Source organism: Argiope bruennichi, chromosome 1 (genome assembly GCF_947563725.1).
Source record: "Argiope bruennichi chromosome 1, qqArgBrue1.1, whole genome shotgun sequence".
Taxonomy (NCBI): Eukaryota; Metazoa; Arthropoda; class Arachnida; order Araneae; family Araneidae; genus Argiope; species Argiope bruennichi.
The window spans coordinates 5,163,328-5,298,403 of NC_079151.1; the positions used below are offsets into that span (position 1 = coordinate 5,163,328).

Here is a 135,076-nt window from a genome sequence, read left to right on the forward strand (position 1 = left end):
GGTTGGATTAGAACGAAAATCTTTTCCAATGGGTCGTAAGATCAAAAGTCAAATACAGATACACGGCATACACAAATTTCCTCACCATTTGAGAAAATGAGTTGGGTGAAAGTATCCTCTAAATAAGAAACATTGCACCTCTGATCGGGTCAAAGGAATAACATGTCAAAGGTAGAACACGATGTGCTTTCGCATTGAAACCTCCATAACTCATTTTTAGATTGAAACAGAAAAATCAGATTTTTTATGAAATACTACTATCAGCCTGTCGATAGTTATGCATACAGTCATATCATTTCTTAATGGTATGAGGCAAAATGTTTTGTTTATAATACTTTCTTTTTAATAGTGAAATCAGACAAATATTTTTATTCGTCGAAGTATCCACTTCATTAAAATAGCAGCTAGTGAAATGAAGCACTTTGCAGTTCATCTTTCAATGAAATACGAAAGCTTCCAAATGTTGTCATTCGTTGACAGCACAGTGATCAAAGGGGGTGCACTTTGAGGTCTTGATTTTGACGATTAAAAATGTGGAAAGATGATGCGCCATGGAGCATTTTCAAATGCTACTGAATGGACACTCAACGAATGTCTGAAGGGAAGACCAAAGGACTTCAATCCTACGAAATAGCCAAATGCACCAAATGAACTTCAATTATTTTATCTCATGACAGGAATTGAGAGAAATGTGTTGTATAGCGAACAGAAGGATGTACAGCTTCTGAATAGATCGAAATTTGAATATGAAAAATGTTTTATTGGGTAATATAAAATATTTGATTGAAAATTCCAGTGATCCTGGCGAACAAGTCATGTATATAGAAAATTTTTCATTTTACCTCAAATAAAAAGAGAACGTTGTTTCAATTCGTGCTGCAGGGGATTATTTCGAAATAATCCATGCTATCGTTCTAACGGTAATTCACTGATACGTTTAAAAAAATCTTTATTTATTTATAATTTTTTTTCTTTTTCGAATCCTCCGTTTTAAGCAAACAAGAAGACCATTATAAAGATCGGCGCATTTATCCGGAATTGTGAGATGCACGAATGAAAGGTACCACTTGAAGCTACCTAATTGAAAAACGACAGTTCGAGTTCGTCCCTCCGGTGGATGTTCTAATTTTACCCGGCATCGGCTGGCCGACCGCCAACATGTAAATATACGGAAAACCGAAATTCGCTGTCAGGGGGAAAGAAAGTGGAACACACGAAAGCGCACTGTTTGGCGGGTCTCATGATCGAGACTTGCAGATAGCGATAGCAAAAGACCCACTTTTTCCACTAGTGATACATGAATGGGGTTTTGTATTCACTTGATTTAAAGAGATGAGTGGTTGTATTTCGCTCATTTTGTGACATTAGACCAGGTTCTACTACTAATAAAAGAGAATGTGAGTTTCTGAGTGTTGGCACTCGACAGGGCATATCGTTTATTAGCATGTTTCTTTGGAAAGTGGGAATGTGCACATCAAAGTGATTTTTTTAAAGTGATTAATTGAAAACTATGGGAGGTCTGGTATTCACTCTCAGAACTATTATTCCGAAAAAATAATTTTTACAATTTTTTAAAATTAAAAAAAATTATGGTTTTAATAACATTTGTCTTACATCCGCACATTTTTTTCTCTCTAGTTTCTATTTATTAAAATATTTTTATGCATAACACTTCTCATCGCTGCAATAAAATTGAGCCGCTTTCATCGCTTCATCAAATATTTGAACACTTTTTTCCTTCCTTTATAAATGTATGGAAATTCTATTCAGTTTTTCATAATTTTTTGGGAATGTCAGAATGAATTTTCGCTTTCCAATAATATTTTTTTCAATTTTTTTTTTTTTTTGCATAATTTATAAAAGTAGCAGTAACATATTAAGTACCAGTCGCCTTTGGAGCATGTCCGCCATGATCAATCGCTAAACTTTTCAATTAAATATTTTATACAATTTGGTTTTAATGGCGCTTTAAGCAAAACATTTATAATCTTTCAATTTTAATCGTCATAAAATTCATTCTATTTTATACTATTCTGTTCACTGTATTATGCATTTCCTAATTTTTTCTAAAATTTCAATTGTAGTTCTAACTGGTGAAATAGTGTTGGTTCCGAATGGTAGTGTTGAAATTTCGATCGATGCAAAAATGTTTTCGCTGATATTAAGCATGTTTTTTTTGTTTGTTTTTTACATTATGAGTGCAGAAAATAGAATCTTTCAACAGTAATGTAATATATTTGTAGCAATGGCGTATAAAAACATAACATACATACATCCTGAAAGACTTCTCAGCACTTGCTATAGTAACTGACAACGTAATGAAAAGTTTCAATGCAGTTAATACATTTAAAGATAACTCATTATAATTATTATTTAGTGAGTATTACAGCATGTCTTGTGCGTTATTTGCATCGCTTTCATTCGAAATCTAATCATCTAGCAAACACATTTCTTGGGTCAGGTTTTCGAATTCGTTTTTCAGGAAAACGTTCTAAAATACTCAAATGATGAGTTATTACTTTTGCTTCGTCTAAAAATGTATTCAATTTTGGATTTCAGTTTTAATTTTATTGTGTAAATTAAAATAAATCAAATCAATCCATGACAATTGGTTTTGCGTGAAATAGTTTATTGATAATGTTATTTTTGGATAATATTGCAAACCATATTATTAAACATAGGATGAATGGCATTTCTTGTGTTAAATCCAATAAACATGTAGTTTCGGATATCGTTATTTGCAGCAGTCAATTCCTCTAGGGCTGTAGAAATCTTTTGTTCAACACTGCTTTAATAGAATCTATTTTGACTTCCCGATGAGTGTTGCATAATAATGAGAGAAATATTTAAATATTTTTGTAAAATTTGCCACGCTTTTGTAGATATAGAAAATATGAACGTTTCAATATATAAATTAAAAAATGCAATATACTCTGCTGAAAGCGACATCACTGGGTTTAGAGCAGTTATTCTAGATTGTACCCCTATAAATTACCCTTTTATGTTACTTCCATAGCCGTGTGCCTGTCCTCTACAATTCATTTTTTACAATCTCCAAATCAATAGGGTTTTTGCTACTCTCTTTATAATGACATCGGTTATTTTAATAAACCCTATTAATAATATTTACGGTTCATCTTTTCTCTTCAAAATTTGTATAATAATGACTGAAGTTTTATCCTTATGGGAAATATCTGGGTATTATAGTGCTTTCATGTCGTCTTTCATTTTGTTAAGAACTTCATATCCTAAAGCAGAAATAAGTTTCTCTTATGATATATGTGCTAAATCATGCACAATTCTATTTTCTATGAATTTTTTGACTCTTTTTATATGATCCATAAGTACATATTTATTTACTTAATAATTCGTATTTACTTAATAATTTCACGATTTCCTCAATATGGAAGATTATTACATGCTAAAAATAGAATCATTCCTATAGTTTTTTGAAATAGTAATTGAAGTCGTTCCATTTCCTTATTTATAGTAACTGGATTTGTGTTATCAACAGTCGAACATAAATTGAGTCACTTTAATAATTCTTTCCAAGCAATAAACGAATTAAAGTGACAAATAGAACTCACATGATCTTGAATTACAAGTAGCAACTTTCTCCAGTCATTCTAGCCGTCCATTACCCAATGACATGCAACCCAATTGAGTCGGCGAAGTAAATGACCGTACATCTACTTACCCTATGTTGCACACTTGTAATAAACTAAAATATATCTGAATATCATATATTTATAAACTCATCGAATTTTAAAAGTTAAATTTCTTTCTCTCTTCTTTCCAACCCGCTATTATTGTTCAGAGCATTATTTTGCTTCTTGATCACGTTGTCCCCCCCCCTCCCTTCAATGGCGGGACCAAGGTGTATAACATCCTCTGCACTACTGTCTACCCACTGTCTTTGAGAACTCACAAGTGCACTGATTTGCAAATCTCTAAGGTATTAAGAAGAGAATAAAAAATCAGATAATATTTAGCACATTTGTAGAAAAAGAAGAAAAAAGTTGTCACATTTTCTGACAATATCAAAATTTAAAACAAAAAGAAGTCACATATTTAACATCTCATTTGCCTCGTTAAGAGTCCAAAGATTTGGTCTCTCGAGAATGAACTTGAACTAGTTGTAATAAAAGCAAAGAGCGACACACGTGCAAAAAATGCACGCGTGTGGGCTTCCAACAAAAGGGGAAAAACAAAAAGCTGCGTCTACACAACTATTTATTCTTGCTTGGCATGCGGCGTTATTTTCTGGCTCCGGACGCATTCTTGGCTCTGCTGAAGCTTTCTGGTTTACTTATTTGCTCGAAAAGAGCTCAAAAAACTTTAATTACTTCTTTATTTCGTACGAATAACTGTATTTCTTTGTCTACAATAGTGATACTCTTCTTTTTTCAATCAGGATTCATTCATTCTCATAAAGCATAAAAATGATCTCTAGAAGTAAACTGTTAACAGAAGTCTAAGAAACTGTACCCATTATTTCACTATAATTTCTCTTTTTCACCTTTAAATATTTATAGAAATAATTTGAAAATGTTTTTGAATTTTTCTGTTATAGCACTTAAGTAATATATTTACACGGTTCAAAATAGAATTTATTGACAATTTCAGAGCTTCGCTTGTTTGATTAATAATAGGCTTTTCAGTGAATTTTATGGCTCGCTATGAATTTGATTTTGTTGAATTCATAATGATTTGATTTACGTCTTCATAATGTCTTGATTCCGTTTATTTGATTAACGTTAAAAGAAAAATAATCCTTCAGAGAAAAGAGCTTTGCTTTATCATACACAAATACAATGACTTACATGTACATGCAAGAGTGAAAAAAAAAGAAGTTTGTATAAATCCTAGGCATATAGGTGAAAAAAGATTTTATTTTATTTGCAAGCAACTTTTTGTCAACAATATTTCGATAATGTTAGTCTTATTATCATGAAAAGAACAACGTATTTGTTATATAAAATGTTTTTCAAATTGTTTTAAGAATTCTTTATTGATTACTTTGACAAAGGAAATGTGCCTCAACCAGTGGTTTTCAGCCCTTTGCACTTGGATGGCTCCTGTCTGCCACCATTCTAAAGGGTGTGTCATTTTGACATTTTTTGATTTCGAAAGTTAAAGGGAAGAAAAATGACACCTGTGCAACTGTAAGGAATCTCATGTAAAGTACTTTTGAAAAAATGTGCAACTATATTATAACGACAAATAACTAATTATAACGACGCGTGCAACTATATTTTTTATTTATCGGAGCAATAGAATGAATCTATGTGTTCATAACAGAATTATGCATCAAATTATTTTTAAGAGGGCAAAGGTTTTATTTCTCCAATTTTATAATTCTGAGTCCAATTGCCAACTCAGCTTCCATTACATCATAAAAATTAAAGTTCCGGAAAAGTTAGTAGATATAAAATAAATGTTTAAGATCTACTAAATTGATTTTATAAAAAAAGAGCAAATGGAAAACATTAGTATTGCATAAGAATATTAAAGGGATTTTGCTCAAAGGATAGATGTATATTTAATCAAGAAAGGTAGAATAAAAATCAAATTTTAAGAAAGCTTCTTAAAAAATTATTTTCAATTTAAAATTTGAAAGAAAAAAATACACCTGTCTGGTCAGGATTTTAGGATTCTTAATATTAACTTCATTGATATTTATTTTAGACTGCTGTTTCAGATCAGGGGCGCTTAGCTCTTTTCGTGGCTGACTACTTTCATTATAGTCTATTGAAATTATACCGAAAAGGAAAAAAGCTTTTAAAGGCTTTGGCCAAATACTCCTTTGAAATGAGAACCAGAGCAGGAGCATCTATCTGCCTTCAAATTTGCATAAGACATAAACGCGTTTATACAAAACTAATATCAATGTTAATATTTCAGCGAGTATCAGCTATTACTTTTATAAGTCATTTTACATATAATCTGAATTGCCAAGTGTTTTTCTTCAAGAAAAAGCATTTTTATAGAAAAAATGAAATGAAAATGTTCCCATGATTTCCATTTATTTTTCAAAACGAATCGAGTCAATATATTTTATAATTCAAATTGACAATTTAATAAAAATATTCTTTATAAATATATTTCTAAGAAAATTTTTGATAATTAAATACTCATTTTTAGCTACACCTTCGAATTATTGCATTTTATGCTTTATTTTGCTTGTATTGTTCTTAAAAACCTATGTTTTATTTACTTGAATGCATTCTATTTTCGAAGAGTCATCAGGTTTGGAAGAGTAACACAGTGTAAAACCCAAGTTTTTAAATATCAAGCAACTCGTAACCTTGTCGAAATTGAAAATTCAAAACATAGTCAAAAATTAAGAATTAATTTTTTTTTATTTAAGAAAAAGAAATACACAATAAATAAAAAAAATACCTTTGAATGCATACTCTTTTTTATTTTACAATACTGAAATCTCTAAAATTATTTCGTTTTTCTAAATAATGCAACAATTCCATCTCAATAGTATTATTTTCTTCTTCACCATTTGCTTCGATAAAATAGAGTTTCTGCCACATGTTGGCTTTCACCTGCTTTTTTTCACAAGCCTTTTTTCGCAACTCTTACTGCATTAACTATGGATTAGAGAGACTATTATTTTAGCAGCCCTTTACATAACATCAACGATTTGCTCATGAATTTCCAAGCCCAGCTTGATGGCTTCAAACAATGTCTTGTTTACGCTCAATGGAATGTGCAACTGGAGCATTGATGTGCAGCTCCTGTGGTTGGAGTGGCAACATGGACTGGAGTTTATTAAAACAGACATCTCATTTGACTTGCTTTCCACATCTCATTGCACAATGAACCTCTTTTCTTATAGTATGGCGGTATGTTAGACGGAGTGAGGGTCGCTGAACATCTCCCCACTGTTCAACAACTGAGTTTTCCATTATTGTAAAAACCTGAGCTCATTCCATATATGCGACATATTGTAGCCGTTGCGTGACCGAATAGAAGAAGCATTTGAAATTTTAACTTCGATTTATTTCACAACGGAAGGTATTTTATGTACAAGAAGTGACGATAAAACTGACGCCCGTTTACATCGTGATACAAGTGCAAAAAGACAGCGAAACGCTTCCCTTCAGTAATTTTATAATGAGATTTTGATAGGGATTTCTTTCTCTGACACGTGTAGTCTTTGGAAAGGGAAATTTAGGTATCTTTAAAAGAATGTCGTAAGCATTTTATTCCTTCATTCGGAGTGTGGGAAAATGTTGAAGTGAGTAGTTTTACAGATCGCGTGTAGAATGAATTAAATAAAAAAAGTGAAATAGGACCAGAAAATAAGAGAACATTTTAGAATGAAGTTTGTATGGCCTCATTTCAAATAAAAATTAGAAAATGAACTAAGATTTTAATTAGATTTTAAAATATCATTACATACAGACACATACACACACGCACACACACACATACACACACATGTATATATACGTAATCATTTCTAATTAGATAATGTTCTAAAAATAATTTCTTAATCACTCCAACTCCGTTCGTTGTAACGGCGTTCTTATTGCCATGGAATCAAAGTTCGGAGCATTCTTTTCTAAGATTATCATCCCAGAATGTGTTTTTTCACGTTCTGTCCTTCATGCTTTTTGCCTTTCTACATGGTTCTGTGTGCTGCTATCGCCTTGGCTTGGACAAAGAAAACTTGAAAAAAGCGAAATACTGGATTCATTATGTAAAGATTAAAAAAATGTTAAAAAAAACTCAACGATTGCTTCCTCACATAGACGCGATAAAGAAGGAATTTAAAAAAAAGAACATGTATCAATACATTTGAAGAAAGAACAATCAATGAAAAAATGATAAAGTATATAAAAAGCATACAAAATGCAAATAGATCTTCTGTTCTCCACACTGCACACGTTTTTCTTTGTTCAGTGGAATGTCACAAGTCATGACTTTTCCCCGAATGAAATGGAACGACAGCAACACATCTGCCGTCAGATGAAGATGGATTTCAGTAGTGTATAAAGACATAGCATGCAAAACAAAACATAATAAAAAAATGAAATAACACAGCATCAAAACTAAAGATAATATAGAACAATACAAAATGTGGCACATTTATAATACAAAAACTAGCCATAGCTCATATGAAACAAAAACAAGATAAAGCAAGATTGTATAATAATAATAATAATAATAATAATAATAAAATTCCGTATCATCATTCAGAGAAACCGAGGGGGCGGGTTGAGGTAAATCGATACATGTTAGAAAGTTATTGCCAAAAAAAAAAAAAAAAAAAAAAAAAAAAAAAAACTTAATAAAAGGAGCACGGTAGACATGAAGAGGGTGTTTATCAAATGAAAAATAAAATGGAGTGAGGGGATCCTTAGGATATGTCCTGCGACTGTTGTTGCCTTTCAATAAAATCTTGATCATAATTCTTCAAGACACGCACAAATATGTAGAAAGACGAACACAATGTAACGCAGGATTTTTAGCGTAGCATCATCAGCGCACCTCGGGTCACATAAATATTCATCCGCACAGACATTGAAGTAAAACAGTTCGTTCGCCTTCATCCCCACTGAAACACCGATTTTTAATCATTCTTATTTTAAAAATTTCATTTTTATTAAGGAGTCAATGTTTGTGCCATTCCTTTTAAAATGATCTGAAGGTTTATTTAGACGACATTTTTCCGAATGTAGGCAGTCACATACATGATGACCCACGTCCGTTTTTCCGCCGATTCGCTGCAGGGAATCAAGAATTTTAAAGCGATTCTGATAAGACAGTTGCCTTATGGAAAGCAGAAAATGAGAGCTCTGCGGTCAAGCTAGAATGACCGAAAATACGTTACTTTTAAAAAGGAACAAGAAACACGGAATAGAAATGTAACAAACAATCATCGTTGGTAACAAAAAGATCCATGCAAACATATTACATCCGTATTTGGAAGCATATGGAAAAGGCGACAGTTTACTGCGTTTTATTTATATTGTCTCTTTTTATGATTTTGAAGTTTCCTATATTCATCAGCAAAAATAAATGATTGCTTTGTTCACAAAGTTAAGTTGCAATGGCTTTAGATTTTTTTTTTTTATCTCTTTCCACTTGCAAAACGAATGGTGTTTTTTAAAATTCTGCTGTAAAGATATTTTTCGTCTCATTCGTTAAGTAAAAAATACTCTACACTTTTTTCATTGTCTCATATTTTTATTTCGAAACTCGAGGAGAGGAGGCACGAGTCTCAGTAAGAAACCCTTTGGGTAAAAACTGCACCGGTGGAAGGTCTCTGATATCTATCACACAGAAGAGACTTTCATTTATAATAATGAAAGCTTCGGAAGCGGAAAGACTGCACCAGCAGATCTCCGGTAGGGAGAGGTAAGGAAGTCTCCGTAAGCGAGGAGCTAATACCTTTTTAAAAATAGCCCCGATCTTCTCATACATTCTTCGAGAGCTGATTCGAAGCACCGCTCTGGAAAAAGTATCAAAGCGAACAATTAAAGTGAATGAAACGTGACATTCGGATAACGATCTAAGGCGGCAAAAAAAAATCATCCTTGATAATGATTAAAGAATTAAGACAGATTAGTTTATGACGAACATTAATAAAACGGCACACACAATAACAAACGCGAGAAGGACATAGATATAATGCAAGATAAAAATGGTAATAAGTTTAATATTTTACCTTGATCTTGAAAAGCACCGATGAGATTTACTTGAGATGGGTTGATAAAAACCATTCGTTAACTGTTTAACTCGACAACAACAACAAAATTCTGCAATGCTGCAGTTTCATTTTTGCTGCATGAAGATGATATTAATCTAGACAACATCATATTAATTAAGCCTTACCATATCTATTTGTACACTACTTAATGCCTTTACTATCTACCAGCCGTCTTTGGAGACCAGTTTGTTCACGCAAATAATTAGCTTTTTAGATTTTCAAATAATACAAAGAATGCATTTTTTTTTAAAGAAACATTACACTTCGTTATTTGACCCCATTGCAAAACATGAATTCATTTGAATCAGCTTACTGCAGATTAAAATGTATACAGGCTACGAAATAAAAGAAGAGAAGATCGCAATACGAAATCAATGCTTGGAAAAAGCAGGCGATCTGATGGACCGTTTTGGACGCGTCTGAATTTCACCACAGCATTTCAAAACGTTGTTACACATAGTGCAACAAATTGAAACTAAGAGGGCAATTTTATGGAAATGAAGCTGATAGAATTAAAAAGTAGAATTTGCATAATATAAAGACTATTTATGTAAGGTAATTCTTTTGATAAATATCCATTTTTTTAGGTTGATTTGGAGACGGTTAAGTCTTTTGTTGCGATTAAGTCTCGATTAAACTTTCTGTTTGAAGCTTATTTCTTCATCTCTTTTATATATTCTTCTTCATACTAAATGTACTTTCTGGTGGCATGTTTAATGTTTGCAAATTTTTTTAAAAAATACCTAAAATGCTCTTACCCTAAATCGACACGTGGCAAAGAAATCCCTATGAAAATCTCATAGTAAAATGATTGGGGGGGGGGTATTTTTCTGTCTCCTTTGCACCTGTATCGCAATGTGGACGGGCGTCAGTTTCATCTTCGTTTCATGTACTTAATATGCCTCTCGGATGAAATAAATCGGAACACACACACACACACACACACACACACACACACACACACACACACACACACACACACACACACACACACACACACACACACACACACACACACACACACACACACACACACACACACACACACACACACACACACACACACACACACACACACACACACACACATATATATATATATATGTCTCAGTGTCTATGGCTGCTATTGATTAATAATTATTATGGCTGCTATTTAATAGATTTAATACAATTTATAAAATGAAAACTACAACTTTTATTTTTACAATTATATAATGTTTGAAAATTTACCATAGGGCAAACTGTAACAAAATCTTGAGGCGAGTTGTAACATATTATAAATTGGGAGATTTATGTTTGAATTATCTCTATTTTATATATCAAAGATCAAATTTCTAAGGGTGTAGTAGAAATTCATTTAATAAACAAAATTATAAAAACTCGCATTTAAAAAAAAATTTATATCATTTACCCAAAATGTAAAGAAGCATTTGGAAAGAATATTATGACATACTTAATAAGAAATGAACCCAAGAAGAAAGGATTAGGAAAAAGAGGAAAAAGTTAAAAGAAAAAAAAATCAAAAGAAAATAAGTTAAAAAGAAGACTTTCAATTAACATTCAAATTTTTTTTAAAAAAATTTGTTTTATATACAGAGATGGGTACAGTAATTCCGATGGTATATAATTTCATAGCATACTAGCAGCACCCGCACAGCGTTGCCCGTGGCATAACATCCAAGAGGAAAGATTAGCTTTAAATTTATGTCTAGATTCCACCCGATATGACATAAGCCTGGCATGCAACATCAAACAAAAATAAAAATATATTTAGAAATCATCAAAAATAAATACAAAATAATTTTTTATTGCACACATTCAGAAATATTTAGACTATTAAAAAGGTAAAAATATGGTATGTTCATAGACAAAACAATCACTAAAAATATAGAATAGAAAAGCAGTTTTAAAATTTAAAAATATAAGAATAAGTCACTGTACCCACCGCTTCACACTTGTTTATCAACTCTGTATGATCTGATATGAAAATAAAATTCAGATTGCTTCATAATATTTATTTGTAAACTGTATTGGCTATATTTCCTCCTGGGGCCAAGACAAAAAGATTTCGCAGTTTGAGGTTTTCGCGTATGCGCGGATAAGTGGAAAGCATAGATACTGCTGTTTTATCATGCGCGAATCATAGTAAGAAAATAATTAAAATCGCAATTATAAAACTTATTTTATTTTGATATAACTTCAATATACTAAAACCTTTCGCAATAAATGCCTTAGAAAATGGTACAAATACTTCCAATATCAGTTAAGTATTTCTCTTTCAAACATACAGATGCTTTCGGGAGACTTCATTTTATACTATGCAGACAGGCTACGTAATTTTGAGCGACTGTTATTTGACATTGACAGTGCATGGATGGAGGCCCTTCAGTCCTCTTTTGCACCCCACTGGGGATGGGAGACCCAGAATATTTAATGCATGCCAAGCCTTCTTGTACGGCGATTTTTTTTTTTTTTTTTTTGGCGAAATTCGGGTTTCAAACTAGAATTTTCCGATTCTGAGGCAAAGATATAAATAACAGACCACTACGGCTCACAAATCTGATGTACTGAAATGGGTGCGAAATTTAATTCGCACAAATGAGGTTACAAAATGTGTGCAATAGAAAGTACTCTATCATTCTCCCGCAATTGTGATGCAGGCTGACTTTCAGGTAGATTAGCTAAGTAATTTTACCCTCATTTTGCTATAGACTACTCATTTATTACTATTATACCAAGTGGTAATAATTACCAATTGCGTTATGTATTCTAATTAATAAAAAGAAGTGTAACGTAGAAATAATTTTGAATATTGTTTTTATTATTACAATGGCTATGCAAGTTGTAACAGCCGTCAAATTTTGAAAAAATATTTCTTGTGTTAAAATCATCAAAATTTTGGATGATTTTTTATTCATTTTATGAATGAATAGTTAGGCTATAAAAATATTTATAATCAAAAAACGCAAGTACATAAAAAAAATATATATATGAGCATTTTTAACAAAAAGCGTCACAACTAGCCCCGGCTCCCTTACTTTTCTCTCTTTTAAATTTTATTAATTATTATATCATTAATAAAATTTCTATTAATAATATAATAGATATTATTAATAGAAATTTAATAATAAAATATATATTAATATATATTAATAATATATATTTTAAGTAATATTCATTACTTAAAATATAATAATTATTATATTTTAAGTAATGAATATTCTATTTAAATTTCCCTCAACATTTTAATCATTGCTTTAAAAATCAAAATTTAAAAATGAAATCCTAACACTTTTCAACTTTAAAAAAGCAAGAAATATTTGAAGCGAATATTACAATAAAGTTAGCATTCAGATAAAATTCAATTGAGAAAAAGCGAGATACCATAAGTTTTAAACAGGTTCTTTTTCAAAATTATTCCTTTATTATTTTTTTCTATGTTTTATATTATAAAAATTGCGCCAGCATGGCGATGTCACAAATCACGATGATAGTTTCAATTTAACAAAAATGTGTTCTCAGAATTTTCCTAAATCGCACCATTGCTATTTAGTTGGTTCAAATTATGTGGCGGGCCTTGACAATCACTTAGAAAAGTTCGGAGACCCTGGCGTAGGGGCTTCTGGGATCCGCGAGTGCTGCCGGGATTGCGTCACTCTTCGGGAAGACCATGCGGAGAACAGCGGCGCTGATTTTCGGGCTCCTGGTGCTTAATTTCTGCCACGGAATCCGAAAAACAATCGAACCTACCAATCCCATTGAAGACGTCGATGCGAGGCGATTAGAGGAGCTCATCGAACAAGAGGAATTTCTGGCCGTCCTGTTCTGTAAGTTTCATCACACTTCCGTTGTTTCTTTTGCTACTCTGCACGGGTATTTTGGTCGCGAGTGAACTGTTCCACTAGCGGACGACGCGTGGATCTCCGGTTCTATTTTAGAAACTCCTGCAAATGGAGAAGTTTTGTTCTCAGAAAAAGTAGCAGAAGCTAACGTTCCATCCACTTTACTGAATAAAATGTTTGATATGTAAATGCATTTACATCGTATAGCTTAAGGTAATATTGTTCTGTAGATGGAAGGCAGAGGGCAGCACTGTTTCTCTTGTGTATTACAAAAATAGCTACAATGGCCACAGAAATGTAAACGTTTAGGATTACTTTATGATATGCATTTAAATTAACAAATAAAAATGCTTTTTAAAAAACTTCTTTGTTGAAAATATAAGAAAATTATTCCAAGTGGAATGTAACAAAAGACAGCAGAAGAAGTTTCTGACTTAGCCTTGATCTAAATACATACCTCAGAAATGTTCTCCGAATTCTTTCTATATTTTGAGACGTGAATCACTGAAATATTTCTTTTAAAAATGCATAAACGAGATGCTATTTCTATATAAAATATTTGATCATTTATAAACTGAGCCTTTTTCTTCTAATCATAGCCTTTTATGTCAAGAAGTGGTTTCACTCATTAATTTTTTCAAAAAATGGAAGAAAAAAAAAAGGATTCGGAATAGAAATTTATAGTAAAGTCGTTTCTTTTCTTTGAAAATAAGAAATTAATTATTTCGTTTAATCATTATTTGACTTTAAAATAACGATTAGAGTGAATAATTTCTTTGTACGAATTGCATTCAATTCAGTTTTTAATTCTGCTTTATTTTAATTTATTTGGATTAATTTTCTGTTTACGATTGTGGTAGCAGTGGTTATATTCTGTTCTATAGGGAACCATTCAACTTAGAGCTATTTTAAAAAGGAATTATTGATGACATTAAATATAATCACATACATAGTTAAAGTAACTTCAAAGGAAATTTGTTGATCACTTTAGTTTCTCGAAGTGCTTTTCGTTGAAGATTCCATACACTCTTATTTTAATTTCTCAGAAGTGATTGTTACATGAAAGTAATATTTATCTACATAATTTATGAAATTAACTTTCTCTATCAAATGAATTTGATCTTTATGGTGTACTTTTAAGAATTTGATTATTTAAATTTTTTTTATTTAAATTTTGATTATTTAAATTTTGATTAAAATTTAAAAGCAAAATATTGTTTTTCTTTCTGTCTCTTCCACAGATTAACAAGAATATTTCATTGTTTGACTCATTTTGTTGCTTGAACCAAATGAACCAAATCCGTCATTATTCGAATACTTTTTATTGTTATTTTAACTGTTTTAGCGAATACAATAAAAAAAAATTTATTTGATATGCTACTGTTAGATGTTCGTGAAAAATTCTTCTGAGTGCTCCCCCATGCTTGCAAAGCCAATTTTTTTCAACTTTGTAATTACATCTATTGTGATTTAGCTCATTATAAACGAATAACTAATTCATTTTTGATGATTATACTCATTTAATTCATTTAGAATTAAAGCAACGTTATAAAATTCAGCTTGTAAGTTTGCATTTCAAACTTTCAATAAAAGGGACAATCTCAAGACCGATGCAATCTATGCATCTTCTACTTCCAGAATTTGGAATAGGTTCTCAAATGTCGCATGTTATGCCCATCACGTGAGTGCGAATTTCCTCTGCAAAGGGTTTCAATGAAATTGAAAATAACTGCTAATCGGAATCAGTTGCAAATGACAATTCAGAAAAAAGGGAAGAGAGTTTCGACTTCTGTCTTGTGAACCAATACTTTCTTTGCTGGACATTTCAACTAGTTGGTATCATATATTTTATTAAATATATGATACCAACTAGTTGAAATGTCCAGCATGCTTGAACATATTTTTATTTTTAAAAATTTCGAAGCTGTTATTTTAAATGCATTCATATGCAAAAAGGATCTTTCCTGACGGAAATATCGGTCGAATCTGGAAAACTGTTTAGGTGGCATTTTCATATAACCGAAGAATTATTTTGGTTATGTGGTTTTTGATTATTTTATATGAAATGTGCATGAAACTGCATTTGCAGTTTGGATAATAAATAAGATATGAAATAAAATTTATACCCTCTATGAAAATTGAAACTCTTATATTTTTGAAGATTAATTACTTCCTAGTTAAGGTACCATTTTTAAAAATTTATTTTTCTTTCTGTTTATCATCTAATTATAGTATTTATTATTCCAAATTTTGTTTTTGATTCTGTGTATAAATATGGCTGTTATTTTTCTTTTTGTTAAGCTTAATCGTTTAGCTTTTTCTTGCTCAAATTTATCTTTATTGTTACTATAATTTTACGTACGTTTTTTACTTAAACATAACTTTCTTAATATTTATATGAGATATTTTATTAATATATTTTTCAATATTTATTCATGTGCTAGATCTTTGAAAGTTTGCATTCGTGCATGTTTTCGATGGCAGTATACTATTTAGTATATTTTTCAATGAATCATTTAATTCTGATTCCTTTGATTGTTGTTTTGGAAAAAAATAAATTGATTTGAAGATTTTATAATGTTTATAATAATGAATTATAAATTAAAGATTTAAAAGAAAGTAACAGTTAAAATGAAAAGATGCTACTTTTTAATATAGTTATAAAAGTGCATTTTTAAAAACAATTTTTAAAAATTAAATTTGAGAATATATTTTATTCCAAACAAATCATTTGGGCTTGTTCCTTCACCTTCGTTATAAAATATTTATGGCGATGAAACAAAACGCAAACAATAATGAATGTGACCAAGCTGGTTACCGAAAACTTGTAAGTTTTCATTTTTCTGTTACGTAAAGCTTTCCGTTTGGTTTTCGTCCTCATATATTCCGGGCGACCGTCTTTTCTGCTTAAAGTAGCCAATAATCTTCGCAGTTTGATCAATTTTGTTTCAAGCGAAATAAAAAGAAAGTAAACCAGACGCAAATCGATGATGATTCCTTTTAGTGTGATCAAAAGGTAGACAAATGAAGAATCATTTGGAATATTGCTATAATTACCGAAGAAAAATTTTGCAAAAACTATGTTTTGAGAAAAAATCGTGCACTAAAGATATCGTGCATATTTCTAAATTTTAATTTGATAAACATAAGTGGTATCAAATCTTAGATGTTTTTAAATAATATAAAATGTGAAGAGTAAACAGAATCCTTTTAATTTTTGCATCACAAGTGGTTAAATGAAAGCAACAATCGTTTTAAACTCTTCGTTTAATTGCTTATACACACATTTGCCCTATTTTGTGATATAAAATTTTCTTACTTTATTTATTTTTGAGCTGCGAGTCAACTTATTTATTATTTGAAGAATTCCAGTCAAGTTTTGATTCAAATAAAAACATTCGTTATTTTTTTCTGTATATTAAGACATTTTTTGAAGAAAATTATATTTCATATAACAGTTTTTGATTTAATATAAACTGATCTGTCAAAAACATGCTCCTTCTTTTTCTAAATGAAGAGATGAAATCGCCGTATAAGTGAGCAGAAACAGGAATCACTTTTTTTTATGCTACAGGTTCCCTTAGTAGTACAAAAATAGGAATTTTTATTGGCTGGTCGCTTACGGAACACATCTGCTTGTGAGCGCGTGGAGACTTCAATCCATTGTTCATGGCGCCCACATTATTATATATTATTTGCTGATCAGTTCGTTCGGTTTTACCGGATGTCCACGTGACAGCGCAACAGATTATGATCAGTTTTCCAAAATATCATCACTTTCTCATATTAGAAGGTTACAGAAAGTATTGTAATAGTAAAAAAATTAGAATTTGAGATTTTGACGATTTTAGAACTCCCGGAACAGGGAAAAAAAAACATTTTTAGCATTATTGTTTTTGTCTGTCATAGATAACATAAAAACGCTTTTAGCCGGATGGATAAAATATGGTACACTGTCTTAATACCAAAAGTTGTACATTATTATGAAATTTGTGCAACATTTGTTCGGTTGAAGTTTGTCTGTCTTGCATTTCGAATATAAATTAAAACTATAATTACAAAAAAGAAGAGAGCTAGATAGATAAAATTCGGTACACAGATTTAACATAAATATTATAAATATCCATCACATTACCTCTTGTTGGATTTGAAGCTAATCCGTTGAAGCTAATCCTAAGGTAGACATTCTATCAATATGTATTTTCAGAAACATATAAACGCGATAACTAAAAAACGCATTCAGTTACATGCATAAAACGTGTTATGGAATTTTGCGACATCCGATGTAGGGTTGTTTCAAGTTTTGGTCTCAATCGGTTCGGAAAAACGTGTTCTGAAACACATATTCGATTTTCGGATACTATTCACTGCATACCGAGGATTCATCGCTAAAAAACTCGCTTAAGATCACACGACAGGTTCAATAAAATTGCTAAATTTAAGCCAAAGTTTAATATTACGTAACGATTGTGTGCCAGTGCCGTTCGAGGCGTTCTCTGAAATAACATTTTTTACTAAAGGGTGTGTGAAAAAATTTTGGGGAGACCACCCCCCGCTGGTTTTTAAATAGTTTGCAGAATGCTTCTTTTTCATTACGAACAGCTACTTTGTGAAATAAAAGAAGAAAAAAAAATTCTTCTTATATCTTTGATAAAGGAAAAATATTTTTTTCTTTCGGAGGGGGAGAGGGAGCCAGCAAAAATTTAAAATATAATTATAATTGTAAAATGAAATTCATATTTTCTCTAATTTCTGGTTTTAGATTATTTGAACACTTTGTGTGGGAACAGTACTGCTGGTATGATGAAAGATACAGGAGAGATAAGGGCAACTTCTTCTAAAATGTAAAGTCAGCCACCAAAACTTTACCATAATAATTTTCAATTAGCCACCTTCGGCGACTGGCTATTCTTCCATTATCTATATAGTTCAAATAATTAATAAAAAGAAGTAACATCGGACCACATATGAAATTGTTAATCATATGAATTATATATGAAACTGGTATTGCCCTTCTCTCACCAGCCATCGATTTTCGAAAAAAGTTTCAAAAAAAAATTACTTTACTACCCATTTTTTTTAGGAAAAAGCCTTGACGAAGTTTCTCAATCACAACCAATAAAATATCCAATGTGTCGATTTTGCCGATTTTTATGTCATATGCAAGCTCATGACGCCTAAATGAAGTCATCAAGAATCTTCTACCCTCTTCCATCATTTCATAGTCATAATTTTAAATAGTAGTTTCTTTTTATCTTTATAAGATGTATTTCATCAAAATTAGCTAACATTTCTCTGTTAACGTCACTAACACAGTGGCTTAATATTAATAAGATTCATTTTGCCTGGCCAGTCGATTTTGATAATGGAAAGAAAGCATTATTTTAAATTAAGTTTTCGCAATGGTAGCGCATTCTGATTGATTAGTTATATTTCAAAGTATCTGCATTAACTGCTGATAAAATTTGGTGAAATCGACCGCCTCTTTTAGACTGAAGGCTCTGTATTTTATTAGCAACATTTGTCGGCAGGCAGAGGAACAAGTCGGGCGATCATCGATGGCTTGTCATTACGAAATGACGAATGACTAATTGATGATATGCCATTACATCTTTTGGTGCTAGCATTGATATGAAATAAAAGTTTTCGGAAACAATGCAATGATTGTGGTTGGAGAAACTCTAATGAGGATTTTCTCAATGAAAATGTACAATGAATTAGCCACTGTTCACTTTCTGACAAGAATTGAAAATTCCTAAGGTAGACTGACCATTTATGATGTATTTAGAGATCATGAACTCTCATATGAAATAAAAATTGTCGAAATCAATTCAATGGGTGAGGATAGGGAATTTTGTTGCGTTTCATTCCCCACAAAAAATGCAGGGGACGGTGTTTTTTTCTTTTCTTTTAACTTTTCTCGAAATTGAAGGCAGAAAGAAAGGGAACAGTCTTTGACATTATAAAGATGTTATAAATTTTCAAGTGAAAAATGTGTGAAATTAAACCAGCAATTGGGTCTGAGCGACAGATACATTGTTTTTTCTTATTATTTTAAATGCATCGATAAGCATTCAAAAGTAAGAATTTTCAATCTTAACAATGTTTTTTTTTTTTTTTTTTTTTTTTTTTTTTTTTTTTTTTTAATTTATACATCGATTTTTTGATGACAAATGTTTTTTTACGGTAATGGAAAGTAGGTCTATTAGCATGGAATTTTAAATGACAACAATAAGCTATTTTATCATATTTTATTAGAATTTCTGTCTCTAAATAAATTTTAAAGCCTGAAAAGTCATTAATAAAAACTCTGGCAACAAAATAGCATTTTGAGAATCAAATTATTTAGCAGTAAATCATAATAACGATCATTTTGTAGTGGAATAGCAATGTGGCAATACCTAACACTTAAAATAAGTTGTACCTAAATTTTCGTCAATTTTTGATAGAAACGTAGACGCTTCAGGTTTTTATTTCAAGCCTAAAGAGCCGTTTTCACTTGCTGATTAAATAATCAAATGAATGATCAATTTTAATTATTTTGTAAGTTCACTAAATTCATTTTGATAAATCAGTCCCAACAACATTTTAATCTAGCATTACTAGAAAAATCGTTTTTTAAAGGCTTAAATTATTCCTTAGCTGATTAGGTATTAGTTAAGAGAATAAGTAGGTTAGAAATAAAATCGTATTCTCTTCTGAATATTTTTTGTCACATTTGAATTTATACGTCTGGAAAAGATAAAATATATATATATATATTCTCAAAATAAAAATAAGGCTGCCATTGATATATTGCTGAAAATGACAATAAAAAAAAAGTAAGAAAAGAATTCCAACTTTTCCCGGCAAAATGGGTCAAAATTATTCCAAATTGAAGGAGTTGAATAGATATGGAAGCTTATATCAAATATTCTAAAAAGTACAATTATTTTTTTTACTAAAAAACAGTAAAAAAAAAAAAACCTTTGTACTTTAAAGCAATCTAGCAATATCAGTAAAATAAATTTTGGGTAATAAGGAGCAGATTCTCTTCCTTTTGAATATTCTTTTTCTTCAGATTAATTTATCGCTGTGATCATAATTCAAAACACTTTTACGCAATAACCCCATAGTTTGGAGGAGTAACTGTGAATGTTACTGTAACTAAGACTGGTTAATTAATAAATTAATTTTATGGGGAAAAGGTATTGATATGCACTTAGTATATATATTATTGGTCTATTTTCCATCCCATACAATCTCTAATTTCTTTTTTAAAGACAATGTTTGTAAAATTTGTACCCAATCACCGCCATTGACTCTATTTGAAGAATTTCATGCATGATTACAGAGGCATATCTATATAATTTGGGCCCTAGGAATATCATAATCGTATATCTCTCATTTTTTTTTTTGAAAAACTACAATCTGCCTATTTCAACAATTTATACCATCGAACATTAAAATTAAAATGACAATTCAACTTAGAGAATAATACACAAGGACATTTTGGGCTCATATAATTTAGCCCTCTATGGCGACCAGCTGGTTTGCCAATTCAATTAATTTATTATTTATGTAATCTCAATTAACTTTAATTAAGCTTTTTAAATTTATTTTTAGTATTGGAAACCCTAATTGCCACACAAACCAGTGCAAAAAGGTTATCATGCTATTTCAACTAAATTTTGATGCCTTAAAAAAAATCAAAATCTATTGAATGTTTTGCAGGCGAGGAATTTAATGATTTACACTTAACTATTAAGAAAGAATTGAACGGAATAGTTTTTTAAATATATCAAACTTTAGCTTTTTAAAGATCAAGCAATGATTTGGACGTATCCTCATGCCACCACAGTAGCATGGCTCACAGCAATTTAACGCCGGACAGTACAGCACCGGATCTCAATATAAAGGAATATTAAATGAAATGCTGCTTTAACTTTTACTTAACAGAGGCTTTTGATCAGAAACGAGGTAAAGCTGCTATTTCATAAAATGTTCCACAAATATAACTAAAAAATAAAAAAAAAAATGTAAAATCCTTGTAATCATCTGTAGATAAGAATGTATTGCATGCCAAAAGCTCTTCTAATTAATAAATGACCATGAACTCGTAATAAAAATATGCCCAGAGCACTTGTTCTGCCTGCCTTCCTCTCTGCCTACAAAAATTAATAGAAGTTTTCGTTCAATAGATTAAGCTATGAATTATATAAAAGACCATTTCCTTTAAATTAAAATTCACTTTCTCTAATGCTATTTAACTTTAATTAAAGTCCTTTGAATTTTAATTTAAATGCTTTGTTTTTAAAATAATTTTTTCTTATATTTTGTAAAGTGGTAATGAGTTAAAACTAATGTTTGAATTACTTATAAATAGTTGCTATATAATTGCAAACTAAAACAAATCGTTTTTCATATGTATTGCTTTCTGTTGATGATATTGATTCTGTTTCCCAAGTAAATTTACATTCAAAAGGCATTAGTGGTCCTTGTTCCAAATACTTTTACCATAAAACATCGGAAATAATAAAAATGAATCATCAAAGCCTTGATTTTCATTCACACCAAGATCTTCACACTTGAAACACGTGAAATGTAAATATTTTCTCATATCGCCATATTTTCCCCACAAATTACTTTTTTGACTTAGGCAATTTTAGCTGTAACACGTTTGGAACAATTTTAACAGTTTTATGCACTTCAAAGAAATATTAACTAATATAAATATATTTCTTTTAAATACGTAAAATGTAAAAAAAAAAAAAAAAAAAAGTTTTTCAAATTTCTTATTTTTTTTACTGCATTCAAAAATTATACATTTGCGATTAAACGTACAATACTTTTTGCGATTAAACCCTATATGTAATATAAATTTTGTTTCAATGCAGATTTGACTGGTAGATTTCAATGTTTCAGATACCAAGGAATGCAAAGACTGTCACAAGATCCTTCAAGAACTCGAGAAAATAGACGACGATGCCGAAAACTTTGGAGTTCAGTTCGTTAAAAACGGAGAAAAATTTCTGGCCAAGAAATACGGCGTTTCGGAATTTCCCGCTCTTGTTTATTTTCGAAACAAGCACCCGGCCATCTACGATGGTGAGTTTATATTTTTCAACTAAATTCGCTCAGTTTTCTTTCTTTTTTTCATGACTCAGTTTTACTTTCTCGTTTGCGAGAAAGAAAAAAAAAAATGCTGCAATGGTCAAAGAATTCGAACTCAAAATTTGACGAATTTCAGCTTTTTAGACCTTACTTAATTCGAGAAACACCGAGTTCCGGCTGTTCGAATGTAAGTTAACTACAAAACGAAGAGAGCCAGACAGACAGAAATACGATGCATCTTCAATAGAGATGCCCATCAAATGTTGTGCAACAACAAGTTGACCGTCCTTTGGTCTATGCTTCCAGAAACATGTAAACGTGCCAAATTCAATGCATCCAGTTGGGTGTGTGATTTTGTGTCAAATGATGGTTTCAGTCCGTCGGTAAAAAACTTGTCTCAAACGCAAATTCGATTTTCGGATACCATTCATCGCATGCCGGGGACCGATCGCCACAGGACTCGGTAAGAATGACATTACAGGTTCAGTAATAATGTCAAATTCATGTCAAAGGCCAGTGTGTCGTATTTTGCCAAAGGTCAGTATTCTGTTGTACGACGAAGTATTCTCTGGAATAGTGCCTTCATTGGAGAGTGTACTGAAAAAATCGGGGAGACAACACTCACCGGTTAACTTTCGAAATGAATTCTAATTGGTTAAATAAAAGTTTGATCTGGAATAATTTTTTTCAATTCTTATTATTTTCTTTTTAAAATTTTTTAAAACTTTTATTGCAGATAGTATTTTTGCTTCAAATTTCGGGAGCTAGGCATGTTATCGAGAAATTTTCGTCACGCTTTATTAAACGGATTTGTTTCATGTTCGAATAGGAGGGAATCGTGACGTGAATATCTTACTCATTTCTTGATGAGCTGTATTTCTAAAATTTCTTACAGATTGGTGTTTCTTTAGAAAACTCGATATTTTAATATTTTCAGAATGTGTTACGCGTTAATCGATTGCATCAAAATGTCTTGCAATTCCATATTAAACAAGGTACTATTAAGAAATGAATCTGGAAAAATAAAATTCATTTTAGATTTTATAATGTTTTTTAAAGATAATTGAAAATGAAACCATTCAAAATATTGAAATCAAATTTTTTTAAGAATTCAATTTTATTAATGCGCTAAAAAGGGAACAGTTTTTGGTAAAATAATGCGCTAAAAGAAATGTATGAAAGATTGAAAGATTGAGGACTATATATATATCTATCTTTGGATAGTTAAAACGTTGAATACCTTGTCACCCACATTTGGATGAAAGCAAAAGTTCTTATTCAGTGTAGAATTTGAGAGTAAGACACGCCTATGTTTAGTTTACATCTTTACGTTTGATCCCGTCATTAGCCGTGTGAATCGTCTGAGACGCATGCTCACTAATTATACTGCAATCTCTTCTCTACTGCACAGCAGAGACGTGAGTGCCTCATCAGGTAGTGATCCGAACCATAAGCATGACTTATGGCAACAATCATAAAAAAGAAAATAATGTACTAAATCTCTTTTCATTGAAAGTTAAGTACATTGTACAGTTGGTGAAAATTTTGCTCTCATTCAAATATTTCAGACAATGTTTCACTCTTTTACTTTTTTTATTTTATTTTCTGCAAATTGGTTTTTACTTTTTAATACAATCATCAAAATGTCTGTCAATAAACATTTCATAATTATTATTTCCGTTTTCGTCCAGGTGACCTGATGAAGGAGGACGCCGTGCTGGCCTGGCTGACGAACATCGAGTCCATGGAACTTCCGGATGCCATCGAAGAGGTGAACGCCAAGGTGCTCGAAAGTCTCATCGACGAGACCGAATACGTTGCCGTTCTCTTCTGTGAGTGGACATCACATCACACAATTTAAAATACAACCTCTCTGATATGATTGATATTTAATGCTCCAACCTACAAAAAAATTCCATTTGAACAAGTCTAAAGTACATTCGGTCCAAGGAAAAAAAAAATATTAAACAGCAATTTTTCGTTAAGAAAGAGAAATCAAACTGCAGTTGAATCGTTTAGCTCTATCTGTAGCGCTGCACGAAGTTTAAGAATATTTCCTCTGCTTTATTTGTGACATTACCGGATGCGCACATTCCAGCTTTTATTTTAGCATCAAAAATGACTTATTTATTCGTATATGTAAAAGCTAAGCATGAATAACATTGAATGATGGAATCGTAAACTTCAAGTTTTATTAATGCTATTTTATGCTGGATTGTAACAAAGGTCAATGAGCTGGAATCTACCATTTTTATTACTTTATGCTATTTTATTATATTCTCCCCTCACAGATCAGCTGGAATTATTGCTAATATTTTCTTTGAGCATTTTTTATTTGCATATTTCCTAATTGCATTTTTTTCCTCTTAATGGATCACTATTTGTTTCGATCCATTTTAATGATTAGTTTTGATTTGAATGCTCGTGTCATTTTTCAGTTAATAGAATTTCGGATCTTTATTGTTTACTTTTAAAGTTATTATAAACAAATAGTCATTTTTTTTTTATCTCGCAACCTTTCTGTCAATATTTATAAAATTTTCTATTACAACTTTTATTGGTTAATCTGTGACTGACTTGGAATATTGTTAATAAGAAAGCAAGACTGAAATATTTCTGTAGATATTTCAACTGATGTAAGACTGACATATCTCCATGTAATTGATAAGAAAAATACATTGACATCTATTTTAGTAAGAAAAAAAAAACTGCGTTTTAGGAAGAAATGACGCTTCTTGTAATTGGTATAATTTTCTTTAAAAAAAACAGTAAAAGGAAGAATTTAGAACACAGCAAAGAAGAAAACATAAGTTTTTTAATATGTGTGCATATGTGCCCTGTGTCATTTCCCTTGTTCGCACGGTAGTATCCGCAAAAGCAGTCCGTTTCATTTCTAATTTCTTGTATATGAAGTATAGAGAAAGTTTTGTAACCGTCAAATAAATTCGGACGGGAGGTTTGATGAATCTCCAGTCCAAATTCCAGGTTATATATATATAATATGATATGCAATTTTGTGAATGCATATGTAGTTCTATATCAAATTTTGGGTGCAGTTGGTGAGACATTTTTAAAATACAAGTTCGATTTTCGGATGCCATACCATTAACCACATGGCAATGATTAAACATCAAAATAATTTGACAAGAGTCACACGTAAATTGAATAAAAATGCTAAATTCACTTTAAAGAATAATATTTCGTAACATTTAAAGTGATATCGTGCAAAACGTTCTCGTACCCATGATTCACCATTTTTCCCGAGGAATGAAGAATAAAATTTTAATGACAGAGTATCCAAGAAAGTGAAGGCGGAATTCAGAAGATGTAGATGTCTTCACGCAGAACACACGGGTGACTATTGAACTCGCATCAATGACTGCGAGCGAGAGAAAGCCTACCGCATACGCACTATTCTTGTGATGAAAGGAAATCACATAGAAAAATGATAACTTAATCGAATAATTTCCTTCTATATTCAAATTCTTCCTTCTTACCAAATAGTTTGAATACGGGAGAATTCTTGCTTTGGCAATCTACAATACGTCACATTTTATAATAAGTTTTGGCTCAGAGTAAAGAAAATCGAGCTTGAATTTTGGAGCCTATTGATTTATTTCATCCAAAAGTTGACACGTGGTGTTTCCATATATCAGATTTTATTTATCTAGTTTATTGTGGTTTTAAGATAAGGTGTTCATATAGCCTGGATAGACAGACGTCATTTCGAAAATAGACTTTTCGGATTCTTAAATGTCTGAACACTGCAGAATCATCTAAAATTCAAGGTCTGTTTCTGATTCCTTGCAAATTCAATGTGCTAAAAAACTAAATCTGCAAAAAGTTTATGTTATTTGGTAAATGACAAATATGTATATTCTGACGATAGCAATCGAAATGCTTGCAGCACTATCAAAATCTGAATCTAATCTTTTGGTAAAATAGTAAACTGTCATCTCATACTTCATCAAAAAATATTTAACAAGACATAATGAAGTGTGTAATTATTGTATAATCAGTTTTGGCATATTTCTAAGTCATAAAAAAGGGTAGAAATCGAGTCACTTCTATCTAACCACTTTGAATGAAAAAAAAAATTCTGTAGGATATATGACAATGATATTTTTAAATACGGCACTAGTATGCCTGTTTATTTTTGTTCTCTTATTTCCAGATAAAAACGACGCCGAGAGCGAGGACGTTCTTCGTGACCTCGAAGAAATCGACGACGATGCGGACAAAAGTGGGATAGCCTTCGTGAAAATTAGTGACGAAGTGCTGGCTCTGGAATTCGGACTGGAGACCTTGCCGGCCCTCTTGTACTACAGGAACAAAGTGCCTCTGCTATACGATGGTGAGGAATGGAGTTACATTTAGGACAAAACTGAAACGTTATTTTGGAGAGGTCCAATTTTAAATCGCTACCTCTGAAGATAATCGTGGTCCATCTTTGAAACGAGTTCCCAGATGCAATATGGTTGTGTTTTATACTGTGTAGTATTGAGAAAAAAATGCGATGCCTTTCCTTCGATTAAGGGGTGTAGAATGTGATGCAGATCTACAATTTTTAGGATAAAATCACACATCAAATTTCATAATTTTCTTTTGATAAAATGCAGGCAAATGTCCTCCATCTAGTTCGTCATTATTGTCTTTGAATATTGTTTTAGTTGCGGTCATATTCACAGAATCGGATAGATCATCAGACTTCCCTTAGAAGAATTTTGTCCAAAATTTTATAGTAATCTGCAGCTATCAAATTTGAACTTTCTTGCTCTTTATGTTGTATTTCACAAATTGATTTGTTTCAGACATCTAAAAGGAGTTAAAGCGCGCGTAAGGTGAATGTGTTTTTTGTTTACTCACGTTCAAGAGACCAAACTTTAAATAAAAAGATATATAATCGAAATTATATAATATAAAGATATATAAAAAAATGGAATGCTACTAATGCAAATTCATTTAAAAATAGGGATTTTAAGAATCTTAAAGGCCATACAAGTGTGTTATTACATAGAATTTAAAATAACAATTAGAGAAAAAATGATTCATTTCTTCACATTCTTATTTTTCATTATTTGTTGAACTATACTGAATAGTTTTTATTTCGTTCATTCATCCATTTTGAATGAATTTGAAGTGATTCACATATTCTCCGAAAGCTATCTCCGTTCTCAGAATATTTCTGTTTTCGTCAGTCATAACCACAGAAATTCGAGAATGACATTTTTAAACAAACCAGTCTGAATGATTTGTACTTGAGCAGATCTTACCATCCCCTGCCCCCAATTTCCAGCTGTGGGACTTTTCCAGATGTTCTATCCTTCCTGCGTCCCCCCCCCCTTTTTTTTCAGAAAAGGCTTATTATTCTTATACTTTTAGAATAGAGGAAATGGCATATGATGAAGGCTTGCGTTCCTAGTTTGGATGCAAGTTATCTTAGCAGCGGTTACGAGCCAATTTGGATGGTGATGAATCTCTATATAAATTTATTTTGTGCTTTGCCGTCCTTTGTTTACGTTAAAGATGAAATTGCATTTTGCTTCACGCAGTCAGTGTTAGAAGCCGAATTTCTAACACTGACCGAAGTCGAATTTCTAGCATTTTAACTGCATTAAATGAATATTTATAGATACTTTAATATTATAATGATAATATAATTTTAGGATATTCATTCATTAAAATATTAATTATTATAAATATTAATATTAATAAATAGCTAATTCCAAGAAAATAATCAAACTTTCGGTATAGTTTATGTAGTAGTGAATTGCTTCTATCTTTGAGCAGCAAAGCAAGGTTAATGTTCGATTCTATGAAATTAAAAAAATTCAAAATTATATAAAATTATCTTAACAATTTATATATTAATTAAATTTAATATTTAATTAATATATTACTTATTTTTATGCAAAAAATCAATGTTCATTTATGTATATTTGAATTATAGTTAAAATTAAATTTGTGTTGCATTTTGCATTTATGCTCATTTCTCCGGACTATTTATCCTATTGAGCCCTCATAAAATAGCAACGATGAGCCCGACATGCTGTTCCTCCATCTCTCATCGATTGATTTTCCTTTCAGGAAATCTTCACGATGAAAAACTGGTCCTCACGTGGCTCGAAACTCACAAAGATCTCGATGCCGATGTGATTGAAGATATCTCCAGCAGTATCTTACCGGCACTCATCGACAACACCACGTTTTTAGCCGTGCTCTTTTGTAAGTAGCGCTAAAGAAATTGCACTCTCATAATATAAACTGTTAACCACATTTTTAATCCTCTCACACAAACACTGGAAATCTGAAAGATTTTGATATTATTTGAGAAATGAAAATGTTGAACTTTGATACTAAGAATGCGTCTTCAAAAGATCATATTTTTATTCTCGTAATTCGTAGCGTGAAAATACGTATAGGCGCTCTTTTAAAAAAAGATTTAAACAATAATAGGAAAAATCTAGTGAATTGTTGGCTTATATACCAATTTCATTTGTTTGTTTTTAAATGTATTTTAAGACAAAATGTTTCATGTTGTATTTGAAATTTTCATTTCTAGGGGGGAAAAAGAGGGCAAGAGGAGGAATTCAGTATTTGTTCAATAAAAAATCTCTTTTGCCGTTTTATTTATATAAGTTAATAAAAACCCCATTTATTACAAGATATTTTATATTATGACATATAATCTTGAGCAATTTCGAAAAAAAAAAAAAAAAAAAACCTTAATGATTAAGAGCTCCAGGCCGAAATGTCTTGATTTTGCAGAAAAATGGTGGTTGTTTAAGTGTGAAAAAATGCGGGCTTACTTTGATAAACCTCAAGAAATTTCAATCTTTAAATTGCAGATTTTAGTACTATTCTTATAAAGTGCTGGAAGCCGTAATATTTTATTTGGGTTGATACAAAATGAAATATTAGTTATGCAATTTAGTAAATTGTTACCCCCTTAACACAAAGCTCTGCTCTTTCTTTATTATTATTTAAGTATTTTTCTGCACATTACATTATTTAAATGTAATATGCATGTTGTCAAAAGATCGAGTTACATATTCTCATCTCATCTAGCCCAGTTCAAAGTCATTCTACAATAAAACTGCAATTTAAAATTCTGTTAATATTTTTTATATTATTTTTGATCCTATATAACTTTAAATATTTTTGTTCAGTGCAAGACTATATCAATCTGTGTCAAATATTTCACCAATTAAAAAAACAGTTTTAGAAAAAACTTATAAAAAAAGATTCTTTACAATGAGAGTCTCATTTTTATTCTCTTAGACGACAAAAACGATGAAAACAGCCAAACAACTCTGTTAGAACTGGAATCAATCGATGATGACACCAGCAAGCACGGCATCCCTTTCGTCAAAATTTCTGATTTGGAAGTGGCTTCAGACTACGGAATAACGGAGCTCCCGGCTCTCGTCTACTTTGAAAAAAAGATACCAAATTTCTTTCAAGGCAAGCCATTTTTAAAAATATTTATTATAAAAGATGATGCAATTTTAGAAGGAAAATTAATTTCAATAATCACTAGTACAACTACATAATCTTCAGAAATAATATTTGGGTTATGTTTACCAGTGAAAAATGTGGCAGCGAAGCTTCCCTTGATTTTTATACTTTCTAGAGTAATTTGCTGAGGTTGGTTGAGGCTTGACATCATCGATATAATGTCATTTTTGTCCTTTCCTTTCAACTAGAAGTTGTTATTGTTTTGGTCATTCGTCGATAATGTAATATTATGATTCCTTGATCTTGTTTTAATAAAGCTTCATTACCCGCAATGCAAGATCAATCCAGTCTGAGAATTGAGAATTGCGAGGGGGATTCAGATGAACTGTCCTGCTTATAATATTACATGTCAGCTAATTGGTGACGAAAATATTCTTTTTTTTATGTTTTTAACGGAAGGGTGAAAGAAACCCGGAGGATTCATTTCACTATTCGAACCTCTCAGAGTTCATTCGAAAAATCAATTTCAAATAAAATTTTAACTTTAAAAATATTTCTCAATAAGATGAATTCATTTTGCATTTTAGATAAGTTCGTTTAAAATTAGTACAATGAATACTTTTTAAAATTTTCTTTCGGTTTAAAAATTGACAGTGTTTTTATGGACTTTATGGAATTGGGAAAAAATGTATCATTTAATGAAACTTCTACATTGAGGTATTTTAAAATGAATTAAGGTTATTACGTGAAAGGGCACCAAAATAATAACTCGAAAGTATGGATTTATTATATCAAATGCTTTGACTATTTTACAGCTATGAGACATTAACAGTGTTTTTTGTTTTTGTCGGTATAAGAACAACGATTAAATGAAACTTAATTCCAGGTGATCTTAAAAATGAAGAGGAGGTTTTAAATTGGCTAATCCACCAAAAAGAAAGCGATGAAATTGAAGATGTCACTAATAAAGTATTGGCGCAAATGATAAAGACTTCCGATTTCTTAGCAGTTTTATTTTGTAAGTATTTTATGAACTTATCTTTGATGTCCTCAACATTGATCAAATTTAATTATAAAACAAGATTGAAGTGGATGTTTTGCACTTTATGACTGATATATGAAATCGTTTTTTTTAATACTGGATCATATAAAATATTCATTAATTTATTAAAAATATGCTCTCTTGCGATTATGATATTGCTATAATGATGAAAAGGCAAGCCATCCTAACAAATGACAACTCTTGTGGTAGGACCTTGTCTTAGAAATTGGGGGGTTTCAAATGTACAGTCTGATTTTACAGAAGGTTATCTTGCATGCTAGCCTATTCACTTTATCAATACGGAAAGACCATCCAACGAGACCAACGCCCTAGTCATCTGGATATCCTCATCCTTTCGTCGACTGAATACCCATGCTTTGTCTCACCCAGATAAGTTTGGGCATTTCTCTGAGAACCCTCAAAAGATGCCCGAGTTGCTTAAAAGCTATCAGTTAAGAAAAGACCTCTTACCTCTTATCAACCCTTTAAGAACCCGGTTGCTATTGGAGAGATTGTTTTTTACCTTTGAAAGAGAAACTATAGCCTTCCAGTATTCTTAGGTACCTGAACTAAAACTATCGTTGGTACGAGAGGGTTAAATCTGACGTTGGCCTTTTACTGCTGTAAGACGGAATTTCGGAAAAGAGTCCTCAAGTGTCATCAAAATCACGAGGTCCATCTAAAAATAGTTCTCGCATTATTTCAAAATGAAATTCTGATATGACAAATTATCTTTCTCCTGTGAGATTATTTTTCACTTGTATAGCGGAAGTTAAACAGTCATTTAGAGCTACTAGAAATAGCAGGAACATTTCGTAGCGTACATTTTTTTTTTTAATCGAGATGTGTTCAGCATATAAAGGAGGAAATCTTTTCCACGCAAAATTCTCTTAAATTCTGAGAATACGTCAAGACAGGTAATCCCAAATCGTAAAGGTATCTGAAAGCCCGTTTGAAAATGAGAAAGCTAAAGACGAAATCTCTTTAAGATGGTGAAAATCGTCGCTCGTGGTGTGAGTTTGAAGCAACTCTCTCACTAATAAACGTATCGGATGCGAGGCTAGTAAGATATTTTGCAGAAAATCCTTTATGTCTCTTTAAACAGAATATTGGATATTACTAAATAATTACATATGAAATCATTTCAAACGATTAAAAAGAAAGAATATCAAATGAATAGAAGACATTCCCGAAAGGGCACGAATACTACGGACTATTAAGTTTCCAAAGGTGAAAACTGAATGCTAAGTATATCCCAACATTCATCATGCGTCTCAGTGTGCCATTGCAGACTATTACAAAATGTATTTTCCCCCGTAATTTTAAATTTGTGCTAAATTTTTTGAATTGCCATGCATATATGTTTACTGTTATGTTTGTTCGATATTTTTTTCGTTTATTTAATGTTCTCACTCAGTCGTTAAATTAATTTAAGCTTCTAAATGAACTAATAATCCAGATTAAACTAAAGTTCATTATTGATAGTTGAGTTTAAGCTGAATGGATTCAATTAAGTTAACAGTAATGAAGTGATGAAACAACGATCTCTGAAATACGAATCTATAACAGAAAACAAATTCGGCCATATATAATAAACATTATTAATGCCATTACAGTGTTGCGTGTTTTACACATGCTCAGATTTTGCCGTAAATAAAGTAATAGTGCCTTCATTTCTTGAAAAGTGAAATATCTGCATTATTAATGACTGAAATTTGAAATCTATCGTAACAAACAAGTGCAGATGTCATGTCTGCGCTATTTTTCGCAATGCATATAATACCTATAGTTTCAATCCGTCTCTTAGCTCGGCTTCATTTAAAGCATACATTTCAGCCAACCGATTTGAAACTATATTAAAAGTGTCATGATTCTAATGACTGTCAAGTAAAATTAAGCTTTTTTTTTTAGAAAATTGGCAATAGGTTAGTTCAAAAACTTTTTGATAGATATATATTAAATAATTTTTAAAATTAAGTAAATCTTAAAAAAATATGATTATTTTCCATTCTCTTACATAAAATCGAAAATACACTAAAGGAAAAAAAATCGATAAGAGAAATCGACTTCAAGACTTCATTAATGGATAGCCTATGTTAGTTGAGAATTGTTTCGGATGCGCTCAACTTAGTCTCGGCTGCAGATAATTTCGCCTTCAAATTGCGTCGTTTCAGATGGCGTACGTCGATAGAGCTCTTCTGTTCCTATTTTTCTATAGTAGCGTGACACATTTCATACAAGAATCTTCGAACTGTCACGCATATTGCAGCCTTTGTGGAACTTTGATGTGATCAAAAATTTGAACTTTTATGTAAGAGCGCAAAAGATAAAAATCTAGTCACCCAGAACTGAAATATCCTCATAAAAAAATAAGTAAAAAATGAGTGCTGTGATTCAACATCGATGATACTACCGAACTTGCTTCTTTCATATCTCAGAAAATTTTCATTTGCAGATTCCCTAAAAATGATCCGCAACTAATAGTTCTATCCAATATAATAATATTTCAATTTTATGAATCGAATTGGCAGACGAAAAAAATTTTGTAAACTACAACCAGTTTTTATCTTTCTTATTTTTGATATTAGATTTTAGTTAATAAAAGTTATGAATTCAATAATAATATAGTTAAAAATTAAAATGGATTATTAGTATTAATATGAAATCTGCTTTTCTACAGAAATGCAGAATAATCATGTTCTTTCTCATACTTCAGAGGTTAGCTTCTTTCTTTCTTTCTTTTCTTTTTGAGTACGCAACTGCCCAAAAATTTACAGCATTTTAAAGTTGCAGGGAAAATTTAAATCCCATGGAACAATCCTTATTTAATATTAATAAAAAAATTTTTTAAAGGAAAAGGTATTTACTCTTCTGACTTGCAGTAGAAGCACACATTCTGGCCTGCAAGAAAGCTTAAAAATTTAATAGACTACGTGGTGAGTACAATGTAAAGGCAGCAGAAAGTAATTTTGATGCCCTAATTCTTTATTCAAACTTCGTCGCAGACGACAGCGGGAGCAACACCAGCCAGGCCATCACTGAAGAACTGGAACGCATCGATGACGACTGCGACCAGCACGGAATCCCCCTCGTCAAGATTGACGACAGCCAGCTGGAATCGCTCTACGGGATCAAGAACCCTCCCGCGCTGGCTTTCTACAAGAAGCAAGTCCCGAAATTTTACACGGGTGAGGACTCTCATTATATGAGTGGATATTACTTTCGGTTTTGAGTTTACCATCTCAGGAAATATTTCTCGAAATGTTGTTGAATATAATCTTTATTTTCAGCAAGAAATAAAGGTAATAATTATCCACTCGTTAAAAGAATGTAAATTTGCAGCTTTTAAATAATATTTATTGATCTTTTAAATAGTGTTTATAAACATGGGCAACTATTACGAGCCCAAAAATTGGCGGCTCATCGATGAGATTTGTTATTAATAATATGGATGCCCTAACACTCAAATAAAGATATTTAAAAAAATGTATTCATTGTTGCCAGTTCATAAAAAATAGGATCTAGAACCAGATAAATGACGACACAATTCAATTTATCTTAAGAATACGACCAGAGGAATGTAGTGAAGACCAAGTCATAAAAATATCGGAAAAATGATGACACTTAAGTGAGTTAACAAGACAGAGGAACCGTTTCACGGACAACAGATGTCTTGTGTTCAGGCATGTGTGCTTCATTCTTTTAGAATACGATACTGTCTAGTTTTCTCTGAGTGTATCAGAACGAATATCAATAACTGTTTTTCATAAAATAGCGCTTGTTATTAGATAGGAATGGATTCTGCATTTCAGACAGCATCATTGATTCGGAATAAAATGAAGGAGACTTTTAAGAACATTAAGTGAGTGTCACAGCGCTTTAAACATTAGTTACACATCTAAAATAATTATCAAGAATTCAGCTATGACAAGGGAATTATTGAAACAGAATCGAAAGATCTTTACATGTAAAGCTTAAAATTGTGATACAAGGCTAATTCTTTTAAAATCATTTACTTCTATCAACAAAGTTTCTTCTTCTTCTTTTTTTTTTTTTTCCTTTCTTAAAACTACTAAATAATTATGATTATGCACCGACTTCACTAGACGCTGTGACAATCGAAATTTTTTAATAAATTTGTTTAATATAAGTTCATTTAGAAAAGCTCAGATAACGAGTGCATAATAACTCTTGGCCGACCGTAAAAAAGAACATGAAGAATGAAGTTGAAGTGAGAGTGTGAAATGAATAAAAAAAAAACACGCTAGTGAAGTAGGAATGTTAATCTAAAACATAATAGAAATTTTACGATTTCCGCATTTTGTTTGTTGTCTAGATTTCTTAACAGATAGCACATTTTCTAAGTAACTACATAATTTTATTTCATTTATCCTAAACCTTTGTAGTTTTAAAAATGGCATATAATTAATTGCATATAAGTATTCGAAAAATTTTATTAAAGACTTTCAATAAAAAAAACACACACACACACGTTATTTTTAAAGGAATTCTTTACTTTTAATGCTTTTATGAGAATAATTCCAAAAAACATTTTAGCTAATGAATATGAATATAATTTTATTTCCTGATAGTAATAGCAGCAATTTTGAAAAAATGATCTGAAATTGGATCTTTTTTTTTTCTCTATACATGATTTGATTCCTTTTCAGGTGATTTATCAAACGAGGAGCAGGTTTTGAATTGGCTTATAGAACAGATGAATGTTGAAGAAATCGAAGATGTCACATCTGCGGTCTTACAGCAAATGATTAAAAATACAGACTTCCTTAGTATATTATTTTGTAAGTCTAACTCTAAATCACATATATAGCTTGCAGTTAAAAAACTGTCAAGTTAAATTAAACTGGTTTGAAGATATTTTTTATTACCTGTTATGTTGCTAAAATGTAAATTTTGTATTTATTATAATCTGTTACTGCGTTATGCACATTTCCATTAATTTAAATAACCTGCACACCCATTTTACTATCTAATTAATATTTCAAATACAAAATGTGCAAATTCTTTATAACTCATAATTACTATCGAAGAAAGATGGAGATATGGCATTTAAAAAAACGTTATTCCCGCGTGGACAGCCAATTTTTCACCAGAAAACTTATTATTAGCTAAATTAAATTTTAGTACGAAAGGAAAACCCGCAGAGATGGTCTCCCCAAAACTTTCTCGTAAACTTTGTAATGATGATATCCCGTGCCCCACGCATAAAAGCTATGAACGCCAAGGGTGTTCAAAATTCTGCACAAGAGAATTGTGCTTTCATAGGATAATGAAAAAAAAAAAAAAAAAAAAAAAAAAAAAAAGACCGAGAACCAATTTTGGTTAACCGATTGAAACCAACATTTTGTGCAGATTACAATTTTAGAAAAAAAAAATATCGCAAACCAAATTTACTACGTTTTAGCATTTTTCATTTATCGCGTTTGCATACATGTAAATGTGCAAACCGCCAAACAGTCAACCCTTTGAAAGATTTGGTTGAAAGTTCAATATGTATCCACACATAAGATGCTAAAACTGTGCTTTCCTAGATGTGTTTAGATTTTATTAATGTGATTTAATACCCATTTTGCAATTTAAAACCTGGTTACTGCGTTATTTTGTCCCTGGATCATTCTTATAACGAATTATATTGCGCTGAAAGTTTTTCTTTCTGCGCAATATAATATGCTTTACTCTTGGTGCCTTTCTGCTTGACAAAGCTTCACCACTAAGAGGCCGTTCGCGAATGAAAACGGTTTTTTTTAATCTTAAACTATTTCCACAACATTTTCTAAGAATTTCTTTTCTTAGTTTTTGGTCCCCATGACACTATCAATGGAATAAATAAAACATAATTAAGGTTGGTAGTTTACCAATTATTATTTATTAGAAATTATTGTCGACATTTCTGTCAATTTATTTCAACGAATTGTTGATACTGTTAATCTTGGAGGGTCATTACCAGCTGCGATTTTAATATTTAGGGCAATTTATTCTCACTGCACCAGTTTCTTTGATTTTGTTTCCTGCGGTCCATTGGCTCACAGTTCAATTCGTGATGTTAATGTGTGTTGGAATATTGAGTTGTGCGATAGCCTTTATTTTATATACAATGCAATTGTGAACGATAAAATTTATAAAATAAAATTATTGACAGAGAAAATTTTTCTGTTATCGATTAGCAAATATCTGAAACTACCACAGATAGCAGCAACGATTCTAAATTTCGAAGTACATTGTAATTTTTTATTATTTGTCTTGCTGAAACTCTTAATAGGTGCAAAATTATTGATAGAAACGTTTATACATTTATGACTACTGCAGAAAAGTTTGGTCGTGATATGTATACTAATAAATATAACCTCTATTCAATGCCTTAGAAAAATTAGAGAAATGAGATGCACAGAAATTCTGCACAAATTATAAATTGCCAAGAATTAATGTTGTACTGTGATGGAATATTGCTCTTAGCACTCGTAAGTGTGGACAAAAAAACAGATTAGAAATAAAAATAATCTCTCAAGACAAGGAGAAACTGCTTGGACTCTCTAAAATTGTAACATCTTGAGGAGAAGAGCAAGTCATGGCTACCACACATTAATAAAATGAGGTGTCCGATAAAATCCATGCATTTTTCCGTGATACGATAGAAAGTTACACAGATAAGTGCCAATAAAAATCTAGAAAGTTTGTACATATCCTTTGCCATCATCAGATTTTGAGTTAGTTTTGATGGATTGTTTCGATTCACTGGCGGGTGCAATTTCTGGCCCCAGCATGGCACTCTTCAAAAGATTTGGTGAAACCAGAACAAAATAATTTTTAAAATTTTACACAAATGGTAACAACAAAGTGTCTGATGATATTCACTCTACCCTTCTTGTATTTCTTAAAACTACCTTTCTGTGTAGAAATAACAGTTCCTGAAATGTGGGTATAAGTTATGATCGTTTACAGTGGCATTTCGAAGAACAAGGTGTCACTTCAAATACCAGAAGCCATACTCGATGCCCAATATTTATCTATTCCGAGATTCATTTCAGTTATCTAATAGGGAGAAGAACACTTCTAAAAAAGATTACATGTTTTTTTTTTCGCTTAAGCATCATTTTTATCATCAGATGCAATTAAAGATACAATATCACAGTTTCTTAGTCATGCGTCAACTGATAAATCGTCAAGATATTTATCTAGAATTCAGTAAATAATGAATGTCATTAAATAAAAATTTGTTATCCTTTTTTGATATTTAGCTCCTGAAATTGTTTACTCTATCCTTATCTGATGACAATATTCGAACTACGTTTAAGACAAATATGACTCATGCTATGCTGCAAGCAGACAAAGGTAAAGAAAAAGAAAGAAAGAAAAAATCAATCAAAGTGGTATCCTCCTCAAACAACAAAATTTCGTCTCTTATTTCTTTCCTTTGAAATTTTTTTTTTCTTGAGAATTCTATCAACACTCATTTCCTCGATAAAAGCCGTTCAATGTGGTAGGAGGAACCTGATTATAAAAGTCGATGAGACAGTTTTTGAGAAGGACGCGCTGCAAATTCAGGAATCGCACTAACATTCTCACAAACGATGAAAACGAGAAGCCATTTCTTTTACAGATCGTTGCCGGAGACTGTAAAAAATATGCAACTGCTACTACATGCCCCCCTCGAAAAAAATAATACCCAATGTCCGTTCTTTCACATTATGTGTTGATTCTATAGAACATATTATGATAGAAACTATTACCTAAATAAAAATGTGCTTCTCCTACAAAAGTAGTTGCGTTATTAAAAATACTTGCTATTTTTCATGTGATTTCAAGATTTCTTCCAACTTCAAAGTGTTTGGAATCGCCTTGTAATTGTCTGATTTAAGTGAAATCTTGTTAGCCTGTTTATTATTATTATTTTTGCAGTAAGAATTAGGAGTGGGAAAAACCATATGTTGATTTTTGAAAAATATACTATAGGTAATACACACACACACACACACATATATATATATATGTGTGTGTGTGTGTGTGTGTGTGTGTGTGTGTACAATATAGGTTAGTAATTTATAATAATTTATAAGTCATATATGTATTCAGAATAATGATTGGAAAAATACTTGATGAGAAAACAACACAGAAGCTTAAAAAGGCCCTTCTAATTTCCACAACTCTTGTTTTTAATATTGCAGGATTGTGAACTGAAAAATATTTTGACTTGATAATGTCCACCCTCTTTTGCATCAAAAACTGAAAAGCCGGCATAAAGTCCTTTTTTTCTCCCTCAACGTTAAATGAAAATATTACCGTAGAGTCAAAACACAACGTGAGAATGCCGGAGGAGTGTTCGCTACTTCCTGCTCTGTGATATGTACGATAGAGTTTGCTTTGTGACTGTGATATTCTATGAACTGACTTCGTCGTCCAGAGATAATTCGGTTTCTATATTTCGATTTTTATCTTGGTTTATTCAGATAGCAAGAATGACGAGCGTTCCAAGAAAGTGATCAAGGAGCTCGAAAACATCGACGACGAGGCGGACGAGCGCAACCTGCCGTTCGTGAAAATAGCTGACGAGGAATTGGCCAAGAGCTACGGTATCGACGATGAGCTCCCGATTCTCGTTTATTTTGAGAAGCAGATTCCGAGCATCTTCAGAGGTGAACTAGCATTTCCTTTTTCTGTGATTTTATTACATTTCTATATAGTATAGTTTATAGTATTTGAATGAAAAATAACTTTATTATCTCTACTAATAATTGAAGATGAATGTATTGTCTGTTGGCCAGACCGTTTGACCTATAGCTATCAAATTTGGCACATGCATACCTTGGAGCTTAGAAATAAGCTCCTGGGAGCGATTTTTTTTTTTTTTGAAATTTCAAATAGAATTTTAATGAATTAAAAAAGAAGCTGAATTTTGGTTTTTTTCCAGCAATAACTTTTATTAAATTGTTCTTTTAATGATGCCATTGAATAGTCGATTAAAGTTTTGCTGAATCTTGACAATTTTTTTCAAATATTTTCCCCCTTATTTCCGCAAATGCATTACATTGTTGCTCCTAAATTCAAACTGTTTTCATTGATTCATCAAATACTTCATTGCGTGATTTTCTTTTGTTCGTGAAAGCTGAAGAAGAAGGATTCTGCTGAATATTTGTGTGAATTACGATATGAATAAAAATGCGAGGTCACAATATCGCCACATTTAGAATGTCGATAAACTGGACGTTTGCTTTTTTAATAGCGCTACTTTATGGTTTTAATATTTATGTTTTTAATGGTATTATGATCTTATGGGTGGGATTGTCCCCAACAGAAAGGTTTATGTACACGGTAGACAAAATTTAATTGGAGTTATTTATCTGAAATCAAACCTAATCAGTCCTCCCGCGAACCAGCCGCTCGCCCGTGTTGTTTAGTGTATAAATAAAAGCTGAACGCATCCACCATTTGCATATGATAGAAACTGGGACGAAATGGAGTTTCCTCAAGTTTTGTTCGCATATTCTATGAAGCAAAAGAAAGAACTTAGAAACAGTCAAATCAAACAACTGTTTCTTTACTGATCAAAAACTAGATTTTTCCATAACACACAAAAATGATTGATCATTAATATTAAAAGAAAATATTATAAAATTTTAACCATACAAAGTGTCATCAAATTTTGCACCCTTCTTTATAAAAGTATGAGTGATTTCTGGAAAAAAATAAACGCTGGGAGATTTTAATCATTATGCAAATTGATAATAATTTCTTTTAATTAAAATTAAGTTGTAAATTGTAAGAGGATTTTTTTGTTTCCTGATGTTTTACATAAGAATCGCTATTTTGTGAAATAATAAAGGACCATTTATACGTTACTCATGCATACGCGTTTCCTGCCCCGATTTTTTGATAACCATCGCAATTATTAGTAATGATTCGTAATCTTCTGAAAGCAGAGATAATTCCGATTTCAGAATTCTCCAAATTTGATGAAGGGCTGAAAACAACTGATTGGTGGCGAGGAAAGAGAATGCTTCTTCTGTAGAGGACGGAATGGACTTCGGACTTATTTTATGTATCTAAACCTTCGTTACGAAACATTCAGTGAACATTCTATTTTTAGTACTGTACTTGGAGACAATCAGCACGACAAAAAATGATTGAAGATATTTTAAATACACACCTGCCTGCAGGTGTATCAATCGCACAAGAAAGAAAGGCATCATTCACTCTCAATATATGCACTCATCATAATAATGACTTTTTCTCGTTTTTAATCCATTGAAATACAATTTAATAATTATTTTCGGTATGACGTCATAAAACACTGTGGGGATTGGAATGTTCATGTTGGGTGTCGGACTCCAATCACAATACCTTCTTATTACAAAAATTAATTTATTTTTCCAGCATTAAAATACAACATATTTTATATCCCACGAGCCGAGCCTGACCACGTGTCGAAGATTAGAGTGACGGGAGTATCGTACGAATTCGTTTACTATTAAGATGACGATGCAAGAGACTAGTTTCCGGTTACGTCGCACTAGATCAGGATCGGCCCATAGGTTACAATCATTTGTATTCACTACAATACTATTATTATATTTTTTGAAAATTGCAATCATTCTTTTTAAATAAATTCGTAATAATCGAAACTGTTTTTTCTTTTCTTTTTTTTTTTCTTTGGTCTTTTTCTGCAGTTTTTTAAAGAATGTATAAACGGTGGTTTAGTGAAAATAATTTTTAAAGAAATAGACATGAAAATATTTTAATTTTGAGTTATAGTGGGTTTATCAGTCAGAAGTTTTAAAATGTTTTTTTTTCTGTGATTTGGGTTGTAATGAGCGCATACCGTGAAATTATGACGAGCCTAAAAAAACATTTATGAATAAATATTTTCTATTATAAAATGGCTTATTTTGAAATGTATAAACATTTCAATCTTAATCACTCTAATTTAGAAGACAAGATTGACTTTAAATGACTAAAAAAAATTTAAAACATGAAAATTCTGAAGACGTTTTCTCTTTTAAATCCTTCAATGTTTGTAATTAATACCTATAAAAAATCATCTTGATTTAAGAATTCCATTCAAATCTGATTTATAACAAATCTTTAATTTTTTTTTCTCAATTATTTATTACGTTCTCCATACATCATTTTTTTCCAACTTTAAAATCGAAAAGACATTTTTCTGGCGGAATTTTACTTTATAGTAAAAAATTACCAGTGAAAAAATATAACAGATTTTGTAAGCTTTGAATCATACAAATACTTTTCTTTTTCATTAAAATATTGAAATAAAAATAGTATTACATAAATTCAAATTTAATTGTTATAACAATAAATATTATAATAAATTCAAATTATTATAATATTTATTGTTTCTTAATAATTAAAATGATGGCTTCATGTTGTCCGGTAGCAGGAAAGGGTCTCAATTATAATCACTGTGATGAAATAAACATTCCTCTTTGAAGAGAAAACAGAAAGTCATCTAAAGGTTGTATGCGTAGAATGACTTCAACAAATTGAATAATATTACAAAAAATAGTTGTTTATCCTTCAATTATTTGTAAGATATTTACCCGAGTTATTATGTTAATTATCAATATAGTAATCAAAGTTCCTTTACACGTTAATTTAATCTTTAGTTGTTTATAATTATATTATTGTAATTATACCTTTGGCTTATTTTATTTCAATAATTCGTTCCATTAGACAGACAACATAACAGTAATTTCATTTTATCATCATTTAGTAAGCGATTAAATAAACAAACAAGCATATGGTTGAGAATTTTTTTTAATTACATAATTGTATTTAAAAATACATTTTGTTAAATTTAGATTTATATTGGCTTCTATTTTTATAATTTCAGAAAAATTTTATTTCTTAAAATAGGTGTTTTACTTCAAATTATGTTAATAATCTCACCCTCCTTAAGTGAATTTTTTTTTATCATTTAACAGGAGATCTCATGAATGAGGAAGCTGTTTTGGAATGGTTGGTTCACCAGATGTCCAGCGATGAAATAGAAGAAGTGACGGACAAGCTTTTGGACTCCATGATCAAAAAACATAGTCAAGTGGCCGTCCTTTTCTGTGAGTTTAGAATCAGACCATTTCTCTATTTGCCGAGGCCCCACGGCTACAGACTATTCATTTCCCTTGAGAAAATGAAACGGAATATTATTAGCAGCAGGAAGTGTGTATTGTATGTAATATATCAGATAATTCTTGAGCTTTTTTTATTATAAATCTCATTGACGGCAGTCACTGATTAAATTAAAAGCAAAGCAAAAATATCAAAATTCATTCGAAAAAATGGTAGAGATTTCATCGAAAGATTTAAAAGATTCAGAGAAATGGGCAAATAACTATCGGAAAAAATGTCCGATGGAGGACCGACTTCATTGCACACATTTTCAAAAAAATATTTTAGACATTTTTTCGAAGCTTCATTGTACCAAAATTAATTATGACTTCCTGGGGTCAATCATTGTCCGTTCTTACTTGACAATGGGCGTAACAATGTTAACATGATCAACGTCGTAATTATGAGGAAAAAAATGTTATTATTAAGTAAAAATGAAGTGATTTTCAACGTTTGCAAACAAAATCATTACATTTTTCTTTTATCATGCAATACGCTAGAATTTCATATATTTAAGATATATTTGATTTCTCTGAATAATAAATTTAAAGTATTTGCATGATAATATATCCTTAAAATATATTAGGGAGAGTGTTGTGCCTTTTACTGATTTTAATATCAATTTTTTATTGACTTCATATGTAAATTCACAATTCGACTGCGAAGCCTCGAATTAGCTAAGCTACTTAATTAATTAAAGTAGACGACAAACTAAAGCTACTTAATTTGTCATTTGTTATATATATTTTTTTCATAAAAATTTCAACTTTAACACTCTTTTGTTATTTAAAAAATCTTGTGCAGTGATCAGTGGGTACGACATAGTTCTGTGTCTTTCACCTTCTCTAATAATGCAAGTAAACTGAAGTGAGAAAATTAGTTTTGTTCACATAAAATGACAAGGCAGTTATTTTTGATTAAATTTCAGTTCTTATACAGAGAAACAAGCTACTTAGAAAAGTTTATAATGTTTAAAACATTAAAAAGAATAAAAGCAAATTATTTGCAAGAATTCTTAATTTAAAAAAAAATTCTTTCCTTTTAAATTATATTTGTTACGTTGGTATTTCATACATAGGAAAAATCTTTACTGAACTTTATAACTTGAAAAAAAATAATCCCCTTTTCAAAATTTACCCTTTTTTCCTTTTTTTTTTTAATTAAAAAGCAGAGTTTCTTTTAATTTTTTTTTTTTTTTTTTTAAATTTTGAGGTCATCTTCTGATTTTACTTCGTATATGGTTAGTGTTTTAAAGATTATCAGTGATAATATTTCATTTAACTTTTGAATTTTCTTTATCCATTCCTGTTCTTCGCTGAATCTGGGACAAAAACTTACATTTTCAAGGGATATTACTCAGGAAAGCGATGGCGCATTTAGCTTTGTGCAATTGGGTCAGAATCTGAGCTATCGAACCTTTGTCGGTTGCATCTTACACGAAATAAAGATGAATTATTGGCCTGTGAACGCAAAATCTTGTCTTTTGTAAAAATATTACTAAGAAGAACAAAACCTATAAAAATGTACCGTCTCATGATATTACGGGTATTTAGAGTTAGATTTAGAAACTCAATTTAATCACATCATGTTTGGTAATAGGTTTACCTACATTATTTGCAGTCAACATCCATTTTTTTTTCATTGCTTAGTTACATTATATTTTGAAAAGATCATGCGTATGCTTGTCTAACAGATGCATTCGTTGTCATGTTAATAGCGCCATTTTTTGTTATTCCAATAACAAGAATAAGCAAGCCTTAATAAGAAAAGTTTCGTGGCTATCGAGGAGTAATGAGCCAAATTTTCTGGAGAGAGAGTTGAGATAATTTCGATAAAGTGATTAAACGAAGAAAAGTAGTTTTGCGAAGAGAATTATCTAAAGACCTACTAAGATTTAAGAGAACAAAAGTAATTTCGTGGACGAAAAGTAATCTGAAAATTAAATCATTTAGATTGAAAGGACCGCACAGTATCAAATTAAAGATTGAAGATTGTAGCAGATGGAAATATTTTAATTCATTTCTCACAAGAATAAATTTCCAATTGACAAGGAAATGAAAAGAGAAAATTTATTTTGGGCTCTCAAGACATATTTATCAATCCAACTTTGTAATCATTTTAAGATTAGAATGAAAGTAGAATGTAGGCCAAGACGATAGACCATAAGATAAAGGGTCAAATATACATTGCATATACAAATTATCATCTTATAATCTGAGGAAATGATCTTAGATTAAAATAATCTCTAGTTCCCTCTGTTTAAGAAATATTGTACCTTTGACGTGATCAAAGAAACAACACATCCTGGTGACAAGGTGCAGCATTTTACACTTTCACAATTAAACTTCTATAACTCATTTTCGGTTCGAAATACTAAAATCCGAATTTGCATAAAATAAGAATAATAGTTTGTCTGTTTCATGCGTAAACTTACATCTTTTCTTAGTCAGATAAAAAAAAAAATTGCTATGAGACAAAATGTTCTGTTTCCAACGCATTTGAGTAGTGAAATCAGATAAAAATTCTTTCCATCGAAAAATGCATTTCATTAAAATAATCGTAAATTAAATACATAAAAGATAATCTTTGTGCTAAACTCAAAAAACTTCCAAATTTTATTATCTGTTGTCACTACACATCCCCATTGTAGCCTTTGCCACGGTTATACCCTTAGTCGAGGGTGTTGATCAAACGAACAAAACTCTCCCTTACTTGATATATATATTAATATATTATGGTATTTGGTATGGATATTGTATGGTATGTATGTAATGATACATCTTAATCTAATTTAAATCCTATTTAATTTCTAAATTTTCATCTTAATTTAACTCATATTAACTTCATTTTAAAATGTTCTCTTCTAGATTCAATTCCCACTCTTTTATTTAATTAATGCTACACGCGCTTATTTTAAAAATTCTTACCTCTCCTTTTCTCGAGCTCCGAGTGAAAGGATAAAAATCTTTAATGCTTGCAACATTTTTCTAAAGATACCTGAAATGCCCTTAATTAAAAAGACAAGTGGCAAAGAAGTCTCTATACTCTTTACATTGAGATACTCTTTGCACGAGTATCGCGATGTGAACGGACGTCGGTTTTATCATCGCTTCTTGTACATAATATACCTACCGGATGAAATAAATCGGAAGTTTTGAAATTTCAAAACTATTTTCTCTTGGGCCACGCAACTGCTAAAATGAGTTCAGCAGTTATCTTCATTTCAATGACGAACAGCGCACGGATGTTTTTTGAGAAGTTGTCAGCTAAAACCTTAAAATATTATTTTTGGATTTGGTTACTACAGTATATATAAAAGTACTTCGAGGGATGTTTTTAATATTTGCAGTGCCATTCTATTTCAGACGATGCTTCATCGGATAGCGCCATTCTGAATGAACTTGAGAAAATTGACGACGAAGCCGATCAGCAAGGAATCATATTTCTGAAAACAAGTGATTTGGCCGCTGCTGAAAAGTTTGGAATCGAATATCTTCCGGCTTTAGTGTTCTTTTATGAGGGAATGCCCAATCTATATCCTGGTATGGCAATTTTAAAAACTTAAAAAAATAGTATAAAAATATGAAGCACCTTAAGAAATTAAAAGAAGTTTTTGTAGCGCACAAAAACATTTCAAAATATTACAACTTACGGTTACCTATAAAATAGGCTGAAGAGCCTGAATTCCCAATTAATTCTTCTAAAATCCTCGATACTTCGCAATTAATTTTTTTTTACATATTTTAATGATGTAATTATTTACATTTAATAAAGCGTATTTTAAATTAATAAATAATGTTGCATCTTAGTGATCAAAGCTATATATATATATATATATATATATATATATATATATATATATATATATATATATATATATATATATATATATATATATATAACCAATCTTAAGTAAGAAAAAGTTTGAAAACGAAACAAAACAGTTTTGAAATCGCAAATAAAATTTATAACCTATTTAAACTAAAACCAAAAAAGAACTTCATAGTATTTAGACAGCGCAATTGCAGCTCCTTCTAAAACACAGATGAATTGATACAAAAGTATTAGAATCAAGTTAATAGGAAAAACAAAAAATCAAACCAAAAAAATTATAAAAAAATATAAAAAAAGAATCCGGCCCGAAGACTTTTTCAAGAGTCACCCTCAGGCAGGGATTCAAAGAAAGGGATTTTTCTGTGAGGAAATACAGACATTGTCTAATAATGATTCCTCGTGACCCGAAAATCCCCTGAAATTATGCTCAAGAGATATACCATTTTAACAGAAAGGAAAACAAAACAACAAATTAGAAGAAATTAACCACAACAAAGTAAAAATACAATAACAAAAATAACAATAAAAACAAAAAATAGCACTAAAATTAAAAATTAAAAACGAAAAGGCCAGTACATACCATCAACAGTCAAGGAAACTTTAAACTATCGATTGTGATTCCCTGTTTTTAAAAAACTAACGGTAAATTATGTAAACAGATGTAGGCTCCCAGCGCCATCTATTGAGTGATCCAATATGCAAGGAAAGTTCTATTTTTATTTAAGTCAAAGGATTAATCCCAAACCATACCTTGTTTAATTAAAAAATTGACATTACAGTAATTTCTAGGAAATTCATTTTTAATTAAATTTTTAAGGAGGTTGTTTGATGCTTCAATATAAGAATTTTTATTATTGCAAACCCTTTTGATCCTGTTAACTTGTGAGAAAATTAGATTTTTGAAAATTTTAGAGTTTAGATTGGAATGGTAGTTGCATAGTTTTGTTATTTTAAAGTTGAAATCATCCCTTTTATCGTATATACCAACTATTGTTTTATCATTAGAAATTTCGATTTTTAAATCCAGAAAGGTAGCCTCAAGTTGATTTTTATTTGTATCTTTTAGAATTAAATCTTGTGGATAGCAATTAGTAATAATATTAGTATTGTCTAAGTTAATCAAAAGTAGGTCATCAATATATCTGTTAATTTCTGTTTAATTTGTAAATATTATTATAAAGAACTTTTAATTAATGAATATAACTCTAATGCAACTTATATGTTAAAGAACACCGGGAAAAAGGAATTAGATAAAAGAATGCTAGCTTTCGCAAAAAAAACCAAAACTAAGACTTGCTCTCTTAACTATCCTTATTTATTCCCAACAGTTAAATTTCATAAAAATCCATTAAAATTCAGATTCGTAACCTGTAGCACTGGCAGTTATAATTACTATACGGGTAAACATTTCTTTAAATACTTAAAAATTATCCTGGACAAAATAAAAAATGAAGACAACTTTATTATTTCTAGTAACAAAGAAGTATTGGATTTTCTTAAAGATAACAACATTAATAAACTTAATACTTTTGATTTCGAAAATTTATACACTAATCTACCTCATGAAAAATTAATAAAGGTCTGCACTTTTATATATGACGGATATTTAAATGAAAATATCATTCCTAAAAATAACTGGCTTCAGTTATGCAATTTTAATATTACTGAAAATTACGTGTTTAATGGTATTAATTTTTATAAGCAAGTCAAGGGCATTCCAATGGGAACAGCTTTCTCAAGTGCTTTAGCTAATATTTTCCTGCATTACTATGAGAAAAAAATAATTAAATATAATTTAATAAACGGGTGGAGATATATTGATGACCTACTTTTGATTAACTTAGATAATACTAATATTATTACTAATTGCTATCCAAAAGATTTAATTCTAAAAGATACAAATAAAAATCAACTTGAGGCTACCTTTCTGGATTTAAAAATCGAAATTTCTAATGATAAAACAATAGTTGGTATATACGATAAAAGGGATGATTTCAACTTTAAAATAACAAAACTATGCAACTACCATTCCAATCTAAACTCTAAAATTTTCAAAAATCTAATTTTCTCACAAGTTAACAGGATCAAAAGGGTTTGCAATAATAAAAATTCTTATATTGAAGCATCAAACAACCTCCTTAAAAATTTAATTAAAATGAATTTCCTAGAAATTACTGTAATGTCAATTTTTTAATTAAACAAGGTATGGTTCGGGATTAATCCTTTGACTTAAATAAAAATAGAACTTTCCTTGCATATTGGATCACTCAATAGATAACGCTGGGAGCCTACATCTGTTTACATAATTTACCGTTAGTTTTTTAAAAACAGGGAATCACAATCGATAGTTTAAAGTTTCCTTGACTGTTGATGGTATGTACTGGCCTTTTCGTTTTTAATTTTTAATTTTAGTGCTATTTTTTGTTTTTATTGTTATTTTTGTTATTGTATTTTTACTTTGTTGTGGTTAATTTCTTCTAATTTGTTGTTTTGTTTTCCTTTCTGTTAAAATGGTATATCTCTTGAGCATAATTTCAGGGGATTTTCGGGTCACGAGGAATCATTATTAGACAATGTCCGTATTTCCTCACAGAAAAAATCCCTTTCTTTGAATCCCTGCCTGAGGGCGACCCTTGAAGTCTTCAGGCCGGATTCTTTTTTTATATTTTTTATAATTTTTTTGGTTTAATTTTTATTTGATTTTTTTGTTTTTCCTATTAACTTGATTCTAATACTTTTGTATATATATATATATATTTGTATGCAACTGCTGTTTAATAACTTGCTTGTTTATAGTCAGTGATTAATGCTCTGCAAAGAACTCTGATAATCCAGGTGCAAACATAAACGCATGATTGTTGTAGTGCTATGCCTAAAGTATTCACATGACGTACTGTTTTCGCTTCTGTAAGGATGAACTAGCATAAAATACAATCTTAATACATGTTACGATAGAATGACATGGAAAAAATTGATTACTAGAGAGAAAGTTATTGCTTAGTTGTCAGTAATTTGTATTTATATTTAAAGTTTTAATGTACGGATCAAATTCTGCGTCTTCCTTTTTTACAGGAGATGTCAAAGATGAAGACGAGGTATTAGAATGGCTGATAACTCAACTAACTAAAGATGAAATCGAAGATGTCACTGAGAAAATGCTTTTGTATTTAGTTGATTCATCGCCGAATTTAGCTGCTTTATTCTGTAAGCCTTTTCGCATCCGTTTTCGAAAATGTCTGTATACAAAATGTTTTAATTGAATGTTCACTAAGAATTGAACGACTTTCACATGCAGATGATGAGGACGCTTCCGTGAGTGCTCTGGTGTTGAAGGAGTTGGAGAACATCGACGACGAACTGAAAGAGCAGGGCATCCCTTTCGTCAAGATCAGCGATTATAGTCTCGCCAAGCAATTCGGCCTGAATGACGAACTCCCTATCCTCGTCTACTTCGAGAACAAGATACCGTCTGTGTATGAGGGTGGGTATTTTTTGATATCGATGCATTCATTATTTCGGGATGTAGGAAGTTATTATTTTAACCTTCAGTTACTATCAATATATAATAATGCTTACTAGAGAGGGACTTGTAGATGCACGGTGTAATTCTTTTAAAACGACAACTGGCAGCTCTCAAAAATTCGGTTGCGACCTCTCGCAATGAAAACTGAATGTTTCTCAAGAAAGACATTATTACTTCCTCGCATGCAAAGTATAAATAATGGTAAAAAAATTCGAAATCGAGATTTAGATGAATCTCCATTCTTTAGACATTCATAAGTTTCAAAAAATATAATATGACTGTCTGTCCGTGTGTCTATGACAAATATGACTCAAAAACGCTTTGAGCTAAACTAATAAAATTGGGATTTGGCCTTTACACAAGTTTGTAGATTCCTTTCAAATGTTGAGCAAAATCCATTGAAAGGAAGTCTGTCTGCTCGAAAGATGATTACAATGTATAAAATTCGGCGCACAGATACGCACACATCTATAGTGCTTTCAAATTTTGAGCTAAATCCAACAAGGGGGTGACCATCTGTTCACCTGTACTACAGCTGTAGCTCGTGTCAAATTTTTGTTTGGGGAAAAAGCATATAAAAAATGTGATTTATTGAATCTGCATGCCATGGATTAATTGTCATAAAACTCGCCAAGAACCCCACGATAGATTCAGTAAAAATGCTAAATTCACGCCAAAGGTTAATAGATCGGAACCGTTGTAAGAAAATGCCATGCAAAGAGTTCTCTGCTTTTTCTAAGGCACACAATTTTTACGGCATGGTAGAAGGGGGAGGGTAGCACTCTTGCCAGTTTGCGAGAAAATTTTGGGGATGCAACTTTCTCAGGTTTCACAAATGACAATTCGCTAAATGTAGCAGCCCTAAAAATTTCGACAGCAACCTCACGAAATTAAAACTAAATATTTCTTAAGAAAAGCATTATTTTTTTATCACTTTTCAAAGTGGCAAATATGCGTCAAGCATATATCGGCAAATGTCTCGTGAACTTCACGATGAGACCGCGCTGCGACAAACGTAGGATTAATTGAAACAAAAGAACTTGGATTGAAAATACATTGGAGAACTGGATTGAACTTCACGTTGAAATAAAAGAACTTGGGTGTTTTCAACGATAAAATGTTGACATCACCCAAGTTCTTTTATTTCAATGTGATTGATGCAATCAAGATTGCCTCAGAAAAGTGCGGGATCCATTTGGAAATTATTTTAGAGTACCCCCATATATTGAACAGTTTTTACAAATAATACCTAAAGAATGAATAAACTGTAGGAAATTCTAAGAAACAATTTAATAATATTTATTTCTAAAATTTAATAATATAAAAAATAATTTTAATAATTTTTAAAATTTACATTTTTTTAAGAGTTTCAGATAATGAGATATTTTTGCATCTTTTCATTGGACGACAGTTAAATGCTTGTGTGAATGAAGGACCTTAAAAACTGTTTCTTCGTTATCATTGTGGACGTTTGTATATAACTAACATATAATTAATCCATATAAATGTGAAAAAGAATAAGTTAAGACATGCGCCTTTTAAATATTATTCAGTAGAGACCGCATAATGACACCTATTTTCACTTCTAATAGCTTTTAAGAAGTTTCTTCTCACTGAATTGATATTTGTTCTGCTGTTATATAAAAATAAATAGAATTCCTATAGTTTTCCTATTAAATTCATAAAGTTTTCATAAAAGTTTAAAATATATACTAAAACAAAAATTAATATATAAAATGAAATTTTTGTTGCCAAGTTTATTTATATATCTAGAGGTTAATAATATGTATTTGGATTAAGTTCATTCTGAGAGAATTTAACTTTGTTTTATTAGGATAAACAATTTTAATAGAATTCATTCCATATCGTAAGTATAAAAATACAAAAAAATGTACAAACTAAGCCTATCTGTAACGTCAAAATTAAATTGTCATTTTATTTTTCCTTTTTAATTCTTCAGCCAATGTAGCAAAATAAATTCTAAAGATGTAAAGAAAACATAGAATTATTGCACTTTAAGATACTTAAAACCTTCCTTACTATTGCGCAGCTAGTTTGTCAAAGATTTATTTTCAATAAAATCTCTTATAAATAATGTCCATGATTTCGTCTGTTATGTAGTAAGCACAAGGAAAAAAATGGGCTGTATTCAATTTTAATTTATTGAAAAGGCATGAGTTCCTACCACATGCAAAATAAATAAATAAATAATAAATATAAATAAATAAAACACACACACAGACAAAACAGAGAGCAACCTACCATCCGGATCCTCAACCCGGAGGTTTGATATTTACGTAAAAGGGCTCACCAGGGGGTTTCAACTTTGGCAATGAGAACCAAATCACCTCGGAGTTCTAAACAAACTATTTTTAGACATCAGATGTCAACTGCGCATGTTGACTACACCAAAGATGAATCCTCAAAGATACCTTGTTAGTCTATTGAGTATAACACCACCGTTCACGCCGATGATGTGTCGTTTAATAAAGAGTTTGCCAAGGGCAATATAAGCACTGTCATACACATTAAAGCCATCTACCTTTTATAATCTTATACTCATTGTGGACATGAACATCCGTACAGAGGCCAGTCCCACGACACAGCGCTATACGTAACTTAAATGCCCGGTTTTTCTGTTCGATATCGCAAATTCACTTCTTATTTACTTTTAAACGACGCAAATATTGAAGAAAAGTTTTCTTTTATAACTTCCAACAATAGAAGGAAAATTCCCTGTTAAATATTTGATGAAACAACGAAAATGGTTTGAATTTCAAACAGCAATGTCATAGAATGTTGGAAATGAAGCAAACAAATATTTTTTTAAAAATTACAAAAATCCACGAAAATGTGGATAATTATTATTAAACTGTATTAGAAAAACAGTTTTAAGTTTTGAAAAAGTGTAAAAATCTATTTTAGGCTATAATATTTTTGGAAGTTACAGAGCTGAAACGCTATAATTTTGCTTACTTTATAATTAGTTAAAATTCTAATTAAATTTTTTAAAAAAATCTTCCCACCGTTTAAGAGATATCTATGCGATAAGTTTGACCGAGCGGTCCTGTCTTGTTTAACGCCAACGCACACGCAGATACATATTTCTCTTTCTTAAGAGATGTCATTCATTTATGAATAAAGATATCTATCTGTATATCAGCATAAATAAATGTTTATTCCTATAATATTCGAATTAAAAACAAAACTTTAATGAATCCACTGAGGGTATGTTTTTTCAGTTATGGATCGTGGAACATAAATATTCTAAAACTGTTGCAAAAATGAAAAAATCTGTTTAACTTTGAATCAAGAAGAAAAAACAAACAAAAAAATATGATATACCAGACAATATTCTCACTATTTACATATATATCACATATATGCATTTCAAGAAATTCTCAACAAATTCAAATAATAATCTGCGAAGGCTGTGCACTGTTAAGTCTCAATTCAGGATTCATTAACCATTTTGCCATGTGATTTTTCTTGCATGACTGGAAATACTATTTAGGCTGTAATCGAGACGACTTAACTGCAACTTCTTTAAGTTGTAGTTTCGGTTTGTATTTTCAGTTTCAGTTATGCGATATTCAGTCTTCATAATGTATATGTGCTTGAGAAGATGCTCATTTTGATGAACGCGTCTTAGACAGGTGGTGACTTTTTCTATTTCTAGAAAAACCTGTTTCAATGAGAGTTTCGACAACAGTATAAAAGACTGAACATCTAGCAATGGTGGTATGGGAACTGTGAAAATGGAATTAACATTGAAATCAAATTTTAAGTTTAAAAACAAGTCTGAAATTTGACCATTCTAGTTCGATATGAAAATTCTCAATTTCTTAAAAATAAATCAGAAAGCTTATTTAGAGTTAAAAATTATTTTCTTCGTTATTTAAATACTTGTTGGCATCATATTTTTAAAGGCTAAATTATATCGCTGGATATTTCAGTGATTAACAGATGGTTTCATTTTCTTTTCAGGTGATTTGACGATTGAGGCCGACGTCCTCGAGTGGCTAATTAAGCAAAAGAATGAAGACAGTATTGAAGAAGTTACAGAAGAAATTTTATTAAGCCTTGTTAAAGATAGAGGATATGTCCTGTCTTTTTTCGGTATTTATTTTTTTATTTATAAAAGATCCCTTATAATTAGTTGAAATTTATTTGAGGCGTGCATTTTTTCGTACCTATTGCTTCGAATGTCATTCACTTTTTTTTAAAAAAACTTGTTTTATATTTATAAAATTTTTGCAATGTAAAATGTGCTACATATCTGAAATTTTGTTCGATTTTGTATTTTGATGTAATATAGACTGTTTAAATATTTTAAGAACTTAATTTTTAAGTAATCGATTTAATTCTTTATTATATATGCATGGCATCACCTAAGAAAGATCTATTTTTGGATTTCATAATATTTATCATAATTAAATGTAAATCGCGGGCTTAAAAATACAAAAAGAATTAAATATTTAAAACAGTATTTTTAGTACATGAATAAAAGTGCGTTAAAAAAATCTGTTGTTTTTACCTCAGCTCCAAATGATTGCACAGAATGTGAAACCATTCTGAAGGAACTGGAAAATATCGACGATGAACTGGACAAAGTCGGCATTCTGTTGGTCACCACGGACGATATGAGCGTCGCCGTCTCAAAGGCAAAGATTTCTCAATTCCCAGCTTTGGTCCTGTTTCGCAATGAGGAGCCAGTCCCCTACACAGGTTAATGAAGCAAATTTCATTTTACTTCACCGCCTCATTTCTGAGGAGATGATGATAAACAGAATTGATAACATCGCGAGCAAAGCAATTACATTTCATTAAAAACTGATGATGAAAAGTTTCTCCTAATGTTACTATATACTATTTCAAGATGCTTCATAGAATTTTGAACTAATTTCCTTTTTCTGTTTTGTCCTCATCTCATTTGTGATTGGACTGGAAATAAAAACATTTTTAAAAGTATATACTCCTCGAAGCCTTCTTTCAAAGATGAAAAAATATTAATAACTTTTTGTCATAACCTCAAAATACAAAAATAAGTTAGATTCGAAGCCTTCTTTCAAAGATGAAAAAATATTAATAACTTTTTGTCATAACCTCAAAATACAAAAATAAAATGTAACATTATCGATTCATTTTTTAAGGATAAATGAACTGAAAATGAAATCTGAGCTCTTTCGTCGGTTTTTGCATCCTTCGACTATTCCACTTAACTTGCAATTTAAGAATTCCTGATTCAAATGATCTTGAATAAAAGCTGCGAGTGCATTAACAATTCCTTTTTTGTGTGTTCAGGAGATCTGATGGACGAGGGCGCTATCTTGGCTTGGGCCACAAGCGAAGAAACGTTAGACATTCCCGATGCCATCGAGGAGGTGAACAGTTTGATGCTGGAAAATCTGCTCAACACTTCGCATTCTGTTGCCGTGCTCTTCTGTTAGTATAAGCTGTCTTTCGTATCTTGCACTCGATCTCATATAATGGGATTATTTCTTTATCAAACTGTTGACAGGTAGAAATATTTACGTAATTTTCCTGGAATAATCAGAAAATTTATTCCCTAAAATGTTTTCCCTTCTTCAAGAATTCGCATTTAGAAATCTTACGCCCTACTGATCATTATACTGCGTATTTCTCTAAATTTTTTTTTTATCAGCTCTCGTAAAATTTGAACTTTGAATTGAAATTGGAAGTAATTAAAGTTCCATTAATACGAAAACATTTTTTACTAAAATCGAGCACATTTTTTGAAAAATATGAGTACAGTATCGTTCGGTATTGAAATCTTAGGAATTATTATCCTTGCATTACAAAATTATTTTCATAATTTATGCAATATTTTAAAGAATTATTCAATTTTAAAACTCAAAGTATTCTTAAGAAGGAGTTTTAAGATCAATAGCTGCTTATCTTTTAGGCATTATTATCATTTCTTTTGTTTGACTGTAGTTATTGGGGACATTTAAAAATGAATTGAAATGCATTCATAAAAATGTGCTTAGAGCCATTTCCCGACAGTCGCGCACTTTTTAGTTTATCAGAAGAAAATCTCTAAAAATGATATATTTCTCGAAAAATAATAATAAACCCCAATTAAAATTAAATCTGTCAATTAATTATATTTCTTTGACTAATTATATTCTTTGATTCAGATACTGTTTCGAAGTATTTATTATTAAAAAAAAAGAGTATTATTGTTTCTGGAATCCATTTTACATACGAAGAAAATTAAGATTTCTCAGTGTTGCCTTAATAAGATGATCGACACATTCCAGATTCAAAACTCGACTGTCCTTTATGTGAAACTGTTCTGCAAAGAGTGGAGGACATTGACGATGATGCTGAGAACAACGACATAGATTTCGTGAAAGTGTCTGATCCCGAAGTGGCAGAGGCTTACAATGTTACGCATTTTCCCACGTTATTTCTCTTCAAAAAGGACGTCTTAAACGAGTACAAAGGTAAGGTTTTTGATTTCCAGATAGGAATTTCTTTAAAGTTTGTTTTTAGATTTAAAAAAAAACATTTTTTGCTTTTTATTTCTAACAACTATATAATACTAAAATTTGTTACTGAATATCCGAAATTCAACTTTAAAAACATGCAGGATTAACAAAATTTTTAATTTCTCAATGAATCAGTCTTCCCCAAATTGTCCTTCAAAGTTAAGCAGGGGCAGAAAACGATTTCGAGTCGTTGGGTACACATATCGACGAAAGCTCTCGAAACTGTACTTATTGCACTGACGGAATTCTGTAACACAGATTTTGTAAGAAGACTCTTCCTTGCTTGATCACGTACAAGCCGCATTCTCTGAAGAACGTACGCAATAGAGAACGGGGGTGGGGGGAGAAGAGGGGGACGGATACCCCGAGAGATAATTACGAAGGCCTTCTGTATTACTTTGTGACACTGTCGGATTAAGTAGCCAGAATGATTACGAAGTCCTCATATATTACGTTATGAACGACTTGAAATTGTCGTTTTATATATCATTGAAATGTAAATAGGTATATGTTATGGTAAATGCATGTTATGTACAATTAATCACATTTGCTGTAATACATACATAACGTTTACATAATTAAGCGCCTTAAAAGGAACTGATCAGTCTCTTTTATTCTCAATCTTGGAATTTCGACCGTGGAAACAACCACAGCAGTGAATTTGGCAGTTTCTACTTACTTGATGTTGTTCGATTTCGTTTGCTTCTCCAGCATTTGACTTTGAATTTAAAGCATGCAACTCATCTCTTCCCTTTTCGCAGGTGACTTGACGAAAGCCAACGAAATCCTGCAGTGGTTGATTGAAAACAGAGACCGGCCAGATAGTTTTATCGAAGATGTGGACAGAAGAGAGTTGGAAGTTCTCATTGAGGAGCGGACCATAGCGGTGTTCTTTTGTAAGTCTCGCCACTCAGTATGTTATTTAATTTAGTTTCTATATTCTTTTACATTCTGAGTTACCTCGAATTTTGTTTTTCAAAGAAATATTTTCACTGTCTGAATCCGCAATATATTTTTGGTCCGACAGTGTATTGATAAAAGAACCTGATTCTGAATCATTTAAAAAAGTAATGGAAGGTAGAGGTGTGGAATAATTAGATTTTGGCTGAAATAGTTGCAAATATTGTTTTTTAAAATGGTAGAGGATGCTGTCGCTTTTGTCGTTCTGCGCATTTCGTTGAATATGCATTTTCACACGAACACAAACTTGATAATATGCATTTTTATTTCATGGGAAAAACGATATATTTTTCAGAGATATATCACATGGGCAGGCGTAAAACTGACAGGAGAGAATTTACCACTAGTAAGTAATTATAAATCACGCCAACCAAAATGTTTACACATCTTTCCTGGTAGGTGATTGATTTCACGCTCAACAGGATTATATTTTGAGCTGAATGCTCAAAGAATGCTCCACCAAACTCTTCAGTGCATCGTTTCCAATCATTACAAAATCACCTAAAATTTGTTTTGGATATTTGAGAATTGCATATGACAATGAAAGTCATTTTATAACTCACCAATCCTTTCAAATTTAATCAGTATTACTTTTAGTAATCGAGTTGTAGCCATCAACTTTTTCAGTAATTTGATGTGATATTCGTTTTCGAGATTCTAACTCGAGATTTTGATGGATTTCCCTGTTTCTCTCCACTCCGAGTTTAAGAAACACATTTGGGTGGAAAGGTCTGCCTGTGAAGAAGATAACTAAAAACGGAATTTGATGCACGGCCTTCGCACCAAATTTATATTCGATCAAATTTTAAGCAAAAGAGGGGGGGGGGGCGACCGTCTGTCTTTCAGGAGCATATAACCGCGGCAACTCAAAAACACAATGATGTATATCAAATTTGGTATGAGAATGCATTTGTACTCATGCGTCAGATTCTGGTTTCGATCGGTTGAACCTAGGGATTGCAATACCGGACCAAAATTACAATACCGGTATTCGGTATTTTTTAGATCTTAATACCGGGATACCGGTTTTAATACTGGTATTAGAAATTTTAGAAAAAGAAAGAAAACACAGGTGTTTCTTTATTTTATTTGCCAGTTTTTATTAGAAAGGGTAAATATCACAAAAAATAATTTGTAACTTATAAATTATAACAGTATATAAACAATCACAATAAAGTAAACGAACAACTTATTTATTTAAATTACAAAAAATTGTAAATATCACTATTTAGTCTGTGGTGCTAATGCAAATTTTTGAAATGTGATCTTAAAAAACATAATGCATCGATTGTACTGTCATTAAGCCTGAAAAGTAATTTTGTGCAAAAATTACTAGCTGTCGAGAACGCTCTTGAGGCATCTACGCTAGTGGGTGGTACTGTTAGCAATGCGCGATATACTTTTTCCAAGTATTTACCTCTAAATCCCTCATCTTCAAATAAATCGATTTCTTATCGGATGGTTTTGGATATAGCTGATTTCTATATTGTATTTTGGTTTGTTGAAATTTTCTTTTTTTATCGCTAATTCTAATTTTTGTTCAAGAGACCATTCCTTTTCACTATCGACATTAGTGTCATCATAATCTTCGATAACTGAACAGAGCTCTTTTGAATGTGGATAGGTTTGTGGGTAAAAAATTTTAAGAAAATTTACTATAAACGTAATCAGATTTGAATTGGTTATTTTATTTTCTTCTTTTTCATTCTCATTTTTAAAATCATTATAATTATGTAAATACCATAAGACATTTTCTATTTCGATATGCCTTTCTTCTGTGCGATTTTTGAATGTAATATATAATCTTCAGATAGTGATGTGTGCTGTTAGGAGTAAACGGTGCAAACGTGTTTTAAAATCTAATATTAACATATATTCGGTTTTATTTTCAGTTAGTATGTATTTTATTAATATGTCATCTTTTATAGAGGAACGTTTAAATATCTTAACAATTTTTCGAACTTAATAAATTATAGGAAGCAATTCTTGATGGGTTAATATTTCATCCTCATTAACAATAACTTCAACAATTACATTGTTAATATCTTCATTCTCAATAGCACTCTCACTCTTACTCTCTTCAAAGTTGGAATCCGAAGTTTCTATATCCACCTTATTTGGATTCTTCTGTTCTTTATTTTTTTGGTATAATACATCTATTATTCCTAACTGAATTCCATGAGCATAGCACAATTGCTGATTTGCACCAATCAACTTTCCAACTTTTTTCATAGCTGTTGCTCCATCAGTCGTTATGGATACAATTTCTTCTTTCAGGGATAATCCATGTTTCGCTAATTTAGATTTAAGCAATTAATTAAGCCATTAATTAGTTAATTAATTTCGCTCGTTAGGGAGACATAAAAATAAAAACGTATACTATTTTGCTATGTTGGCGATCTTTGAACGTATAGTAGAGACAATTTTAAAAATTTCTAGTAAATACCGAAAAACCGGTATTTAAACTTGTGAATACCGGTATTACAAAATTGTACAAATGGCTCAAAATACCGGTATTCGGTATCCCGGTATGGCAATCCCTAGTTGGACCCTAAAAAACGAATTCGCCTTTGTTCGAGAGTATACCTGATTCGGGGGGGGGGTTCACTCGGGCTGATTTCATTTAATGTAAGTTCATAATCACCTTTCTAAAATTTAATGAAATGAAGCGTAGCTATTTAGATGAATTACTTTTAACTACGAAGATCTATTCTGTGACTAGCAGTCATTCCAATACTGGTCATTATTATTATTATTATGGTGCGAAATACATCACTGTGATATTTTCAAATTTTGCAGATGACGAGAACTGCACCACCTGCGACGCCATTCTGCACGAGCTCGAGAACATCGATGACGACTCTGATCGGTATGACGTGCAGATTCTGAAGACAAATGACACTGAGTTTGCCACGGAACTGGGAGTGTCTACCGTCCCTTCCTTTGTCTACTTCGAAGGCATGCTTCCGAGCATCTATGATGGTGAGGGGATCTTTATTTCAGGAAGAATCGATTCTAAGTAATCTGTCTATTACCTGCATGAAATGAAGTGACGGAAGGATTATTTTAAAGAATTTAGGTTGCATCATACTTTTAATTTCAATGTAGAGCAATATACAGTGAACAGTGGAACTTCGTTTAGCGAGCATAAGTAGTTCATGGAGTCTCGATGAACGAAATCCACGTGAAACGGAACAATGCTTTCCATTCCGGAAATGAAACATTCAAACAAGTTCCTTATTCAAGCAATTTATTACGCTTTTATTGTCTAAAGACATTCGTCTTTGGCCGCTTTAGATTTGGTGGAAATGAGACGCAGCATTACCGTTAAATGAATCTACAACACGCACAGTTATCGAAATGTTTCTCAACATACGATGTAATAATTTCCAGTGCTTTCGGTATTTCCCTTATTTCAGCAGAAAGTTATTGCTCTGTTGCATCTGTTATTACTTCCTCTCCAGCCCAAATTTTATCCTATTTAACTTTTTGTCGTGATATGGAATTCATTTCCATAACTAACCGACAGTTCTGGTTATGTCCTTCCAGCAGCTCGCCGATACCGTTGCCATCCACCTCCAGCCCCATAATCTTCTCCTCAGTTAAGGTGCCACAGAGACTTGTCGAAACACCTCAGAGCCGCATTCGACAACGCTATGCAGCCGAAATTTCTTTGATGTCGATATGACGGCTCTTTTGAAATGAGCGCTCAACACAAACAACTGCGGTCTAATCGCAGCATTTGACTTCGTTGAACGTCACTGGAACATCGCTCGCCAAGCGAGTCACCTTTTTGCATTTTGTTTCGCCCGCTATGCGATGTTTTGTTGCACTCATCCAGTAGAGTATCTTTTTACCGTCTTTGCAGTATTCAAATCTCTCGCATTTTTCACCCCCCCCCCCGCCTCATGTTTGCGTAAGGATGTTCGAATCAAATGACTCTTGCACCATAAACGTCAAAATAAAATCGATTTTTTGGATTTCAGTGAAATGTTCAATCCATTTGCTTCTCCATTATCAATACTCGATAGTGCATAAATTGCTTGTAAATCTCTCCCACGTTTCACTCAAAACTTTCTCAACTTGCAACACTGACAAAAGGAACAAGCACGGTGCAACACACATTTGAAATTCCTAAATACGGATGAAACGAAAATATTATTTAGTAATAAAAAATAATTAACACTTTTATTAAAATATTCAGAAATAGAACTTTTAAAGTTATCGAATTGAAAAACGGTCGTTGAGCTATTTCCAAAGCGTTCATTTCCTAGTTCAACTAAGAACTTCGGTTTCATGACCCATTTCTGTTCTCACGTATATACCGGGTGTCCCATAAATTTGTAAATACTTTAAAAATTCATAAAAATTGAAGGACTGGGTGTATTTGAATGCGGTTTGCGAAACTATTATTCTCATAAAGGGAAATTTTTTTTGATACAGAAAAAAAATTCAAAAATTTGTCAATAGAGGGCGCTGCACACAAGCAAATCAGTGGAAATATGCAAATTAAAGTCCAATGAAAGGCAGAGTGAGCGATTGACACATCATTTCTAAAGGTTTGCAAAAGGTTTGTATTAAGATGTTGACACTGGTGGATAAAGCACTATTGGTAAAGTTGTTTTATGTCAGCAACGAATCGGCGGCTGAAGCCTTACGAAAGTTTAGGACCCAGAAAAGATTGAAGAAAGGTTCAGGTCCGATCACTCCTGCTGGACTTGTTTCCCTAGTACGCCGTTTCGGAAGTTTGTGTCATCGGCCACGCAGTGGTGCACCTCGTTTAACAACAGTCCATACCCCCGATGTCTCTTCGCAAATGGACACGCTAAGGAAACAGTCTACAAGTGCAGTCAGTAGCGCACGAGAAGTGGCACGAATAACTGGTATACCAAAGACTTCGGTGTACCGTATCCTTCATGGTGTATTGCAATTGTACTCATACAAATTGCAATCGCTACATCAGCTCTTACCAAATGATACAGCTAAGAGATTGGAATTCTCAAATTGGGCTTTGGCGAAAATTGAAGATGATCCGCCATGGATGCTGAAAATATTGTGGACAGATGAGGCTCATTTTGCTTTGCATGGAGCAGTTAATACCCATAACTGTAGAATATGGGCACATGAGAATCCACATGCTTACACTGAGAAGCCCCTGCATTCACCACTGGTTACTGTTTGGTGTGGTTTCACTGCATCCATTATTGTAGGCCCTTTTTTCTTTGAAAAGCCCTGTAAAAAAGCAGGATGGAAGAACATGTTCAATTAATGGAACAAGTTACTTGGAAATGTTACTGAAGGAAGTGATACCGTCCTTATTGGAACACGATGTCTTTGACACAGTGACATTCATGCAAGACGGGGCACCTCCTCACATCGAAACCGAAGTGAAGGCATTTTTGAGAAGAGCTTTTACCGAAGAACTGATAATCAGCCGTCACTTTACACATGAATGGCCCCCACGCTCACCAGATTTAACGCCCCTTGATTTTTGGCTATGGGGTTATCTTAAGTCTCGGGTGTACCACCATAGGCCAACTTCGTTAGTGCAGTTAAAGGAAGCCATTCTCCACGAAATCTCATGCATTCATCCGGATATGCTGTATGATGCAGTTACCAGTGTTGTCTGCCACTTCCAAACTGTTATTTGCGGTAATGGCGGACACATAGAACAAGTACTGTAGTACTGGTGTGATACGCATGTAAACAATTGCTTGCATGCAAATAAAAGTATTTTTCCCGTAGAATTGTATGTTTTGCTTGTGTTTAGCGCCCTCTATCGACAAATTTTTGAACTATTTCTTTTTTTTGCATGAAAAAAAAATCCCCCTTCATGAGAATAACAGTTTCGCAAACCGCATTAAAATATACTCATTCCTTCAATTTTTATGAATTTTTAAAGTATTTACAAATTTACGTTACACCCGGTATATCCTTCGACGCGCTAAATCTGTAACTGAGCAAATATTATTACTTTCGTGCTCAAATTTTAAGATGTTAAGCACCATGCTCAGTTGCTCGTAAATGATGGTATACTTATTCATTCTTTCTGGTTTCGTCTAACTGTCATATAAAACATAAATCTCAAACCGCTAAATTAAATTTTAACGCTTATTGTTAAAACCCAGTTCATATAGAAATGTCGTCTCAACGATACCATATCCGATGGACTCCATCTCTCTTTCTTTAAATGGAAGGAGGCCACCCTATAAGGGGATTCATGTCTTCATAAAAGGGTCAAGTATAAAATACTTAAAAGTAAATGACCACTTCCTCCTCTAAGCCTGACTGAATGATAAATTATTAAATACATCCAACATTTGGTTAGAGGCAGACATTTATGTCTACATGGAAATTGTTTAACCTTCCCTCTTTTCAGGCGATTTGATGGATGAAAACGAATTGCTGTTATGGCTGATTGAGCAGAAGACTGAGGACACGATCGAGAACATCAATCGGGACATGCTCTTCAGATTGATCGAAGAGCAGGAATACTTGGCCATTTATTTCTGTATGTTTTCGACGTCGATTTCATGATGCATGCGATCGATTCAAATCCGTAAGTTTATCTTTGTCTGGCTGAGATTTTATTTTCTGTGATTCGAATGCACTGTTTTCAGACAGAGAAAATGACAAGCTGAGCAAGGAGATCCTGAAACACTTGGAGCAAATCGACGACGACTGCAGCGACTACGAAGTGCAGCTTCTCAAAATGTCGGACGGTCTGATGGCGAAAAAGTACAGAGTGCGGAATCCCCCTGGTTTAGTTTTTTTCCGTCACGGAAATCCAATCGTGTATCCAGGTAATTAGTTTCAGATTTACAATGAGCATTACTATCCTTTTTCAGAATTATATTTTACTAGTTAGCAGTTATGGGGTAAACAAGAAAAGAATGGGGATTTACTTACCGTTCAATTCAATCAAGTATTTTTTGAAGTGGTCCCATCCGAATTTGGCTTTCAATGTGCGCAGATGAGTCGAATAAAATACTCAATTTTAAAGACGTCATTTTTAAAAGTGATGAGGCAAAACCCAAATTCTTAATTAGGTGAGTCGTGCGAGGGGGGAAAAGAAGCGAAACATGTTTTATGGACTTGTTTTGCGAGCTGCGGGTAATAAAACTTCGAGGGCGGGAAACTTCATGATCACCACCACTTGGTTGTCGTGATAAGTACAGTAAGGCATTATTTGGTTACCTTCATTGCTAAAAATTATGCACTAAAAGTTCATTTTTTCAATGAAAATTTGCATTTAATCAATGTCATTTTATGTAAATATGATTCAATAGATTTTGAATTTCCAACATTTGCAAAAAGTACTTTAACATTTCTTTAAGTCTAGCATCAGAGTTCGAAACATATTTTTACCTCAACTTGCCAAGAAGCGCAATTTTATCACCGAGAATTCAGTATGTTTATTTTTTTTCTAGCCAACCAAATCAAGAAATTGGAAACCAGCATTCTATAAAAATTCAGTGGAAATAAGAAACATCGTATGTCAGATGAAATATTGAAAATTCTCGCAAATGAGCAATTATATAATAATTTCCCAAACGATCTCAGATACGGAAGATGCAGAAGCGTCTGGAAAAAAATGTCAACAAAATATGCAAAGAGCTATACAGTTTCCAAATATAGAGAAATAAATGTATTTTTAGGGGGAAATGCCTCTTCTTGGCATACTCAAGCCGAAATTTGGTACTCGTGACTAATTTTACATATCCATTACATACCGCACTTTTAAATCAGGCTCGCGAAATATCAGAAAAATAGACAAAAGCAAAATGTACTTTTTTTCGAACTCTAAATTGCCAAATTTCATTCAAATTTCATTGATAAAATTCTTTGACAATCCCAATTCAGCATTCTTCGTTTATGAGAAAAAAAATCGACTTAATTCTCTTAAGTTATTCCTAAATCTTATACAAATTTTTTGTAACAAAATTGTTTTCTACTACACTTTAAAAATATGTCACGCAAGAACTGAGAATAAATATATACGTTAAATGAAAACACTGTTGTCTATTCAAATTTTTAAAAGAATATTTTCTTTGCAGGTGACCTTACAGATGAAGAGGAAGTATTGGATTGGCTGACCAGCCCCGACAACATGGAGAGCAGCGATTCTATCGAAAAAGTCAATAAGAGAATGCTGGAGCGAGTGCTTGCCAGATGCGATTATCTTGCAGTTTTCTTTTGTAAGACCCTTTATTTCATGCGGAAACTTCAGTTCACCACTTTATTAATATAATGTTTTCTGTTTATTGTAAATAGATTCTTTTTTAAAAATTTAATTAAGTCAATAATTATTTGCTACAAGTATAATGGTAATGTAAACTGCTTCTAACCTCTATCTGTATTTTTTATGTGAACTGAATGCATTGCCAGCCAATTATTCTAATAATAAACTAGGATAGCGAAGACAAAGAATAAGATTCTATAAAAAGTGTTAATAAAAGATTTCTGATTTAGAAGTCATTACATGAATGTGTCTAAATTTTAAAAATATTCTTTCAGAATCGATTTTATGTGAAGAAAAGATATCTTCTTATTTTTCCGAAATTTGTCGACGATGAAAATAACAATGTTTCAATTTTCAGATCTTCAAGTTGTTCCAAAATGAATCGGTGGCAATTACTTTGTAATCTTCGTATTATAGAGTGACACCATAGGATCTGGAAATTCATTTACAGGCGCTATCTTCAACTAACTATCCGAGGTTAGATAGTTTATGTAGAGGAAGAAGTGGGAGAGATAAAACGGGAAATTCAACGTAGATAATTATTTTGATAGTAAATTTGCCATACCGTTCGATAATGGCGTCGAAATCTTTGCATTTCGGTTTTTTCCCTTGTTTAGTTTAGTTACATTAATATCCCGTTTTAAAGCAACACTAGGGCTATTTCGGGACAGACCTCTTAATTTTGAAGTGTGGCCGAAGACGAGGTTGTTGCCTGAGCTCTCACCATCCTCTCCAGGCTTCTGCACCACATCAAAGTGAGGACGTTTGGTACCAACAGGATTTAGTTTGCACCATATACTCTTACACGGTGATTTTATCCGTGGAATCTGATTTCGAACCGGGAATCGCCGGTCTTGAAGCTCAAACTTTAACACCAGACCCGAAATATCAGCCTATATTTGTTACATTTAGACACAATTCTTCTTGCCTCCACTGCCTTCCATGGGCGCACTTTTTAAAGAACATATATTTTCAATTAGCGATAGCACAGTTCTCTCTTTAATAAAAAGAATAGAAGAAAAAATTGTAGGCAAATGTCTGCTCTATAATGTTCTATAGTGAATTACAGCAACAGGTTTTCAAATTCATTACACCACTGAGTACTTGCTATTTCTCTGCAATATACGGTTGCAGTATTTCATTGAAATATTGTTGTGGATTGTTTCAGATCGCCGGTTCCACTGCCGCAAGTGTGCCAAAGCCCTGGAAGAGCTGGAGTACATCGACGACGACGCCGAGGCGGAAGGCATTCACTTTGTGAAAATCGAAGATGAGAAATTGGCGAGATCGTTTGGCGTCTACAACATGCCTGCTTTGATATTTTTCCGATTTGGAGATACGGAAGATCCTGTTATTTATGCTGGTAAGAGCTTGCTATATATGCATGTTAAGTGATCGTAAGGGAGTTGAATGCTAAAATGCAAATTCAACCAGAATTTGAAGGGCGTCGTCAGAAATTTCGGTCTATTTTCCTTAAATGCGGTTGGTTTCATGAATGAAAAGCATATTTTGCTGAAGAATGTGATTCGACATGAACAAAGAAAGAACCGAACCCATTTCTTTTTACAAATTCCATATTGCATTTTGGTTAAGTAGAGTTTTCTTTTGCATATCAAGCTGTTATTGGGGTTTGAGAAGAAGAGTAAACAGTTTATTTTAAATTCAAAAGAGGAATTCGAATCTGTTGGTATTCTGAAGTTCTAAGGCTTTAAGGAGACAGAAGGCTTATCAAGCAAATCATGAAAGCTTTTTAAAGTGGCGTTTGTCAAACAAGTGAAACTTAGATGCTAACCATGCATCGATATATATGAGTCTGAAACGTTTTTTCCCTTTTAAAACTGATTCCGAATATCAAAACTAATAATGGATAAATTGCTAATAAATGCATTATTCATTTGACGTCAGACGGATCTGTAATGAAATAAAGGTAGTTTTTGATCTATTCCTTTTAATTAAGAATATACTTTCAAATTTTATTTTTAAAATATTTTTCATGTGGAGAATAGTTATTATCATCTTTTGCGGTGCCTTATCATCAGCAATTAATCCAGTAATTATATAAATCAAAAGTGCCGAAGGAGGTCTACAACTAAAGTAAAATATAATTAAAATAGGACTTTATGAAGTAGGTATCGAAGTGGGAGCTCATGAGATCAAATGACAGAATTTTATTTATATTTGGTCATTTAGAATTTTATTCGTCATATTAAAATTAACATTGAAGCCTACTTATTTACATACAAAGTGCTTAAATGTATACTAGTAAGTCAGTTTTAAACAACGATTCTTTTAGTTAAAATTAAATTTCACAACCATTTTTCCGCGGATTTTCGAAAAAGTGGTATTAAGTAGTCCTCCCCGTTAGGTCTACAAAAATAGATCAGGTTTAGGATATTTGAGAAGCTGCATTTGCTTTACTTCTTTTGAATGTGTCAGATTATTATTAGTTAAACGTGATAATATATGTTAAGTATTTATTTTGCAAGAAATACTGAACTATGTGATATGAATAAAGTTATTATCACGGTCCATTCACTTGTGTGATATTTCATTGTTGTTGCCTGAAGGGAAAACATTCACTTCGTTGATGAGAAATCTGCCTTTGCTTTCCGACTCGAGAGTGAATATTTTTACTCTTCAAATCTGCACGTCAATCGCAACAGTTATTTTTACACACTGCGCGTATTTTTCTACAACCAAAAAGTGGCGATTTTTTACTGAGACATAGAAGAAAAATGAAAGTGCGTGTGACAGTACATAATGGCAAAGTACCCACTGTTTTGGATTGAAGTGTTCATTCATCAAGTTCCCTCTCGCACATATCTAAAGAGCGACTCCTGCAAATGTCGACCCATTTTAAATGTGGGCTACATTTACCCTGTTGCGGACGTACATTTTCTGGCTCAGTTGAGAATCCCTTTGGTTCATTCCATTACACCCATTCATTCCGATGCATTTCTTTTTTTCATTGACGACGTCAGCTTTCATATTTTCCAACAAGTGTAACAATTTTCCATAATGGGTTGGTAATAAATGCAAACTAAATTTTGAGAACAATCTCCCAATTCTCCTTTTATAGCAATTTTAATACGAAATAAAAATAAAAAATTAAAGAATTAATTTTAACAGGAATTACAAATTGTTATTCTACAGTTCGACCACAGAGCAGTCTAATTCTTATAAGATATTTTCATCATTTAATTTATTCTGATCAAGTTCCTAACGCCCGTTTTCTATTAATTTTGAATTTGATTTTTTTAATGAAACGTGTATTCGTCATATTGCATTTTAAATGAATATTCTTCTTTTTGGACTTTTTTTAGATGTCATAAGAAAGTGTATTTTCTAACTATTGCATTAACGTATTCAAAAGTAATATATTCCCCTTCTTACACTTTTTTTAGAAGACTAGAGAAACAGCCATGTAATTCATTGAAAACACTTATTTAAGTAAAAATGCTTTTAAAAAAGAAGGTAAACGATTCACAAATGTACAAATCAATATAACAGGGTATTCCCTTATTATTCTTTGATTGCGACAATGATAATTGTCCCCTGTTATTCAAATGCAATTGTTTATCTAAATGTCAAATATCAATGAATTGCCGATGCCACCCCGCGTTTGTAATCCTGCTTATTCTCCGTTTGGACTATGAGTAGTAAAAATATTATTTAATTTATTATTATGATTTGATTATCTTTCATAGAATCTAGTAGTAAATGTTCTTTCTCTAGAAAAAACAGTTACATTTTAACATTTAGTAATGTATTTAGAATCTGAACACGTTTATTCATTTCTGATATTCACACATTCATTTTATCACAAAACAAAATGACTGCTTCTAGCAAAAATAATCCAACATTCTCCTGTATGTATTTCTTATTTTTTTCTGACCATTATTTGTGTTTCAAGTTCATAAAAAGGGATCAAAATGATTTTCGCTCTCTTTCTGCAAACATGTACGTGCCTCGACACTATTTTTTCCTTTTCAGATCTGCAGGGTGGGATGTAAATGACTGAAAGAAAAATTTCTTTTTACATATATTTAAACTCATGAATTTTTAATATATTGTGAACAGAAGAAATCATCGGACCCGAAAATATATATAAAAAAAAAGCACGCGAACCTTAAAACACAATACTATAATATTTTCAAAGTAAAGTGAATTGTGGTTTTTACTAAAACCCTTCAACTACCTATAATCAGCCTTTTGTTAAATCATTGTCTATTTTTTAAATTAGACAAATCTAGACATCTCTAGCATTAAATCACTCCTAAGATATATTGAACCTATTTCTTTCCATCAGGCGACTTGAAGAACGGCTCGGACATCTTGAGTTGGCTCATCACTCAGAAGGACCCTTCGAGCGATATGATCGAAGAAATGGAAGGCGACGAATTGGAGGAACTCATCGAGACCGCCGAATTCCTGGCAGTTCTCTTCTGTGAGTGATATCGACGATAAACCTCCCGACTTTAAAATCACAAAAAGACTGTGAAGGGAAATTGAATCACAGTATGGTAAAATATGAAAAAATGGGTAGAATATAATTTAAAAATGCATAATTATGCGGTTTTCTTTAAATATAGCAAAATATCAAAAAAATAAAGATCATTTTTAAATCTTTTGCAACTACTTCAAAACCAAATCAAACAAAGAAAATTTTATATAAATTGAAATGAAAACATTTTAACTTCAAAAGCTGATTCATTGAGGATTTATCTATATCAATTAAAAATCAGTTGAACTTAGGTAATAAATATTGACAAAACTGAAAATAAACAATGGAATTTAGCCGTGGAAATGAAATATAATTAGAATGGGCGTTAATGGGTTAAAGTCATTCTTCTTGAGATGTAAAATTATCGTCAGAGGAAGAAAAACAAATCTTTGTGAAATAATTTTCTTCATTACATGCAATTAATGCAGTGGCTTAAGAAAGGCTAGACACTTTTCTTTTCTGTGTAAAAAGCACATTTAACTAAGGTGGTCAGATTTTTAAAAATTTTCATGTTTATGTCTCCTCCATGATAACACTTCACTGATATTTTTTGAACTTTAATATCAATTAATCCATCAAAGGGAAGGCGAGCGTTACGAGTTCAAAATTTTCCATTCGAGCATGCAAGTTGACACTGTTGTTCAAATTTAAGATATGTCTGTAACTAAAGAAGGAGATACGCACGATGCTGAGATCAACATTTATGTAATTAATTAATTAAAAAAAGTAGGATTTGGATTTACTCATCTTCTGCCCGATTCGATTGAATCACTTGCGGTGGCAAAATATTGATGGGGGTGTGTGCTAAGACTGTGACTCGGAGCACAAAGTGTCCAATGCCTTGTAGAAATCGGATAAAGACTTCTAAATGAATTAAATCTCGACCTCGGACTGTGCCCCGGCAAACAATCTCAGTCTCAACCATCATTTTTATTACTCTGGCAACTGCTTGCTGATGTGTGTCGTTGCGATGCCGTGACAAAAGCATCTGGGCATGCGTGACAATTCTTTCCACCACTAGTGGTTCATTTTGATTCCAAAAGTGGGGCAAATCATCAATGAATTAGAAAAAGGATTTATTTTATGATTCTATAATATTTATAATAATGAGTCATAAGTAAATGTAGAAAATAATTGAAATTATTATTATTATTTTATTTTTCATTTCTCATACAAGAGGAAGTGTTTCTTAAATTAACTTTTGGTCGTTATACAGCTAAGGAAAGAGAGAGTTATTGAGAAAATGAGCTTAGTAGTTGATATGGATGATCCGGAAGAATCTGCTTTCTTCACTGAAAATGTAGCTGAAGGGGGCCATATCGGATGTCTTCTCAATTAGTAATTCTGCTTACGTTAAACGATTTGTTTCTTCAAGCAGCAGTTGTGGTATTATTAGCGCTTTAAAACAAAAAAAAATGACAAATCATTAGGTGTTTGGATCTCTTTCCTCAAACAATGAAACATCTATTTTTTAGATTTTCAGAATTTTAAAAGTAAAATGAAAAAGCAGTAATGTCACATTGCTTTACTCTGCTTCCAAGTGTTATATAAAGTTCATTAAATGGTTTTAAGCAATTTGTTCGTTTATTATAAAATTGCACAAAAACTTGTACGAGTTCAAAATAGAAATATCAGTTCGATTTTAGAAATGCTTCTATGCAGGCAAACTTTGAAGGCGAGTGAACTTGAAATCGAATCTGACTTGCATCCAATATTTGAAGCCAGAATCCGCTGTTGAGAACAATAGTATAGAAAATATGCGTCTGTCGTATATTAATTTGTAAACTCATATTTAATTAGCTTTATTATCATAGGTGAATTTTTGAGCATTGAAATAGTCTTAAGCAATGCAGAAATATTAAATCTGCTATGTAGAAATGCTCTTTCATAAAATCCTACTTGCAGACTTTCCATTGGTACAAAAAAAATACTTTAATGGTGGTTCAAACAAATAAAGACAGCCGTGATATATCCAAAAAATTTCGGATATTAAACATTACACGTATATAGTGCAATTTCCTTACACTATGGATGTCATTTTCAGATTGTTCCGAAAAGTGGCTACTGCGAACAATGTGTTATTAGAAAACTTTAATGCAAATTTTGGCGCAATTTCATTTCAATTGCACAACATTTTCATTGCTGCCACATGTCGGAATATATTTAGTCCGAACAACTAGTATTTTATCTTATTCACAATTTACGGTCAGGATGTGAGATGAATTCTATGACAGAACAAATGTAGCCAGGAACACGGCATTTTATTTAACTGGTGGGAATTGTTATTAAGAAAGACCTCTTTGCAGACGATCCCGATGAAGAGGACTGCCCGGAGTGTATGGAGACTCTGGCCGACTTAGAGAACATCGATGACGATACAGACAGGCACGGAATCCTCTTCGTCAAGACCACCGATGATAGCATCGCCGCGGACTACGGCATCACCAGATTTCCCGCTCTCATCTATTTCGAGAACAACGTGCCCAGCATCTACGAAGGTACCTCTTCACTGACAATCATGAGTTTCATTTAACTAAATCCTTTCTTTTCACAATATTTGGTAGATTATATCTCATTTCTAATAATACCTTAATAATAGTAATTTTAGGTGGATCTGTTTCGAATGATGGGTCCATTAGTTACTGGAAACGAAGTGTTTCTGTTTTTGCACAGAGACTATCTCCTTACAACTGTTCGCATTAAATAGTCGTCTCAAAAAAAAAAAAAAATTGAGACACAATTTTATGATTATTTACTTTATATCTGTTGCGATTATCCCGAGAACACCATCTCAGCTAAATTCAAAGCTGATCTTTCTCAGCCAGATTTCTCTTTTTATAAGACTTTTGCAGATTATTCTAATCTGTAGTATGTTAACCAATAATGATAACTAATTAAATAATCTAATTAAATTTAAAACATTAGTCGAAAATATTTCGGATTTAAGGGTGTAAAACCCGATTCCAGTGGAGAACCATCGAGCATGCGAACTTGGCTGATAAAGCCGGACAAAGGGACAAAGTTGGTAGTAAAACTTTATCTATGTCAAATTGTATGAGGATCTTCATCTATCGTGTGGTGGTAGGGAAATTTGGATGTCGACTCAAATAGGGTCCTTTTCCTTTGACTATGGCTTAAATTAAAGAAACACAAAATAAATAGCTTTAAAACTGATCAATAATCTAACTAAAATTTAAAAAAAAAACGATTTTTTTTAAAAGAAATGACTTTTTAAAAATGTATTGATTCCAAATAAAGGAAAACTTTGACATGTAAATGGAATCTCCTTAAAATGATTTACAGCGATTTGAAACACGAATAATTGCCAATAAATGTACTCGTCAGGCACTTAAAAAATTTGAAAAAGATTCGAACCTCTAGTCCGAAACGTTGTAGCATCATAATGTTTAAGGCTTATTTCTTTCATATTTATTTTACTTTTAAAATTTATCATTATTTTTATAGCTACAATAGCGTGCACCTCAAGAAGGAATATAATACTATTTTAGAAGGCGCTAATGTAAATCCGATGATAAAAAAATGAAAATTATTATTAAATACACTTTAAAATTTACTAAAATTAGAGAAAAAAATTGTACAAGTGTTAAAATTAATATCCGAAAACCGTTTGAATTTTAAAATGACATAAAAATGGTATTTGTTAATATGATGCGAGGTTATTGAAAAAAGAAAGTAATTATTTTTATAACTGAAGCTTTGAAAAGCCCTTTTTTAAATTCCACGTTTTATTCAATAAATATTTAAACCCTTGACCTACACATTTACCAAACCTCATCAGACACACACTCTACTAAGGACATTTATTATTATTTTGATGCCTGTAATAATATAAAGGCATTTGAGATATGGAAGTGTTTTTAAGTGATTTTTACATTTTAAATTATTTAATGCTTTCGCTGAATTGCATATTGCAAAGTAAAAATGCTGTAATTCAATGCGCGAGTCAGATTCGTGTTTGTACTCGAAGAGGTTAACTAAAAATAGGGTCCAGTGACCTGCCATTTGGAGCAATTTTTTCCTATTTGTGTGTCGCATGACACCATTTGTAAATAATATATCAGCCTATTAATATTATATTATAAAAACCAATCCAATGGTTGTACTTTTTTATGCACTCATATTGAATGTAAACTATTTTAAATAACATTTATGCGTTTGTAAAATTTTAGTTAACTTTCAAATTTATTACTAGATAAAGCATTATTCGTATGTATAAGATATTTTACGGTAAAGCTGTTATTAGGTGAATTATTTTCGTGCAGGTGACATCTCAGCCGAAGAAGAAGTTCTGCAGTGGCTCATCCATTCCAAATCCGAAGACACTATTGAAACAGTCAATCGAGACATGTGTGACAAACTGATTGAAAACACTCCCTACCTCGTTGTCCTTTTCTGTAAGTCTGGATTTTCCTTATACTCGGCAAGATTGTTTCAAATTTCTTAAAGCACGGGATATGATAGAACTTAGGGGACAGTTATCGACCGTGAAATAGATGATGAATGCCTCGGCGATGCAGATGTGAATAATTTTTTCAAAGATAGTCGTTCGTGGTTACGAGTAGAAATAAAGATTTTAACACAAGGATACTAATAATGACGTTATCTGAAAGTAGAAAAAATGTATATTTGCATCCTTAGAAAGCGAATTTGTTTGTCTATAATGTACTAAGGTAATTTTATTAAAACATTTCGAAGATGAAACCAGGTCTGAAAATGGCTCAGACTGGACCAACCCCAGATCGATTCCCTTGAATCAATGGAACTGTTTTCCTAAATGAGAGGAATATGTCAGAAGGTCATTATAATTCCCAATGGCTTTCATAAATAAAAAGTGGAATAAAACAAAGCGTGTAAAAACAGTATAATAAGTAAATACAAAAACTTCTACTAATTGCATTTTTTTTTTTTTTTTTTGCTAAAGTATTATTACTGTATATTAAAAAAATGCTTAGTTGGTTCAAATTCTGCAGCCATCCGTTTCACTAAGAAAACCTTGCTTGACTGATTTTATGATCGTCATAGAAGCCTTACGCTAAACACATCAGGTCCGATCTGTCAACATCGTTGAGTGGGGATGGTTCATCAACAGAATACCTCCTAGTTTCGAGCTTCGGCAACTTTTCCTTCAAAGGTTGGCTCTTGAAAGAGGAAACAGAGATGGCACCTTTCGCATTATTATGTACGCCTATAGGCATCTGGAAACATTCTTCGTTATTAGGTTTTATTCGATTATGATTTATTAAATGTTATTTACAACCCCTGAATATTTATATTAATTATTTCAAACATGCTCTTCATTTGTATTGTCACAATTCTTTGGACACATTCTAAGAGTTAGTAGAGCATCCTATATCATTTAAGTGGCTGTGTTATAGCACATACACGAAACAAACCTGTAAGGAAACGTTGGTTGTTTTGAATGGCACTTTTTACAACAATTGCTCAAAACATGACTCTCTTGCAATAATAGCTTCGATAAACATGCATTACAGTTGAGGGATATGAGCGAACAGTTTCCTCTGATTTTTGCAGTTTGCAAGAAATGGCCATTGCAGTATCGACAGTGTGATGTTTGACGAACTATGTTTGTAATTATTGTTGTAAGGGAGCACTTTAAAGGATTCTTTAGTGAGATACTTTTCGACTCTTTTGCTTACTTTACTCATTTCATCCACACATTCCTATCCAAGAATATTGTTATGTGATTTTTTTAATTTGTCTCTTAAATTGTGACACTCTTTGAATGTTATTATATTCATCTTTCTTTAATCGCGTCTAAGTCTTAAGTGCTCCTTTTTAAATCCATATAATCTTAATTTTTTTTCATATTATTAAATGATTTTAATTATTTATTGTTATATATATTTCTACAACCTTGCTTAAGAATCTTTGTCTAAATTTAGTGGAAGCCACCAGGAAACTAGAAAAAGTATTATTTGCCGGTTTCAGACACTCAGGGGAGATATTTTCAAAAGTTGTCGGGAATCGCGCCCGTGATTCTCACTTTCTGTTTTATTATGTAAACTCTTCTCTATGACATTCTGAACTACAGAGTAGAAAAGCCGATCTGATTTGATGGCAGCTGTGACTCAAAGATGCGACAACGTCAGTGAAAGTTGATGGTGATTGATTACAAATCTGTCTTGATTCTTTCATCTTGCAGGTAGATGAAGATAACCAATACAGCGTAAAACTGTTCGCAAGTGATTTTAAGAACTTGAGAACATGATTAGCCTTGTCTAAGGGATATTTAAATATGAATCGTGCTAAAATCCACAGCTCTATGTGCATTAAATCGCATTATGTGAACAATTTCGGAATTAAATATAAAATTTTCCCTAGAGTTAAGGTAGAAATGTAAAAGAGGCTATCTTGTCGGTCTTGAAAAGTCTTTCTCCTTATCTGTGGGTGAGCCGGCCTCCTGGCATAGGGGTAGCGTGTCTTCCCTGTGATCTGGGCGTCCTGGGTTCGAGTTCCGGTTCGGCATGGTTGTTCATATGCTCTAACTGTGAGATGTGTAAATGTGCCCCCTCCCGCAAAAAGGGGCTGTGCAAGCGAATGTGATGCGTAAGAAGCAAAATCGTACTCTTGGCCCTCGTTGGCGCTACTAAAAACAAGAAACGCTGTCTCTCGGCTTAAAATCGCTGAATTCGAAATCAGGGACTTGTCCATGGCAAGTGCCATCAGAAACAACAACATCTGTGGGTGAAGCTTCCCAATTCACGATGGAACAGGACAGCCCAAACTGAACCGGGTGAACTCTCTCTTCTTTTGCTGCATCTATATTATGCACGAAGTAGAAATACTCGCCTAATATATCGAATCATTGTTGCGAAGACACCGGAGACGGTCCACAAGGCACGGTGTAAGACTGCCTTCTGTCGAGGGAGTAAGAGTGCTTACGCTGAAATGCATATAAAAAAATGTGTATTTTTACTTAATAATTAGATGCATTGGGTAATAAGGTAAAGTCATTCCATCGTTCCTTTCCGACATTGCTGCATTACTGACTCCTTTTTTCCTGCAGATAAGCCCCAAAACAAAATGTCGGAGAAAGTACTGGAGGAACTGGAGAACATCGATGGCTTCACGGACGAGTACGGCATCCAGATGGTCAAGACGCAGGACAGCAGCATCGCCAGGCGTTATGGCGTCAAGCAGTTCCCCGCTCTCATTTTCTTCAGGAACGAAAGACCTCTCGTCTATAAAGGTGCTTGTCACTCTCGCATTCTAAGATTCAAACTCTAGAGTACAAGTCACTGTTTGTGGTTTCTTTAAAAGTTTCATCAGTAAATGTCGATTTAACATAAAGAAAAATAGTAATCGTAGTATTTTTAAATGGCAGTGCCTCATGGTAATAATGCAGCAGTAATTGCCAATGAAAAATCATTATCACTCAGTAAAAGAGGGAAGAATGTTCTTCTAACTATCAAATGAAACGGACATAAATGGGCCTCCTTATTCATTTGTTATTTGAGTTTAAATAATTTGGACAATTTTTTTTACTCCTAACAAATGTAGTTGTTCCTCAAAATACAGTGTTCCTAATTACACTTATTTTAAACATCATCATTGCTAGCCATTCCCAATTTCCTTATCAAAAGGAAATTGGGAATAATTAATATTATGAGTTACCGGCAATTGCTATATAAAGCTGAAAGGGATTCAATAAACAGTTGAATTTTTTTATTATTATTTTGAAAGCTCGAGTAATGGGTCGTAGATGGGATGTTATAAATACTATCGGCATAATAAAAATTTTATGCCTGATCTTGATAATCTTGATCAATTATGTTAATATTATTTTAATAATGAAAAGGGAAGCTGCAACATTGTTTTAAGGTAATGTAATAATTTTTGCGAATTTAAAGAAACCAGATAATTGAATAAGAAAGAGTATACACGATAGCGAGCGGAGATATTGTTCACTTATAACTCAGCGTATCTGAAGTCTTTTTATCTCTCATGTTAAAATTTTTATAGTGTTTTAGCACTGAAAGAGGGGAAGAATTCATCACTTTTTGTGAGTGTGTGTTGGAAACAAAGGAATATTTTCTTGTCCAAATTTTTATAAAATTCTTTAAGTCTCTTATCCAAATTTTTATTTTTTATTTTTTGTGCAAATTTTTATAAAATTATTTGTGATTAAGTAATTTTCTTAGTAATTTAGTTCCGCATATATCTTTCCTAAATTTACTAATTTATATATTCACTTGTTTCGTACTGTGGAATAATAATCTTTTTCATTGTAAGGCGATCTGCTGAACGAAGAAGCCGTACTGGATTGGATTTTAAGCGAGAACACGTTGGAATTACCAGATGACATCGAGGAAGTGAACGGGAAGATGCTGGAAAAGCTGGTCGAAAAACACCAGTTGATCGCAGTGTACTTCTGTGAGTACGGCATTAAGAATCTGGAATGCTTTGTTTTTAATAGGAGTTTCTGTTTAATAATTTAGTGGAAAGTTAAGAAGAAATGTATATTTCCGCTTCTTTAATGGAACTGCAGTAAATTTTCTATTCTTTCTACACTGTTTTAATATTATGTATATTCCATAATTTGATTGAAACTTTAATCGAAAAAAGATTATTTGCTATTGAATTATTAACTCACTAAATATTGTAAAGTCGCGGATAAAGTTTTTGTAATGGATCTTAATAGCGCTCATAATTTGATGTGCGAGAAAAAGAAGAAAAATATCAGGAAATAATCTACTATTCAGTTAGGAAAATGATCCTCTAATCAAATAGAAAATTTTGTTCAATGATAAAAATAAATAGTTTAATGATAAAAATGAATAGTATTTTCACTGTTGGAATAGATGGAACATCCTTCTCGTAATTTCGTATAAACTGCAATAATGACGTATCGTTTATTTCTAATGCAGGTAATTGCAATGTATTATCATTTCGTCTCTATCCAGATTGTGTGTGTGGATTTGAAGATAAAGGATATAAATGAAATGAAAGTTAGTTATCGGAATGTATCGTTCAATTTTGATAAATAAAACCTTTTTTATTTCTATTAAGAAGTTCAATATTGCATAGCTAATCTATATTATTAATAAAGAACAAATGTGCGTGTTTATATGTTTGCGTTGGTGCTCTATAAGTCAGATCGTTCGATCTTCAATGACCAAATTTGGCACGTGTATATCTTGAAAGGTAGAAATGCACACCTTGAAGAGATTTTTTTTTTTTTTTTTTTAGTATTTTAATTAAAATTCTAACTAATTCAAAATTCAGCTCATTTTTGCCATTTTTCCTCGATAACTTCCGAAAATAGTATTACACAAAAATACAAATACTTTTCGAGATTTTAAAAATGGGTCTTTTTAATGGTACCAATTTACTATAGTGAAATTTTTGCTGAATTTTGGTACTTTTTTAAAAACAATTTTTTTTTGCCTCATTTCAAATAAAAGATTATGTTAGCCCAGAAATTCAAACTATTTTCATTATTTTATCAAATTTTCGGTTGCGTGATTTTCCATCATTGTTAAAAGCGAAGGAAAAAGGATTCCATTTAATATCTGTGTTTTTGCAAAAACGAATAAGAAATTGATTTTAACTATAAGAAAACAAATAAGAAATAATTACAAAAACAAATAAGAAATTGAATATCGCGAAATTTAAAAGATAGAAAGAACCGGATATTTACGTGTTCCCTAGTGCTATGATGTAGGAGGATTACCCCGTTTAGAATTTGATTTAAAAATTTCTGTTCACCCGTACTATAAACAGAAATTGACACTGAAAATTTAAATAACAGGGCTTTAATGTTAGACAATTTGGCGGAATCCTGGAGTTATAAAAAAACGAAACAAATATAACCTATCTTCCTGCCAAACCAACGGGTCACCAAAAGCGATTTGAGTTACAATAAATAGATTAACAAAATTTATAAATAATAATGAAAAACAGTTAATTTTCGAGGTTTTTCAAACCTTTCAAGGTGAAGATATCAGTCAACTGCATTCTTGTTGTCTTTTTTTTATAACCATTCTTCCTACGCCGCATGCTATCTAAATATGTAGCTAAATCGTAACTGCATCACATTGAGTATTAGCAAATTATATTTTGCATATCAAGTCAGTTTACTATTTAAAAAAATTCTTTAATATTCGACTGGGAGTCGCTGTAATGCGATGCAGCAAATGATTGTAGTATAACATCCTAAGATGTTAACATGAGGGTTTCAGAAAATTCGAAAGGAAATTTTACTATTTATCAGCATGATAGCTGGACAGTTTCTATAATCTAGAAACGAGTGCTGTGAAATTTCCTCTACAGTCGACATAAGAATCCAGAAGGAATTCCTCGGCTGAATATTTAGGGGGGGGGGAAGCACAGGCTTTCCTTATTTGCCTGTCATAACAAGTCTTTGAAAGAGGACTGCCGTTATTGAAAGAAAACACCAACATAAGACCTTGACAATGACCATTATGAGTCCAAAATACAACATTAAATTTTGTGAGCAGTGACATTCCTACATAAAGCGGTGCCCAGGGCAAAACTTCAGCCTACTCTCTCTCTCATCATGCTAAAACGCTAACTTTCTTTCTGAACTTTTATTCTTAAGAATGCGCAGACTGAAATTGCAGTTAAACCTGAATAATAAAGTGTGGATCATTTCGTAATGAATGCGATTCAAACATTACAAATAACTTGGCAATGCATTATATACAGATAAAAGCAAAATACTAAACAAAACTTATCGTGCCTAACAGAGGGTTAACAACTTCTGTCTTTCAAATGCGTCTGTGAATCTCTTGATGTTTGCGTTGTTCCAGACGAGGAGGAGTGCGAGGTATGCTTGGATATCCTGAAGGACCTTGAGGAAATCGACGAGGAGGCCAATCTGTTCGGCGTGAAGTTCGTAAAAGTGAAAGAGCCCACTGCTGGGGTGCAGTGGGGCGTACACAGTGTTCCCACCCTCGCCTACTTCCGCAAGGGGGTGCCAGCGTTTTACGAAGGTAATGAATTGACTTACGAATTTCTGAAATATTTCGGAAGACAGCTTCATTCAGCTAATTTATAATCACTTTCCACATATATTGAGATGTTGAATGATATTTCAAACCGTATCCAATTGCTAGATGTGGAAAATAAAACTTTAGATTTAAGGTATTCAAATTATTTTTGAAGATAAATTATTTCGTGTTTATTTATGAACAAACAGAAATACAAAGGTATGTAAGAATATTTAAAAGTTGAACTAATGAAATTCGCGATTTTATTTCTCAAGCATTTTTATATCTTTTAAAATAAATCTATCTATGTTAGCAATATTGGCTACTAAATAAAGAGTCATTAAAGATAGTATACTATGTTTAATGTTAAATTTCGAAAACGAAATAAAGTTATTAAGGGCTAAAAATTGATTGGTAAAAGAAAATTCCTCGAATTATTTCCTATATTTGAAATTGCAAGAAATCGTTTAATTTATCAAATTCTCTATATTTTTTTTTGGGGGGGGGGGCCGCGGTGGCCCGGTGGTAAGGTCTCGGCTTCGGAACTGGAGGGTTTCAGGTTCGTGACCCGATTCCACCGAAGAACCGTCGTGTAAGGGGGTCTGTTGCACGTTAAATCCGTCATACCAAACGGCTTCCCGTTGGTGTGGTATGGTGTGGTGTGGAGAGGGGGGTGCCAGCTCAGGTGTCGTCCTCGTCATCTGACCGTGGTTCAAAATTACGAGGTCCGTCCCAAAATAGCCCTAGTGTTGCTTCAAACGGGACGTTAATATAACCAAACCAAACCAAAATCTCCATATTTTTTTCCTGCGTAACAGCATTGGATCACAGTGAATTTTAAAATCCATTAAATTTAATAAAAATCTTTTTCTTACGCTGTTTTTTGAGAAAAATTAATTTTAAACATTAAAGTAACAGAAAACTAACTTCAAACTAGACATGATAAATGTATAGAATCAAAGCTTTTAATATTGAAAACTCCCCAATAAGGCAGCTTTTGTAGCTTTTAATAAAATCTGGAGTCATTTTCTATCATCTTTTTAATGCAAGAATCTCATATTTTCATTTTTTTTCCATACGAAGAGACTAAGTGCTTGAAGTTTCTTCAACTAGTCTTATTCAAGTGCATTTTAGACTGACTCTTTAAAAAAGGCTTGTCGCTAAATGATTATAAGATATCCGATGGATGATTTTATCCTATTTTCCTTGATTTTTGTATTAAAACGAAATTTCCTACAGTATTTTTAGTTTAGTTCGGAAAATTTAATTCTTCTGCAAACTTGGAATTTTTTAAGAAAAATTTTATATCAAGACAAAAAATTAAATGTTGATTTTTGAAATACTTTTTTAAAATTACCGTTTGCATGACGCATATCAAACCCGTCCTGTTTTGTCCTCCTGCAGGATCCCTGTCCGATCCGGAAGGTGTGCTGGACTGGTTGACCAGCCAGGATATGATCGAGCTTAGGAATGAGATTGAAGAAGTGAGTCGGAAAATGCTGGACAAACTGTTACAGGAAAACGACTTCATCACCATCTTTTTCTGTAAGTACAATTTTTCTTAACTTTTTATATTCAATGAAATCTTTCTGAAATATTTTTGACACGATCTATCTCAAAATAATCACCCATTTGACTCGAATTTTCCTTCTCTTCAGTCGTATAAATAAAAGAGAAAAAAAGTTTGTCCCTATATAAGCTCTGTAACTGCAGATAGATATCTATTACCTTCTTGCGTTCGGAACTTTGTCGAGTGCTAGTTTTAAATATATTTTTACCTTTGGCTCCTCAAAATATTTACACTGATTAATTGCTTACAAATAATTCAATAAATGAGTAAAAGTCATATTATAGTTGTTTGGGTTATATATACTAAGCTAGTGACTACTTTAAAACGTCATTCATTTGCAAAAATATGAATTTTTTTATTTAATATTTGAACCGTTTCTTTATAAGAACCGTTTGAATTTTGTTTCCAAATTCATTTTTCGGACGTTACACACATTTTTATACTTGCATTTATATGCGTTTTAATTCGTCTTTTTTTTTTTAAATTCTAATCTTTGGTGGAATTTACTTACGAAAAACCTCATAAATTGAAATTCATAGCTTATTTTTTATTCAAATTTGATATAATAACTTCTAAATATGTTCTGAGCTCCTGCACTAGAGATTAAGTAATCCATCCATTTAGAAATGTTCTTTAGTTGCTTTTAAGGCTTCACAATGCAAAAAAAATTGAAAATGTAAAGTTAGTTTTAAATTGAACCCTCATGTTTAAAGAGTGAATAGAAATACAGCTTACGTTTTCAGTTCAGGAACTAGGTAAAGTATTTCTTAAGCTATCTGCAAACTTTCAAGCAAATCATTTCATAAACCTCTACAAAAAAATTGTTGCTTTATAGCTTTTCTTATCCAATAAAAAACACCCTTTTTTCCACTTTTCTTTTGAATATGATGAAGAAATCGAATTTTTACGTCCGGCTCATGAAAAATCCATATTTTTTCCAATTTATACAGTGAGCCACAAAATTGAGTATACACCTCTAAAACTTTTAGACTTCTTCCAATTACAAATTAAATATTGATTTAAAATAGATAATTTTTTTTTATCCTAGATACTTTAACCTCTGCTTTACCATCCTATAATAACACAATTCTATAGTTAACTTATTTATTACGAAAAAAGTTAAGCGATTCGAAGAAAAGATAGAAAACCATGCCACGAAATTGAGTAAACACTTCTTATATTTGTAAATTTTGCCACCACTTTTTTTAGTTCCAAATTTTCTTTGAAGAGTTTCTGGAATAGCTGCTGCTTATAACACGTGCTATTGCACTTCAACGCTTTGAAATAGTATTTTTTCTCATTAAAAATCGTAAAATGAGCTCTCGTAGAGAAACTACTGAATCTGAACGTTTATTGGTTGTAAAATGGTCGAAAGAGGGCAAATCTCTTCGAGAAATCGTTTCGTTGATTGGTGTAACTCACGGTTGTGTCCAAAAAATACTACAGAAGTATAAAAAACCTGGATCTGTGGCCAATATTCCTGGAAGAGGACATAAAGAAATACTGAGTACTACAGCGAAGAGGAAGATCATTCACTCAGTAAAGAAAGATCCGAGGGTCAGTGCCTCTAAACTAGCTTTATCGATGTCCTCTACAATCGGGAAAAAGATCTCAGTTGAAACAATTCGACGTACCCTTCCCCAGTATGGGTTTCATGGCCGTACACCAATACGAAAGCCACTCATCAAGTATGTGAATAGACAAGAGAGTGATTTTCACCAAAGAACATCGTTTAAAGCCTATTTCTTTCTGGAACACTGTAATATTTTCTGATGAAAGTAAGTTTAATCTTTACGGAAGCAATGGACGATTTAAAATATGGAGAGAAGCTGGGAAAGCACTGGCATCTAAAAACACCATTAAGACAGTCAAGTTCGCAGGTGGATCTGTCCTCGTTTGGGGTTGTATGTCGGCTGGAGGAGTTGGAGAGCTTGCTTTTATTGATGGTATTATGGACAAACATGTATATTTGGGGATTTTAAATGATAACTTGAAAAAAAGTGCCAGTAAGTTGCGGCTTGGGTCAAGCTTCAAATTCCAGCAGGACAACGATCCCAAGCATACAGCGAAGATTGTGAAGTTATACTTGCTGTAGCATTACAGGAAGCAATTACACACTCCAACCCAGTCTCCAGACCTAAACGTCATCGAAAATTTGTGGTCGCAATTAGAGAAAGCTGTACATGAGCACGAAATCGCAAGCAAGGAAGTTCTCAAGACGGTTCTGAGAGAAGAATGGGCTAAAATTTCTGTTGAAACCACTAAAACACTAGTAGAATCTATGCCCAGAAGATTCAAGCAAAAGGTTGTGCAACAAAATATTAATTTGTACGTTAAAAGGAAATTAATAAAGGTGTATACTTATTTTTGTGGTGTTGTTTTTCCTCTCGTCTCAGATCTTTTATTTTTTTTCTTAAAAAATAAATAAACGTAACAATTTTATTAGTATATTACGACAAAGCATAGACTAAAGTATATAAGGTAAAAATTTCAATCATCTTAAAGCAATATTTAATTTGTAATTGCAAAAAGTCTCTAAGTTTCTAAGATGTATACTCAATTTTGTAGCCCACTGTACATTTGTAAAAAAGAATTGTAAATATTAAGTCCAAGAATATTTTTTACAAAATTTTTAAAAAAATATACACTGTTAGGATAAACCGTTTTAATCTTATTGTGGGAAAACTTCTGCATTCTATTTATGTAAGAAGGGCTGGGTTTTTTTTATTCTTTAAGGCTTCTGAAACGGATTTTTAATGTTATCCAATAGAACCAACATTGTCTCCTTTTTACAATAATCAGTCATTGCTTTTGTCCTTGAATAGGAATTCCAGATTTTTTCCTACCTCAATGTTATATAATTTAAAGTAGGGAATCTGAAATTCAAAAAAAAAAAAAGCAGTTAATTCCCACTCTTGGTTATCACATACTTGGAATTTTGCTGCTGAAATGTGAATGTGCGATGAAAGATGCACATGAGTTGAAATGATATTTGCTTTTCCAAAACATTTCATTACTCCTTTCATCTTGAAAACTATCGAAATATTGCTTTTTGTAGAAGATGTCACGAGAGGCTTTTGAGCACGCGACACGCAAATAGAAAGCAGCACTTTTGCATGAGAGCATGAATTCGAAAACTAGAAGAGACAATCTGAAACCATGAATCAAGCAGAAGAAAAATATACCTTAGATGAAACGTACAAAACATACTTATAAGAATACAAGCTTACAATATCTCAAAAAATCTAGCTGCCTGAGTAGCAAACAATAAATGAAAATTGTAATATACCTTTTCAAATTCAACTTTGAATATTTTACTCCGAAGTTAAGTTTGTTGTTCGGGCTGCCATCTATCCTGTGCAACATTATGAGTCATGCAACGGAATTTTTGTGGTCTATGAAATCTGTATTTCTTCATGTCACCTTTTTCTTTTGCTTCATTCAGTCTTGAAAAGTCCTTACAGCGCTCCCAACCAACTTTGTTTTTGCATTATTTGGGCATTCTTATCGCATTTTATTGTAAATTTCTTGCTGAAAAATTTTTCTAATCTATATTAATTTTTGTTCTAGCTTTATTTTTTATCAGTATTTTCTTTATTCTTTTGTTTGTTGATAGGCATGTTGCGTGTTTTTGTTCATAATTTTTTTTTCATGTTGTGTTGCCCTCGCATCCCATTAACTTGGATCGATAGATGCGAATGGAATACATATTGAACGCTTCCGACTTTTTACAAAAATGCTGTGTGCCTCTGTATACCTGACCCGGACTTTGAGAACGAACTTTGAAAGCATTGATTTCGCAAAAAATTATGTAATGAATGACTCGTTGCTTTAGTTACTATGCTAATGAATTTAAGGGTTTTTGAAAAATGTATTTAATTTTTCTGAAATTGTACTTAAACGAATCCATTTATTTTAATTCAATGGATTATAAAAAATGGAGTTAGAGATTTGAATATGAGAATATTGCTTCACTTCCATTTCAGATTTTTGCCGATTCTAATCTTTGCAACAACTATTTGAGCGAATCCTCAGATCAGTGACTTATCCTTTGTCTTCATTTCCATACTTAGGAAACTTTTGATGGTTTTTGCGGTGCTGTTTTAAATGATCAAAGCTCGATTCAGTCCCTTTTAAAATAAAAGAACTTGAGCGGTTGTTACCTGACATTTGACATCAAAGGATTAAATTTATAGCATCACAATTTTGATACTTTGTTTTAGTAGCAGACTATTTTCTCTTATTTATTATTATCATTTTATCTCGCCTTGTTACTTTCCACTGAGCGGTCTTTTGTTGTTTCAGACGACGCAGACTGCCCCGCGTGCGAGGAAGCTCTTCATTCTCTGGAGACCATCGACGACGACATCGACGAGCTGGATATTCTGTTCGTCAAAATAAAGGATCCACGCTATGCCAGGAAATATGGCGTGAAAAATCTACCTTCACTCACATATTTCAGAAAAAGGTTTCCAGCAATATATCACGGTACGTTTTTTTATTTAGTTTTAGTGGCTTTCTTACTGTTTTCATGTTAGTAGCTACTCAGTTTTTGTTGAGTAAACATTAAGGCATTGGATGCCACGGGGTTCACCGCCGGCAGGTTCTTGGCTTTGTTGCGGTGCCATGGGGATCGACGAAGACTCTCAAGATTTATAGAAATGCAATATTTTAACAAATGTCAATACTTATACATTTTTCATTGTCATCCTTTTTACTACAATGGTGTGAAGAAACGAATGCAGTACAAAATATATGAATATAAAAGTATGTAAAAATTTTTTTATTTATACATAAAATATAGACCTATTGTTCAAGAATATGGCGATACATTCTATTCGAGACAAAGAAAATAGCAGCTAATACAGCATTTACCTTATATTTCCTATTTTAGTAGTTTTTTCCCTGTTGTCTTTCCTAATTGCTTTGAATTTTTTGATAGTACATTTTGCAAATTTGCATTTAGCACATTGCATGCAATGGGATCACAGGGGGATCTCCATTCACTAAATTCATTAAAATGGGAATGCACAGCGTAACTTATCTACAATCGCTATAATATTCAAATAATATTTGTAGATAATTTTGCAGTCATTATTTGCATCGTATAGTTAAAAAAAAACTCATCATGGCGTCACGGGCACATCCTGTAAAATTCACAACGTGTTTTAAGAAAGTCTAAAAATTAAATTTTAACTGAATTATTTTTATTAGATTTTTATAAATGCATTCTCATCTACTGTGTTTCATACATAATTCATGTGGTTTTTTTTCATACATAATACCTTTCTGCATATTATTATTCCAGAAACATTTTCCTTCCTATTTTAAAGTTGAAAATCGCTGGAAACGGTTTCACATTAGAATCATTTCTTATATGTTTGTAAATTCTGTACGTAGGTATTTTTGTTTTTTCTTCGGTAAATGTTTTGATATTTAATAAAATTAATTAATTTTATGATGATTGTTATAATGAAAATTTTCGGGTTTTTTTTTTTTTTTCGCTATCTATTGTTATTCCAAGTGTTTAATTAAAAAAAAATATTTTCTACATTTAGCAAGGTTAATGAAAGAGTCCATTTTAAAACTTTTATTCTACTTTTTTTGAAATATTGAGTCGATTTCTAATCTAATTCAATATCAGATGGCATCGTCTCAAGCGGAATCCATTCTTAATTAGAATGAACCCATGAATGGATCATTGCGCTATGAAATTTTAAAACAGTATATCTTCATCAGAGCGCACAAGCGTACAATGCTTTAAAAAGTGGGTACATAATGTTGCGGGTGGAAAAATGTTTAAAAACATTTCATCTTCATTCATACGAAACACATCAAAATAAATAAAAGGATCTAAAAATAAGTTCTAGTTAAATTTGGAATGTTTCTATTTTTAAATCATTGAAATATATATTCATTTACTCCTATTTTAGCATGTATTCAATGTGTGACAAATTCTGAATAAAAAATGTCTGTTTTAAAAAATGACCCATCTTTTTACTGTTAAATGTTAAGCATTCATAAGATGAACAATAAAATATTCAGAAAACATTCTCAGCGCATTTGTTCGTAATGTTATTAATGAAAGGGTCTTCATTTTTCAGGAAATCTGACAGACACAAACGAAGTTGTGAACTGGTTGAAGAAAAACCGCTACAGAACTCGAGAACTGAACCTCTTCATGTTTTCGATTATTGCGATGGGTGCGGTGTTCGTGCAGTACACGTGCTTCCTCAAGTTCTTGTTCGAGCCGATGGTGGAGAAGCAGAGCTAGCCCGAATCAGCCAGTCGGCCCCCTGTTCGAAATGTGTGATAAAGTTCCCGATTTCACCGCATTCCTCGTCTCATCTCTCGCATCACTTCTCATCTCGTCTTCCCCGAACGCGTGAAACCACGCTGTAAATAGTGGCTTTCGAAAAATTGGCAGCTACGGAAGTAGACTCTCCTTATCGTGACCTCTTTAAAATACCGATAGATAGTGGGGTATTCTATTTGTATAAATTGCTCAGACATGCAGAGGAATCGTTCCTTTCTCGATCGTGGGCTTAGTATCAAAAACTTTAGTCAAAAATTCACTTTCATTAGTTTTCTAAGAAGCAGATTTTCAAATAATTATCGACTTTCCGGTCTTAAAGAGATTTTATTAGCGTCTTCCATATACTGGAATATCCCGTTACCTTAAATTCACCTCCAGGTGCCGCCCTTGTGTGGAATCAATATTTTATTAAATCAAACAGGTCAGGTTATAATTAAGTTTCGAAAATACTAAAACAGTGTATAGTTGTTGAGAATATAAAAGTGCGCAAAATTTAAAATGTTCTAATGTATACGAAAATGAATGAAAAAGTAATTATAAAATTCTATCGTTATTATTATAATGCGGATCAGGTTCAATAAAAGTGCATACATTTTTTTTTTTTTTTTGTTAAATTGGAAGATGAAGGGAAAATTTATTACTTTATATTAAAATTTATGAAATGGGAAAAAACATCTTGATTTTTTTTAAATTATTGAAATGTAAAGTTTTATAAGAAGTGTTTTTTTTTTGAATGTGTGATAATTAACATATTTATGAAGCTTCCGTGTCTATTTTATTTTTCGTTAGTAGCCATTTTCGGTCTTTTTACGTGAACTTAGTCGTTGTCACAATGCTTTGGAATTCGAAAGTTTTTTGAGATAGGAATGATTTTGCCATAAAACTCTTTCTTCGGGGAATTAGAATTAAAATTTCTGTCATTTTAGATTTTCCCCTGAAACAACTCTACTTCATTGCCCAAACCCTTAAAATAGATTCAATAATTTTATTTTCCTTTCCTTCGTAATGGCATGGCTTAAGGATAAAAATAAACTGAATTAACATGATTCTACACAATTATTTTCTTGAGCTATCCATAGTTTGATTGTGAGAGTGTGTTTATATTCCTGAAAACATTCATCTACTGTATACCAGCGGGGGAATTTCGTTCGATTGACTCTTGGCCAAAATAATGCTTGCAGATTCGAAATGCACGCACGCAAAAGCAGTATAAGCGGATCAAGCCATAGTTATTTAGAAAAGGTAAAAAAATTAATGTAATAGAATCGTTTATTTTACAAATTCTGAATTGCAGAGTCCAGATTTTTTTAATGATATTTGAGAGAAACTTCTGGAGCAGAATTTTGTGACGAAAAAAAATCGAATGTAAAACACGGTTTCGTACATAAACTGAAAACGTAATATTAAAATTCCAAAATGGGTATAAAAAATCTATTCATCTTCTGTAGTTTAATGGTTTTCGTAATAATGCAAAGTCACAACACTGCTTTACTATTTATAAGACATTAATGAGTTCAGATAGGGATTAAAAATGAACAAATCGAACATTTTAATAACTTTGAAGTTTATTTTGATAAATTGCAAATATGTTGTAAAAATCATATTAACATAATAGCCCATCATTTCGCATAATTGGAGCCCTCTCTTTTAATTGCACATTTGGCCAATTCGAAATCTTGGGGTAGAATTTAGAATGATTTGACGTGCATTCTTATCAACTCTTTGAAATTTTCCTCGAAGGGTAGATTTACATAATTGGTGAGAGATATTTCTCAAAAGAAAATATTGATGCCATTAATGGCTCGCTTAGCTTCCGTTTTCCTAGATGAACCGAACCTGAAGATAATGTGCGTTTGCATTTCAGTAGGGTTCTGTCCTCCTTTCGAATGTCTGTTCCCGACGCTTAGTCCAAGAAGATGAGTGCGTCTTTGAAACTCAAAATGCCATCTGTTTAAAATTTAGGAATATTATACTGTGTTGTCTTCTCAAAATCGATCTATCCTTCTCAAAAAGGGTCTCCAAAATCCTTTCCACATGGCAGATACGAGTGGGCATTTTCTGGGAAATGATGAGTAACGATATCAAACTTTCGTCGATCTCACAAATTCTTGAACTTTAAACCTACACGGTGTTTATTCTGCCTTTTCATCGCTAAGATTTTTCGTCGCGCAGTTTCGGATATAGTAAGGCAGGAATGAACGAACTGGTGTCGATATACCTGGTGACTTGGCGCCTTCATGATACAACTACATTTTGCCTTGGCGTACTTTTATGTCGGTATACCTAAAAATACCGCCAATGACGTCAGCGTTACCACTTGTTACAAGTTTTTAGCCCAGAAATCAGCTAAAAGATATCATTAAAGAGGTTTTCTAAAGAGTGAACCTTTCAGGCGCGCGAAATAGAGAACGTTATTTTAGTAGTATTTTCTGTAACAACTAAAGATTCGATCTTACAATTGCAGGAAATGAGTGTAAACTCAATTTCATGTGTGTTGTGAGTGATGGGTGTCTAAAATAAACCATTCGATGGAGCTTTAGAACATATTTCAGTTATTAGATTAAAGCGGATTGCGTAGTTAGGAGAAAAATATTGCCCGAATATTTGTAACTGGGTGTCTGTAGATAGAATTAGGTCAAACCAATCTTTCAAGGATTTAATTGTGTTGTAAAGTTTTAAAAAAAACTACTTTTTATTCTTCAGATTCAAATTTAATGTCAAAATATGCCAACATTTATTAAGCTTTTGGAAATTTTAGAAACGGTGTATTTGTTTTAAAAAGCTCTATTGTAAGTGTTTTAATATATTTTGAAAAATATATATATATTTTTCAAAGATGAAAATAATTGTATTTTTTTTTGTCTATTGTCAGAATAAAAAATATAACATCCATATTTTAAAATTATTTTGGTAATATACGTTGGGTTTTAATTAAAATTCGTTTCATTTATCAAATTTTGAACTTGTTAAAGCTGTAAAAAATGAATGCTAACTTCACTTTATAGAAATAAAACGCCTAATATAGATTAATACAAGTGTACTCCTTACTTTTGCACTATTTAAAGCGTTTGAAAAATATTCGGATGAAACTCCTTTTTTGTATTCTTGATCATTAAAATAGGCTGATTTGAAAAGCAATACTGTATTGTTAAAATCCTGATTTTACTTAGGAAATATTCATTAATTCTTGGGTTTCATTTTATGTACGAACCGTTTAAAATTTTCTGCCATTTAAGGGATGCACATAAAAAATGATATATATATTGAATAGTGTGACATTTAAAAAAAAAAAAAAGAAAACTCGCTGTTTGTTTCAATGATCTATGTTTAATTAACTTTTCTCGGTCTTCTAAGTGTCTAAGTTTATACCTTTTACTTTGTGTCTTTGTTATGCACATTTAATTCGAAGCACAGTTTCCGAATGAATAAATATTGAGATCCGCTAAAGGATCTCAATATTAATTCATTCCTGTGCCAAAGGTTCTAAATATTTCTATAGACAGCGTCCACCATTCCACAATGAGGCTCATCATAATGGGAGTCTACTGCATTACGATGACGAAAATTTCAATCAGTTGATGCCATTCTACGCCGTAGCTTTCAAAAGGGAGATGGCTGTAAAAAAGCACTATTATTCAAAATACAATTTAATTTTACACGGAACATTCAGATCCTGTTATCACTCTTTGAATAGAAACAATGATCGTCACAATATTATTTTATGCTTGATGGAGAATGGATATTTTTAATTCGGTTGCAAATGTATTCTCATTATATCTCATCTTCTTTTGTGACATTAAAATTTGTTATTTCTGTAAAAGTATGCTTGTGTATTATTTTTTTAAATGAGTTAAAAAAAAGTGTTTTATTTGAAACCAACGGAGTTTTCTTCCCTTGCAAAATATAGCGCGTTTCAGATAAACAGTGAAAATAATCGGATATTTCCATTCAGTTGAAAGGTTCCATCATTTGATAGATTTTTACTATTTCTGATATCGTGATGACTCCCCACATTTCATTTTTATATTTTTTTGATAACATGGTTACGCTCCAAATTTTATTTTTACAGTTTTTGATATCATGGTTCCCCTTCAAATCCAATTTTTACAACTTCTTGCGAGATTGGATAGGTTTAGTGCAAAATTTTACTATATTTCTCCTGATAAAACTGAATGCCACATTTTGCCAATTTCTGCCAGTTGTGCCATAGCTTACTCAAGCAGACAGAAATACTGAAAGGGCTTCTGGAGATTTTAAAATGAGAAGACGGATCAACATTTCCTGACGAGTGCAATACTTTGTATAAGAAAGGGTAGAAACGCTCATGAATGAACTGAAGGAGAACGATTTTCATACTCGAAAGAAAGCTCGGAATATCCATATTTTATTTGCAACGTTATAGAATGAATGCAACATGATAATAAATATGCCCAAGACGTGTTGCATTCATTACAGAAGCTTCGTGGGACAGACATCCATCTGACGTAGGAAAATATGACTGTTGCACTTGCTTATTATTGTTATTGCAATGAAAATTATGTTTGCATTACAATGAATCACATTTTCTCCAAACATAAGTAACATTTTCTGAAAAATCAAAATTTTATTGTTTTGGTATAAAAAAAATAACAGATGTTTAACAGATATTGTTTAGTTTATTTCAGTCATGACATGTTAAAGATATAAAAATTTTAAATTATAATTATTTGTAAGAAAAATATATAAATCTACTTGACTGGCAATGCCTTTGCGTCGTCACCTACATTTACAGCGTTAGTCATCGCATTCGAAACTAAATAACGGTGAAGTCTTTTACATCCTCATTTAATTTAAATCCTATTGATGATGAAATTTTTTTTAAAGGCAACGTTATACTTATATACTCTATGCGTTCATTTCTTTTTCTTCCAACGCTTTTATAATCTTAATTTTTCTTGTCATTTTGAATCTTAAAAAAAATGTCACTTTTTAAGTGAAATTAGATTTATTAGAAAGAAGCATCTTTTTAAAATGATTTTCGTTTGCTTATTTTTTTTAATATTTTGTCTTTGTTACAATTTATAATTTATTATTGAATTTTACATTAGGCTATTTTCTCCAGATTCGGAATAAAATTTTCATAGGAATTAAAATTTAATCAATATTACTTAATTGGCTGGCAATTAAGTTCCGAAAGCATTAAACAAATGTATCGGTAGGGAAGGCACACAGGTTCAGAATGATTGCAGTAGGGAAGTGAGTAAGAAATTGTATCTACCCTTACAAACAGGGAAGAAATCAAATGAAAATGTGTATAAATATTAAATAGGCGTATACCATTACTTACTCTTTTGCGGAAACATGAAAATCCTACATTGAAGCAACTTACAATGCATTGAAGGGACTGTATTCAGTGCTACCAAATCTTCCCCACCTGACACCCGGATTGGAAGAGTATGCTCGGAAAATGTTCCGTTGCCATGGAAACGCATTAACGTAAAGCGGTGAGCACTATGAGGCACGTGGAGAACAGACGTGAGAGATGACTGCCTTCGAGAGGCTCTTCAGGATTCTCCGCTTATCGGTTTCTTGGCGAGACCATCGGAACTCCCTTTCTACTTTCTCGTACAGAAAGTATAAAGTATCGAAATCGTCAAAAAATTCGAAATCAATATTTTGAGGAATCCTACAATGTTGGAGTACCCGAGTTCGAAAAACATATTTTTGTCATTATATCTGTATGTCCGTCCCTCTGTATAATCTCTGACAAAAATAATCAAAACAAACGCTTTGAGCTAGACGATGAAATGTGATATATATTCTTTACACCAAATTCGTAAGTTCCTATCAAATTTTAAATGAAATCTGTTCAGAGGAAGTGTATTTGTCCGACTCTTCGTAAAATACAAAATATACACGTTATATACAAAAAAAAAAAAAAAAAAGACAGCTAGATTTGGAACAAAGATTTATCTGTATTGCATATACACCTAATTTATATACATTTATCACATTTTGAGCCAAATCCAGCAAGAGGGGAAACGTCCATTGGTCTGTATTTTCAGAAGAATGCAAACGCGATAATTAAAAGAAAAAAAACGCAATAATTTAAATATATTAAATTTGGCATTGCAATTGTGACTACAACGGTAGTTCTGCGTCCTATTTCGTTTCAATCGATTGGGAAACAATGCGTCTAACTCGGTGACATTAAGAATGATTTAACACAAAATTTATTATTCTTTTTTTTTATGTGAGCGATAGTATAAAGTGAAAATGTTAATTAAAACCGTATATAGACCAGCTGGTGTCAATCATTGGTTTCCATCTTCAGTCTCGAAATGTCTTCGGAAAGAGGAGAACCATTAATGATTTAATTTAACATTTCAGGTCCCAGGAATGATGCCTATGAACATGTACAGTAAAATATGTTTTGCGAATCCTTTCATTTCCGTATTCGACTTGTGGACGAATGGGCTGCCTATAAGTTGGAACACGGGTCTCGTGATAAAACCGCATGCCGAATTTTATCCAATTAACTTTTCACATTTCTGAATGATCATGAGCACCATTCAGATGGGACTTCTCACTACCAGTTTTAACTTTTATTGGAAGGGTCCAAGCCTCCCAAAAGCTGTTGGTAGGGGAAGAAAGGAATCAGATACAACAAAAAAAATGATAAACCCGAATGAAAACGGTAATAAATCAACACTATTGCTAAGACCTAAAGCAAACCTGCCTACACTGGTGGTTAGACCAATGACAGAGACAATTGACTCATCGATTAAAATGAGAAAGACATTGGAAGCGAATATCAGCAAAAAGGAGATGGAAATTAAAATGATGGGGTTTGAAGCCAGCAATAGGAAATGGAGTTCTGGTTCAAGTTGAAACACCGGAAATGGTCATAAAGTTAAAAGATGCAATGAACAGTCATACAAATTTGCAAAATGTATGCAAGGCTACTACTCCACAGATAAGAATGCCTCACATCATTATATATGATGTGGAAAAGAGTGAGAGATCCAGGGAGGAGGAGGAATTGGATTTTCTCAATCAAATCAAGCTAAGCAATGACATAGTAAGGAATATGCGGGTTCTATTTAGGAAAAAAGGATGAGTCAGCCCGTCTCACTGGGTTATAAGTTTGGACCAGAAAGCGTTCCGAATAATTAAAGATACAGCAAGATTATAGTGTGGTTTCGGATCGTATAGATTTAGAGAATTTGTGGAACTCCTTAGATGTTTTAAATGTCTCAAATATGGGCATGTTCGATCTAAATGTATGCAAAAAGAAGATAGTTGCTCCAAGTGCTTGGAAATGCATAACTATAAAAACTGCACAAAACAAAATCCAGAATGCAGAAACTGCAAGGAGTATCGCAAAAGAACAAAAAATATGATTCGAAAGGATCATATTGCAACATCGGAGCATTGCCCTGTATTTATCAGGGAGAGAGAACAGTTGATTAAACAAACGAATTATGAATAATAAGCCTTTCAATGATAATTCTTGGCGTGTTATTCAACATAATATAGGTCGGGGTAAATATGCGACAAAGGAACTCCCAAAAATTTTTGGGGACAGATGTTTCCAGATGTTTACTTGTTACAAGAACCATATACAATGAAATGGAAAATAATAGAACTTCCCCTAGGATGGAGAATAATTGCTCACCCTTACGGGAAGGCGATAATAGCAGTAAGAAACCAAGATATTTCTGTTTTGACAAGATTTACTAGTGAAAACATAGTAGCAGCCAATTTATCAGTGGGAAATAGTGAAATTACTGTGGTATCGGCATACTTCCCACCGACTCACAATAAAGAAGAAATCTACAGAGAACTTGAAAATCTGTTTGAACAGTTGGGGACAGCATCCATACTTATTGGAGGAGATTTCAATCTTCATAGTCGTCTGTGAGAAAAGAAAATTCCCAATCATAGACTACAAGATGAAGCCGGCTCGTTTATAGAATTATTTTTTAAGAAGAACCTTGTTATTTGGAATGATCCAAACTCATTGCCAACGTTTCAATCTGCAAGTGGAAGAAACTGGATTGATGCCACCTTATCAACTAAAGACCTGCATGGCAGAGCAATGGGCTGGAAGGTAATCCAAAGTACTCTGAGTGACCATGGCTTTTTGGATTTTCAAATTAATATAGGTGGCAACATTTTTTCAGCAGAAAGATTTAAATTAAGCAAGTGGAAAATTCGAAAAATTAGTTCTCAAGTGGCTGAAAAATATGCTAATATAAGAAAAACAATGTAAAGGATAAAAACTAAAAAGGATTTAGAAGTATGGGTTAAAAAATTTACAGAATTCATTCAAGGGATTAGCCAAAGAGCAAACAGTAAAGAGACAAATCATCTCAGGGTCCCCTGGTGAGACACTTAACTGGAGAAACAAAGAAAACTGACATGAGCCTTGCGGCATAGATACCGACGATGTAAAAACACTGAAAAGAGAATGAAGAGAAGACAAATTTATAAAAAAAAAATGAATCTATGTACCGAGGAATGTTAAGAAAGAAAGTATAGAATGCTTTGAAAAGTTATGTAGCCAAATAACGAGAATGAACCCTTTTGAGATACCTTAAAAATTGGCGGCAGATAAAATGAAAAAGAAAACAGTTTTGCACGGTGTCAAAAAACAGGATGGTACAAAAACCAAAAATACAAAAGAAACTATTGTGCGATGCCTATTCAAAAAGGAACAGTCCCAACAAGATAGTACAAAGCAGAAGAAAATGAGGAAAAATATTTGGGAATATTAAAGAAAAGAAAAAGATAAAATATTCACAATAAATGAAATAATAACAAAGGTTAATAAAATGGCTAAAAAGAAAACACCTGAATTAGACAACATCCCAATGGAGAGGCTTGCTGAAATTAACAGAAAGAATCCGTTCATACTTTTAGAGTTATACCACAAGTGCTTAGAATTAGGTGCGTTCCCTAATCAGTGGAAGAATGCAAAACTGATTTTAATTCCTAAAACTAGTAGAGACTTAGAGGATCCTAAATCCTATAGACCAATTTGTTTGCTAACAACAGCAAGTAAAATATTGGATATGCTGATAACTCAAAAAGTACAGCACTTATTAACGGCACAAAATAGGCTGAATCATGATCAACATGGATTTAGATATAACCACTCTTGTGAAATAGCCCAAAATGTACTATGGAGTAAAATAAAAGGCGCCATGAATCAAAAACTAAAAACAACAGTTATATCTTTGGATGTAGCTGGAGCATTTGATTCAGTATGGAGGGAAAGCATTTTATATGCCCTTATAAAAATGAATTGCCCGAGCAATCTTTTTGAAGTGATTAAAGATTACTTAAATGGAAGAAAATGTATTTACCAAAATCGAGAGAATAATTGGGAATTTATAATGGATAGAGGAGTGCCACAGGGCTCATGCAGAGGGCCGTTATTCTGGAACTTGGTTATGAATTCTGCATTTAAAATCAATCTTCCAGTGAACTGCTTTATACAGGCGTATGCCGATGATGTGCTACTAATAATCTCGGGAAGAACAAAAGATGAACTGGAAATTAAAGGAAAACAAATAAGAGTAACTTTCGATTTTATTCCTAATCCAGAAATAAAAATAAGAAGATACCATCCACTGATAACTCAGATTATATCAGGACATGGGAGATTTTCTGCATATTTCCAAAGATTTGGAAGAATGCAGGACAATAAATGTATATGTGGAGGAATCGGTACTGTTTACCACTATTTAAAGGAATATGCATTGAAATCTCGGAGTTAAGAAAAACTCTGAAAATTATAAATAATGATTTAAGTACAGTACTGATGGTACCAGGTAATCTTAAAACTCTGAAGGTCATGATGTCAAAAATTGTCAGTTTTTTACCAACTATTTGAGAGTTTGTAGATAAGGTAGAAGGGCAGTCATTGACCACTTTGTGGTCAAATTAGTAAAATTCCGAGTTTCGAAACTTTTGACGATTATAATACCTTTTCTACACTTCGTATATAAGAGAGTTAAAATGTGCTTTTGAAAAAAAATTAACATAATTTTCAATGCATAATATTTTAAAAATTCATGGATAATGTTAAAGATAAAATAAAATCTTTTTTTTTTTTTTTTTTTTTTTGTTTACGTTAAAATCTAATTTTTCAACCTGTAAACTATACTAATGAATTAGAAAGCTGAACAAAAGCCGTTTCATCGCATTGGGAGGAAAAAAAAGTGGTTCATTAATAATTCAAAAAGTCATTCATCTTTGTAAAGCAAGAAAATCGATTCATAAATGAATTATCTCAAGTATAGATTGGAAATGTTTCTTTTGCGACATCGATTTCAGATGCTTCAATTGAAGCCTCGAATTATTTAAGAACTAGGAAGAAAAGTATTATTGAGTTTCTTAATAAACAATCATTTCTCAGCTGATATTAATTGCAGATGAGATAAAAGTGTGAATTAACCATGAGTAATCGAAGAAGAAATCAATTTGAATCAAATGGAATATTTTTATACTCCATTGATACGAAAAAAAAGTGTAAGCCGGTATTGAATTTTGGAACTTGCTCCTTGTACAAAGCTAGTCGGAAGATTCCTGTTGACTGTCATCAGTTTTTGACTAGAGGGACCTGCCGTCGTCGTCGGTGTGTCCCACGCTATCATCTGTGCTGTAACATCCAAAAAAAAATGACAAATTTGAATGGAAAATATTGTGGTCATTCTGTATTTCAGTTGAAAAAAGGGATTTCAAAATCTATTTATAGTGATTCGTATTTACATTTAATTACGTTAAAATATTAATAAACACAATTTTTCAGGTAATCTGATTTTTTACTAATGAAAGTTTAAATACACAAGTAAGCAATAATAAAAAAAATTATTTGGCTATGTTTATTTGAATTTGATTCACAAAAATTCATTTAATGGAAATAGTTTTTAGAAACTTATTTTTATTATTGTGAATAGAAAAAGTAAAAAACATTTTAGTTTAAATTATTTCTACATTTTATTTTTTAATTTGTGACTCCTTATTTTAAATACTATAAGATATTACAGACAATTTTTTTAATTATCAGTTAATTTAGAGTTAATTTTCTCAAATTAATAATAAGGTGGCATCCCTCACATGGAATCAAACTTTAATTAAATGAACAGAATAACTGTTCTAAAAAATTTTATATATTATATTATCGACGAGGCAATTTTATATTACACTTTCCTTGCCTTATTAACGTGAAAAGTGTCTTATTAATTATAATCAATGCGTAATTATAAACAAATCCTTCCATCCTTTTTTTTTCATCTAAAGATCATGAATCTTTCCACAATATTATGCTAATTTATTTTTATTATTATCTTCAGTAACTGATATTATCAGATACTAGAAGCCTCAATGTTTTTATTTAAATCACTTCGGTTATTTCAAATAGCATTCATTTTGAAATATATCTTAACAATGAAATTCCTCCTGCATGTGAAATAAAACCATAAAACTGGTTTGAAAATTATTTTATCAGATAAATATTTGAATAAATATGGAACATCACGTCGTTTTCTCCTACTATTCTGACTTCTAATTAAATATATAGCAGATCAATCACGCTCCTTGGCGGATTGACGCCATTTGGCGACCTGAAACGCATGCCAACCCACCCATAAGTAATTGGTACTAGCAAATGGAAATCGAGTAATTCGGACGCTTCGTGGAGTAAGTGCTCTTGAGCTTCGCATGTGACGAGAGTGAAAAAGAACGAGCGCGTTATAAGAAGGTATTGTCTTATGTTTTCTATTAAAAAAATATAATCTTTGCCTATTGGAAGATCGGAATTCTAGGGCTTAATTTTTCATTCGATATTTTGTTATTTTTAGAGCAATGAAAATATCTTCCTTAATCAATATAGACGATACTTTTATCAAATATAAATTCCTTAACTAATTTTCCCTTACATTTTTTAAAAAAAAGCAAAACGGAAAAGATTGAAAATAAAATTAAATTAAACAAGTTGGAATTTTTGAAAAATGCTTTTTAAAACTTTATAATGTAAAGTGCGGTTGACTTCAGAATTTAAAAATTATTTTTCAGAGTGTAAACCATTATTTTAAAATTACTTTTTACTTAGTTTAGAATTATGTGTTGCATAACACCATTACAAATTAAACCCTAGAAAATTCTGTTTTTTTTTTCCCTTAAAAAATGACTTTATGTTTTGTTTCCTGCATTTTGTTGATTTCTACAGTAAAGTTCAGCTTTCACTTCATCAAAATACTTTTTATTATTAATTATATGATTAGAATATTTTCAATTTGATAACATTAACATATTCAATTAAAAAAAATTGCTTCGTTTAAGTTATACTTAGTTAATATTTCTTTGAGATATTTGCCAACCTTCTTTGTTATGCTTTGTTATAATTTCAGAAATTGACAGCAAATAGAACTCAAAAATAATTCGTCCTTTTTTTTGCAGTGAAAAATTGAATTTCTTTTGCAGAAATAAAAATTATACTGATGGAATTTGATTAAGATACACATCTGGCCACACAGAGTTTGTGACTTTTTAAGAAATGTATTTTTACAAAGAGATTCTTTTAATTTTGTGACAAATACATTAATTTTTAAAGGTAAAAAGAGCTGGCTGTGAAAAAGTAATTTAAATAAGCTAAACTAAGCCAATGAAATACTAATAATCAATTAATAAATTAGTATATTTTTAAAATTGAATAAATAGTTAATTTTTTAATAGTTAAAAATCGATTTCCCTGTATATAAAAGATGATTTTACCTTCAATATTGTCATTTCTATTCAATGAAAATATTTTAGATGTATTTAAAAATTTAATTTAAGCTTATGATTTATTATTTGTCTCCGAGTTGTTATTCGAATAAAAATAATTTTATACCATTCTTTTAAAATTATTAAAAACACATATAAAAAACTCATAAATTCGCTTTTTGGCGGTTTTAAAAAGCATTTGATATAATTTGTTATCTGTTGAGATGGCAAAATATTTAATTAATCGTTTTACTTTAAAGTATTATTTCTATAATTTATAATAAATATATCTTTAAAAAATCTGTTATTAAAATATTAAAAAAAGGGGGAAAAAATAAGTTTTATATCTACAGTCTGAAAGACAAAACAAAATTTTCCAAAAGCATGAATCATATCACATTTATAATGTATTTAAAATTTTGTTCAATGAATGATTGGGCTTTTCTATGATATTAATTCTGACTGTATTATCTATTATTTTCTGCAACTCACGCTTTTACGATTGCAGATTTGTCTCTCGGGTTTTTTTATAAAAAATTTTTAAATCTAGTTTTATTTTTTAGATTTTACTTTATTCTTCACATAATAATCAATGAATTTATACAGCTCTCCTTTATTGACTTATCTGGTGGTAGAATAACGGATGTAATCATTGATCCTGATGTCTAGACGGTCATCGATATCTTTTATTCTGACGCTAATATACCGACCACCCTACATACCGATTAGGTGGCTTTCTTGAATTTGTCTTGAATAAATGTACCTTTTAAATATCCTCATTTCTAATAATAAATATTATATATGATCTATTTATTTAATATTCTATTAGAAAAAATTTTCGAATTCCCATTACTTATATTCCTATTCTAAGAAAAGTTTTATATTCTTATCAACTTATAATATTCTTAATTTCTTGCTTTAAATTTTTTAGAATTAAAATTATGAAAGTTTCAACAAAACTGTAAATTCCTGAGATTCCGATAGAAATATTCCAAACAAGCTGAAATTTTAATCACATTTATGATGTATTTTAATGATTGGGGGAATTTCTTTCTCGCATTTTCACTATGTCTTAATTTCTTTATAAAATTTCTACATTTTGGAATTTTTTGTTTCCTGAACTAAAAACATACATACACACACACACACACACACACACACACACACACACACACACACACACACACACACACACACACACACACACACACACACACACACACACATATATATATATATATATATATATATATATATATATATATATATATATATTTACTGAACATATTAAAAACATTTTTGTGTTAATTACAATCTACGTTTTAGTCTTTCATGAATGTTTCATAGCTCATTATATAAATGAGTTGTAAATTTCTAACTCATTATCATGCTATCATACTCTACGTTATCGGGAACTCGTAACTGTGCAAAATTTCAGACTTCTAGCACATTAAAATGTGAAAATAAAATCGACTGCACAATTCCAGAGGTACGTGCACGGATACAGAAATGTAGCGTGCGAAGTGAAGCCCAAATCCTTTAAAAAAAAGGGTCTTCAAACACTGGTACTCGTTTGAATGCTAATATTAAATTATCTTTTGTCCTATGAAATGGTGTATCAGCAACTCACTTAGTGAGCTTTCATGTCCGATAACAATAACTTTTATTATTTTGTAAGTATTTCAAATTTTGCTGAAGAAGAATATTGATGGTTTATTGAATATATCACGGCAATTAAATAAATTATTATGTTTTTTTATTTATAAATACAAAAGCACTGGAATTTGTTTTAAATAAAACGATATCGATTTTTTTCTATCAAATATTTTAATTTTGCTTAATGTGGATTAAAGCAACATGTTAGGCATCCTAGATGGGCCGAATGCAATAATAAGTATTTTGTGAGTGGTGTGCTCTGTTAAAGCCACGAATTAAAAGGCATAACATTGTTGCACTGGTGAGGAAATTAAATATAAAGGAATGGAAAATATCCCACACTTCTTAGAAAATATCGACCGAAAAGTGACGCAACAAAGTATTTTTTGAAAAATTTGAAGCGTTTTAAATTTAAAGTTTGCGATAAGTCATCCTGAAAATACAACTCATAAATACCGACAGAGTGCATCTAATAATAGTGAATGCAGCACTCTTTTGTTTTTTTTTCTTAATGAGGTGTTTTGATCAATCTCATTGATCGGCGAATTTATAGATTTTCTGTTATCGCGAAGAACTGTAGCTCTGGCAGTGGTGATAAATGAATATCATCGAAGAATGTTCCTCGAGTCCGAGAAGACTGTTTCAGAAATCAAGGCATATTTGAATTCAAAATTGCAAGACGGATGGAATTTGGTAGGTGGTCTGTGCTCCAAAAATTTCGAATGTGTATTAATTGTTGAACACCATTCTTCAAAGGATGGATGGATTCTCTGGGTGTTTATTCAAACGTCTGCACATGAAACATAAAATCTAGGATAAACCTTTTCACATGCACTGTCTTTCCACTCTAGAAAACAGCGGGTGTGGTCTTCCCAATACTTTCTCGCAAACTTTCTAATAAAAGTGAATTTGAGTTTTAGACCCCTTCTATCCAGTTGACTGAAACCGAAAGTCGACACAAAACTACAACTGTGATAAAAAAAAAAAAAAAGTCACATCGCAAGTTTAATATATCCGAGTCATGGGCGCTTTTGAGTTATCGCGGTTGCATGCTTCCGAAAGAACAGACAACTCTTTGTTGGGTTTGGCTCAAAATTTAAAAGGTGTCTGCAGTACGCATGTTAAATCTGTGTCTTGAATAGGATGCAATGAGCTCTCTTTGTTTTGTAATGCCCGCGTTTACTTATAATCGAGCAGATGGACAGAAGGACTTCCTCCGAACGGATGGTGCTCAACATTTGATAGAAATGTACACATTTGATGTAGAAACCATAAACCAAATGTCCTCCTTCTAGCTCAATGCATTTTTGAGTTATCTTCGTCATACACTAACGAGCAAACAGGCGGACATAATGCAAGAAATGCATTTTACGAACAAGTTCTAAACTGGGCAGATTCGTCAAAATTTCGAATTTTTTTGACGTTTACAATATTTTCTCTATACGATTAAAAGTGTAGATAAACAATCCATCTTTGGTGAATGTGAACACGCTGACTTACAATGAATGAGATATTAGTTAACTAAAAGAAAGAAAACAAAATACACAGACACTTTTGTTATTTCGCTGCTTGATAACAAGAATATTTTTCCTATTTCACTCTCTCATATTTTAAAGATCCTGTTAACTTTGATAAAGTTCTGCATTCTTATTTATTTGCTTTTATTATTATTCATTAAAACCATCCATCCTTATGTTTACGAGAAAATTAAATTTTTCAAAATTTGCATCGAAGAAAATGTGAAAGTAACTTACCACCTTTAACTAACTGCTTGTTCTTCTGAAAATTGACTTTCTTAATTTTCTTAAAATTTTAATTGGGATTGAATAACTATTTTAAATTTCACACTTATATTTGTATTTGAGATAAATTCTTAGAAATAGGCAAAAACGAAACAGAAAAAAATTATCAAACAAGGAACGAGCAAAATGTTTACTTCATTGTATTATGTGAGTGAGAAAGAAACTGAATTTTCCAAAGGGTGGAAACAAAGATATTTGAAACATTTTTTTTTCCATTTTCAAATGACATTCATGTAATAGAAAAGCTTATCATTTAAATATTTTTTCAAGTATTTTATAAAACTTTGCAATAAATTAGATTTTATCACGCCCTCTCCGAATAAGCAGAAAAATGTATACTTCTCCCTCTTTCTGTGTGTATAGAACATTCATTGAGGATACAGAACTAAAAGTTCAGAAATAATTCAAAATTCTTGAGTAAGTTCAAATCATCATTTTTTTCGGGGGGGGGGGATTTTGGCCTTTCCTCAAAGCTCAAAAGTAGCATTACTTTATAAAGCTACATCATTGCTCTTATATTCCATTCATCCCAAGACTGTAAACAAAATATATTCCAAATTCAATGCAGATATTTAAAATAATTTTTAAAGAATCTTGTTCGAAAAATGAAAAACATTTGAAGCTTATGTTTTTGAATTTTCAGTGAGAGGAAAAATGGAGCTTTTTTGAAAACTTTTTAAATGTGTTGGCGATTTCTTATTTTTTTTTTAGAGTGTAACTCTTTTTTTTTTCTTTCATTTTCAATTTTAGAAATTTTCTTCGTTTTTTTTTCTTGACCCTAATAAAGATTTAATTCAATGAGTGACGCAGGAAGTTTCCCCATTTTCTGCTTCCCTTTCACTTGAAAATACATGTAAAATAACCTGGAGATATCATAATTGTACTTATGATAAATCAATGTATCGCAAGTACAATTAAATTCTTTTCAAGTATTTATTATTAGCAATGATAGGATCAATGAAAATCAAGATATTACGGTGATTCAGAACTATCTAATTGGCCACAATGTCATCAAAGACAAAGAAATGCATGCTGGGAATGTTGCAAAATTATATTTAATACTATATGATAAAGGAAGCGGAATAAGAAAAAACACAATAATATTGATTAACCTAAATGAAAGCAATGGAAAACTCTTATCCATAATATATTTTATTTTCCCCTTTTGAGATGTTAAATTCTTTTAAAATGCTTTTAATTCCATATTTTATTATTGTAGAAACATAATGAAAATAATTTTGAAAATATAAAGATGCAAGTAAAATAAATATAATAGATGGAAAATTTGGTATTTTTTGATTAAAAAACAGAATTTCCATGTAGGTGCGAGAAAATATTACATTCAATAGCTCATCAAATGACATAAAAATTCAATAAACTTGAGTTGAGAAATTTGTTTCATAAAGTGTGTCATATCAAATGACGAGTAAGTGAAAAGTTAATTTATCTTTGAAAGTAAAGTTAAATGACAGTCATTTTAGCAATAATGTGATTAAAATTTCCGATGATTATAGCAATGCAAATCATAAAAGATATTTTTTTTTAAAAATTATTATTTTTAAAAAATTATATTAAAATTTAATAAGTATGATTAAAAATCAAATCAAATTTTTAAAATTTTTATATGGTATTAATGATATAATATTTTCGGGAAATGTAAAAGAAAAACGTCCTATAAGAATAAATTTTTAATTGATTAAAATTTCAATTAAATTCGGACTTTTAAAATGTATACTAAATTCATCAAGAATGAAGAAAAATATATAATCTGCAGAAAGAACACTTCGACGGACAAATAATCTGCTTTATTTAAATGAATTTAGTGTATAAGAAGAAAGGATACTTCTTTAGGATACGAATTATTCATGTTAAGAATTGAATCTGTTGAAGTTATTCCAGGTACCGGTCTCCTTCGAATTTTTCCTTGATATGCATAAAGATCTTCTCACGTGTGAAAGATCTCTAATCTTCAAAAAATTCGTGCTTGAGATTTTGGATGAAACTTCAGACCTCTTCGAGCCTATTTTTGAAATGATGCGAGTCACCGAGCATGTTTAGTAAAAAAGTGGGACCCTCTGAGCGATTGAAAATGTAGCATGAAACTCTAAAGCTAAAGATCTGTAACAAATGTTGGGAGAAATCCGTCAATAAAAAGTTTGCCTCTACATGTGTGTGTTTGCGTGGACGCAGGAAGTCGAAGGAGCATGAAGCAGGTAGATGATTACTTTCACTCTGCAAAAGATGTTGGCCATCTGTCGATCTATCTTTGCTTGTGCGCAAGGACAGGTGGTAGTGAAATTTGGTTATTGTTACCAAAACTGTAGATTTGTGCCGAATTTCACATCCAATCCATTAAAGAAAAGAGTGCCTACTCGATTCTTTTCAACATGCCAAAACATTGTATGCAAGTGTGGAAGGGATGGCACTGCCATTGCTGATGAGATAATCACGAGAGCGATGGAGACTTCATTTCAGGTTTATTCTTTAACACTGAATTTGCTAGTGGAGATGGTTCTTCCATTTCACCCTCTAAAATCTCCTTCACATGATTTCAATCACTAGAAGGAAACAAAAATAGTCTGAACCAAAATAAAAACTCATCGCCAGCCCAGAAACATACGGTTACAACCTTAAAAGATAACCATTCAACAATCGTGCCATTTCCTACTTTGAAGGGCTGCTCGCGTAAGATTTGAATCTATTCGTTCTGTTGGCGACAAAACGTGATGGTTGCTGTTGAAATATTTTTGTGGGCTTTGTACTCAATAAAATAATTCACATATTTTTTGTGGAAGGATCTGAAATTTCTGAATACATGATGCTTACTGTGAAATGGCTTCGCCGTGCGTTTCTCAAGATTTTTCCAGCTATACTGCTTTCAGGGAAAAATTACAATTTTCATACTGAAACTCTAATTTATTGCTGAAGCGTTGTTTTAAAAGCGTCTTATTTGCACACCATTTTTATTAAAATTTGAAGCAGCGAAAGTTTGAGAGAGATAAAACTCGCTGTTACATTTAAAAACTTCCGACCTCTTTTTCAAAAATATGTTGAAACTGGAATGAAAGCTACAAATCGCAATTAATATTTCTAAATAATTGTCTATTTTTTCGTTCTAAACCCTCAAAGATTATAGAAAGAGTTATTCTGAAATATTCTTCGCTAAGACGATTATTCCACGCGGTCGTTGTGCTTCCCGAAGTCAGTCACTCGCGATTTCCACCCTCGATACCCAACTCCAAGAAGTAAAGAGAAAATTTAGAGAAAAGCTGGCAACCGTCGGCAACTAGTTGGGGCAGATAGTCAAGCTATTTATAGACCCCGACATAAGGAGGGTTAGTTTGCGTAGTTTATTGTGCGCTTGCAATATTTTTCTTTTTGGCGTTTTTATACAACTAGCAACCGTTCTGATATTTCGGAATTAGGAAAAGCAACCATTCAAAACTAGTAGGTTTGCTCCTTCCTGTGCTTTCTCACGTATATTAACACAAAATGACTCGCTGTGTCATTCGCTAAGGAAACAAGAGCATGCATTTCGGACATCTTCCCATCTCAGACGGTTAATTCTCTTCAGTACTATCTTATAATTTTGAAGGTGTGTCAATTATTTAATTGTCAAGTTAATGGCTAGTAAAAGACAATAAGTTTAGTTTTGTATGTTTTCCGAAAATCAAGTTTCTAATTCGAGACATCGAATCAAATATGGACAGCTTTGCAGTGCTAGTACGAAAGAAAAGTAAGAATATATTCAATATTAGCAGTGCACGGAAATAAGCGTGCCTTTTTTGTGGAAAGTATACTTTATATTTTCATTGTAACAAAAATGATTTAATAGCATCATAACACAGAGGATCATTTTAGCGTTTGTAACATTTGAAATAAGAATAGGAAAGGATTGTTTTTGAAAAAATGACTGTATCAAACCGCGTTTAAAAATAATCGAATGTCATTACGCTTTGCAAAGTGGTTTTATATTTACGCCTTCTTTAAGTACATTCAAAATTTTAATGATGTATCTTCACAAATGTGAAATTGCATGCCGTTTGCGTGACCTTCATTAAAAATCATCTTACCTTTCTAGAGTCGGCTTTGTGACCACTTCAGTGAATAAATTTGGATACAGGTTCATTAAATACAGAAATTCAAAAGAATCTGCAAGTGATGAATAGTGTAAAAAGATTCAACGTGTTATTTACTGCTTAAATTAAGAAACCATTCTAACTCTAAAAGGTAACAAAATTCCAACGTATGAATTTCACATTCTTGAGCACCACTTAAGAAATGATTAGTAATTGTAAATTTTCCAACAGAGTCACCCCTCGGAAAATGTATTTGAGAGATTATGAAACTTATTCGCTGAGTTTTTGAAGGAGAATCTAAAATAATTATACCAAATCTTTCCCGCTTTTATTTCAACTTTTCTAATAAAAATTAGCATGTATATATATATATATATATATATATATATATATATATATATATATATATATATATATATATATATATATATATATATATATATATATATATTAAATTAGAAATCCTTCTTTTTAATTCATTACAATAATGCATCTTTATTTTTTGCTTATTTCTCCGTAAATTTATTAATTATAATCTGTGTGATGATTAACCAATCAAGGATGGTCTCGAGTACAACGCTGTATCAATGATTCGATGAAGCGGTGTCATGATAAGAAGGAAGTATGGAGTAACTTTTCTACGATTAGTTATACCTCGAACGGAGGGCACGTGCACTTGCATCAGATAGTTTGTGAATAGGCTCACTGCAGATTCGAGTGAATCTCAGCTGCGTGGTGTATGGCCATTCAAGCTTTACAGTTATGATTTATCACCTGCTTGCAGTTTCATTAATTTAGTTAAATTTTATGAGTGCCTCCTTTTAAGAAACTATGAGGGTTCATTAGGGATAATCGTCGTCATTTTGAATTCACTCAGATGATGAGGATGGTATCTGAGTCAACACCTCTCTCTCTCTCCAAATTTCCAAGTTAAAATAGTCCAAACCATTTAAATTAGGTTATAATATTATTTAGCAAATAGGACGACGTAATGATCGGAAAGTAACAATTCGTTGAAAATCTTCTTTTAATTTGAAAACTATATAATAATGTTCTATCCTGTTGCGTTTCTTCTTGCATAGTCTGATTTTTAATCGATTCATCTCTTTGTTATTTTACATAAAGTTTTGAGCTCAAATATCAGAACATTTTTTTTCTCACTTCTTCTTTTTTTTAATTAAGATATTTAAAAAAAACTACATGATACAGAAAAATCTCTTCAAAATGTGAGTATTCTTTTTTAAGTTTTATAATTCTAGAAGAAATTTAAATTTTAAAAAAATCTAGACGATCTTGAAAATATCCGGCAAAAATATCCTTGATCCGGCTAGAAAAATGGATTGTTCTAGAAAAACATAATACTGAGAAAGGGACGCAGGTGCTCTATTGAGGGTTAGCAGATAAAAACTAGTCTCACAAATTGTGTGCAGATGGTTCTGCGTTGTCTTTACGATTTAAAAAAAAAAGAGAGAGGTTTTTTTTTTCCTCCAAAATCATAAACGCAAACACTTAGACGAAGAGAAATGAAGATGCATGTCAACACCTGAAAAATTCTTCGGTTTTCTGTTTCTAAGCTGCTTTTCGCTTTCTTGTATACGGAGTATATAAACAGAAAATATTATTGTCGTCAAAAAAAAAAAAAAAAAAAATCCGACATTTTGACACTTTTTGAAGTTTTCTCCCTGAGAACGAAATGATTTTTAAAAATTTCGCCTATCTGCCTTCGAACACGATGCTTTGAGTTAGGCAGATGAAATGTGGTCATTTGGTCTTTGCACCACATACCAAATGTTGTAGATTTCTATATTATTTTGTAAATTTTGAATAATATCCATTCAGAGGAAGTCCATCTAGCTGTTCAAATATAAAATAACATGATAATGAGAGGAGAGAAGAGATGAATAAAATAAGAGGCTTATATTTAACATCTGTAGTGTACTTATCAAATGTTGAGCCACTTCCAAGAAAGAATTGACAGTCTGTCAGTCTGTATTTCCAGAAACAGGTCAATCCTCGGAATTTGATATGCTATTTTTCTTTTTCTGTAACTCTAGTTACGAATGAAATGTTGGTTTCAACTGGCTGGTGAAAAAAAGTCCGAAATGCAAAGTTGGCTCTCTGGGGCTTGAGTGTCGATCGCACCCTAACGATGAATCGCCAAAAATAGCCCGCCACAACTCTTGTTGGCCAATGGCACGCAGTCCATGATGCACAAGTATGTTCATCAGGAAGTACATTAGAAAGATTTTGGGAGACCATTCCCCTTGATTTCCATGAAACTGGGATGGTGATTCACTTTTCCTTTCAAAATCAAATGTACCGATGCTTAAGGAAGAGGGAATAAGTTGAATACAATTCATTCAAATCATGCACCACTTCATAAGGAAGGAATCACTATTACTTCATTTAATATTCCCTTGTTCAGAGTTCTCAGCAAAGATTGGCATGAGGAATCTCCACTCGTGTGCGCTCCTAAATCGACATCTGCAATGGAAGAACTCCCCTGCGCGTTTGGATCTACCTCTCTCCGAAATTGGATAGAGATGGGCAGTTTTAATGTGAAGACTGCATCTGCATAGTTTGTTACGTTTCTCCGTTTTCGAGTTTACGTGTGCAAAAATGAAGTGACCACCAGCAGAACCTCTTGACGGATTAGGTTCAAAATGGGATGCACACCTATGATTCCTACACTATAGGTGACACTTCGCTCCTTCAATTTCTCAGATATCGAGTTGACAGGCACGCAAACACACTGAGAGACACTTTCATCGAAAATTGGACTGAAATCCGCCATTTTTACTAAAGACTATATAACACCTTTCTCCAGCTAGTTGTTTGCAATTTTTTTTTCTTCAAGAAATCGTGTTCATAAGCAGATAGAAACATTTTTGTGTTTTTCGGATTCCAGAAGTTTTAAAAATGAGAAGATTCCTCTAAATGTCGCGGTAGAATTGTGCGATGATTCCAACACTCTCTTTCTGTGCAAGAAAAAGGAACCAGCCGAAATGCTATCCGTAAAATGTTCACGTATAAGGTGATATCCCAGAAAACGCACGCACCGCATGACTTAGCCGTTTGATAGCTAAGAAATACCAACCTTTTACTTGAATTTAGTATTTTTATGACATCTGCCGTGTGAACTCTGACTAGCTTTTTGACAATTCATCTCTGCCATGCTGTTAATAGTACCCGGAAATCAAATATGTGTTTTAGAAATTTTACACTGAATCGATCAGCTCAGAACTACTCTTTAAATCATAAAATACTATACTAAATTTTATATATTTACGTCATTGCGTTTTTGAGCTGTCCCGTTTGTTTGTTTCTGACAGATCGAAAGACGGTCGATCCTTTATTCGCTCTAGTTCAAAGTTATATGTCTACACTACAGATGTTAGATCTGCGCATCGAATTTTATCCATTCTATCTGTTTTAGTTGAATAGTTATTGTGTTAATTTATATCCAAACAGTTGGACAGACAGACTTCTTCTAAATAGATTTTGTTTTAAATTTGATAGAAATCTACAAATTTGGTGTAAAGACTGTATGCCAAATTTCATTCGTCTAGTTTAAAGTATTTCTGAGTTATCGTATTCACAGACAGGCAGTCAAGTAATGTGTCATAATGCTAAAAAAAAAAAAAATGTGTTTTTCGAATTCAGGGAAATCTGATATGTGGAGATTCGCCGAAATCTCGAGATCGAATATTTTTAATGCTACTTTTCTTTCTCTATGCTTCGTATACGAGAAAGTAAAATTGAAAATATCACAGCTCGACAGATGACAATGAATATTAGAGAACAAGTGCAGTTACTTTAGTTGTGGGATTACACATCAGTACTATTTCTCGTCAGAAATAATTGATATTTTTGCTGGGTTTTTTTTCTTGTTTGTTTGTTTCGATTTCTGAATATTCAGACAGCTAATTTTCATGACAATGCTGCTACCTGAAAATAAATGTATCAAGAATAGGACGTTCTTTTATTGATTACTAGTCAACTTTGACGATCATTTGACGTCCTTCGAATATCCATTAAATTTAATTTCAGTTAAATCGTGTAAATATAATTTAATGTCAATGAATTTTTGAAACTGTTAAGCATTAAAGATGTTTATTTTAATCGTTTTATATCGATTTATTGTATACATGAACCATTTTATTGAAGAGTCATCTCATACCATATTGCTATGAAATACATAAATGTCAGTTTCTTATATCTTCTATGTTTCTCGATAGTGCACCTTCACTTTGTTTATTCATCTCGTAAAGTACACAACTATTAAAAAGAATTTTCATTCCTCGATTTTGTAGCAATGGAAGAGAACCGCACTGTAAAATATTGATGAAACATTGAAAACATTTTGAATTTGAGGAATGCAATGCCATCTATTGTTGAAAGTTAAGCAAAAGAAATTTCTACAAATTGCCAAATTTCATGCAAAATTTTCAATATTTTAAACTGGTATCATTAAAAATACATTTTGCTTTTTCAATTTTAAAATCATTTCTATGTAATCATATTTTTATAAGCTATGGTAGAAAATCTCAATTTTTAACTAAACAAAATAAAATATTCTTTAATATATTTTAAATTTCACTTCGAAGTACGCCATTTCAATTTCCACAATCCATTTGAATCAAATGTGGAAGCTTTCGGTAAAACATCTCGCAGGTACAACGTAAATATGTGTACAATTCTCTTTACTATTAGTAGAAATGAGTAAATAAAATGTGGTTTAAGCAAGAGTAGCATAAGAAAAACCATACTAATAATGGTATAAAATCGTAATAATCGAAAATCTGAAACAGAGAACAAAATGTAATAAATTATATAAAATCATCAACATTCTATTAAATTCATTCCCAGGAGGCGCAAAATATTTTAGGGATCTTGAATAGAGTTGCGTGTGCAAATGTTAGCAAAAAATGTATGCATGCGTATCATATATTACGAATCAAACAGCTTCGGTTCGTCATTGGAAAAACAGCAGCTAAAAATTTCATTTAGGTTTGATACTCGAACAATTCACTATTTTTGTCGCAGTTGTGAAGTAATTTTTCACAGAAAATCAAAGTTTGTTTTGTTTGGGCAATAATTTCAAAAGAACCGGTAATAGATGATTGTTAAACAACATCCAAGAATTGCTCCAATTTAATTAAAATCTCTTGCATATTAAACAAGAAATTTTTCAAATAACAGAAAAACCTTTCAATAAGAATGCAGAAAGCAAAGTAAAACTTCCTGATGGGAGTCAGAATAAAACTGGAATTACGTCTGTTTGTCTATGAAGAAGATCAATGAAAAACTGAAAGAAATGGAACTTGAATGGCAGATAAAAAGTGTAGTTTTCTGTCAAATGCTGGACGAAATGTGTCAAAATGAAGCCTGTCTGCTCATCCGTGTGCCTATGGAAATGATCATTCAGAGCCTCAAAGATGTGTTTCAAATGGTTTGTCACTAGAATTATTGTCAAACTTCAAATTTCGAAGCTAATTGTTTTATGAGCAGTGAGAAAGTCGATGCCTCGTGCAAAGGCGGAACACGCATCGGCTTAAATCTGTTGCTCTGATCTCATCTGAGAATTAGTATTAAATATTCATTTGTATTTAATTTTCATTCCGATCGTTTAAAAGTGAGCATTCGTACTCGTTTTCTTCGCCTAAATTACAAAAATTAAAAACATCATTATTTGTATATGCACTTCATGCCGAAAACTGCTTCAAGACTGATTCCATTCAGATCAAGGAGATGATCATTGAGTAGTTTATTTTTAATGTAACAAACAATCAGTTTTCGAAATTTATATCTCTAGAAATTTCTTTATCTTCTTTTTTGTTTCGAAATCAGCCTCGCATCCTAATTTGTAGTTTCATTACTTACAATTAAGGTTTAACTTGAAAATCAAGCAAAGAGGAAAATTTTTTAAAGTGAGCCCATTTTTAAATACTTCTGCTCTTTCTTGAAAGTATAAAGATGCAGAGGAAAATTAGGAAGATGCAAAGCAACAGGATCTCGCAGCATAATGAACAGAACAGTGCAGAAAACTTGTAAAATAACGTGAAATATACATCTATGAAAATTTGATGGATATTTTGCTTGGGGAGCTATTAAGACATAATTACGCAAAATATTCCGTTGAAACTTTTAGCAGCCATTACTCTCGGCGGCATATTCCCATTCTCTATCCTGTTTCAAGTTGGGTCGAAAATCGAGTAATATCAATGGCTCACACTGCAAAGAGAGGGCGATGTCATTATAGTCGAACTTCGTGATTTCCGAGCAACGAACTTTCCTTTCCATTCATTTGATTGTCTTTACTTTTTCCATTCAAGTCATGATTATAATGAATGCCAAGAATTGGCCTTCCGAAAACGGAAGAAAGTAGAAAGCTTTCATGTCGTTTCCATTAAATGCTACCTAATGCACGGTCCAATCCAATAATATATCTATATATGTTCACCTTTATTGTTTTGGTGCAAAAAAACAAAGGTGAATGTGTGTGTATGTGTTGGCGCTCTACAGGGCAGACCCTTTTCACCAAATTTAGGGCAATTTATACTTTGGAGATCGGGAATGTGCACCTCGGAGAGAGTTTTTTGAAATCTTAGAATCTTAATTAATTAAAAATGAAGCTGAATTTTTGCGTTTGACCGCGAAAATTTCCAAAAATATAATTGCACAAAAATAAACTTTACAACTTTTCAAAATTTAAGGAATTATCTTTTTAATGATACCCATTTAATGGTCCTGCGAATCTTTGTTAAATGTTGGCATCTTTTTAAAAGTCATTGTTTGTCTCATTTCCAACCTTAGATTACAATTTTGCCTTGAAATTCAAAAAAACTCTTCAATGTTTTATTTCAAATAATAACGCGATTTTTTTCCATGGTTGAAAACTAAAGAAGGATTTTGTGTAGTTAACGAGACGGTGAAAAAAATGGGGAAGTTGCAGTAACGCGGCATTCACAAAGAAAGTAAACCGAATGTTCACGTTTTTGACAGCCCTGTGCTGTTATAGGATTCTTTTGAAAGGTTCACACGCACGATAAACAGAACTAAAGTAAGGCAGTTAAAATACCAATGTCAAACAATTTGGCGAAATCATAGGCAGTATATTAAATCATTATATTAAAATTAATAATTATCATTCATTTAATTTTAATATAATTAACAATCATTATATTAAAATTAATAATTTATTTTAACATCTACCAAGGATAATAAAGGTTTACATATTCTAAATTATATTATTTCAAATTTTGGAGATCCCCTTTTTTTTGTTATTTGCATTTTCTATCTTAGTTATATATATTAATGTTTCATAAATTATTTTATTATTTCAGGGATTATTGGAGAGTTTAATCAAAATAACTAAATGATGGCAGACTGTTTGATGACTGAATTTTTTGAAATGTATGTTAATAGTTCAAACACTCGGAACATGTAAAGATTCATTTTGGTGGGAAAATTTTACTTTTAATATTACACTAAGTAGCCACTCGTATTTGTATCACTAACATTTTTTAAATGTGTGTGATTTAAGTTGTTTACTAAACTTATTTGTATAATCTTTTAATGGAAGAATGAAAATTCAGTGTCGAAGAAATTCAATGAATACTTTTAAAATAGGTTGTTTTCTGCACTTTGAAATGCATATTTACAAAACTTGGAGAATTTCACTACTCATTGTTTAAAAAACACATGCAGTATAAGAATAAGTGGAAGGTACTGCAATAGTCCGAGACTGTTGTTGCCTATAAGTGGAGCAAAAGATGTATAAATTAAGAAAACAATGAACTCGGAACAATAAGGATGCTGCATCGAATCATTACGATTTAAGATTTTATTCATTTCAGTCGGTATTAAACATGCTTGGTATAACTTGTTTGCAAAAAACGCGAAATGAGATGCAGCTTACTTACTTCTCTCGAAAACTGTAAAACAATACAAAGCTGGATATTTGATGCCAGCAATGGCAATCTGTAAATAAAACATACTTTAGTTTTCCATGCGAATGTGAATGAAATATTGCAAAATTAAAATGCATTCTTTTGCGGGTGTTAAGAAGCAAAGAGTGCCATTTTTATACACCCTGATAATGATCCCTGATTACCCTGAAAGCCATTCCTACTTTTTAATTTCTTTCCATCTGATGCATTCTACTTTTACTGATTTACTGCACTAAAACATCATCTTGTGCAAAAGTAGAGTCTAATGGATGCCCAGCTAAATTCCGGCTTCGGCTTTCATAAGCTGCGAAATGACAAATGCGAATGACTTCATCATGACTGCATTTCGCGACGTCCCACTGTTTAAGCTAATGGGACTTTAATTATTTGAAAGCTTTCATATTCGTGAAAATGCTCGATTCCGATTAAAGCAAATCCATTATGCGCGAATACAGTCGGAACTTTGAGAATTCTCAACAGGCACTTAACAGGAAGTTTCAAATGAAAAAATTTGTCCGTTTTATTCAAAAGCAAAATACAATTACGACCCATTTTCTTAGAAGCTTCCATAAAAATGTAATTATCAAGCTCCAATTAGCTATAGGTGGAATATTTTCTTCTTAGTATTTCACCCATATATCAGACACTTTTTTTCATATTGATTTGTCATTTTATTCTATATTTGTAAGCAAATTGAAATCTTTTGTAAAGTATTTTCAAAACTAATGGTTCGACTCTCTCAAATAAAAATAAAAAAACTCTCAAATTAATGTAATTATGGTTATAATGAAATTAAAAGAAATCAAGTAAAAAATCATGCTCAAAAAAGTATTGGTACACTTCCCAATAAAATAAGAAAAACAATGCAAACTTAAAAGTTAATATCTTGTTGGGCTGCCCTTGCTTATTAGGACCTCTCAAAGTCTGTTTGGCATGGATTAAATCAATCTTTTGCAAAATGATCCTTTGGTTTTGGCCCACTCATTACCAATCGTTTTCTTAAATCCTGCTTGTTAGAAATTTGGTATTCATACAGTTTTTGCTGCAAATAATCTCAGGCATTCTCAATGGGATTAAGGTCTGGACTTTGTGCGAGAGTCTTAATAACACTAGGACAGTGGTAGAGAGCCCATAACTTGCAAATATCAGCAACAGGTTTAGGGTCATTATCTTGGTACAGTCTAAAATATCTTGAGATTCCCAGCACTTTGCTTTAAATTTCGTTTGAGGATGTCAAGATAGACATTTATTCATTGTGTCACCAATAAAATGCAAGTTCCGGACACCAGTGCTTGTCATATGACCCCGGAAAATTGGATGGCCACCTCCATATTTGACAGTAGGCCGTACATTTTTGACATGCATTGCCGTATTTGGTTTCCACCAAACTTTTTCTTTGCCATCCGATCTGAAAATGTTATGTTTGCTTTCATCAGCAAAAATTATACTTGTCACGAAATTCTTTTGGATGCTTTACACACATTTTAGCAAATGCCAGCCTAGCTTGTCGATTTGCTTTGCTGATGTTGGGCTTTCTTTGAGGTACTCTGCCGTGATATTTATGTTTCCTTAAAACATTTTAAACAGTTTCAGGATTTACAGATTTTCCGAACTTTATCTTACATTGAAGAGTTAATTTCACTGTACAAGTTTTCGGATTAAAGTAAACTTGTTTCACAATCCACCTCTCTACATGTTCATCGAATGGCCTCGGACGACCTCGGCTTTGCTTGTTTTCAACAGTATTTGTTTTCTTGAACCCGTGAATAATGTTTAAAAAAATAGACTTACTTAATTTAATCAGTACAAGAATTTAATTATTATAAGAATTCGCACATCAACCGATATATCTTTGTTTCTCGCTATTTTTTCTATAAGAAATCTTATGCGTTGAAATTTTTATGTTTCAAATTATAGTCTAAAAGAGTAGTAGCAAATTAAAACCTATTGATGCTCTATATGTTTGTTGAATTTCTCATTTCAAGAGTGTCCCAATACTTTTTTGACTCCTATTTGCCTTTGAATTATATTTGAAAAGCTAGACCAAATTTTAATTTTAAAATACCAATAAAATTTTCCTTACAAATTGTACACCAAATGTTAAAGCATTTCTTGATTCATTCTGTTTTTATTTTAATATGATAAATAGTTTTATAAATAGCTTTGTAGTTATTCATGCCAAGTGTCCCGATACTTTTTTGAGAGACTTTATCAATCTGTAGACTGTAATTGCCATCACAAAGGAGTTACTTCAGCCCTGCCTACACGTCCAGAGACTTCTGAATGATTATCGTCGTGATTGAAGGGACTTGGAAGTGAGGTTGGAGTTTAAGGACTCCGATTAAAACACTCATGCTGTCATGATGTACCCTCTCCAATAAGACGCAGGCTCCGTGAATGAAGTGGAGGTAATTCGATGGTACGACATTGCTACGTCCACCAATTAAGCGGGAACTTGCATACTTGCCAGAAAGTTCCTCCTTCGCGTATTCGTAATGCCTCCTAGTCGGACTAATGCAGGCGAAAACTCATATTCGAACTTTAAGCCTGAGAAGTGATAATATTTTAGGCTTAGTTCAACTGATTTGTCTTCGTCAACATGGACGAAAATGCGTCCTTTGCAAGGGCATTACTGTATAAAAATAGAGAAAATAAAATGTTCTCGAATCATTCATTATCTTAATTTGATTTAATGAATCTTACTTTATTTAATATCTTCTTAATAAAATCAATATTTGTGGCATTCATTCAAAAAATTAAAACATTTAACTTAAAATCAGTCGTGTTATTCAGACTTGTTACGGTACAAATATATGTCAGTAGGTTCAAGATTAAACTACAAGATGATGCAGGGCCCTACTGCGAATATTGACGCCAATTTCGTTTTCATTTGAAAACCAAACCAGTTACAACTTACTCGTACACCTGCAGACACAGCGCGGAGTATATTGAAGAATATACAGAAAGAATTTTAGTTAGGGTTTGAAGGTTTTCAAATCTGGTTTTAAAAAACCGGTTTTTTAAAGTAAATTTGTCACATTCGAAAAAATGTTTTTAAATTAAGAAAACCGGTTTTAAGAATTCATATTATTATGTAAAAATTAATTTTGGACTTATTTGATTTGCTATTCATTCTATGCAACGGGCAGCAAACACATTTTTTCAACGTTGCAAGTTGCGTTGCCCAGTGCTTGTGCACTGCTCAGTTGCGCCTCGAATTCGACAATTTATGTTTTTTATGAACATCCCTTTTCACTTTTTTTTTCTAGGTGAAACAAAAGTTTGATAAAATTCATCTCTTGCTTCTCGTCGGATGTTTTGTCTATCGGTATGAAGTCGGTGCTAATAGAAACGTCAGCAATTTGACTGGTTCGTTTCTAAGAATGTGTGAAAAGAATATATAATCCCCGTTTTCCGAGTCTTGATCACAGTATTTAATTACATTATGTAAAATTTTCTTCTTACCATTCCTGGAAGTTTTTTCACACCACTTGAACTAGCCATATCAATACGAAATATTCAGTTAAAATAAAATGCTGTCAGAAATGACATAACACTCACATACACGTAAAAAAATAGAACTAAAAAAAGTATCTAATGCGAAAAATCCAAGGTCAAATGTGCTCATCGTTCTGCGTCTCACCCCTTAATGAAATGGAATTGTCGAAATGTGGTCTCAGAATACGATCCGTCTCGAGTCACGACAGGTATGCTTAATATTGTGAAGGTGAAAACTTGAAACAAAAATATAAAGTTGTTATATTTGGTAAAAATAATGTAAGTATTAAGTGTGTTTAATTTTTATGTTTATATTTTCTATTTTACATTTTAAAATTTAAATTTTATTATATAAATTTCTTCTATTAAAAATTAGTGTAAAATAAGTTCTGTTTTCTGTTTAATGGAATTTTAAATAAAACACAGGGCGTTCAAATATTCCACATTTTCTTTCGCAACATTTTAACATAAATTATGTCTTTAGCAAGCATCGGAATTAGATTAAGAAGTGTGTGTGTTTTTTTAAATTCCTAGAAAATGTTTAGATTAGATTATTTTAAATTGCATTAATATTAATAGTTAAAATAATAAAATTGTAAAATAAACGCCAAAAATATTTATTCAATAACTTTAATTTCATTTTTAGATAAAAATGAGTAAGTCGGAAGTATGGGATAGTTTCAAAAAGTCCGGGATAGACAAGGCAATCTGAAATCATTGTAATAAAATGTTGAGCTGTAAAGGATCATCTACAAGCAATCTACATAATCATTTGAAAGCAGTTCATAAAATAACTGTCAGAAATAATATAATTGTTTAGTTTCTTGAAGACCCCGAAGAAAAACTTACAAATCCGAAGACACTGAAAGCTAGATCTTCATTATTTGAACAAACGAATAAAAGAACAAAAAACTTAGATTTGTAATTTGATGCCAAACTCAGTAACTAGTGAACGAATATTTTCAATTTCAGGCAATATTGTGTCCAAAATAAGAACGAGACATAACCACCGTTCAGTGGATATTTTATGTTTTTTAAAATCCTATTTTCTTAGGAGAAATTAAAATTAGTGAAAATAATATAAATATTATTTGAAATTTTCGTTTGAGTTTTCGTTGTGTAAGTAATATGTATATGTAATCTTTAATTTTGTTTTTTATATTTTGACTTTGATATTGATTTTGTTTCCTGTTATTTTATATAAATTAAAATAAAATAAATAGAATAGGGAAAAATATTTTATTTTTCCCTATACAATTTTTTTTGAGAAAAATTCGAAAACCGGCTAAAACCGGTTTTTTTGGAAATATCGAATTTGAAAACCGGTTTTTCAAAAGTTTAGTCCCTAGTTTTAGTCAACTTTCTTTTAATCGAGTGAACCGGGAAAGTAACACTCATCTACAATTTTTATGTCAAGGCCACATGCCGAATTTTATTTTCCCCGGCCTGTATCGAGATCAACCAGTAAAGGTGTTCATTTAGTTTAAAATTTGATACAGATCTATATAGAAGGCTATATGAGGCCACCTTTCATCCGTCCAACTATTTTCAGGTTTTCTTTTCTTTTTTCTGATTCCCCACCCCCCCTGATTTTTTTTTTTTTTTTTTTTTTTTTTTTTGTAATTGTGATTGCGCTCTGATATACAGAAAGATTTGATACAAATCTACAGTTTATACTCGTTTATAGTAGCCCATGCCGAATTTCATCTTTCTAGCCATCCATGTTTTTCCATTTTCACGTTCACAGACAGACGGATCGGAAGACGTCATTTCAAAAGCATTTTTTTAAGCAATTCTAACATCTTAAGGTCGTCAAAATATAGCTGTCGAATTCATTAATGACTACAATTTTTTCTCTCTGATTTAGAAAGCAAAAAAGAGAACATTTTTCCGAACTACAAATATAACCAGTTTCATTTTCCATGTTTGTGCATGATAGCCTGAAATGTCCTCTCAAATTTCGGCTTTTTTAAATCGTGCTATAAAATATTATTTATCTCTTTCATCTTCACATCAATATAATTTGAATTCTAGGTTGCTGAATTCTCTTCGCGTACTGAAACTTGAGACCATTTGCCCACACGATTTGAAAACAACATCTCATTATTAGTTTGCGCCAAAAATATGAGTTTCTTTTTTCTACCCCTCATTCAAGACTCGGTTGTTGTCCCGTTGCCATGGTTATCCTAGATGCAACGCGTTACCTCTTCCAGCATTGCTTCGAAAAAGAAAAACCCCTTTTCTTCCATTATAACTTCAACGACGCCTTTTAATTGTGCAGCACACTTTCCTGGAAAACAGAAATGTATTATTCAGCTTGCATTAGACCAAAACAGTTTTCTGTCATGGAGCGGCTTCTTTATTTTGAGATGGACGAGCACTTCATGTCTCAAATGTCACGAGAAATCTTCCAACTTATAAATTCGGTTCAGATCACTTCCCGGAGTAAAATGTAGTTTTTTTAGCTAGCAGAATTCTTTATGCAATTGGAAACTTCATGGAAATTTAAAAAAGAAAGGAAATTATTTTCCTTTAGTTTCTTTTTTATTAGTTTAATGAGTCCTTCCTTTATTAGTTTAGTTAGCATACAATAAGTTAACAGACCCTAGGCCTAGAGGCACCTAATCATTTAATGAAACGATTTTATTTTAATACTAGTCGCCTTTGGCAATCAGCCAGTTCGCCACTATTAATGCTCACTAAAATTTTCAATTAAATATTTTATGTAGTTTTGTCTCTTAGTAGTTTTTCAACAAAATATTTATAAGCTTTAAATCTTGATAGTCGTATAATTTACTTATACCATTATGTAGGTCTTAACCTGGTCTGTACATTGTACTACGCATCTCTCTCTCATTTTCTGTCAGCGACCGTAAAATTTCCATTTTAAATGAAAGTGAAAATGATTAAACTGCCATTAATATAAAAGCATTTTTTACCGAAACCAAGCATGTCTTTTTTTTAGATACGAGAAAGTAGAATCTTTCAGCCTTGAAGTCTTATGTGTACTACAGAATAATTTTTAAAATTGGTTCAATATCTTAAAGAATTATTCAACAAAAGTGTCTCTCATTCACTGTAAAATTCAGTTCTTAGTTTTACTTTAAAAAAAGATTTAAATGACGTCTACAATAGTATTTTATTTTGTTTGATAAATATTTTTCAAAAAATGATCAAGTTTAAATGTTAGACATTCCTTTAATCCTAAGGAATCATATTCTGAGAAATATTCTAAATTTTAAATAAATAAATAAACATTTCGATCTTTGCGATCAAATCTGATCGATTTCTAAAGTTTGATTATTACAATTTTAGAACGATCAACATTTTCGTAATCTTATATCAATCCCTCTTGAGAAACCCTGAGAGAGGATTGAGGTTTTAAAATGGGCAATGAAATGGTCTGAAATCACTTTTTAGAATAGTGATACTCACATTTTCATAAATCAGACAGTTTTAGTGACTTATTTAATGGATTGGAATGGAACCATTCACCATTTTTTCCATTCACGCCTAACGTGTTTGTGTAGCTTAAATTTTATTTTTATTTCATGTGAAATACATTGTTGAAAAACATGATTAAATTATTCTTTTAAAAAATTCATTAAAAATAGAAATTTAATTTTTAGGCTAAAACATAAGTATCATTGAAAGCATTATTTTTTGAACATCAAAATGATGTAAAAATCAATTTTATGCAGCAATATTTCCGAAAGTTATAGCGGAAAAACATTAAAATTTCGCTTCATTTTTAATCAATTAAAACTTTAATTAAAATTCAAAGAAATTGCTCCGAGGTGCACATTCCCGACCTCCAAGGTGTACATGTACCAAATTTTGTAGTTTCGATCAAACAGCCTGGCCTGTAGAGTGACAACACATTCAGCTTTATTATAAGTATAGATTGAACTAAAAAAATAATTTAAATATATTTTTAATTAAGTTAAAAGTAAAAACATAATGACGATTTTAACTTTCATCCGCGTGCATGTCAGTTTGCTAATCTTCAAACTGAGAAAAGGGCTAAGGAGGTTCTACATTTACAAAAGATGCAGCAGTCCACTCTATCGTAACCAGAGAGAGTAGTCTTCCCAAAACGTTCCCGCATCATCTGAAATAAAATTGAATTTGTGTTTTAGACCCTTTTTTTTCGCAACAGACTCAAACGAAAGACTGAAACACGATTGCAATCACATACTGAATTCGATATATTTAAGTCATTACGTTTTTGAATGATCGCGTTGACGTATTTCTGAAGGTACAGACAGATAGACATTCAATCCTTTGTTGGATATGGTACAAAGGGGATAGACTTCTACAAATAGATATTAAACCTGTGTACCAAATTTTATAAATCTAGTTCTCTTTGTTTTGTAGTTATCGTGTTAACTTGTATTCGAACAGTCAAACAGATTTCCTCTAAATAGAGTTTGCTTAAAATTTGATAATTAAATTAATTAAAGGATGATAATTAAATTTCATCCCTCTGGATCAAAGCGTTTACAAGTCACAGACAGACAGATATTTTTTTTAAAAAGTGTTTTTTGAATTGAGGGGGGGGGGGGTATAAAACATGGAGATTCGTCGAAAAATGCGGACTCGACATTTTAGCTAGCAGAATGGATTGCATCCCTCGGCTGCTTAGATAGGTTGATTGCATCCCTTTTACTAAATTTCGCATGCGAGAAAGTAAAAATGCATTAGATTTGAATCTCCAATAACCCTATAGAGTTGCATATTAATGAATATTATAAGTTGGCTATTCGTTAGGTATAGTTACGGTTCTGATGCGAGGAGCAAACGACTCTAAATCGGAATTTTTTAAGCTACTTGAAACTTAATGTGCGTCCGTTTCACTCATGAAGTCACTCCACTCAGTGAGACCCTTTCGAGTCCTAAAACTGCAATGGGAAATATTGCATCGAAATACGCAGGTTCGGGACAAAATAGATTTAAAACATTCAAAAATATATTTTTTTAGATTTTCTAAATAGACATATAGTTTCATTTTAATTATTTATTATGATTTAATCCTCATTTTATAATTTATACTTACAATACGATATCTTGAAATCAGTTTATCTCAGATTCATTACATATCGGCGCCTCTCCTATAGAATCAAATTTTTGCTGGTGATTATCTGATATTGAAACTCTGAAAATATTAAACACTACACTCTCCTGACTTTAAGAACACACAAATGTCCAAAAGTTTGAACCTGCAGCCTTTCAGGAGAGAATCTATTACAAATTCCAATCTGTACGAGCAAGTTGAGTAAAAATGCGTAAATAACACGTAAAAAGGGCACAAATGAAATGAACACATTATTTTCAGACACATTTCATCGATACGCAGTTTTAACAGAAGAGATTACCATCAGCATTTGTTTATACCTTTTATTATATAACATTTAATGCTCTTCATTTTTTTAAGTAATGCCACAACTTTGCTTTCATTCGATCGAATGTTCGTTCCCTTTCTCCCGAGGTAATTTTTTTTAAAATATTTCTCACTATAGAGTATGTTCATTCCTTTCTTACGCTACAGTTTGGTTTACAGTTTTAGCATCTAAAGTTTAAATATATATCAGTTCTGAACGACATCTGTCAAGGGTCGATGACAGATCGCAAGGGTGTAAACGCTGTCGTTCAAAAACGCAAGGGGCTAAATGAATGAAATCTGGTATGCGATTACAAAAGTAGTTCGGTGTCAAATGAGTTTTAATGTTCGGGAAAAAAAAGTATCGACATTGTATAATTCTTTTTCTGACACCTGAGCAATCCAGCGATTAATCACTAAAAAAAATCACCAAATGTAGTACGCCAATTGGCTTTTTCATAAATATTGTTCGCCAGTCTGATGTGGTTAATAATATACAAGCATAATTCTGTCAATAATATTTCTTGTTGCACTTACTATACAGAAAGTACACTTATTCTCTATACTTAATATAGAGACACTATTTTAATCGTCAACACATTCGATCTCGAGATGTCCACACTTCAGACTTATTCAGGTCGAAAAACGCATTCTTTGGGATTCTGTCTGCTTATCTGTGACAAAGATAACACAAAATCCCTTTGCCTTAGACGAATAAAATTGGCATAGGGTCTTTACACCAGAATTATAAATTTTAAACAAAATCCATTCCGAGAAAGTCCGCCTGTTCGAATGTATGTTAATATGATAAGCATAAAACGAATGCTAAACAGTTGAAATGAAGCACACAGATTTAAAATCTCATAGCGTGGACCCCTATCAAAATGTTGAGCCAAATTCAGCGAGGAACCGCTCTTCGGCCCGTGATGTCAGAAGCGCGATGACTGAAAAACGCACGAACTGAAATGTATGAACATTTGACATGTGATATCATGACCACAAGTGTGGTGCCGTATCAAATTTTTGCTTTTATCGGTGAGAAAAAACACAAAAAACCATAAATTCGACTTTCGAATATTATTAACCGCATGCCAGAGATTCATTGCCAAAACGTTGGTTTAGTATTCTAATGAATATATTCATTTAGAATACTAAATTCGCGCTAAAAGTTAATAATGCGCAACCACTAAGCGCCGGTTGCCACGCAAAGCGTTCTCTGGTATAACATCTTTATTGGAGAGTATGCGATTAAGTTTTTGGGAGGTCACTTCCGCTGGTTTTTAAACGAAAGTAGTGGCCTAGTGCTAACATTTCAGGTTGATGACCCGGGCCGATGTGTAATCGAGTCTGGTGCTCGTTAAATCCATCGGGGCCGAAGGCTCTCCCGCTAGCGTTGTGTACATGTTTGGATAGGCGAGCTCAGGTGCCGTTCCCGTCACCTGACCGCGGTTCAAAATGACGAGGTCCATCCCCAAATAGTCCTAGTGTTGCTTTAAAACTCGCTGTTTGCATTGCAAAGCACACAGTTCTCATGCACAAAACTCAGAAGATGAATGTCGGAGGACTTGTGCCGTTCACGTCCTTTTTTGAGGCTTAAAATGCTATGAATGCCTATTTTTGAGTTTGGAGGGAGTTTCTGATAAGAAAAATAAACAGTAGAGACTCGTAGAAAAAAAAGTAATAAAAACTTTATTTAAAAAGTATTTCTTTATTTAATTTACTGTGACTATACAACAAAACTGCTCCCAATTTTTGATTTTTTTTTAACTGAAAAATGACTTTTAAGTTTTATTGCGACGAATAAGTGAGAATGTTCCACGTTAACCAAGAGAAAATTACAGTGCTCTGATTCTCAATCATTATTTGTATCCTCACTTCCAGCTTGGCGAAACTCTCGATGGCTGGCGCTGTTTCTAAAAGTATCATTGTAAGGATGGGGGTTTTTTCCAGTTGTCAAAGGAGACCAAGATTTTACGTGATTATATTTCTAAGCTCGATACTATCTGCCATGCCATGAAAGTGCCTTACTGAGCTGACCGTTGGATTTAGAGTTATAAGATATGGCCCATCATTATTTCTTGAATGGGAAAGTTCATTAAGAAAGGATTTTTCCAAAATTTTAATATAAGAAAAATGAATTAAAATTTTTCTTGAATAATGACAGAACATGTTTTATGCAAAAATCGGTTTACGTATCTTTTCAAAATGTGTCAAAGTTATCTTTTTTACGATACTTATTTTATTTCTAGATAATAATTCCTTTCAGTTTAATAATGTTCAAAAATTTTTATGATATTATTTACTGCAAAGGTCACATCTCTTCCTCTTTAGTACAATCCAAGTGACCCGAAAAAAGACCTCACAAGCTTTGCTTTACTTTTTTCCTGATTTTTAATAATGCAGTCGATACTTACGTAAAATAATACGAACCACTGGAGAATAATCTAATTGTTTGTTTGTTTTTTATATAAAAGCATCGAAAGTAGAATCTTCTCCCGTTCGTTTGCTGAAGTTGAGTGATTCACTTTGATTTTCTCATAAACGAAGGCAGATTGTAGAAACCTCTGATGAATATCCGAAAAATGTAGTTATGGATCCGAAAAATGTAGTTTTGAGAATCTCTGTGTTTTTGCAATCATTCTGGAAGGATGAAATGAATCATATAATGTGTGCCTTAAGACGAAACTTGGGTCGAATTTTCCAAGAAAAGTCTATCGAACAGCCCGTGACTGCAAATGCAATGTTTGTAGAGAGTAAAATTTGCCATTTGTTGCAAACGCTAGAATTTTAATGTAAATCAAATTTTCGCTTCAATACATCATCGTCCAGCGGACTGTTCGTGCGCATGTGAAAGGGATAACTCAAACACGTACTAAGTTGTCATCGTGAACTTTAATGCCTCATCTTTAAACCAAAAGTTTATCCCACAAAGAATACTTGGACGAGACGCTGCCAGCAGACTTTCGCTTTCCTAGTGGGCATAGAAATGCTGTGAGGCCAAATACTCCCCACTCAAATGACGAAGGGTATGAGAGAGTGTTTGGTCGTGATTGATGCGGTCTATCGAAATCCAACTTCAGATTTTGAATTTTCCTGGATGCCAAGGCAAATTTAGACCAAACAGGATGAAGGGAGCGGATACTTTTCTTAAGCAGACGGCATGTAATCGAAGAGCGTGTAAGGGGGGGGGGGGGGTGCAAGTTAATGGGACGAGGGCAGGATGCTCGCCGTGGGTGGCCCGCAATAAAGGCGATCGGGTGAGGAATTTGTTTGTTGTCCTTCTCCTTCCGTCGCTGCATCTTAGAGGAAGAGAATTTTCGACTCACCAGTATCGGGGCATCTAATTCACATAGGAAAGATTGTAATGGCCATTTATTATCGCCATTACAATCTTTCCTGTGTCAATATACATCGCTCCGAAATGATGAGTGCTTTTGACCTGTTTATGATTAACGCATAAATTCTTTTTTTTCATGCAATAAACCAATGGGCTTCCAAAATATTTCGTACGCTTATTCAAATGGACTTGTTTTTATTTATATCCTGGAAGAAGCTTCCTTTTCTCTCTGACAACCCTTCCCAGAACGGTGAGCAAATGCACTCGCAAGTGGCAGAGAAAAATCGTTAAGAGTGTAGGTTGAACATTCTACTCCAGTTAAATGTGAGCCTTAGCATTCATGCATAAGCAGTTCGCTTTGCGTGTTTAAAATTCATTCATCCAGAAACATCGAAATCGTGATCAGATTCCAAAATGCAGGAGAAAAAGAAATTCCTTTCGTTATGCAGGATACTGTTTTGCCGAATCCATTACAAGACGGCGGTTTTAATGGGCGCGAAATTTCTAGAAATCAAAAAAAGTTCGGCATTTAATCCGCAGTAAAGACAATACTCTCAATGGAGCTCACGTGATAAACGCAAGATGGCAAGTGCAAATTCAGGTTTGGAATTTGTTGTGCATCGTGTGATTGTTTTTAGTAATATTGAAAACAAATTTTTTTCTTATTTGAAAGAAAATTGTATTTTGCATTCTACTTGTTTTTAGTTCCACAAACTCCATTAAAACTTTAATTGAATTTTTTAAAGAAATTCTTGAATATTTGTCTGACTTATTTAAAATCATTTTCGACTTACATGAGAATTGCATGCATTGGTTACATTAAAGCTGCTGATAATCTAAATTACCTTGACATTAAGTTATCTACTTAAAGTCTCATTAGATTTATGTCTTATAAGTTAGTAAATGAATAGGCACGCCATCAAATAGGAAAAGCTTTTACACCGAAAAGAATTGCATAATACAGGCTTACTATCTACCTTTCGAATTTCCACAGAACTTTTAAAAAATCAGGACTGTTAAATGGAGACTCCAAAATCATGTTATATGATAATCGCCTGCATTTTGTACATTGTAACAACTAAAATAAAAATTTTTTTTTTTCTGTTAAAAAAAGTCTTACATAAAGTCTTGAAATCGTAAATGCGAAGCTTAGTCGTCTGTTTACAAGAAATGTAGTCAGTTCACACTGCCTCACGTGACAGTCTACATCAGTGTTTCCCAAAGTGTAGTACGCGTACCCCCAAGGGTACAATAAGAGTTTGATGGGGGTACAACTGAGGCGAAAGTACATCTCCGGAAAATCACGTGACTCTGTCCAAAATGAAAGAAGGCCCAATCATCTATCGTCCACTGTTCCTCCCCACTTGACCGAAATCAGAGAAACCTTTGATTTTTACCGCGGACGGGGTTAAGTACCCCCGTCGCTTTGGCTCACTTGCTTGCAGCAGTACTTGAATGGAAGTGCGTTTAGTCTTATAAGGTCTAAGGTTGCACCGGAATTTGCAAATTTATGGCAAATGAGAATTAATAGTGGAGAAGTAGACTCGTTTCCCTCTCTTCATCAGTTTATAACAAGTTCGACTACTAAAATGGATGCTGATAGTCCGAAATGCATAGCATTTGGAGAGTTTGCAAGTGGGCTTGAAAAACTATTTTTCTGATTTAAGCAAAAATATTGAATGGATAAGAGATCCGTTTAACATTGACACAATACCCATGCCAGTAGATTTGACGCATGCAGAAGAAGAACCATTGTTGAAATTGGCTTCAGACGGATTTTTCAAAATTAAACATATTTAGAGTACCTTAACATTATTCTGATTACAAATGGAACACGTGTATCTGGTCTTAACAGAAAAAGTTCTGAAATACATCTTGCCTTTGCCAACTTCATATTCATGTGAAGTTGCTTTCTCAACATTTGTAGAAATTAAGTCGAAAAAAAAACAACAGACTACTGGATGTGGAACCGCATCTGAGATTAAAATTAACAAACAGGGAAGCAAATTATGACGATCTGTCATCTCAGCACATAAGTAACATTGATAAGTAGACGATCTGTCATCAGTATTATAAGTAACATTGATCCAAATAAATGTTACTTATAATATAACTTTTATTTATATTTTATTATGAATAATTTTATTTCTCTTTTCTTATTATTTTGTGTATGTCACAAAAAAAGAAATAAATAAATATATTTTTGATTGTTATTAAAATACATTCTTTTTTTTTTACGAAGGGTACTCAGCGTTACGAAAATTATAGAAGGGGTACACATATGTCAAAAGTTTGGGAAACACTGGTCTACATCGTCCTTTAGAGAGCTGAGTTTGAATCCAACGAATATTCTTTTCCAACAAATTCTGGGATCGATAATAATTTTTAAAAGCAAATAATTTTTTAGCTTCAATAAAAATATGAAAGACAAAAATAAAAACAACTTACCTAATCCTTTATAAGTTTTTTTTTTTTTTTCATCGGTGTTTTCTTATAAAACTACAACAATTTTCAAACTCCACGTGAATGGATTGTGGTTCATCAGTGCCTTCTTGGTGCATGTCTCCAGCATTATGCTATGCAGTAGGTACTGAGTGCCTTCAATTTAACAAATTGTGCAAGCACGCAGTGAATGGAGAATAAACACTTAGTTTAATGATGATTCCGAGTTAGTTTCTAACGTTGGTAGGATAACATCTAGTGTACGAATTAGTTTGGGGGGAATTATCTGGAGTCATGGGATGATATGTAGGTGAAATTTGGGAGGTGCCTGGATTTCCGTTTTCCTGGCGCTTGTGGTTGGGGTCTACCGCCGTGAACAAGAAAACCACCAGCACAGAATGATGACTTTGGGCGCAAAATTTTTTCGACATGCTATACCTTTGGAGAAGGGGCAGTGTGCGAACTTTTCCGATGAGGATGTTCGACTCTAGAGAAATGATTGTCGGCTTAGCTGCATAGAGATTAAGACATCAATAGGTCGCAACGACACTGTCGATACTGCTTAGTTCAGTAGTGGCGGGTTGACCGGCTGCACACAACTGCCCCTTGCTCTTTTTTCTGCAACTCTGCTAATGATTTCGTATTTGGAACACTTTCTCATTTCTTCTTTTATTATAACAATAAAAAAAAAGGTTTCTTTTCATATGTCAAATTTTATTACAGCTACTCGCAATCGTTAAAAATGTATTTTTGTCTGAAAGTCAGTACTTTATTTATTTATTTTGAAAGGCTATCTTTTTAAGTTTCTTATGCTACTTTTTATTTTATTTCAACAATAACCAGAGCTGAAACATTTCAGTAGAATTTAACAGTTGGAAAATAAAATAGTAAACAATATGATATAGAGGCATTTTTCAAATGATTTTCATTTAAGTTATTTAATATTCACTTCTGTTTCGTTTTATTTGCTAAATATTAGTGAATTTCTTTGCTTTTACTGTCACTGTTGCACATTTGGAGAATTTTAATTCAATAATGTTTTTATCATTGATGGCAGTAAACGCACTGAAGATATGTAAATGACTCTTAAGCCACATATTAATCGGTAACTTGAGAAAAATATCGATTACATTTGAGAAAAACACATTTTTCGAAAATGTCCGTCTGTCTATGACAAAAATATAACTCAAAAACGCCTTGAGATAGACGAATGAAATTTAGTATACGTTCTTTACTCGACATTTATAGATTTGTGTCAAATTTTGGCTGAAATCCGTGCAAAGGAAGCATGTCTATCCGGTTCTCCGAATATGCTTTAACTACAAAACAAAGAGAGCTAGATAGATGAAATTCGTTACACACATTTAACATCTATAATACAAACACCTATCAAATGTTGGGCAAACTTTAACAAAGGTGGATCATCTCTCGGTCAGAAACATGTAAAAGCGACAACTCAAAGATCCAGACAGAAATATATCAAATTTGATATAAATTTTATGACTACAAATGTAATTCTACGCCAAATTTTTGTTTGAATCGGTTGGGAAAAACGTATCTAAAACAGAAATTCGATTTTCGGATACTATTAACCGCACGTTAGAGATTAATCAACAGAAATACCGCCAAGGTTCCCACGGGAGATTTGGTAAAAAAGGTTAAATTCACGCCAAAGGTTAATATTTTGCATCTCATGTACGCCAATGCCATTCAAAGCGCTCTCGTGTATTTTTTTGAGAGTGAGCAGTAAAGTTTTGGGGAGACCGCTGCCGCTGGTTTTCTTCATACATTGTCATTTTTCGAACTTAGTGACTAAAATTCCATTTAAAATAATTGCCTGCTGTTGGGTAGACATTTGATTTATCAAATTGTGCAAAGAATAAACAAAAATAGGATCAGCCATAAAATTATATAGCTTAGAATTTTTTTAAAAAAAGGCTTAATATCGATTGAAAATGTATGAAAAATTGTTTAAAATTCATACAGTTTTCTAGAACTTTAAGATATTGCAAAACTTTTGGTTCAGTGTCGAATGAATACTCGAATGACTATATATTCTAAAGAATGACATGATTCAGGTCTTCTTGCTTTTTTTTTTAACTATTAAATGCATTTTAAAAAAGATCAAATTTAGTTTTTAAACTTCTAAGCTTTTCTCGAATATTTTAAATATATTCAAGTGATATGATTTTTTATCATTTTTTAACTTTTATGAGGAATGTCATTTGAAATATGAAATATCATAAATTTCTAAGTTACTAATTGGTTAATAAAACTTCAGAAAACTGGCTTAGAGAGCTGCTCCAGAGACCACTACAAAAAGATATGCTTGATTCAAAATGTAATTATCTACTAAACTAATTCTACAACATAATATAAATCTCGTTTTTATTGAGATTTCGTAATCGATTTGGCA

The 135,076-nt window shown here is 32.0% G+C and overlaps 1 protein-coding gene across 1 annotated transcript; it reads left to right on the top strand.

Annotated features, from left to right (window-relative positions):
* Positions 1-13,386: 13,386 nt before the first annotated feature.
* On the top strand, positions 13,387-93,581 carry LOC129989201 (uncharacterized). The gene is made up of 33 exons (XM_056097616.1): positions 13,387-13,557; positions 22,477-22,659; positions 24,357-24,497; positions 26,840-27,019; positions 28,753-28,890; positions 29,947-30,129; positions 31,010-31,141; positions 34,171-34,353; positions 35,836-35,967; positions 39,631-39,816; positions 43,120-43,251; positions 46,669-46,845; positions 50,210-50,341; positions 50,433-50,618; positions 54,648-54,779; positions 55,203-55,388; positions 55,965-56,105; positions 56,945-57,130; positions 57,937-58,071; positions 60,935-61,117; positions 64,515-64,646; positions 64,756-64,938; positions 66,193-66,333; positions 67,546-67,740; positions 70,687-70,824; positions 73,188-73,379; positions 75,165-75,296; positions 77,930-78,112; positions 79,156-79,296; positions 81,696-81,878; positions 83,280-83,420; positions 87,751-87,933; positions 89,550-93,581. Exons 1-33 carry the CDS (start codon positions 13,401-13,403, stop codon positions 89,717-89,719), a joined length of 5,319 nt encoding a protein of 1,772 aa, XP_055953591.1. The 5' UTR covers positions 13,387-13,400; the 3' UTR covers positions 89,720-93,581.
* Positions 93,582-135,076: the final 41,495 nt, after the last annotated feature.

What these genes read in the sequence shown, in the direction of transcription:
- LOC129989201 (XM_056097616.1), top strand. Translation starts at nt 13,401, where the DNA reads ATGCGGAGAACAGCGGCGCTGATTTTCGGGCTCCTGGTGCTTAATTTC. An exon ending in GCACCCGGCCATCTACGATG is followed by an intron (nt 22,660 to 24,356) that starts GTGAGTTTATAT and finishes GTTTTCGTCCAG; the next exon opens with GTGACCTGATGAAGGAGGAC. An exon ending in AGTGCCTCTGCTATACGATG is followed by an intron (nt 27,020 to 28,752) that starts GTGAGGAATGGA and finishes TTTTCCTTTCAG; the next exon opens with GAAATCTTCACGATGAAAAA.